At 41.3% G+C, this 105,450-nt stretch overlaps 6 protein-coding genes across 8 annotated transcripts; 1 reads left to right on the top strand and 5 right to left on the bottom strand.

The window, feature by feature from the left end:
• Positions 1-10,139: 10,139 nt before the first annotated feature.
• Positions 10,140-27,173, bottom strand: LOC139461761 (uncharacterized). Its single transcript, XM_071243223.1, has 7 exons — positions 27,122-27,173; positions 25,384-25,434; positions 21,098-21,470; positions 17,737-18,170; positions 12,858-13,197; positions 11,806-12,045; positions 10,140-10,353 (listed from the first exon to the last, which is right to left on the bottom strand). Exons 1-7 carry the CDS (start codon positions 27,171-27,173, stop codon positions 10,140-10,142), a joined length of 1,704 nt encoding a protein of 567 aa, XP_071099324.1.
• Positions 27,174-30,511: 3,338 nt separating this feature from the next.
• LOC139461752 (uncharacterized) lies at positions 30,512-52,428 on the top strand. The gene is made up of 7 exons (XM_071243212.1): positions 30,512-30,563; positions 35,943-35,972; positions 37,336-37,521; positions 45,500-45,692; positions 49,279-49,709; positions 50,317-50,683; positions 51,969-52,428. Exons 1-7 carry the CDS (start codon positions 30,512-30,514, stop codon positions 52,426-52,428), a joined length of 1,719 nt encoding a protein of 572 aa, XP_071099313.1.
• Positions 52,429-56,647: 4,219 nt separating this feature from the next.
• Positions 56,648-64,815, bottom strand: LOC139461741 (tyrosyl-DNA phosphodiesterase 2-like). The gene is made up of 6 exons (XM_071243201.1): positions 64,667-64,815; positions 61,547-61,694; positions 60,502-60,615; positions 59,478-59,688; positions 58,280-58,459; positions 56,648-57,792 (listed from the first exon to the last, which is right to left on the bottom strand). The coding sequence occupies exons 2-6, from the start codon at positions 61,651-61,653 to the stop codon at positions 57,502-57,504; spliced, it is 903 nt and encodes a 300-aa protein (XP_071099302.1). The 5' UTR covers positions 61,654-61,694; positions 64,667-64,815; the 3' UTR covers positions 56,648-57,501.
• A 2,653-nt stretch (positions 64,816-67,468) lies between these two features.
• On the bottom strand, positions 67,469-76,812 carry LOC139461717 (tyrosyl-DNA phosphodiesterase 2-like). 3 transcript variants are annotated; one of them, XM_071243176.1, is made up of 7 exons: positions 76,643-76,812; positions 75,549-75,769; positions 74,810-74,922; positions 72,477-72,590; positions 72,108-72,318; positions 70,118-70,288; positions 67,469-68,617 (listed from the first exon to the last, which is right to left on the bottom strand). In XM_071243176.1, exons 2-7 carry the CDS (start codon positions 75,699-75,701, stop codon positions 68,306-68,308), a joined length of 1,074 nt encoding a protein of 357 aa, XP_071099277.1. In that variant the 5' UTR covers positions 75,702-75,769; positions 76,643-76,812; the 3' UTR covers positions 67,469-68,305. The 3 variants fall into 3 exon arrangements, with proteins under 3 accessions (XP_071099277.1, XP_071099292.1, XP_071099284.1); XM_071243191.1 differs by having other exon boundaries at positions 75,549-75,766; XM_071243183.1 differs by having other exon boundaries at positions 76,647-76,812.
• Positions 76,813-83,700: 6,888 nt separating this feature from the next.
• LOC139474376 (cathepsin B-like) lies at positions 83,701-94,158 on the bottom strand. The gene is made up of 9 exons (XM_071257365.1): positions 94,069-94,158; positions 90,332-90,451; positions 89,472-89,696; positions 88,225-88,340; positions 87,959-88,043; positions 87,318-87,462; positions 86,770-86,883; positions 85,709-85,837; positions 83,701-84,035 (listed from the first exon to the last, which is right to left on the bottom strand). The coding sequence occupies exons 2-9, from the start codon at positions 90,449-90,451 to the stop codon at positions 83,959-83,961; spliced, it is 1,011 nt and encodes a 336-aa protein (XP_071113466.1). The 5' UTR covers positions 94,069-94,158; the 3' UTR covers positions 83,701-83,958.
• Positions 94,159-97,614: 3,456 nt separating this feature from the next.
• Positions 97,615-104,711, bottom strand: LOC139461706 (cathepsin B-like). The gene is made up of 9 exons (XM_071243167.1): positions 104,607-104,711; positions 102,025-102,144; positions 100,988-101,212; positions 100,316-100,431; positions 100,073-100,157; positions 99,569-99,713; positions 99,049-99,162; positions 98,332-98,460; positions 97,615-97,925 (listed from the first exon to the last, which is right to left on the bottom strand). Exons 2-9 carry the CDS (start codon positions 102,142-102,144, stop codon positions 97,849-97,851), a joined length of 1,011 nt encoding a protein of 336 aa, XP_071099268.1. The 5' UTR covers positions 104,607-104,711; the 3' UTR covers positions 97,615-97,848.
• Positions 104,712-105,450: the final 739 nt, after the last annotated feature.

Below are 105,450 nucleotides of genomic sequence, written 5' to 3'. Positions count from 1 at the left end.
GCGATGTAGCAAGAGATGCTTATCCCTTTGACGAACACCTGGTGCAATCACTGTTTTTCAGTGATCCATTCAAATACTTAATATCACTTTTTAACTTTTAGATAAATTTGGCTACGGCCCTACTTGTAATTCGCGCTAAATGATTCTCCATAGAGCTAAACCTCTAGTACACACACAATATATTAATCTCATTAAAACCAGGTCTTTGTTCTCGCTACCGCTAAACAAAGATCTGAGGACATCCCATTACGGGTCATGTCAGACCGACCTTGCGCGAACTTTGACCGACCAATGGTATGACCAATCAGAAGACAGCTTTCTCGTGCTTTACGGCATTAATTTCAAATTGGCGACTACGCTTCGAAACATTTTGACAAATTCTCGATTTAAAATTTGAAACCTGAACAAAAGAACATTGTGGAATGGCTAATAGATAGTCTAGATTGTACGGATTCAGTCGTTAAACTATCGTTCTGAATACCCCATGTTAAAGTTTTCGAGGTTGCATGATTAGAAATCACATTCCGACTGTCACGTTCATGATCTGGTAAGCGACGCTCTGATTGGTTTGATGAAAGGTCGTCCTAACGTCCGGAAATGGTTTGGAACGCCCTGGGACACTCCGATGACCTTTGACGGCGTTCGCACAAGCAAAACAAGCCTGTCCGTGCGCTCTTATGGCCGTTAATTTTTAATTCACTCACTCACTGCACCGTACTTAACCCAAACCGAGTCCGTCTCAATGGAGATGGTGAGCCGTCTCATCCCAGGCCGAGTCGGCACAACCGTCCTGAGCACAGCAGTTTCCGCAGGTACGACAGTAAACTCCATTCATTCAGTCAGTCACTGAAGCTCATTCGCTTGGCGCTAGTGGTGATGGAACTGTCAAACCATTGTGAAAGCACCGCTTCTCAGTTGCCCAATTATGTTCAAATTTAGTATGCGTATGTTGACCGTTGAGTTCCTGATACCACAAAAATTCCACGGCCATGCGTACGGTTTTTGAAACGTTTTTGCGTACGTTTGTGCGTGCATATCATTTAGAGCCCGCCACTGCTGCTTTCAGCTATATTTGTTATTAGTATTTATAGATAAAAATGGATAAATTCAGCAAAGAGGGTTTGGGTGATCCTGGCACAGTCAGGCTGGCTAGGCTCACCATCAGCTCGGGGCCTTTGCTCCCTCGGTAGGCGGCACAGACAGCGAATGGGACTTCTCCCAGGAAGTGCTGCATAGTCAAACCTACACAGAACCTTTCGGAGAATTGAAGACTCCCTAACACTTCAGCCTTCCGCAGAACCCGATGAAAATCCGGCACCGGAAAACAATGGCGAGTCGGTCAACTTGGTACTTGGGATGCAAGCAAGACATTTGGAGACGAGGTTCTCATATTTGCCGTGTTTTTCTCGAATCCTGTCAATCACATTAGTGTCAAAAGGGACAGAAAATCCAATGATAAATGTGATTTCATTGGATTTATCAAAACAGGACAAGATCAGTTTTGGGGCCGAGATAGGTGTACTGTGTTTGTGCCAAGGCTGGGCATCTACTGACAATGTGTTGGACAGTCTCATTAAATCGAATAATCTACATTTCATATTTACATTTTGATGCAAAATCACACACTGACGGGTTCGAGTTGCCAAATAGAAAGCGTTCTGTATGACTTTTCAGGCCATCCGACTTTATCCATGTGAAAGACTCTGCAGGCTTAGTAGTAGTAGTAGTAGTAGTAGTAGTAGTAGTAGTAGTATTAGTATGTCGGAATCGTAAAACGGACTGTTGCGTTGATGTTTTACATTAATAATAATGGAAATGATGTTGGCGCTTTTTATTAAATATAACACGAAAAATAGTTCAACATTTCAACAACTTTGAGGGCATTCTGAATTTTTTTTATCAAAGAAGGATTTACAGCGACAGATATACACGATTGAATTATCAAAGTCATGATGATTGATGCCCCTCGTTACTCGACTGTGAGCGTCTAAGCATAGGAGAGAGTACCCCCAAGAGGGGACCCACGGTCACGAAGACCCTCCCACATCACAAATCCTATAATGGTAGATGGTTTTGAAGGTGTGTGAGAAAGATCGACGGATGATGTTTGGTGGAATTAGCCCGTGTTGTGTGAAGTATCGGTGTTTAACATTGAAACTAGCATTCATTGGTAAGTCTAAAGGCTAGATCAGATATATTTTCAGCTACAGCTACAAAACTGGATACTTTTTTTAATTTAAAACCACGAGCTTGAATTTCTTATAAATAAATGCGCTTTGCAACAATGTATTTATCGTGGCAAGCGATTTCTTTTGTTTCAAAAGTCTGAAGCAAAATTATTTTTTTCAATAATTATCGGGGACAATATTTGGGGTTCACGTTTTGCATGCCCATTTAAGCAGAAGATGTCAAATTCAAGTCCACCAAAATTTCTCAGAACATTTCATTACCGAAGCGGTTTCTCTGCCTCAGGTTCAAGTCTTACTGTTTTCAAACTATAACATACCAAGCTTTAACTCCAATGAAGACATGTTTTGATACCCCTTCGTTTATTATATCTTATATTGTATTTCAAAGTTCATGACATCCATTATTCACACTGATCCATGATCTAGTTCGCGGTGTGCGCTATAAGGACTGCGTGCTGTCTCTACCCGCAGGATATGATACAGGTTTGAATGGTTGAGATTTGTTGTATAACTCTTTTCAGTAGTATATTAGCATACATTGACATAATGCGAACAACAATACATGTTTTGATTGCTAACGCGAACGCAATACTGGCATATTCACAGTTAATACTCCTGTAGTGCTGGGGTAGAACTGGCATATGGACTGTTTACACTGTTGTTGTTCTAGGGTAATGCTGGCACGTCGACCGTTTACATTGATGTAGTGCTACGTTTCTACTCTCATTATGATTTCTCATAGCATTATTATTGCCTGTTTACGAGTATTTGTCTATTCTTCAGGTTCTTATCTTTGTCATGGAATGTCATGGTGTGGGGCGGCATCAGTCATAACCATCGAACAGAGCTCCATGTTTGTCGTGCAAGAGTTAGTACCCTTTACTACAGGAATAACATATTGGCAAATCACGTCATCCCATTCTGTCATCAGCACCAGGATATGCACACCTTCCAGCAAGATAATGCAAGAGCGCACACAGCACGTGTTTCAACACAGTATCTAGCCAACAATAATGTGCCTCTGCTTCCATGGCCAGCCCTGTCACCCGATCTATCGCCAATTGAACATCTATGGGATTACCTGGGTCAACGCCTCTCACGTCGTCCGCAAGTACAAAACCTGAGATAACTTGAAGATACACTAGGTCAACAGTGGAATGCCCCAGAATAGTACTCGCAGACTTATTCGATCAATGAGAAGACATTGCATGGCCTGTGTTGCTGTCAATGGCGGCCCTGCCAGATATTGACTTTTCATTTTAACCCTATGTGTCTTCCTTACACTGATGACGTAATTGTAATAACTGTGTGGTATTCCTGTTTCCTTTGTCGTCTTTCTTAATAATCCGTCTATGTCTGTTCTAATCAACATCGCTCAAGTTGTTTTTGTAATATTTCAAGATTAAATGCTGGTGCGTTTTCAATACTGTTCAGTAGAATTAAGAAGAGGAGTAGATTATGGAGGCGTTGTGCTTGCAAAGATTGTTGTTAATGTCAGGTGAGATGAGGTGAAAGGTGGTTTAACCTCGTGTTCAATATTATTGCCCTTACATACGATGATGCTTGTACTTGTCTTAACATGAATGACTTTTCAGTAAGACACAGTATAGCGGTCCTTGTTTTATCCCCTTAATGTCGAGCGCCAGGCAGGGTAACAACAATCACCATCTTTAACGTCTTTAGGAATGATCGAACCTCCGATCTTCCGCACTCTGGGTAGATTCTCTATCCACTAGATAACGGAGGCGGTCTTTTATGTTATGATAGTGCTGTTGTGAACGTTCAGTGTGTCAAGTGTTACATTTAGTTAATTTGAAACGTACCACAGTTTGGAGCCAATGTTTTGAGTAGGTTTTCGGTAACAGAACCGTGTACTTTCAACATAATTAGATGTTCCATGTGGTAGGCCTCTAGGCCCGGGGTTTAAAGATAAACAGCTTCCACCGTATGTTCAGTTATATCATGGCGTGTGCCTGCTCCGTGTAGGGGGAAAACGTGCAGTGATTTAGACATTATGTATGGTCAATAATACTAGCCATAAGAAATATTTATGTCACATTTTTGGCAAATATATATTATTCTTACTGTCAGTGAAACTAATATCAACATTGATACGAAGAAAGAAATGGTTCTTATTTTATTTTAATGTTGAGTCACATAATATTTCATTTTGTGATACGTTGCTTGTTGAGTCGTGCAAATATCGAAGGTGCTAAGCTGTCAGTAATTTAATGGGTGTTCCTTTTGTGTATTTTTTAGACTGGATTCTTAAGTTTTGGAGCTTCAATTAGCGTTGCTCCGAGATAATGACCCGTGAATCACGATAAGATATAGATCATTAATGAAAGCTACCAAACATCAGGCCTAAAGCGGCCTCTTGCCTGAAAATATTATCATTAAACTTCAACGAAGTCGCCGGGGGAGATGCGGGTGGCGACGGGGCTGGGATATTGTATCATATTCTTTTTATTTAAATCTGGGAGCATGGATTTTATTTTAAGAAAAACACGTTGCAACAATTTCATATTTGTCTCAGGCAATAACTTTTTTCAAAAGTCTGAAGCATAGTCGTATTATTTTAGAATCTTCGGGAACCATTTCTTTCGATAAAATTCCAGCTCCAACCCAAACTATAAAATGGTCGGTCCCTAAACAGCTTTGCACACATGATCAGGGGTTGGGGGTTGGTGTGTGGGTTTAATTTCAATGGATACAATCTATGGGTATCGTGACACTGTTGGAACACGCAGTGTAAGACTCATCTCTCCCACTTTCTTGAGACGTAAACTACGAAGTGCATTAACGACTGGAGTGTTTTATCGTTAGGACCTGAACTTCGATATGTCATGTCTGATATGTCAAAATGTTGCGTTATCGCATTATCTCACTTATATTCTTATCGTACATTCTCAAAATGTAACAAACTATAGATGAATGCTCCCAGAGCTTGACCTCACTGCTAAAACCAGGCGCCGCGATTCGCTGTGCAGAGTTGCGTCCCTTGGGCACGCCGGAAACCTATGATTGTGAGTTCGAATCCTGGTTCGCCCCGAATATGTTTCTAGGTTTGTCAGCACCATACCCGTGCTCGTGGGTTTCACTGAAGTGGTAAACTTCTGAGACCTGCATCACTTCGGGCTTTCCTCCCACATTAAGCTGACACGCCGCGATATAACTGGAATACTGTTAAAAGCGGCGTTAAACCCAACTCACTCACTCACTGTTCCACGTAATCGGGACAATGGTGTCCACGAAAAGTGATTATACGTGCAGCATTTTGAATTGATACCATCATGAGTATTACTGTAAATAATAAAGTACTCAAAGGGTAAATGGGACACTTCCCCAAGATTCTAACCACAATGTGTGTATGTCGGAGTAGTCGTGGTTGTCGACAGTTTCTGTATGCAAAATATCTCGATTCATTTCCACTAGCTGGTATTCGGTATTCGCTGCCATCTGATCACCTTTCAAATTGCTCCCATTTTCCTTAATATTTAATATAAATTTTTATAAAATGATACTTTGTTTATACTTATGAACAGTGTCAGGCATGGCATCTCGTAAGCAATATAATATGTTTACATCATTTTGAAGTTAATTCAACTTAATTTAATGCAATAATTTACAGTATCAACACAAAGTGTAAAAATATATAGTGAAAAGAATCAAGAAGAGATTTATTAACTCCATCAAACCAATATGATTTTAACATTTTTCGTAACATATTGTTTACACATAAAAATATGTATGAGTATAAATTTAAAAATGTGGTAATTTTTCATGATAAACAGTGCTTCTATCGTACCAAATTATTTGACAGAGGGTAGCGAGCTTTGTGATTTTCAGGACATTGAGATTTTCCAATTTTCCTTTGAATTAAACCGGAACATATTGTAAAAATAATGATTATTCGATTTTTCCCCACCTTTGAGGGTCTTTAAAATTATAGATAAAGCTCTCGTCTTTCTCTTCTGTCTATGTGTCTTATCTTCGGGCCGTCTTGATGGCTGCAGGACCTTCAACCTCAAAGAAAGAAGCCCAAAGCCAGCCACAACAATAACCTTTCCCACCATTTGACCTGCAGAAAGTAACATCGGATTTAGTGAGTGAACAGTACTCCAGGTATATCACGGCATATCAGCGTAATGTGGGAGGAACGCCCGAAGTGATGCGGGTCCTAGACGTTTACCACTTTGAGAAAGCCCACGAGCACGGATGTGGTGCTAACAAACATAGAGAAACCATCGGGGCGAACCAGGATTCGAACCAACGATCATAGGTTTCTGAAGGCCTAAGGGACGCAAATTGCTGCCCCTTAGACGACATGGCCACCATATCCTGAACATGTGTTAATGATTCACTATCATATAGTGATGATATCAGGTGTTCGCGAAACGGTTAGCGTATCCTGCCTCTCAGGGTCATGGCATGTTTGATATGTTTGGCAAGTGAGTATCGAAACATAACAGTCACAAATTGTATAAGATTGTGTATCCTTCGATAAATGCACACACTATGAAAAACACTCCTAATAATTCCAAAGTTAACCGTCCTTTCGATACAAATATTTAGAAATCGTGGGGTACATGTATGTATAGGTGTCAGGTAAATGACCGACGTAAGGATATATGTTGTTTACAGTCAGCCTACTCCCTGTCACACACTGTGTTACCTGTCGTCTCTTACAGAAATAGCTTTCATTGTGATGGCAGGGACCTTAATCCATTCAAGTCACATTAATAATCAATTGATCATGTTACAGTAAATGCTTGAAAACATGTATAAAATGATTAAAACATTTCCAAACTGGAGAACCAGAAATATTTTTCCAACTGAAGAACACTGACCTTGACCCTATTGCTGCCAAGTTCACTTGCAGTGCATACTACATTCGTTACTATCAGTTGATCTATTGCTGAGAGGAACTTGATATCCTAAGTTCCTATATTCACGATTCACTCGAAACAGGATAACTAACAATCGTGAAGCTGTGACTGGAACAAGCAGGAATTGTAACTTCAATGAGGAGTTACAATTGGCATTATTACTTATGTAACAAGTGAAATATGTGTAATAACCAGTAACATCAGCGAGGTCTGTGTCCTGGTTGACGGAACCCGTCTAAGGTTGACATCAGCGAGGTCTGTGTCCTGGTTGACGGAACCCGTCTAAGGTTGACATCAGCGAGGTCTGTGTCCTGGTTGACGGAACCCGTCTAAGGTTGACATCAGCGAGGTCTGTGGCCTGGTTGACGGAACCCGTCCTAGGTTAACATCAGCGAGGTCTGTGGCCTGATTGACGGAACCCGTCTAAAGTTGACATCAGCGAGGTCTATGGCCTGGTTGACGGAACCCGTCTAAGGTTGACATCAGCTAGGTCTGTGTCCTGGTTGACGGAACCCGTCTAAGGTTGACATCAGCGAGGTCTGTGTCCTGGCGGACGAAACCCGTCTAAGGTTGACATCAGCGAGGTCTGTGTCCTGGTTGACGAAACCCGGCTAAGGTTGACATCAGCTAGGTCTGTGTCTTGGTTGACGGAACCCGTCTAAGGTTGACCAGGACGTGAGTTGTTAAATCTGTTTGTAAAATCAGAAAATCTTGTCTTCATTCCAGTTACATTCGTCATTTGTTTTATTTTGGGGGCTTGATTTACACTGGACAAAGAATAAAATTAAACGTGAATGTATTTGATTTTTCTTTTCATTTGTCTGAATTCAACCGACTGTTTGGTCCCCATCACTACATTGCGCGATGGGGTAGCTAGGTGGTTAGGACATTCGCTCACCACGCTGAATGCCCGTCTCGATTCCGTACATCGGTGCAACGTGTGAAGTCCACTCTTGCGTCCGCTGCCATAATATTCATGGAATATTGCTAAAAGCAGTGTAAAACCTCTAAAACGTTTATAGATGAGTCAAAACTTGAGACGGTCCTGCTTCCAATAACAGCGACTAAACACTGTTAGAATTGTCAAATAGCATGAAGGAAACGTTACGCTTATTGATACGATATAATAAATCCAAGAATGGCTCTCCCACTGCCAACAAAGGCGTGTGGTCGTGGGTTCAAATCCCGATTCGCCCTGATTATGAGTTTATAGGTTTCTCAGCACCACATCCGAGCACAAGTGTTTCGACAAAGTGGTAAACGTCTAGAATTGATTAAACCCTGGCTATCCTCCACGCATAAAGCTGACTTGCCGTGATATACCTGAATACCGTCTAAATAAATAACAAAACCCTTTTCATATTCCTAAGAGTTCATGTAGGCAGTATTTGGACATCAATGGTGACAGCAACCTTTGATATGCGGCTGTTCTGGCTTATAACATTTATGGCGTTTGGCAAGGATCAGGTGAGGCAAAAGGCCATTGCATTGACCCATAATTCCTTATGTATGCCGGTTGGGGGCCAGGTAGACAAACATTTGACCCATCATTTGACAGTATCCATTACCCTCAGTTCATCTTCAGTTAAACACCACGACGACGTGTGTGTGTGAGTTGGTTTTAACGCCGCTTTTAACAACATTCCAGTCATACCGCAGCGTGTCAGCTTAATGTGGGAGGAAAGCCCGAAGTGATGCAGGTCTCAGACGTTTACCACTTCGGTGAAACCCACGAGCACGCGTATGGTGCTGACAAACCTAGAAACATAATCGGGGCGAACCGGGATCCGAACCCACAATTATAGAATTCTGGCGTGTCCGTGGGACGCAACTCGCGGCGCCTTAGACGAGTGGGCCACCCGTGCCCCAAGACGTACAAAGAACCCAGTACAGTATCAACGTAAACACGTACGAATAAACCAAGCTTATGGTGACTAGGAAAATAGACACTTGGGACGAAAACCGTCTCCCCAACACAAGTGGTTGCGTGAAGGACAGTAAATGAAGGGATTGAGGTTCTTTGTGTTCATGATTGTGTTGTTTTATTGCATGACTCATTGTATTTCTGCCCGGAAGGACGCTGTCACTGAGAGTATATCTTATCACCACGACGGACACGACGGAAAGAGACTAGTCAAGTTGACTCCTGTTGCTAGTAATTATGACATTTCATTAGACTGTTTGATTCATATGGCTAATCAAATTGACTACTACAACTTTTCAGTTTGAATAATTGGGGCTAATCGTTTTGTCTAATTGCCAAGTCTGACTTTGGAAGTCGTCATTTTCTGGACAATCAGTTTGACCAGCTTACCAGGTCAAGTTGACAAACATTTGCTTTCAGTGATAAAAGTTTGTTTCCGGGTGGCCCAGACGTCTAAGGCATCGCAATTCGCTGTGCAAAGTTGCGTCCCTTGCCCACCATAGAACCTGTGGGTTCGAATCCAGGTTCGCCCAAATTATGTTTCTAGTTTTATCAGCACCATACACGTGCTCGTGGGTTTCACCAAAGTGGAAAACGTCTGAGACCTGCATCACTTCGGGCTTTCCTCGCACATTAGGCTGATACCAACTCACTCACTCAAAAGAGTCTATTCAAAAATAGCATTGCTAATTCACTTGTTTGGAAAGTATAGAAGATGTATTTCAAACATAAAAAGAATTATTTGGTGTAGTCTTATTATGAAGAGTTGATGCATTGTCCATCACGACCCTTGTAATAACACGTTTCAGGACTGATCAGGGGCGTTCGGGTAGCCTAGTGGTTAAAGCGTTCGCTCGTCACGCCGAAGACCCGGGTTCGATTCCCGACATGGGTACAATGTGTGAAGCCCAATGCTGGTGTCCCCCGTCGTGATATTGCTGGAATATTGCTAAAAGCGGCGTAAAACCGTACTCACTCAGGACTGGTCATAGTTCGGGTTCATCAGTACGGAAGACTTTGGAAGGCCACAATTACGGGGCTGACATATAAGTCATACTTGGGTTTACAAAAACCAAATAATACATAGGCAACGAGTATTTCTAGCTTTATTTCTCGGCATACGTCTGTACATGTTGTTCATTGCCAGTACTGATGTCGCTGTACACATCCATCTTGACACTCGGGTATTCTGTCGTGTCGACGGAGAGGCGCATATCCAGTGCCAGATAGGGTGAAGAAGCACTTTCCTTCAGGCCCAAACGCAATAGACGCTTTACGTGGTCGGTTCTCGACAAAAGGAATAACACATGGCTCTCCCAAAATAGCTGCTCCGTAGTTGAGATTGTCTACGCTGAAATGTTGAAAATGTTAGAAATATACATCTCATGCAGTAGCACTGAGAAAGTATGGCTGTCAGATTTGCCTTCTCATAATATTCTGCCTTTATTCGACATGAGGCCGAAGACCCCGACCCCAGTGGAGATTCCGGGTAAAAGAATATGTCCCCTGCAAGTTATGCTTGTCGAAAGACGACTAAATAGATGGAGTGGTCAGGCTCGGTGTCTTGGTTGATTGTATGTCATTTTTTTATATTTTTTGTTGTTGGTTGGTTAACGCCGCACTCGGCTATATGTCAGCTATATGACGGCGATCTGTAACGAATCGAGTCCCGCCCAACCACACACTTGGTAAAAATGTAAGTGTCGCCTGACGCTTAGTCTGTCTTACAGACCCTGATACAAATATATATCTAATACAGCCCATGCAAGTCTATAATGTTTGGCAAGTCTAGATCACTGCAGTATCTGAAAATGAAGAGAGTCACTGGGCTCCTTTTTATTATATTTTTATTAAGATAACTGAACAACTGGTTTTTTTTATGTACGATATGTTCATTTCAGAGACTAGATTTTAGTCTACCTGACGCTACATAGCAATACTAAAGCCACGTGAGGGCGGTGTGTAATCAAACCAGTCAACTTAATGACCAGAAAATTCAGTGGTACGATAACGTACTTATTGTTTTTTTTAAACCAAGGAATGTTTCAATCTACGAGAAGTGCTAAACATTCGTCCAGTGTAAGTGAGGGTCAACTCCCTTTTAGTATCATGCCAAGAACGTACAAACTTGATGGAGATTTGATTCCCCCCAAAACTTGGATAACCCGTTTATTCACTTTTGTGGTCTCATGCCTTCCTCCACGTAGTGGACAGATGTTAATGGGAATATTTTATTGACTAACATTAAGGTGAGGTGAGGTGAAATGGGGTTTAACGTCGCGTCCAAGATTATTGCATTTATATATCGACGTGCATGTACGTACGTGTATGTGTGTGAGTGACTGCTCGTACTAATCCGGACTGATCCCGAGTGCTAGCACACTGAGATACCATGCCGTAGTTTAACATGAATACCCCACCCAGACACAGTATACTGACTCCGAGCCGACAGACAGGGTAACAACAAGTACCATCTTTTAACGTCTTTTGGTATGACGAGGCTGGGGATCGAACCCCGGACCTTCCGCTCTCCGGGCAGACGCTCTACCATTAGACCACAGAGGCGGTCGACTAACATTAAGCGGACCAAGGGGAAGATATAAACATATTACCAAGATGAGTTCCATTCTTTCACTGCTATTTTGTTTTGCCTTTAACGGCCAATGGAATCTGTGTTAACGGTAAACTGTTGTTCCCTTGCGTGGAGGTTTTACATTTCCTCCAATACATGTGTAAGTACATGTGGTTTTCCAAAATATCTTACGCCATCGACAAAAATCGATAAAAAATATAGAACACTCACTTGTAGAGAAGTATATTCGTGATCGTTTTAACCAGTAGTTCTGAACCATCTGCTGATATATCTGCTGACGTTATTGGTAACGGTAGGGGTAAAGAACTAAACGCTCCTAGTGCAACAGGGGTTTTTGTGGCCGATGCGCCATCTAGACGGTACAGTACACCACGGAGCCCTTTGCCGATCACGTAGACATTGGCCTCAGGGTCCACCATGATGCTAGTTGCGGGAACACCATCTGGTAAACTGTAAAGTGAAACATGCTTACTCAACATTTACGGAAAACGTACACGGTTTCTGATTGGAATGTCACATTTTGTGCAGAGAATATCGATGGCACTTAAATATGTTTTTTTGCGTTTATGAATGTATCAACGTAGACACCGGTATGCATACTTGCGTAAACAAACGTTGTATTTACGATATTTTACATAAACGCCAAAGAATTCAGTTCTTACACAATACACTTCTATATATCATGTACTTCGCTCAAAGATGACTTTCGTGTACTGTCATTGATTCAACGCCGTCTGCGCCTTATCGTTATTCATTTTCATAAACCCAAAGGAAATAGGGTATCAGGTCGAAACCACACCATCCCTACCCAAATTAAAGCGTTACATATAATAATGTGACAATGTTTACCAGACCCGGGTAATAGAAATTACATTTTAAGAACCCACACTCACGATTTTTTGTAAGGTTATTACAGTGGTGAGACAAGGTGTCACGGACCCGTGAAGATTCCGGGATAGAATAGGTCTATACTTGCCCATACTTGCCATAAAAGGAGACTCTCCTTGTCGTAAAAGGCGACTAACGGGATCGGTTGGTCAGGCTCGCTGACTTTATTGATATATGTCATCGATCCCAATTACGTGGATCGATGCTCATGATGTCAATCACTGGATTGTCTGGTCCAGACTCGATTGTTTTACAGACCGCCGTCATATAGCTGGAATATTGCTGAGTGCGCTGTTAAACAACACACAAACAAACAAACAAACAAACAAACAAGGTGTCATGTCATATGATAATTACCCGTGTGTACATCTTACCTGAACGTAAAGACGTCGGCCGGCACAGTGTCCACTCGCCTTGCATCAGCTGGCTCTGGGAACCTGTTGTAGCCCTTCCCACCATCAAGTAGGTAGACGCAGTTGTTGCTCGAGCCTATATTACACCGCCCAACAGCTACGTCGTTCCACACAGTAGTCGAAACATCACGTATCCTCAGGGTGGAAATACGCTTTGCATTTTGGGTTTGTATGACATTGATGATGGTAGAATCTTCTTGGGCTGTATAAAGAAGGCCAGGGGTGTCCCGGCTAGCGGCAAAGCCCGAACTGTATACATAATCATTCAAACCAACAGTCCTACCAAACGTAAACTTCGCATCTGAAAAGTATGATACAGATCAATTCAAGGAAATAACTTCAATTATTTCAATTTTCAAACTAGATCATGTTTGTTTTTGGTTTGAGAATGTTACATGGGAATAAGTGATATTTGGATAGATGTAACCACATTTGTAAAATAAACTATATCTTTGTCTCGAATATGTGCTATGAGATGCGTACATAGGAAATACATAAAAATAAACATTCCTAACTTTAAAGTATTACACTAAACATGATTATGTTATTTGGCAATAATCATAGGAGTGAGGCACACCCTGTCCTAGATTAGTTTATCTGCCCTAGCGCGCTTGCGCTCCTCGCCTGCAGCCGCTAAGGATTGAAGGGCAGGGATTTCACTGCGGTGAAACGTTGACGTGTTTCCATGAAGCGGGTCTGTCTGTCGAGGTGAGGTTAGGTCAAATGGGATTTAACGTCGCGTCTAAGATCTGTCTGTCGAGAGGGGGCGGGGACAATCCTATAGCATATCGCTATGCGGGAAACGATGACCCAGTTTCCGTGTAGCGAGATGTTAGAACTTTTGGACAGTGTGAATAGCTGACGTGTCAGGCTACAGGCGTAAACATATTACAATTAAGGAGATACTAATTTGGGAGGTCGTCTTGTTCATGGTCAAATATAAGAAACGCGCTCACAGAATTGTGGGTTTCAGTTTTAACAATATCTCCATGTCTCCACTCATCTAGTTCGTTATAAAATAATATTACAACAATGTAGCTATTTCTATGAGGAGATGAATTATGAACAGATAATAATAACTTTACCATTTTATGTATATTAATGTCAACTGTATCATGTATAACACAATGATTGTGTCACCTTCATACCTTTTCTTCCTTAGAAACAATAACACTAGATTGTTTTCATAATATGTTTGTCTTCTACTTTCATATTACAGAAATATTTAAACTCAAATGTGCCATTTTCTCATTTCTAATTCTGAAGGTACCATATACAATTTACATTTTTTTATCTTTTGGGTTACGTATGTGCGCTTTATGACATTATATGTGTTTGCATCAATAGGTAGGTATGCTTAAAAAACTATTTGCGCCGTGTTGATCCTCTAGCTCAAAGTTATCTTGTATGATATGTTATCAGTTTCAAGGGAACTAAGAGCGTCCACATTTCCGCTGTCCATCCGCCATGGTGAACAGTGCTTATTTCTCAAAAATAACTCAAGATAATGAAATCAAGGTGAAGATTACGATGCTCAATGTATTGATTTGAAGTATATCTTTTAGCGATGTTTGAACAGTGACTTTGACCCAACAGTTCCATACAGCTTCGGAAGAAACATCTCTCCAACTTGTATGATCTTATAGTGAGAACTATCAGATTGATGGACGACATTCAAGCAGTCCCATTTGTTGGTTCCATCAAACAGTACAAATTCCCTTTATTGTAGAGCGACGACACAATAGCACATCCAGTGATTGCATGTACAAACAGGAGGTGCAGCTTGATGATGTGAAAAGGTATCTGGATTTCAGAGATACTGTACACTTTGTAATAGGTTCCGTGCAAACATCATATGGAGATACGTGCTAGGAGCGGATTGTGTGACCAGTACCAGCAAATATATGCCTGTATCAAAAACAACAACACGTGCTGTGTTTGGGCAGTATCGATTGCAGTTCGTGCTACTGACCAGTCCGCATCTGCAGTGTTCGCTTGCTAGTCAGTCCTCCGACTTCAAATTTGTTGAGTTGTTTAATTGGCCTATCCATATTTTTGCCATATACCCAAAAATAACGTCCATGATGTGGTGGTTTCATGTCAAAAGCAACATCGGTAGGGCACAAGCAGATAATTGCTGTGCCCTTCCCAGCTGTTCAGCAGCTTTTGTTGAGGAAGTATTGTCATATTATCCAACACCACAAGGGTCTCTGGTCAGTAGTGATCACGAACATAGGACACATTGTGATCACACACCTAGCCGTAGGTGGCATCAACAGGCCAGGGCAGGCTTCGGAGCAGGTGACCACCGTCAAGGATGAAGCATGAACCATCTTCAAGGATGAAGCATGAACCATCGTCAAGGATGAAGCATGAAGCATCGTCAAGGATGAAGCATGAACCATCGTCAAGGATGAAGCACGAGTAAGAAGATCGTGGACATTGACTTGAGACTTGAGCAAATTTGCCAGCGCACTTGTTTGTTTCTAATGATACCCTCTCAAATGAGGAGGGTGGTTGTTTGGCAAAATCGTGAAGGAGATGGGATTCCATTTCAGAGATATCCTTTACCATACATGTGACCTTCATGGATAATTCAGTTGAGTTCACTTCTACCTCTACCCCACGCAAAGTGATCTGGTTCCTTTCACAACTGATGTTGGTCATTCGAACGTTCCTCTTCAACTTTATGTCTGTGAAATTGCTTGCACATTAGCACATTTGCCAGCAACAACACCGCTCGTTATACATACTAGTCAGTCTTGCTATCCCTGTGGTCTTTTCCACGGCATCACATATTGGAATGCATCGGGGCATGACATGCATCCACTTGGCGATTGTGCTGTCTGTTATTCATCACATGCAATACATCTAGAGATCTCCAGCAATCAATTGCCTGGACAGGTTTATTTTAGATGCAAACGCATGCAAACTTTCCTTCATGTAACTACAGTAGGTTCTGAGAAAACGTGTACCCATTGCACACACTATGCTCTGACTTTTGTTTTGTAAAAAAATGTTTAGTTTGTTTGTTGGTTAACACCGCACTCAACAAAATGACGGCGGTCTGTAAAATAATTGAGTATGGACCAGATAATCCAGTGATTGACTGCACGAGCATCGATCCACTCAATTGAGATCGATGACATGCATCAACCAAGTCAGCGAGCATGACCACCCGATCCCGTCAGTCACCTCTTACGACAAGCATAGTCGCCTTTTACGGCAAGTATGGGTTGCCGAAGACCTATTCTACCCCGGATCTTCACGGGTCTCCTCTGGATTTAAAAGTATGGAGCAAGGGCCCTCACTCTGTCAAAAAGGACATCACTGCACTGACGAACTTTTCGAACTTTTCGAACCCAGTCTTGACAAGTATCTCTTAGATAAACATGCAAACTTTCATTAATGTAACTTCAGTAGTTTCTGAGAAAACCTGTCCCTATTGCACACACTATGTGCAGCAGAAAAGTTCAAAAGCATGGATCAAGGACTGTCCATAAGTCTCTAAAAAATGAATTTAATACATCAATTTTCGACTTCATTTAAGATCATGACCATCTTCATCAATGTATAAGATTTATCCCATTTGAGAAGCTGACGGACGGACTCCGTTCCTATATCCCCCGACCCACTTTGTGGAGGTGGATCAAAATGCAAATTATAGTTAAGCAGTGTGTAATAAAGGTTTCAAACCAACCTTACCGTAAAACTAAATAAAATTATAAAAAAATTGTATCTTAAATGCTAATAAGCCAGTAGTTTTGGAAAGATCATACGAAGAGCTTTCATTTGCTATTTTGCATGATTTCTTGAATATAAAACTAGAAAATTCCATATCATATTAAAAAATAATGGCGGCAATTTGAAAATGCCATCGGGAGGAACTGGGGGAACACTGTGCTGGGGGCAACAGTATGACTTTCTAAAGGTCTCCAGAATATGCACGTTTTATACTATTTTTTTCAGGTAGTTACAAACTTTCTCTAACAACATAAACATCCAGGGAGACGAGTACGTACGTATCTCTGTTAAAACATATTACGTGGTAAGAGTAGTTTCAACATTCGTCCTGTAAACCTCATGGAATATGTTCTATTTTTAGAAAAATGTTTTTCACCTTCACAATGGCCAAACAGGGGTATATTTCTTGTAATAATTACATTTATGTGTATCATTATACTAGTATTTTAATATACATTAGCAAAGGAATAAACTCAACTCTTGATTAGCATGAATTGGCTCTGGAATTGCGATGGTAATATGAATTCCATTTCTAAAAGAGTATATATTTGCTGTGTGTACAGATAGTTGTGATCGTTGCGTTGACAACAGATTATGTTAATTAGAATTGAAGCCAATTTGTAATATGTAAAGTATCATTATATTTGTTGTGTTAAAATACCATTACTAAGATCGCGTATGGCAAAATATTCAACATGCGTTCATCTTCTTTAAGCTCTTGCAGGTCTACCAATGAAAACCATCTGAGAGCAACCAAACTATGGAAAATGTAGATACTTTGTATAGCAACAGCCACACAAATTCCAAACAAAACACAATCCCCATATAGTGTGCACCGTAATGATTAAAACCCGCCATTGGAAACAAACACACTAAATTAGCAGACCACACGCGTTCTGTTTGTCGCGGTCTTTCTTGAAGGTATGCACACATTATGGAGCTTGTGTCCTGTTTAGAATGTGTGTGGCTATGTCTATTCAAATTGTGTTCCATAGTATAGTTGCTCTCTTCTGGTTTTCATTGGTGGGCCTGTTTTGCTGATGGTCGCAATTATAAGTGTCACACCTTAACATACACCAATGGCATGTGGTCCTACCTGGAACACGTGTCCACATCATACTAAGCATTAAAGCTGATGGGCTCTCTCGGAGTGACACATAGAAACCTTCTCCATTTGGAATCCACGTAATTCCGCGGACTTGGATGCCAGCGATGAACGGAAGGGGAATAGGGCAGTCTAGGCTGTCGAAATCAGTACCGTTTATGCGGAAAAGATATATGTGGTCAACTGTTTGAATAAGAATCTTTGAGTCGTCACATGAAATGTCTGCAGCCAGAATGGCCATTTTACCAACGGCAATGGATGGAACATGGAACTGCTTCAGCTTCTTTGTTGTGACTTTGACTGAATCACCGTCCATCACCAATTTTCTCAACTGCGACGAACCTGGAGGATAGCCGGGGGAGAAGAAGAATATCTCTGCATGACTGTTTACAATAATTGCTGACGACCCACGTGATTTTGGCGATCTAAAAGAAAATATTTAAACCATTAAAATTAGTTGCGAGAATAAACCATAGAAACAATACGCATTACAAACCAGTCAATAAAAATACGAATCAGCTTAGCGTAGCAAAGAACCGGAAAAGGACTTTACTGATTGTAACGCTAAACAAATGAACATTTGCATTGGTTTATTAGGAACAATATGGTACTGTTCCGAGCTGCGTCCCTTAGCTGCGAAGATGCACTGATGGCAAGTTCGAAACCCATATTCTGATCCTTTGTGTGGTTGACTCATACCCGTGCACGTGGGGTTTTAAGTCATTTGTAAACGGCAATGAATTCTTCGCTTTATTTTTCATTCTTTCGCTGACAGAGAACCATCACTTGAGACACTTCATCATTTATAAATGAAGCAACACCACTGCGGGCACAATGTATGGTACCATGTGGTGATTAGAGATTAAAACTCCAACCAATGCACTTCGTAATGTGCAGCAATATGGAGCGGGTATTCTGGCGTGATACCTTGACTGGTTGCGTGTCGTACCAGAAAGGCGTGCTCATAATTCATATCATTGGTTTGGCTGGTCCAGATATTAACAGGAAGAGATCATATTGTCTAAAATACGGGATCTAAAGCAAGTCATAAATTGACTTTTGAACAGATAATGCACAAGGACCGTGTTATTTTAGCAAAATTAAAAGTTTGGCTATTTTGCCTGTTGTGATTTAATGAACGCAATATCTCTGCAAATACGCTACCGTCCAATTAATAGTACATTGACTGTTTTGGGTTCCAATAAATATTCAGCGATTTCGAAACTATATTGTTTGTTTGTTTGTTGTTTACGCCACATTTAGCAATGTTCCAGTTATATGACGGCGTTCTGTAAATAATCGAGTCTGGACAAGACAAACCAGTGATTAATATCATGAGCATCAATCCACGCAATTGGGGTCGATGACATGCATCAACTAAGTCATTAAACTATACTGACACACTTTGGCAACGCATATTCGATTATATTTTGTAATTATATTTGGCAAAATTGCCACAAATGTCTAATTAATGTGTTTTGGGTATTTAGGCTTGAGATAAAAAAGAAACCCACAGCAATGTAGTCGTTCGGGTTCGAATCTCATCCGATGTTATTCGTGATGAAGAACGTGACATTTCATACGTCTCGATTTGCACGTCGTGCCTTGAATGTGGACACATAAATAGCAAGGTTAACACCACACATAAACATGCCCCGCTTCATAAACATGGCCCGCTTCATAAACATGCCCCGCTTAGAAGAGAGTATCTCACTTGCTGGTTTCACGCAGACAGATGTTATACCCATTTACACATGTATCAAATGACCATTGCTCGACTCTTGACACGCTATCGGAAAACAGGTAGCGTCCATGAAAGACCAGGCTATGTCATTGACAGTGTCGAAGATGCAACACTAACTGTAACCTAATATCCTGACACATTTAGGACTCCTAGTTTTTGTTTATTTTTCCTCTGCATTTCATACCATTCAGCCTCATCTGCTGAGTCAAAAACTTCAAAATGTCAGCGTAAACTCCAACCTAATTAAATGGGTGGCTGATTTCTTTGTAAACCGACCACAGTCACAGTGAACGGAACCCGCGCGTCTCTTGGTCATGTGTCAGAATTAGTGTCTCCTAGCTAGATTCTGAGGTCAACGCCAGAAGATAAATAAAACATTTTGATATTGATCCAACTATTATGTCCATGTTTTAGATCTTTTGGCTTTTACAATGTAACCCAAACCACCTTCGGGAAAACCTGACCTGACCTGACCTGACCTGACCTGACCTTGTGGACCACGGTGCCGTCGACCTTATCACGATAACATCATGCCTCATCGCCATTGGTTGCAGAGAATTTAGTTTTGTCATCAGTATGGCCGCAGACAAATGCAATTCTTTGGAAGGATCGTTTTTTTAGCGATGAGTCACGCTTCTGCGTTGATGGATGGAACAGAACGCATATACAGAAGACGACACTTGAGACTTGTTGACGCTTGTGTTCGTACCGTGGCCGTATTGGAGGAGGTTTGAGATGTAATTTATGTACATTTCAAGGAGTTATCGCGTTGTCATGAACGGCAACGTGCACAACGTAATGTGGACAATGTAGTCATAACGTTCGCCGATACACTGCAATTCCTTCAATAGGCTGGCATTAATGTGATGGCATGGCCCTTATTTTCCCCTGATCAAAATCCGACAGAACACATGTGGGAGGAGCTAGGATAGCGTATGCGCCGACGTCAACGTCAAGTAGATGACGTTCCGCCCAGATTCATGAATAAAGGAACAAACCATCTTTGTGACTTCAGATACAGACCTATTGATCTTGGGTTATAAAACTCCTGCATTTTTCTGCTGGAATTGCCATCGTCCAGTGCCTCCTGCGCACTAATTCTGTCATCATTCTTTGTCATGCGAATAAATATTTACAGCTAAAATCGTTTTCGTTTCATACATTCAGAGCTAAAGTTGATCATTCGTTTTTATTGTGTCAGTGGAGCCGTGAAGATCCGGGATAGAATAGGTCTTCAGCATCCAATGCTTACCGTAAAAGGCGACTATGCTTTTCGTAAGAGGCGACTAACGGGATCGGGTGGTCAGGCTCACTGACTTGGTTGAAGCACGTCATTAATCCCAATAGCGTGGATCGATGCTCATGATATTAATCACTGGATTGTCTTGTCCAGACTCGATTGTTTACAGACCGCCGACATAAAGAGCTGGAATATTGCTGTGAGCGGCGTAAAACAACACACCAACCAATCATTGTGTCAGTCTATGTACCTAAAATGTTTATTCCCCTAATATAATTAGTTTGTACTGAGATGTACCGTAAAATATATATTTGTGTAATGACGTGTATTCATGAAATTCGCGAGAATGTAATGTCTTAGTAACTTACGAGTACTGGATGGTGAGATCAGATGTGAAAGAGGCATCAGTCGTAACATCAGTGGGCTCCCTGAACTTGTACACTTCACTGGTATCTCCCCCCTTCCCTGCGTCCTGAACGTAGACGCATGTGTCTTTACTCCCCTCGTCGCAGGGTCCTACGGCAATACCTTGCCAGTCATCATTGACAGCATCGGTGAGAGTGAACTTGGCTAAAATGGTGCCCGTCGTGCTGTCAGCAGCCAGAACCACGTTAATATTACGGCCGATGTAGTAGAGAACATTGTCATGGAGTCTACTTGCAGCGATGCCGGTGACTTTGAATGCTCCGCCGACTGCCGCGTCGACGTCTACTGTAGCAATCTGCTTCAGCAAACCGAACCCTACAGGAACAAAGTTTAGACTTCAGAAAAAAACATATCCTTGTTGTTTGAGGTGAGGTGAGGTGAGGTGAAATGGGGTTTAACGTCGCGTCCAAGATTATTGCACTTATATAGCGACTAGTCCGGACTGATGCCGATTTATACCATGCCGCAGTTTAACATGAATACCCCACTCAGACACAGTATACTGACTACGAGCCGACCAGTCCTTGGGTTAGTGCCTTAATGCCGAGCGCCAGACAGGGTAACAACAAGTACCATCTTTTAACGTCTTTTGGTATGACGCGGCCGGGGATCGAACCCCTGACCTTCCGCTCTCCGGGCGGACGCTCTACCACTAGAACACGGAGGCGGTCTGTTGTTTGACATCTCATCATGGTCATATCAGTGTGGGGTTCGATGACCACAGCACTCATTCCCTTACTTGACAATGATCTTAATGTATGCATTTCAAGTTCTCTTAACCAAACAAAAACGACCAACCCTATTCGATATCGATCGTACAACTCCGAACATGAATCACCATCAAATAGCGATGATACCAGGTGTTCGAGTAAAGGTGAGCGGATCCTGCCCCTCCCGTCGCACTTGTCACAATGCCATACCATTAAGTGGGATTACCTTGAAGCAATACGTTTACTGGAAATAGGTCAACATTCGTTTTCCATAATGCCGTACAGGTTGTGACCGAGCGAACCCTACTCCATATTGTGCAAGGAAGGGTCACTGGACAGTACTATCGGGAAACAAACTGACACCCTTTGTTGTCCCGTTTGGCGTGTGGGTCGACGTTTGGTATTTCAGGACGACAACGCCCATGTTCGAATCGGGCACCACCAGCAGCAACCATATCCATAGTATTCCATGACCATATGAGCCCAGACGTATTTCCCCTTGAACACCTCTGATTGGTTGGTTGCTTGGTTGCTTGGTTGTTTAACGCCACACTCAGCAATATTCCAGCTATATGACGGCGGTCTGTAAATAATTGAGTCTGGACCAGACACTCCAGTGATTGCCATCATAAGCATCGATCCACGCAATGGGGATTGATGACATGCATCAACCAAGTCGGCGAGCCTGACCACCCGATCCCGTTAGTCGCCTTTTACGACAAGCATGGGTTGCTGAAGACCTATTCTACCCCGGCTCTTCACAGGTCACACCTCTGAGACATGATAGGGAGCCGTTTACATCAACGTCACAGGACCCGACCACGTGGGCTGAACTTGGTCAGGCGCTGTAGGATGACTGGATGAGTGACTCTCACAAGATCGCCATTGGGAATCTCAGACACAGGCTGCCTCGTTGAGTGAATGAATGTTTGACAAATCGTGGCGGTATTACCCACCACGGATCCAAAAACGTCGACATTTCCCATCTTACCCATACTGTACTTCAAGATCGTTGGCGATCATAACATATACTGTCATATTTCTCTTCCGGTTGTAATGTGTGCGCAAATCAGTATCATACAACTATTACTTGAAAATAATTTCTATTACAATTGTGGAAATCTTAAGTTATTTCCGAGTGTCCCATCTTTTTAAAGAGTGAGTGAGTATGGTTTTATGCCGCTTTTAGCAATATTCCAGCAATATCACGGCAGGGGACACCAGGGGGACACATTGTACCCATGTCGGATTCGAAACCGGGTCTTCGGCGTGACGAGCGAACGCTTTAATCACTAGGCTACCCGACCGCCCCTCTTTTTAAAGAGCAAATATGCTTGGTTTCGTCTGGTTTGAATCATGAATATGAACGCAGTATGTTTAGGACATCACTGCGTGCCAAACTCCCACCCAACACAGTCGACCTGGACACGAGAAGAATTACGTTCACTTTCAAATTCCCTTCTGCCAAATCCTAGTGTTATCGGTTGACGGAGATGCTGATTACTATCGGTCACAAAAATGTTTGTTAACAACATATCGTCATGAATAAAGTGTTTTTTTATAAATATTCTAATGTTTTAATTTACATTTACTATCGTTTGTTTCAATGAGTGAATCACCGTAACCGTCCCAATATGTTTTATGAAAGTTATAATCTGTATGCAAACGATATGTCTTCGTTAAGAGTCCAATCAGCCCAATCAGGGTTAAGGACAACGTATGTAGTTCTGATGGGTTATCGGCAGCCATGCATTTATGGATCGACATGTTTTTGTTTGTTTGTTGTTTAATGCCAGACTCAGCAATATTCCAGTTATATGACGGCGGTCTGTAAATAATCGAGTCTGAACCAGACAATCCAGTGACTGACACCATGAGCATCGCAATTGTGATCGATGACATGCATCAACCAAGTCAGCGAGCCTGACCACCCGATCCCGTTAGTCGCCTCTTATGACAAGCATAATCGTCGGATCGACATGTAGACTGTCGAGTGTAACTACTGTACAATCAAAACAATGGTCACATGTAACAATATATCAAGTATGTAAATGTTTATGAATTGGAAAAGATTTACTTATAAATAATCATGTTAGGCTTATGCCACGAGACTTGAATTTTTCACCGTTCTTCAATTCTGGTTACCGTTTGTTTCCACAGGTTTATGACGTAGAGGCGCGGCATCTTTGTTGTTTACAATTTGTCAACTAATCTTACAATTAAAGACAAGACACAGCACATCCACCCAGTACTAAAATAGCAGATATGGTGATGATCCGTGAATAAATACTATGATTGCATATTTACATTCAAAATATCGTGTAACAACACTTCAAACCTTTAGACAAAAATTGTCATCAGTTGCTGTGATCTATCGCATTTGAATATGCCTTACGTCGCTTTTCCTGCTTATAATATTTACATCCCATTTCAAGAGGGCTAGGTTAAGTTTGTGGTTTAACATCATATTAGGCAATATTCCAGATATATCACGATGGCCGTTATTGATCGAGTTTGGACAGATTCCACATAACGGTAACGCCCACGTCGTCGATGTACATTGACACATTATCAAGTCACCGTGTCTGACCGCCCGATCCATGGAGATGCCTGGCACGATAAGCGTAGGCACAGGGGATCGATTCCAACACCTAATCTCCACGAAACAACCGTCAGAGAATAGAACATTTTAGGAATTACAACAACCGAAAACAACAAGTATGTGTTAAGCTTTCAGCGGAATCTCCGCGAAATCCAAATGTGAAAATGAATTACAAAACACCACCACCAAGTATGTGTTTTGTTGTCAGCGTATTTAATTACAAATGCAAAAGCAACCGGTATAAGTGCAATTGTAAGCAGATGATGGTGGTCTCAGTCTAAGCCAACATCTTATTTCTTTTATATACTTGTCAGTCAATAGGTGCTACAGTATACTACGATCTCAAGACCCGTGACGATCCGGAGTAAAATAGGTCTTCAGCAACCCATGCTTAACGTAAAAGGCGACTATGCTTGACGTAAAAGGTTCCAAAAATACGCTAAATCAACAGGGCTTGCTGCAGTATATATAGATTCCTTTTACATATAAAAATGACCAGCTTCTTGTTTAAAGTCATAGACAATCCAGGTTGACACCAAGAACATCGATCTATGCGACCCGTGAAGATCCGGGGTAGAATAGGTCTTCAGCAACCCATGCTTGCCATAAAAGGCGACTATGCTTGTCGAAACAGGCGACTAACGGGATCGGGTGGTCAGGCTCGCTGACCTGGTTGATACATGTCATCGATCCCAATTGCGTGGATCGATGCTCATGATTTTAATCACTGGATTCCCTGGTCCAGACTCGAATATTAACAGACCGCAGTCATATAGCTGGAATATTGCTGAGTGCTGCGTTAAACAACAAACAAATAAAAAAAACAACTACGATCTCAACACAGATTTCACCTTGTTCATATTATCCTTCTTCGCGTCTGTAACTTGGATTTAAAATCATCACTCATTTTACTTACTTGGATACGTTGGGTCGAAATAGTCTTCTGTCTTCAATCTCGGGGAAATACCTGGGAAGCATACAGACATCATTACACAAGGAAGCAAAAGTCACATGTAAACATTTTACATCAAAATTACAATTACTTCCAAACATGTGTAATAGGGTTCGGAAGGTTTATGAAATAATGTTCACCTATTTCCTCTATTGTATCATGCGGTTTATTACTGGTTTGTTATGCAAGGTGACCGCTCTACGGTTTATAGTTCAAAACTATATTGGGACACAGGTGTCCCAGTCGTCTTAGACGCCGAAGTTCGCTGTGCAGAGTTACGCATCTTGGACCTTCCAGAAACATATTATTGTGGGTTCGAATCCCGGTGCGCCTAATTATGCCTCCGGGCTTGTCAGCATCATACCCGTGTTCGTGGGTTTCACCAAAAGTGGTAAACGTCTGGGGGTTTACTTCAACATTGAGCTGACACGCCGTGATATAAATGGAGTATTGTTTAAAGAGGCGTTAAACAAACTCACTCACTCACTCACTCACTCACTCAAAACTATATACAGACAGTCATGATGACGTAAAGCTCATAAAAAGTAGACAACTTGCACCTAAGAGAAAACAAGACGAAAGGCACAGTTTAAGGATGCTTGTAATAAAATTACACGAGAAGACCGTGAGTGAGTGAGTTGGGTTTAGCGCCGCTTTTAACAGTATTCGGTATTCGGTGAAACCCACGAGCACGGGTATGGTGCTGACAAACCTAGAAACATTATCGGGGCGAACCGGGATTCGAACCCACAGTCATAGGTTTCTGGCGTGCCCTAGGGACGCAACTCTGCACAGCGAATTGCGGCGCCTTAGACGACTTGGCCATCCGTGCCCCGTACACGAGAAGACCGAAAGTGAGAACATGCAAAATGAGTTTAGAAGTTCTGTTCTTGCAGGCGATGTCACAGAGTCATATTAAAAAACCGACAAAATCCTTTCGATATTCAAAAGAAATCTCTGCCAAGATCAAAGTCGACTTTACGATTCCGACTATATCGTGAGCATGTGTTTATTGGTCACTATCAAAAGTGATGATACCAGGGGTTCGTGAAAAGGTTAGCGTATCCTGCCCCACTGGTGGCACCCATCACAAACACATGCAAAGGCGAGGCAATAGTTCATATGGTACAAGACAAAATAGGGATTCCGAATTACATCGGACATCATTTCTGTCACTGATGCGTCAAATTTGGAAATATCCTCCCCATGTTACCATGAAACGTTGCCATGGCCTTGAATGTTGTAAACTTGATCAAACAGCAAGAGTCTTATGGTGGTCTTTGAAATCTTGTTTGAACGAGCACGCCGGAAATGTAGCCACTGAGGGCTGGAGCTGCAGGAATATTGCTCGACATAAAGATGAAGTTGACTATTGAAAAAATGAAGTCAGAAATAGTCCAGCTATAATACGGCAAACTGTTTTGCTCTACCAGACAAGCCATAAGCAGCGCCTGATCTCCAGATAAAGTTTCGAGAACTCTTTGGGTATGTATTAGTTACCAGGATCCATTCCATCCCGGAAGGTCAATGGGGATCAATATTTAAATGTCATCAGAGAAACGTATAGAGAATAGATGTTTGCCCAACCACGACCACCAGCACTCATTCAGGACAGATAAACCATTCTTACGAACTCAGCACCATGTTCCTGCAGCGTGACTTGTTATTATGTCTGTCCCTGTCAGGTTTTGGGGGTACTTACCTTGGACTAATGACAGCATTGAGAGAAAAAGCAAAACTTCTCTCCCCATCATCTTCTCTCTGTTTCAGCAACTGATAAAGACCTCCAGGAACACCATTCGACAAAATAATGTCGACGTCTAGTATCAAATATGCCTAAGAGCAACATCCTAAAGTGTTCTTATCTTCTCTTACGCATGGGCTGTGAAAAGTTTTTATGACCATCCAAAATAGAAAAATCATTGGCTTGTTATTCCCATTATCCATCATGATAACAAAGACATTATGTCTTACGCCCGGGAGTATTTACAGTGAAGAAAGGTTGATACAATGAAAGATGATACCTATATATGCTTATATCATACAGAAACCAACGGTCTTTTTCATTTTTCCATATGCGTAAATGTAAAGGATTTTGTTAATAGTGAGTTAAGATTTAATTTGATATCGACAATATTTCAGCTGTATTGTGTTTTAATATCATATTCAACAAACAAGACACATTACTGTTTGGACCTTAACACGCATATGGTATACTTGCATAAAGAACTGAAGCCTGAAGGGATCCTAAAAGATGTTTGACCCGTGAAGATCCGGGGTAGAATAGGTCTTCAGCAACCTATGCTTGTAACAATGCTTGCCGTAAAAGACGACTATGCTTGTCGTAAGAGGCGACTAACGGGATCGGGTGGTCAGGCTCGCTGACTTGGTTTGAAGCATGTCATCGATCCCAATTGCCAGAATCGATGCTCATGATATAAATAAATAGAATGTCTGGTCCAGACTCGTTTATTTACAGACCGCCGTCATATAGCAGGAATATTGCTGAGTGTGGCGTAAAACAACAAACAAACAAACAAAGTTGGAGATGTTTACACTTCGAACAGCGGTTGTTATGTTTGTAGTAGGGTAGAATGGAGTTTAACATAACTTGGTAGAATATTACAGAGCATCACATGAGTGTGGGAGAAAATCCAAAGGTCAGATACGTTTAATACTGAATTCTATTGTAGGATAACAGTGCTTAGAAGAAACTCAAGTTTAAGCTTAAGAGCTGAGTTTTAAAAAAACACTAAGTGTTATTATTAAATGAGAAACCCATTATAGTGATACACGTTCCAGCAGCATTTCAGCTCTCTGAACCTTTTATTTTGTGTGAAGAATGAAACCCAACGTCCACAATTATGACTATTTAGCAGCATCAACAATGCTAGATTCCACGCCATGTAAATGTAAAACGTCAAAGCCAGACAACAACCACCCTCAGTCGTCCGACGAAACTGATTCCACCGACCGCAAAAGACAAAGCTGCGGTGACAATTATATGAACTGATCACTGGAAATCAGTGATGACACCAGTATGTCCCGCCTCCCGGTAGCACCCGCCACAATGTGCAGAATAAAGTAAGAGTTTGCTGCCAGACGCCGCAGAGCAGTACTACACATTCAAATAAAATAATGATCTTATCATCTTTACATTGTCTGCGTTTTATAGAAATATTTTTGATTTGTTTAACTCGAGCGTGATAACCTTAATCACATTTGGTTGTTATAGGCATATAAAAGGAAACTATAATTTAACGACAAATCTCAGTTTCATTTTGGTTCAGGACATCATTCACGTATTTCAAGCACGGAAACTCCAAGGACGACGTACATGTGATAAACAACTTCGATTCTGGTGAACTAATACGCTGCGAAATACACGAATGTTCTTAGGATGGTTATTGTTTCACTCCAGTGTTTATTGAATTAATTGCTTTGCCTTGCGCAGTACGTTCAATCAATAAATACTCGATGTCAAGATGAAATAACTTGAGGTACATGTAGATATTTTTTTTATCTGCTCCATATTATGGTACACCTTCTTAAAACATACGGCAAGGCGACTTACAAAAATTTATTAACAATTCAAAATGATGCTTTGACGTGATTTTTGTATCGGTCTTTTCTGTGAAATTGCAATATAGGAATGGTTGTTCTCAACACGGCATTTACACGTTTGTACACATGCGATACATGTCATGATACAAATGACGTAACATTATCAATGTGAACTGAAGGCAATTGGTTATTGTTGCCTGATTTCTTATTAATTGCAGACTATTGGTACCTGGGACATACGTGAATGGGACATGCGTGAATGTTGCAGCAAAACAGTTCGGTGTGTGGCCCATTGTACCCCATTAGTAGGACGTATCGACATATCAGATGACGTTAGGCTCAGGAGGAAGTACTTCGCTTTGATACATGATCTATCATCTCTTGTAATTATAAACAATGTATTTGACTTCTCACATTTTGTTTCAGTCCGCCATATCAAACCGGTTCATTTGACTCAGTGGAATATTGCAGGGGTACGATATTGAATATAAACATTTACTGAAGGTCTTAAATTTAGGGTGCCGATTACTTTTTACAATATTTTTCCTAATAAAACCATAACCATTGATACATATGAATCATAAATCATGTCGATTACGGTAAATCTGTACAAGTTTTCTGTTGTCATTGATGTACACAGGCCTGAAATTTAGTTCTAAGAATTGCTGGCTACCACACTAAATATAAACATCATGTGGGTGTTGTTTAAACATCGTACCTGGTTAAATTCTAAACAATTCTAAGCAATGCTGGTTAATTCTAAACTTTATGAAAACAATAAGTAGGAGAGTTCACCATTTACAATTTCGAACAAACATGGATATGTATGAAGCGTTTTTAATTGGTCCATGTGTGGACATGATTGACCGATGAACGCCTGAGTAGATCTACTAAACTCCTTCAGGCAATACCAAGTTGAAACTTCGAAATCTTCTTAAATATTAAAACAAGGATTTTCTGACCACGACATGTTACCACTAACAGGCACATACATACATTACTGGGCGGTCGGGTAGCCTAGTGGTTAAAGCGTTCGCTCGTCACGCCGAAGACCCGGGTTCGATTCCCGACATGGGTACAATGTGTGAAGCCCATTTCTGGTGTCCTCCGCCGTGATATTGCTGGAATATTGCTAAAAGCGGCCTACGCACCATACGCACTCACTCACATACATTACTACGTTGCAAACACACTGGTGTCAAGTAGACGTTATGCTTTTTTTCAGTTTGCATGCTTCTGTTGCGTTGAACAAAACAAAAAAAACATGAAAGAAGTAATTTAATCATTTGCGTCCCATCAATTTTGAAGCATTTGCGTTTACCAATAGAAACGTAGTAAGTCACTCAACCATTGACATTATTTGAAAAACATAGGACGCCCCAGGGACGACTTAAATAGGTACGAAATCCGAAGAACAAATGTGCCGTGTGTTGTGGCCTTCATGATAAGAAGGCGTGGCCAAATGACAAATAAAGCAGATAGGTAGGCAATTACCATCTACTTGCGAGCAGGTTGTGAAACCGTCAGGATGAGAGAGTTTCGTTTAGTATTGTTTTTGGCTCTGGTGACTGGAATCCAGGGTGAGTATTTTTAGTTCTTAATCAGCCCCATACGAATGGGGAATGCTTTAAGGATATGTCAGATTTTGACACCAAAACATCTCCGTTTATATATCCACGCGGTGCTTGACATTTCTGCGCAATGATATCATGAATTTCTATTTATCAGCACTTGGAAATGTTTTTGACACATTTACATGTCTGTCAAGGGCCATGGTCTTCCTCTGCGTTTTAAAATAGTTTGTTTGAGGCAAAACTGTAGAAATATTTATTGTATGCCAAAGGAACTTGGTACTAGTCATCCTTAGGGCGGGGTCGAGGTCGGAAAACGGCGTGAGTGACAAAAGCATATTTGTCATTTTTATCCAAGAAGTGCTTATTGTCTGATATTATGGTAATTCATAAGACAGTTCTTTTTCTTGTACTGATCCATGTCCCTGTGTTCGCATGACTTGATTAAGTGATCCATGATTTAGCTAGAAATACACTCTTCAAAAAAAGAAACGCATAGGTGTTTTGAGAATTCCAATTAGATTTCTTTCCCCAGCAATCGTCATAAAGACAATTCTTATGTTTGATTCCCGTTAATCATGTCATGTTTGTTGTGCATTGCGCGCAAACACATCTCAAAATATTTTTTGTAAACGTTTATCAGCAAAAATGCAAAGGATGCACGGAAATTGCTTACAGAAAAAGTTTTCAGCACAATGCAGACCAATTTTCACCAACGTGCAAAGTGTTGGAAACAAGAGTAGAGACACTGACCACGTTTTCTTCTTCAACGACGGGATGGAAGACAACGTGTATACCGACGTCGACGTGAACGTTTTGCGCCGAACTGCGTTCGACAGGTGGACCGTTTTGGTGGAGGTAGTGTCATAGTGTGGGGAGCCATATCCTACACGGGTAGATCACAGTTAGTGGTTGTCCAGGGCAATCTTACAGCAAACCGATACATCGACCAAATTCTGCGTCCTCACCTCCTCCCAACTTTGGACCGCCAAAGGGAGCTGCTCCACACACACTGGCACAACTCGCCAACGCCTTACAGGAGGAATGGCGAAGAATTCCCCACGAAAAAATCCGAAGACTTGCGTAATCTGTGCCAAGGAGGTGTCGAGCAGTGACGGCTGCAAGAGGTGGTGTGACCAGGTACTGACCATGACGCCCCTTGTGGACACACATGTGCAATGACTGAACTGAATTAATTCTGACAATGACGACAGTTGTGTCTAATTTCATTTGATTGTGTTCATGCATATTCTGTGTAGATACTTTTACACCCGCTTAATAAATATCCTAATGTTTTAACTATGCGTTTCTTTTTTTGAAGAGTGTATTTCAACATGTGATTCGTGGAACTTGAGGATACCCGAAAAGCATAATCTTCACAAACGACTCATAGGTCTCGAAACTAAGGACGGATAATTCAAAATTAAATTTCATTTACAGTTTACCCGACTGCTTCTCAGCTCTTAAGCCAGTAACTGCCAGTATTTCAGTTCTTTGATTAAGGTCATAGGTCGTATCCTTTTGCAACCATATAAGTTTATTTTGTGTTTTTTAGGGTACATGTCTTCCTAACTCTTCTCCTCTGAAAGTACAAGTCAAAGTACACCCTCCCACTCTGCAAATTATATCAGAACACCAAGGCTATCTCTTAAATTGTTCAAATACATGTATGTCTTTTGGGGGCCGCCATTTTGGATTCGACTTACGATCTTTTTTTTTACATTTCGTTAGGTAACCTGTCTCGATTATCCGCCGAAACGGATTCCACTAAGAGAGAAAGGCTAACTTTATTTTGTATTGTATTGTATTATTTGTTGTTTAACGCCGCACTCAGCAATATTACAGCTATATGACGGTGGTCTGTAAATAATCGAGTCTGGACCAGACAAGCCAGGTATTTACTTGTAACAACATTGATAGACACTATGGAAGGTATGATTCGTGCAAACTTTCACATTCGTTCACTATTAAGGGGAAAATAGCGCAAAAAGGTTTAGCAAGACTTAATCTTCTTACATTTTTACGTATAAGCCACAGCAACAACCAATTTGACGATAGAGGTAGGGTCGAATGATTTATAGGTGCATTATTTCATGGGTATAAGCATTCTACTTGGAAATAGAGACGCTTGCAGCATTGATTTATTTCAATAATTTAGTTAAAAGTTTCGCGATGACAGCGGTTCCAAATATGAAATAGTGGGTGAGTGAGTTGGGTTTAACGCCGCTTTTAACAGTATTCCAGTTATATCGCGGCGTGTTAGCTTAATGTGGGAGGAAAGTCCGAAGTGATGCAGGTCTCAGACGATTACCACTTCGGTGAAACCCACGAGCACGGGTATGGTGCTGACAAACCTAGAAACATAATCGGGGCGAACCTAGATTCGAACCCACAATCATAGGTTTCTGGCGTGCCGAATGGACGCAACTGTGTACAGCGAATCGCGGCCACCCGTGTTTCCAAACATGGAGTATATTGACAGGGACGTATATGCCGCAAGGAACTAAATGTACATGTAGAAGTCCGTGTTTCGTTTCCTTAACATGAGTAATATACCGGTCGATATTGATTTTCGAAACTTGGTATGCTCTGCAAGTCCGCGTGTAAACTAGTGTGCTTTGCTAGCCATTAAGGAATGTATTATTATGTACAGATTAAAATACAAATGCGACAAAGAGGGTGGTCCTGGCACAGTCAGGCTGGTTCGGCCGACCATCAGCTCAGCGCTGTCTAGTCAAACCCACCCAGAAATGTCTCGGAGAATGTGAAGACTCCCCAATACTGAAGCCTTCTGCATTACCCAGATTGTCAGAAGGGCTGTGTTTCTGGGAGAACAATGAGGAGTCGGACAAGTGGGTACTTGGGATGCAAGCGTGACATTTTGAAAGCGAGTTCCGCATATTTGCCATGTTGTTCCTGAATTTTATCAATCACATTAGTGTCAAAAGGGAAAGAAAATTCATTGATATAAATTATTTCATTGGATTAATCAAAAAGAACAAGATTAGATTTGTTGGCTTTGCTAAGCCTGAAGCTGTAAAGAATTTTGTATTTATCATTTTCCATGACGCCCTCCACATATTCTGGGTCGTACCATGGCGAAGACGGTGATAAAACGATCGAGCACTCGATCCTATCGCTTAAGATACTGTGTGGCATTCACTTACAATGTGTTGGACATTGTCATTAAATTCGTACATAATCTACATTTCAAATTTACATTTTGATGCAAATTCACATATTGACGGTTTCGAGTGAAAAGTGACATTTTAGGCCAGCCGACTTCATCCAAGCGAAGGATTCTTCAGGGTTGCTGAACTTCTCAACACACTGCATAAACATAAAGGCGATGCAGTGGTTGTTCAGACAGCCTCTCCTTGAGTCATCGTGCGTGTATTTGTTACAGAAGATCTTTTGCTTAGGCGTTTATTTAAGCGATGGGTTAATTTTTATCAGAGAGCTGTTTCCCTCATGTTTTGTCATTTAATATTGTTTGACATGGCTGTTTGGTGCAGGTGTTTATATAAAGATTAAAGGGAAATTAAATTTGTTGCTTCATTTCGGGCTATTGATCTTCTCTGGAAACAACTCAAATACGAGGAGAGTAGGTCTTTTTGTGTGTTAAGCCTTTCATTATGTCAATGCTATTTGTCGCAGCTTTCACCTTTTTACAGCCTTCAGCGTTTGACATTTGGTGCAGTTTCCCTAAACTAAAATATTTGATATACCATGCAACACATGATTCGTTTACATCGTTTATTGATTGATTTTATCACCGCCAAAAATCTTGCATTAGTAAATAAAGACGTGATAATCACTCTTGTACTGTAAGAAATTCACGCAATTCTGTCCGAAGTCTTCTCTCTGAAAATTGAAACATGTTAAATAATTCGTGTCCAGTCATTATCGCGTTAATTTCGGTACATATATTCACGCAATATGACACGACATATGAATATTGTCATATAAAGTAGGAGTCTGTAAATAATCGAGTCTGGTCCAGACAATCCAGTGATTGATATCATGAGCATCGATCCACGCAATTGGGATACGATGACATGTATCAACCAGGTCAGCGAGCCTGACCACCCGATCCCGTTAGTCGCCTTTTACGGCAAGCATGGGTTGCAGAAGACCTATTCTTCCCCGGATCTTCATGGGTCCAGTAATTTGACATAGTTAGTATTATATCATTCAAATCGAAACTTGAACCAAGTTGTAATAGAGAATTATTACAGGATATATATCAAAATATAATGGAGATATGATATAATGGTCAAAGATACCGCCGCCGAGAAACAGTCACTGTGAAGATAAAGGATGTAACATATTTTGTTTAATCAAATTTCACAACCTTCTGTGAATGATAATGGCTATAAAACATGTTTGTATTTTATCTTCGCCATGTAACTTCGATTGCAAACATAATGGTGGCTGTCGTTGTTGACATATTAGACTATTGATCACATACGTCCAGTTCTGGCACATATTTTTGCTTTGTGCACTATATTATCATGATTATAACTCGGGAGCCTTATATGGATGCTGGATTTCGCTCATTCGAAGGACTTTGCTTATATCTGTAGCTATGTGGCTGAGATATTGCTGATGCGACGTCAAACATTAACCAATCCACTACTTCTCAGTGTTCTTTCCAAAGTCGGACTTTCCTGTACCTAAAAAAATGTTGTTGCTTTAAAATATATTAAACAAATATTTATAAAAGTAAGCAGATTACAACATGTAGTATTTCTGTTAATCTTTGAACTTTCTAATTGTATAGACATTGAACAGGAATGGGTATGTAACGACCAATCTCATTAAAGTCATATCTTAGTTCTCGCTATCGCTAAACAAAGATCTGATTACGGGTCACGTCAGAACGACCTTTCATCTCACCAATCAGAGCGTCGCTTACCAGATCATGAAAGTGACAGTCGGAATGTGTTTTCTAATCATGCAACCACGAAATATTTAACACGGGGTATTCCGAACGACAGTTACAGGTTTAATGATTATATCCATACAATCTAGGCCATTTATAAGCCATTCCAGAATGTTCTTCTTATCAGCTTTAAATTTTTAGTCGAGAATACGTCAAAATATGTTTCGAAGAATAGTTCTTGTCAGTCAGTTCAATGGTCAGTCAAAATTCGCGAAAGGTCGTTCTGACGTGACCCGTAATGGATGTCCTCGGATCTTTGTTTAGCGCTAGCGAAAACTAAATCTGATTTTAATGAGATTGCATCACGACATCAGTGCTTGCTCGCCTGTAAACTCGATTGACAGATATACCTATGGATCTTAAGGAGCTTCTTCTTTGCGCTATGTGACAACCCTTTTCAAACTGTAACTGTATACATGAATGTATATGTTCTTTATTTCTAGGTACCAACTTGTACCGGAGGAGTTATAAAGGTAACTATGTCCACAACATTTGTAATGTTAATTTGATTTCGGGAACAACTTATTCTCCAGAACAATTGAAAAGGAATAATATACTTGAACTAACCACACGTCGATTCAGAGAGTACCTTGGCTTACATGCACATTAATTCGTCATTCATCACAATGTAAAATTAATGGGAATGCAATTAGTTGCAACACAACGTTGTTAATGGGAGTCAAGGTGGATTAAAAAATGCTTCGAACTTTTCATTGCATGTCAGTATTTGTCTTGAAGAATATCCTTTTCCCAGTTACACACTTGAATAAAACGTGCGATTCGGTGAAATGGATACAGCATTAATTAAATATTACGTTTGATCAATATTCCAGCAATATCATGGCGGGGACACCAGAAATGGGCTTCACACATAGTACCCGCTTTAACCACTAGGCTACCGCCCCTTGATCAATAGCATAAGATCAACATCAATTGGGGTTATTGTTACAAATTCTGCTAACCAGGCAGATTCAGTTATCGTCATCGTTGCAGAGTGACGTCATGTGTGTCTCACCACTGGGAGAATTCATGTTGAGGGAAAGAGCTGTGGAAAATTAGGGGAGATAACCCTGCTGTGTCCAGCGACAGCGTGAGGTTTTCACATTTTAAAATAATTAGATATCGCATCATTGTTCGAAACCTGGGCATTGAGTGAGTGAGTGAGTTGGGTTAAACGCCGCTTTTAACAGTATTCCAGTTATATCGCGGCGTGTCAGCTTAATGAGGGAGGAAAGTCCGAAGTGATGCAGGTCTCAGACGTTTACCACTTCGGTGAAATCTACGAGCACGGGTATGGTGCTGAAAAACCTAGAAACATAATCGGGGCGAACCGGGAGTCGAACCCACAATTATAGGTTTCTGGCGTGCCCAATTTTGCACAGCCAATCACGGTGCCTTAGACGACTAGGTGCCTTAGACGACCCCCCCCCCCCCCCCCCCCCCACACACACACACACACATACCCCACCCCCGGCTTTGAAAAACGCACTTGGTATTATACATTAGCTCCATTACAAACTGGTTTGCCAGTAACAGACACGATCATTGCAGATCAGCAAGAACCTGGGACCTAAAACATCAGACCAATATAAACCGAGGTCCGGACTTTTCAGAAAGTACCATAAAGGTCACGGTCACAATGAATGGCCTATTAGGTCAGGATTAGAGTGGCCATTACAAACCCTAGTTCATGAAACAGAACATACATATGCTTTACCAAACATAGTCCGTGGCATGTCTTCCTTACAAAGTGAAGCAGCTCTTTAGTTATTGAAATAAGTCTTCTTGTTGGGGATTATGTCTTAATATGTTTTCTAGTTTCTCAGTTTATTTCAGGCGTCTTTGGATTTGATCTGCCCAAGCAAGTTGGCCTTATAACAAATGCTCCTTTTGGGGACATAAGCCCCGCCGGAATTGCTTCCAGCGCAATACACGAGGGTATTCTCTACTTTGTGTCTGACGACGATGGATCCAATGAACCGGTAGTCTTCTGTGTCGACACCTCTACTGCTGATATTGTTGGTAAGTATTTCTACTAAGGGATAGATCATTTGATATTCTGGAGTTTTGCACAAAACAATTTGGTCTCGGGTTTTATAAAGTTAAAATAATAGGTCGCTGATCATGCTGGCTATGCTGTATCCAATTACAACATTATCCGTCTTCGTCCTAAATCATCGAACGATAGAGACTATGTAGGTCTCTAACAAACATCCCAGGCCGCCAAATCATATTAAAAGGTCGTTAACTAAAATCAACCGCCACCGCTTTTATATTATGACATGTTCGCACATTTACAGCTGTACAAACTTTCATGTAGTTGTGCCTTGAGGTTGTTTTGTCTAAATTCTCTTTGCATATGCATCGCACTTCTATATCGCGTGTGGGTGTGTGGATGTTGGAGGGGCTGCTTGTACTAGTCCGGACTGATGCCAATTTCACAGTGCTCGCTCACTTAGATACCATGCGGCAGTTTAACATGAGTATCCCACTCGGACAGAGTATACTGACTCCAAGCCAACCAGTCCTTGTTTTAGCCCCTTAATGAGGTGAGGTGAGGTGAAATTGGGTTTAACGTCGCGTCCAAGATTATTGCACCTATATAGCGACGTGCATGCACGTGTGTGTCTGTGGCTGCTTGTACTAGTCCGGACTGCCAATTTCACAGTGCTCGCTCACTTAGATACCATGCGGCAGTTTAACATGTGTATCCCACTCGGACAAAGTATACTGACTTCAAGCCAACCAGTCCTTGTTTTAGCTCCTTAATGCCGAGCGCCAGCGGAGCAACAAGTCCTCTCTTTTGACGGATTTTGGAACCCTCTCCGGGCAGACGCTTCACACTAAACCTTGATTTCTACATGTCTTTTTGTTGAAATCAGAAGCACGATGTATCTAATTCAATATGATTACATATTCGCTTGTTAACTGAGATAGAAATCTACCACAAAAAAACACGCACCAGTACTATCATCTTTAAACAAGATAACCATAATCCTTATTACAATCAAGTAAGGACTTTTTATTCACAAATGTATTTCAGACAAGTGGAATTAATGTCATGTGGATTCTCAAAATCCAACTTTTGTAATGTCAGAAAAGAACCATTTTCAATTAAGTCAAAACATTTTATTTTTCCACTTTGTACCCAACTATCCCAAACGACAAACATAAGGCTCAACTTCATTCCTTCGTCCATTGGGTATTTGTCCGTAAACTTGATGATCATAGTGTTATATGACAGTGTTTTATACAATGTTTCTGTTCAGATTCAGTGGAAGCTCATTACTTTGTATTTGGACAATGATTAGTTGTCAGGAATTTGGTTTTATTTAATGTAAGCAGTGGTGAGGGAGTTACTGTATCTAGATTCTAGTGTGATTTCTTGCATGATTCCCCAGCAAGATGTATGCCATCACTTTGTGGATGAACGTTATGCTAGCCAATTTTAAATAGACACAAAATCATCATGTATACTTTGATTGATAATAGATTAACATGCCTGTGGCAGCAGAGTCGTTGTGATATAGTCCTGGACAGTATGGCAGTGCCGCTAGCAACAGCGTCACCATTCTTTGATCCATCTGTAAATATAAATTTGTAGGTACTGTATAAGGGTCTTAATTGATTACATTCGTGTTGATAAATTAGTTGACTTGTTTCTATAATTTAGTTAAGGCTAGGTCTACCTCTGGTTTTACTACCTGTCCTGGTGGTGAAGACAAAAGCTGAGATGGGACCAGATATATTTTAGCAGCAGAAATATATGATTGTATTCTTATTCCAAGAGGTGGAATAAGAGATTGATTTTTATTGTTAGTGTTCTTCACTATGAGGGTTAAATATAAATAGTCAACGTTAGAGAATAACCTGCCTAGATTTGCTGCCGAAACACAGTCAAAAGTTGAATTTGATTGATTTGAAAATAGTTTTGTAATATATTGTTCGGACAATTTTAGACAGTGTTGTTTAAGGGACTCCACATACAGATTATTAATAGGAGATGTTCTGAAAGCTCCAACGCTTAAGCAAAGCCTCAGCCCGAGATGATGGACAGTATCTAGTTTTTGAAAAAAATACTATTACAAGCTCCACCATAGACGATGTAGGTGGAATAATGTTTACAGCAGGCCGGTTACCTGTACAAGTGCAAGAAGGTCTTCAGCTCCCCTCCTCATTTTGAATTTGAAACGACTTTCAACAAATGAAAAGCATTCAGGCATTTAGCTTTAAGTTATTTAAATTGCAGTTAAAAGGTTACATTGCTATCGAAGATAAGTCCCCAGGGGTGTCATTCATTAATAGTTCTGGGTCCACCTCTCTATTATATGCATTTTTTAACATCAAGAAATATTTAAATCATCCACGAAAAAGTGAACCATCAACTGAATAACTAAAACCTTTAAAAGAGTATTTATTTGTAAAATAAATAAAGTGACAGAAAAAAATACTGCCTTGTTGGACAACCTGACCCTGGTTATAATGATCAGGCAAGGTGGAACCCACACGGGCATGAAATTGCCTGTCTGTTAAAACTAAACGACCTCTCAAACCAACATCATGTAAAACCTTTACAATTACACCCTTCCAGGCAGTATGCTTGAAAATTCATATTACGTGTTGTTACTTACGATAGCATTTTTGACAAAGGATTCAAATCGTAGCAAATGGTCAATACTACTTTTGCTTTGAATATTTGTAATAAAATTATTGGTTTCCAAAGTAATCTATTATTTATCATTTGTTCCATGGTTTGGCAAACACAACTGGTTAAAGAGATAGGACAGTAAATTTAGGGATCTGTATGATCCCAAACAGGTTTTGGTATAGGGACTACAATGGCATTATGCCACGAAGGAGGAAACTTTCCTGAAGTCCATACTTGGTCAAAATATCTAAAAATGTCGCCAGAAATTATTCAGGCAAATGCTTCAATAACTAATACTAGATATTATCATCCTCTGCTGCAGTATCACGAACATGGCCAGGAGTAATATGTAGCTCATGCAATAAAAGTACTTCATTGAAATCTTCACCATTATTAGAATCAAAATAAACTTTTTTCTGTTCTTGTTGTATCTGATATCTCAGACACTCAGGATGCTGAAGAATTTTAGACAAGAGTTTCGCCAAGTTTATTTGCCTTGTCAGTTTTAACAGTTCTTAATTTATCATCATCTTAAAGATGGTGTACAGACGATTGTGAACCTTTGCCTTATATTATTTCAACTGCGTTCCACACCTAGGACATGGGTGTGCGTGAATTAATTTTGGAGACATAGTTCCTCCAAGATTGGCACTTGTTTTGTTTATAAGCATGGAATGCGCTGGCACTTGTACTTTTAACATAATTCAGTTATAATCTTAGGATGTTTGCAGAATAAAAATTTCTGCTTTCGTTCTACCTTTTCCTATTTGTTTGCATTCATTATTAAACCATGGTTTACGAATATGAGGATTTTTAGAGGCCTTAGGAATTGTTTGGTCATCTATATTAATTAGTTGACTCGAAAACAATTGGATGGGATCTGGTACATTTCTGAAATTGTCGTAAAATTCCACAGCGATGAAGGTGGGTCATCGTCAGGTTTTACATTGTCAGGTTTTTAAGGATAGTAGGGAAGTGATCACTACCACAAAAATCGTCGTGTACAGACCCAGAAACTTCATTGTAAACTGAATGTGTAGGGGCAGATCAAGGGCAGAATAGGTTTCAGTGGCAGGATGTAAATAGATGATTGAATCGCCGTTAAATACACATACATTATTATCAGAAATAAAATCTTCAATGACTTTTCCCTTACTGTTGGTAGTTGCACTTCTCCATGAAGGGTCATTCCCATTTAAATCGCCTAGGGTGATGCCGGGTTTCTGGGAGCTGATCAGACAGCTTCCGAAGATCAGTACTGAGGAATTACGTGAGATGTGCGCATGCCCTGTATCATCAGTTTTTAACGTAGAAATATGATTCCTTAACACATGGGTTGGGGGAGGTGGGCACGTAATCCCTCAGTACTTCATAGGTCGGTAGAATCTACATCAAACTTCACCTTACAGGTACATCTCGTTTAATGTTTAAATTCCACCTCCCTAATAGTACTATCCGAATACCATGAGATATTAGAGCAGGAATCATATTTCTTAAATTCACTATGGAACAATTGTTGTGTATAAAAGATTTTATGAACATTTACTACATATACTAAATTCCAGCTAATTTATGAACAAGACTCAAAAAGAGCTTTGCTAACAATCCCATCATCTAAGATAGGTTTGCTGTACAACTTCCCAAATACTCACTCACTGCTTCATCCTACAGTGTAAAGGATAGTCTTTATAGGGACTCTGAATGTGCCTTGCTTGTGGATGCAGCTCTTATTCTATGTGGCTTAAGACAGTCTTTATCCACCTGGATTAGTTGTCTTTTGACAGTCCTTGGTGTGTTTTTTGTGTGGTTATGAACAAAGCAGGCTCGGACCCTCGAATGTCTTACGTCATGTCCTGGGACATAGTCAAGTTTTCTCTAACTTGGGTTCATTTTGTTCTAGTGATTGGGACCGGTTTCCTACATTGTCTATCCATCACTGCAAGTCACTAACACAGACCTCAACTAATGTGGGTCGATCTCCTGTTTTGTGACGACTGCCTTCATTAAAGTGTCCATCATTAATTTTCAATGAGTGGTATGCCAGTCTTCACCAGCAATCACTGAGTTTGTTGGTATTTTATGTCTCTGCTTCTAGTGTGAGGGCGTGCCTCTCTCCAAATTTTCCCGTTAACCGAGGGTACTAATAAAAATTCGGCCTGGCTTACTGAGCTCGCTCCAGCTTTATTTGCCATATGTATATCACTTCCAAATATATATATATATATATGTGCCACGTTAGTATTTTTCATTTATATGCAATCTACCCTATCACTTGCATTTGGAGTGCAACGGCTGGCATGTATGACTGCTTACAGCTTCCGTCCATTAAATATGGTAGGCATTGTAACCCCACATTTGCTTACCCTTTCCCGATTTGTAACCCTGAGAATTCCTGCCTGAAAACCTTGACTGCCTAAAACTGACCCTGAATAATCATCAGCCAAAGTAGCAGTCACTGATCCACTTTCTGGTCACACCAACTGCCTCAAACTATCACCATTGACCTCCTCAGAAGTATGTCACCTATCAAACAAAGTTTCCATCTCCCTAGTAAACTCATCAAAAGTAGAACCATATCTTATGTTAGCGGACCCAAAGCTTCAAAAACCAATTCATAAGCCTTCACAATTTAACCTTAACAACCTGATAAACAGAACTATCAAGAGGTAAGACAGAATAAACTTCCCGAGCTTTACCTCTAAATCCACTTACCCTCAGGCAATTTCAAAATGTACGAAAAACGTTTCAAGATCACTGTTTGAGAAGGGTGGAACGAGTCTATTCTGCTTGGACAGATGATCTATTACATGTTGAGGTTCTGAGGGAGAGATTATTATGTGGATCAATTTGTTTCAGCTTAATTACTTTTTCAGCTTCAATTCGCAATTGCTTAATCCAAAATTCTCTCTCCTCTTTTTCTTTCCCAGCTTCCAGTCATATGTTATCTTTTTCAGTTTCCAATTCTTTAAGCTGAAGTTCTCTCTCATATTCTAATTTCTTCAACGCCAAAACATCCTGGTTTTCTTAACCAAAGTCAAAGAATCATCAACCAAACTTTTCTTGACATCGGCCTTGAGCATAGGTGATTTGAGGTCAAGTCTGTAATGTTTGGCCAATTCGACCAGTTCAGACTTTTTAAACATGGAGATTTGCTCCATAGAAGATTTGCTAAGACACTTCTGTACACTAAACACCATAGTGATTGTTGCTTTACACAATATTCGACAAGAAAATGTTTGTCCAATAATTTCAACGAATAATTTTGTGGTACATGAACATTCTATACCGGACGAAGCCCTGATGGCTGTTACATGTCGAAATCCAGATTGAAACAATACGTGCAACCAGAAATTTCCCCCTCCCCACCATCTTCCTCCTCCTCAACAGATATGTTATACAATGCTATACCATTCAAGTTTTCCACACCTTCTAATGTTGGTTAGGTGAGGCAAAGTCATTGTGGAAAGACTGTGTTTGTTGATCAGATACTACAATGGGGATTCATCGAACCGATACCTAACATCATAAGGGTGGCAACCTGGTTTTGATAAAAGTAAAACTAATCTTTTTACTAATTCAAAAAGAAATACTTGGATATGATATTATGAAATAACATGGTCTTCTCTAGATGTATTATTCAGAAAATCTGTATAACTATGATGTCTGATCTGTCCATGCTACAAACATGCCAATAATGTCACAATAAATCCATGCACACTCTATGAATGATATTGAAATTACAATATGATGGAAAATGGGATAAATAAATAATAGAAAAGATTAAAAATATTTTTTTAAAAACATTTAAATAATATTACTTTCTCCACACCGACTTCGTTCGGATTTCGTGTCGTTGTAAGCATTCCCTACCCTTGTTCTGCCTTTCATCAAATGTCGAACGGCTAATTGCTTCATTGCAAAATAACAAAGATTGTGGCCTGAATATTTTTTACCCATGACGTCATGCATAAGTTTGCCTCTCAATACGTTTATTCCTGAATTTCAAATACGCACCATCTGCAGATGTTGCTGAATGTCCACATTAATGCTTTATATTAACCTGAATAGAGATCTTGACCGTTTTCACAGTAAAACCCAATTCTGAAGAAGTTATATGATACGATTGGATTTTGAGAAATTGCATACTTTTGTGGGCATCTTATATCTAATGACTTTTACCTTTATCCTTTGTGACATTCAACAAGTTACTGACTTTATCATTTGTAAAGAGTTTCCGCTCTCCTCATCATAGACTTTACAAAATTCAGGTAATTTCTTACTTTATGGAGGTTGGTTATATTATTTCACTTATTAAAAAAGTAAATTAATTATTGTTTGCCTCTGTTACTGTTAATTGAAGTATACAGCGACCGTGAGAAAACGTCACTGATCATTGATATACATATTCAACTGAAATAGATGGTTACAAAAGGAGCTGGAGAATCTCAACCAAGCGATATCTCCTGTGTGAGCAAGTTTTGGATGATAAAAAACCGATTCTACCACCACAGTGCAATATCAGATTCAGACCTGATGAGAACGTTCATTCAGGAGGGACTGGTAGCTTTGTATTACAATGGCAGACTGTAAAGTCGGAACAGTACATAGCTACGATTTTGCAGTTAGTTAAGTTGCAGATTGCTTTCAACGTGTCCGAAGACCGCCTCCGTGGTCTAATGGTAGAGCGTCCGCCCGGAGAGCGGAAGGTCCGGGGTTCGAACCCCGACCGCGTCATATCAAAAGACGTTAAAAGATGGTACTTGCTGTTACCCTGTCTGGCGCTCGGCATTAACGGGCTAAAACAAGGACTGGTCGTCTCGGAGTCAGTATACTGTGTCTGAGTGGGGTATTCATGTTAAACTGCGGCATGGTATCTCAGTGAGCTAGCACTATAAATCGGCATCAGTCCGGCCTAGTACAAGCAGCCACATACACACATACACGTGTATTCACGTCGCTATATAAGTGCAATAATCTTGGACGCGACGTTAAACCCCATTTCACCTCACCTCAACGTATCCGACGATGTGAATGTACGCCCATGCATTCGGTCACTCGCTTGACTGAGCCAATTATTTACAGGGCGTTTGAATATCATATAATGTGTCGTTAAACAATCACTCAAGTTATCATGAGAAAACATCCTTTTCCGGTAACTGCAGTGACTGTATTTAGTTTTGAAACTATTATTAATGTGCCATTCATTGGTCCGTAAAGAAATATTCAATGCCATATCGATATTTATTTCAGGTATACTTTTACGTAGGAAACGTATTAAGTTGGTTTAATTGAAAATTGGTGATTTGAAAATGTGCCAATTAAAATACCTGTTCATATATTTTCTTTTCAAAGGCTCCGTCACCATTACGGATGCCAGGAATAGAGACTGGGAGGACATGGCGGGTGGTGTGTGCCCAGGTGACTCCAGCAAGTCCTGTCTCTACATAGTAGATCGTAGCGGAACCGAACGTGTGTACATCATAGAGGAACCAACCGACCCCAGGAAACAGACTACAACTTCAACAGTTGATCAATACGCCTATGAGTTAGTCTAAAAGTTCGATGAGGGTCAATACTCGAAGTATCGATGTATCGATATCACATCTGTCGAAAATAGATAGATAGATAGATAGATATAGATATATACCAAACCGCAAAAGAAACGTCACCATGGATAGATATATGAGAAACCTCATTTGTCCAAACACATACTTTGAGACATATTAAAAAGATTAAACTTGGCAAAACTGATCATCAAGGTTCAAATTATAGTGTCAAATGTTCTTAAAGTGAAACACATCTCTAGTCTCTGAGAAAATTGCATCACAAGTCAGTATCTCGTGTGTCCGCCATGTGCTTTGATGACTACTGTGCAACGTCGATACATGGAATGGATGAGGCGGTTGATGAGTGAGTGAGTATGATTTTACGCCGCATTTAGCGATATTCCTGCAATATTACGGCAGGGGACACCAGACATGGGCCTCGGGTATTTGGCGTAACGAGCGAACGCTTTACCACTAGGCTACCCGACCGCCCCGGCGGTTGATGAAGGCCATAGGCACTTGAGCCCACACTCTGAGGAACGCCTGACAGCAGTTCAGCTGCAGTTGTCGGCCTTGGTCGGACGTCATTCAGCCGCCTTTGAATCTCGTCCCACAGGTGCTCAGTGGGATTTAAATAGGGACTGAGGACAGGCCACTGTATGATTCTGGTGTCATTCTGCTGGAGGACGTCTCTTGTTGCTCTCGCAGTGTGAGCACGGGTGTTATCATGCTGAAACTCGTGGTTGCGGCGACGTGCCAAATGAGGTATGGCGTGTGGTCTCAAGACTTGATCAATGTACCGAGCTGCTGTGACACCATTGCCTCTCCCTGGACCGATGTTCTGGTAACAAAGCGATCTTGAAGATGCTGTCGCACAATCTGACGATCATGACGTCGGGTGGTGATCCTTGTTGGTGTTCTGTTGGTCTGGTACCGATGCTGGAGCCTGTATATGGTCCTTACGTCGACTTGGAATTCATTGGCTACTTGCTGGGCGGTATGCCCAACGTGCAATCGTCCAAGGGCTTGGTGTCGCCGATTTCTTGTCAATCTTGGCATGTGGTAACGAATGAATGTTATCCGATCTGGGTGGACTTTTTATAGAGCAAGACATGGGGGAACGCATGTGCATTTCAAACTCACGTGCATCGGGTTACCATGGCCGTTGTCGTGAAGCGTTTGGGCGATCGGTTTTATTGTCTGCTTTGTTTGTTTATCATCAAATTTCATTTTTCCGGACAAGGTGGAGTTACATTTTAGAAACTTAGACAAAAAATACCAAGGTATTTACATGACAACTTTTCATGCAATGTTACTTGGGATGACGTTTCTTTTGTGGTTCAGTATATATACATTATATATAATATATGTGATTTCATCATGTGTATAAGTATTAGATATTCACAAAAACAGAGTCCAGATATTCGTGCCTGTCAAAACTCCTTTATGTACACAAGATCTTCCACCGTTCAACGGCTCTTCGGGTGTAATGAAAACTTATACTTACATTGTAGTCCTAGGCGACGCACATCAGTAGTATTTGTGGCGTCATGCCTATGATGTCTATAAACTCCCTATATAAGTGCAATAATCTTGGACGGGACGTTGAAATATATCTTACTATTAACCCAATTTTTACTTTACTTTCCTTACTTTTTCGGTGTTTAAAACAATTCAATGATATGGAAAAGGTTCATTTGTATATATGTAAAATGTTTCTTGGCGTAAACACCTACACGTGTAGCGCAATGGTTTATGGCGAATATTTCCTCTATTTATATATTCACAGCTAGTGGTTAAAATGTATTGACTGAAACTCCTTAAAATGAATTTATCGAGATACCCTGAGAGAGAATGTTACAATATGATGATGTTATATGATACGAATAGAAAGAACACCTGGGTAACTGATGTGAAAAAAATGCTATTCAAAAGTAACTTTGGAAATATTTGGTATGAACAATCTGTCAAAACTGAAAGTGTATTGATCATTTTTTTTATCCTCAGAGGTTAAAAGATATTTATCTGCTATCATGGCCATTTTCGTTGATATTATCGAACATTTTTTTTGTATTACAGAATGTTGAAAACTCATAATATATACATTGAACAGTATCTGTGTAATTGATAACATCTACGTACAATTTGAGTGTAAGACATTTAGGCAAGAAGGAGGCATCCCCATGGGCTCCAGTTGTGCTCCCCTTCTTGTGGATCTGTTTTTTATTATGCATCGAAATTCCTGCTCGGATTGGCAAAGTCAAAACAAGATCATTTGGACAAGAAGTTTAACTTTAGCTTCAGGTATATCGATGATCTGATATATGTCCAATAATAATCAAATAGCCAATTCCCTTACCCACCTGAACTGGAAAAAGGAGGCCAGTGAGACCGCCTCGTCTGTATCATATTTAGATCTATGCATTCAGAGTGACAAAACACTCTCAACAACAATAATAATAATAATAATAATAATAATAATAATAATAACTACAGATTTATATAGCGCTGGTATCCAGTTCGAAGAACTGCTCAAAAGCGTTTCATTTGAGTCTACACAAAAAGATACATTACACAGCTAGGAAAACACAAAGCCTCAATACTCCAAGAAAGATTTGGTGACAAGGTTTTGAGTCTTGATCGGAACAAAGTAGGACTGTCAATGTTCCTGATATCCAATGGCAGTCTATTCCATAGCTCAGGCGCAACTTTGGCGAAACTCCGACCTCCAAAAGTCGCCGTTCTAACACTAGGCACAGAGAGTAGGGACTGGCAGCTTGATCTGAGAGATCTCCCAGGAACGTACTCTTCAAGAAGCTCGCTGATATAAGTTGGTTTTTGATTGTGTCTCGCATTGAACACAATCAGCATCACTTTATACTGGACTGTATGACAAGAGGAATGACTTCAAATTTCCAACACTTAACGTTACCTTTTTGTCGATCAGTACTTCAGCAGCTTCAGCTATTGGTGTCTACATTTCACAACTTTTGAGGTACAATCGAACATGCTCTTTCTACGACGAATTCAAAGAGCGTCATACGTTTCTTGCTCAATAGATGTTTGATCAGGGTTACAACGTTCAAGGCCTTAGTAAAGCCTCTGAAAGGTTTTATGATAAATATGAGGATGTCCGATGCAATAACCAATTTTGATTTGCCCCATACGTTCCCTGGGTTGTTGGGTTTTTAGGTGAATAATTGATTTGTCTTTGCATGTATTTGTGATGGGTGCCACCTGAAGGGCAGGACACGCTCAGCTTTTCGCAAACACCTGGTTTCATCACTATTCCATGGCAATTCATAAACACGTGTTCATAATAGTCTGCCCATAGAAGATTATGATTATGGAAAGGCTTTTGTGGCTTTTAAATGTTCAAATACTTCAACCACAATGCTATTCCACTGTTTACAGGAAAGCAACCTGTGTGAATGTTGTTAATGATGGGGTCAGCAATAATCCAGTCATATCACGTTGGCCTCTTACTGATTATCTCCATGAGGCAAACCCTTTAATATTGAATCTACACATTGCTATTCACACCCAAACACTATCATGAGCGTAACACTAACCTTTCTTTTTCAGATTTGTGGGTGAATCTGATAACTCCGATGCTATATTTGTAACCCCACAAGGAGATGTATATCTATTCAACGATGTAACCGATGGTTTACGTGTAAAACTGTTCAGGATACCTGATGACGGAAGTGACAGTCGCATTGCCGAGGCAGTTGTGGCACTAGATCTTACAAGTCGTGGTACTGGACCTAATGCCGCAGATTTATCAAAGGATGGATGCGAACTTCTTGTTCAGATGGACGACAACATTTACTACTTTCTGATTGAAGATGGTGATTTTAGGAATTCTCTCCTGAAAGAACAGATAATACTACCTTCAAAACCTGACTATGATGGAACAAGCATCACGTGGGCGGCTGATGGATCTGGCTTTTTTATTTCGGAGGAGTTACAACCTGCCCGTCTGCAGTTCAGTGCAAGGAATCAAAAGGCTAAAGGCTAGAGTTTTTGGTCCATGTTATCACACATGATATATTTTGAAATAACACTTTATCCTACAATAGAAATGGTGTCAATGTAGTGTATGTAGAATATGTAAAACAAGCTGAAAAACATCTCTACCATGACAATGTTTGTGGTGAAGTGTATATACTAAGGTGCATTCATCCTCTTTCTTTGGGGGAGAGGGGGTACGGGTGGCCCAGTCGTCTGAGGCGCCGCAATTCGCTGTACAGAATTGCATCCCTTGGGCACGCCAGAATCCTATGATTGTGGGTTCGAATCCCGGTTCGCCCCGATTATGTTTCTAGGTTTGTCAGCACCATACCCGTGTTCGTGGGTTTCACCGAAGTGGTAAACGTCTGAGACCTGCATCGCTTCGGGCTTTCCTCCCTCATTAAGCTGACACGCCGTGATATAACTGGAATACTGTTAAAAGCGGCGTTAAACCCAACTCACTCATTCACTCACTCTTGGTTAAAGGAAAAACACATGAGGCAAACATTTATTAAAGTCAACGACACTTATGTAAGTATCAAAAGCATGAAAGAGGTCAGAAATGTCATCCTTATCTATTTTTATAAGAACTACAACTTTCTTTTACAGATCAAATATTTACCTATGGACAGGTAATTGGGGATGTTTCAGACTTATATCTGGCATCAGGAGCCATGGCTGCAAGTAGAAGGTTCCCAGGATTACTGTATGTTGTTGACAGTTACGACGACACCACCGTTTACATCATTGACTCAAAAAACGGCTTGAACGTCGGAATACTTCGCCTGAGTGGCGTAACCAACGATGACTGGGAGGATATGGCCGTGGGACCCTGTGACTCCGGGTCTGCTGACTACTGTATCTACATACAGAATGACGGAGATGGGGCACACCAATACATCAAGGTGCCCGAGCCTGCAGACCCTCTCTCCATTAATACATATGATGTGCCCTCTGCAGATGTTGTGACATATATGTGAGTTATTTACAGTATTGAAAGGTGTCCAGTTTACTATTTCACGTGAAGGACAGATCCTATGCATAAATTAGAATTCTCTAAAAGAAATTACAATTACTTATGATTCAAGCGATTTCAAAAATGAAAAAACAAAAAGGTTGACCCCCTTGCTCGTTTGGGATTGAATGAGTCGTTACAAAATAATATATTTTCCAATTTGCCTAAAATTGTTTTGTTTATAAATTCCACTTTTCTCGTAATTTATACTTCAGTGAAGTTTTCTCAACAATTATGAAATGAAAATACTTTTTTTTATCAAAATAATCATTACATTTTGTATTCAATATTTAAAAGATTAATTGATGTCTAATTAAGATTTTAAGTTTTATGTTAAATAATTACATTTACTCAAGACTTTAAACTTAAGACCATTTAGGGGTTACCAGCCAAATATCTATACTTTGGGCCAAGAAAATGACCCTTTGGAATGATGTTCGACTGCCGAACTTCATTAAACAGCGTTCGGGTAAAGACGTAGTTATGTCGCTCTTCAACGAGATTTATAACCACATCGGTTTAAAAGCTATACTTCATTTAAAACAATAAAAAGGGGGATAAAACTATGTATACGGTCGCGATATGGACAATACAACTGGCCAACTTTTAAGTTCATGACAAACAGCTGGAACTTATTCAGGTATCCGTTGATTTGGAAAAAAACTGGATATATAAATGACAAAAATAAGATTGTTCGCTTATCTTGAATGCTGAATGTATGCAGTTTGATAAGAAGAATAACGTCCCTCACTTCCGTCCTTGACCTTGTAAGAGGCGAGTCACAGGATCGGTGGCTTGGCTGATGTACTTAATCGTATCCCAATTGCGTATATCGATGCTTGTGATGTCAATCACTGGAATGTATGGTCCACACACGACTATTTACAGACCGCCATCATACAGCTGAGACGAATGCTGAGTGTGGCGTTTACCCACAAACAAATTGTTAAGAACCCGTTCAGGACAAAGCCACTTTCATCCGGTTTCACATACCAGATAGAAAATAGTTCAAACTTTAGCTAAACTGACGAACATATTATATTATCTGTTAAACTATCAATCAGGTACCATGTTAACTTGAGTAGTGTTATAAACAATATATTCATATCGTATTGTGAACAACATGTTATGGTAGGAGTCTTACTAAGAACGAATGTAAAAGGATGCCCTTATAAAATACCATTTGACACATCATGTTGTTCGTTCGATGTATGACTTATAACAGAGACCATTATCTCTATTGCAGAACAGATTCACCAGAGTCTAGAACAATAATGGTGTCCCCTTTCAGGGACATATTTCTAATTGAATACGGACTCTTCGTCGAGAATACGCGCGTCGCAAGGCTGCATAAAATTGAAACAAGTGGAAGTCTTTCATTCACTGTTATTGTTGGGGAATTCAACTTTACCTCATTGAGTGATGGGCCCGTCTCTGGGGACATATCACCCGATGGCAGCGAAATGATCATCAAGACGATGGATAGAATGTTTTATTGGCATGTCACAAAGGGAAAGTATGGTCAAGCACTATCGACGCCGCCTTGTGAGCTATCTTATTTCATTGAGCGAAGGGGCGAAACTGTGACCTTTGATGCGAACGGTGTGTCGTTATATACTCTGAACAAGGACTCTGACAGAAGTATCTTAAAACGATATTATAGAATTCAACGACAATGCGAAAAGGAAACACATCTATATCAATAGTAATCCTTTGATTATACGTGTTTGTTTGAAATAAACCATTATTTCACGAAGTAAAGCGAAACAATACCATGGCAATATGATTTTATGTATCATTTCTGAAATAACAAGTTTTATTGTTTTTATGAAGTCATATTCTTTAAAATTTAAATTGGTAATGATGACTCATGAACAGAGACCATACAGCACGAAATAACTCAAAAGTAGATAGAATAAAATGAGCCGTGAGCTTTGTTCTCATGATCTGCCGGAAGGTGTGAGTCAGAAGGCCTCTCCAGTTATAACCTTCAGGTAAGATACCACACAATTTGGAAAAGTGTGGTTACAATTTGTCTGTGTGATTGTGTCATTTTGCCAAAATGAAAAGGATCGTCTCTCAGGCTGTCAACAAGATCATATTATTTGCAATCTCCCTGAAATAGCTGAAATAGCTGATATAGTGCTGACGGGGAAGGCAAACAACTATCACCCAACCACATTTCTCATTTCGCCATGTGCATTGATGACTGCCGTGCAACGTCGATACATGGAATGGATGAGGCGATTGATGAAGGCCATAGGCACTTGCGCCCACACTCTGAGGAACGCCTGACGCAGTTCAGCTGCAGCTGTCGGCCTTGGTCGGACGTCATTCAGCCGCCTTTGAATCTCGTCCCACAGGTCCTCAATGGGATTTAAATCGGGACTGAGGGCAGGCCACTGCAAAGTTCTGATGCCATTCTGCTGGAGGAAGTCTCTTGTTGCTCTCGCAGTGTGGGCACGGGTGTTATCATGCTGAAACTCGTGGTTGCAGCGACGTGCCAAATGAGGTATGGCGTGTGGTCTCAAGACTTGATCAATGTACCGAGCTGCTGTGACACCATTGACTCTCCCTGGACCGATGTTCTGGAAGACCACAGGGCCGACCCTCTGTGCACGACCAATTCCACCCCACACCATGATACTCGGACCACCCCACGAGTCTCTCTCAACAACACAAGCATCCGAATAACGTTCCCCACGGCGTCGCCAGACTCTATCCCTGCCATCTGCTGTTGAGATACAGTAACGGCTCTCGTTTGGGAAAAGGACTCTTCTCCACTGCTGGTGGCGTCAATGCTGGTGCTGTGTTGCCCACTGAAGACGGTCCCGGCGATGACTTTGTGTCAGAATGGGTCCTCGGTGTGGCCTGTGACATCGGAGGTGTCTGCTCGTCAATCGTCGACGCACGGTGTCCGCACTGATGTGTCGCTGGTGTGTCCCCATGGTCTGGCGAGCAGTTTCCACAGCAGTGACAAAGCGATCTGGAAGATGCTGTCGCACAATCTGACGATCATGACGTCGGGTGGTGACCCTTGGTCTTCCACTACGTGGTGGTCTGGTACCGTTGCTGGAGCCTGTATATGGTCCTTTCGTGGACTTGAAATGCATTGGCTACTTGCTGGGCGGTTTGTCCAGCTTGCACTAGTCCAAGGGCTTGGTGTCGCTGATTTCTTGTCAATCTTGGCATGTGGCAGCAATTCAATAACGAATGAATGTTATCCGATCTGGGTGGATTTTTATAGAGCAAGAAATGGGGGAACGCATGTGCATTTCAATTTGCACCGAACTCACGTGCATCGGGTTACCATGGCCGTTGCCGTGATGCGTTTGGGCGATCGGTTTTATTGTCTGCTTTGTTTGTTTATCATCAAATTTCATTTTTCCGGACAAGGTGGAGTTACATTTTAGAAACTTAGACAAAAAATACAGGTATTTACATGACAACTTTTCATGCAATGTTACTTGGGATGACGTTTCTTTTGCGGTTCAGTATATATGAAACAGAGGTCAAACGAAAATTACTGGCTCCTGGCTCCTTGCTACTGGCTCGCCTTATAGAAGACAGGGATAAATATCTATCTTCCCAGTACTCAATATGTTATTTCTTTGAACTTGTGTAGGCTAAGGGGAATACTAGTGAAAACATGACCCCATTTATACGTTTTCGCAAATCCATCGGTGTCTCCTTTTCAGTGTCCCATCACGAAAGCAGATGAGGCCGAATTCTTGGGCCTCATATAAACAAATGCTGATAAGTATTGTCACCCCCCCATATATATATATATATATATATATATATATATATATATATATATATATATATATATATATATGCGCCTTATGAGGTGACAATAATTATTAGCATGTGTATATTTGGCATTCTTACCACACATAACATACCTTAAAGCAGTCTTCCCGACTTGGGAATGTGACCGACAACCCTCCGTCACTTAAACAGACATCTAATACACTCTAAGATTATGGTGCAATTGTGTATGGAGTAGCCTACAAAAGAAATTTGACCATGTTTATCATGAAGGGTTTAGACCTTTCCTGGGAGCTTAAAGAGACCTTTCTATTGACAGTGTAAGTGTAAGTGTCAGTGTCAGTGTCAGTATCAGAGTCAGAGTCAGAGTCAGAGTCAGAGTGAGTGTGAGTGTGAGTGTGGGTGTGAGTGTGACTGTGAGTGAGTGAGTGAGTGAGTGAGTGTGTGAGTGTGGGTGTGAGTGTAAGTGTGAGTGAGTGAGTGAGTGTGAGTGAGTGAGTGAGTGAGTGAGTGAGTGAGTGAGTGAGTGAGTGAGTGAGTGAGTGTAAGTGTGAGTGTGGGTGTAAGTGTGAGTAAGTGAGTGAGTGTAAGTGTGAGTGTGGGTGTAAGTGTGAGTAAGTGAGTGAGTGAGTGTAAGTGTGAGTGTGGGTGTAAGTGTGAGTAAGTGAGTGAGTGAGTGTAAGTGTGAGTGTGGGTGTAAGTGTGAGTAAGTGAGTGAGTGAGTGTAAGTGTGGGTGTAAGTGTGAGTGAGTGAGTGTAAGTGTGAGTGTAAGTGTGGGTGTGAGTGAGTGAGTGTGAGTGAGTGAGTGAGTGAGTGAGTGAGTGAGTGAGTGAGTGAGTATGTGAGTGTGTGAGTGTAAGTGTCAGAGTCAGAGTCGGTGTGGGTGTGATTGTGATTGTGATAGAGTGAGTGAGTGAGTGAGTGTGTGAGTGTAAGTGTCAGTGTCAGAGTCAGAGTCGGTGTGGGTGTGAGTGTGATTGTGAGTGAGTGAGTGAGTGTCAGTGTAACCTGGTGAAACCTCCCACTTACACGCCGTATGAAACAATCTCTGCACTGCATCATTGAATTGCAAATTTGAACAAGCCGGGATGTAGCCTACTATGATTCCACCGCTTCAACTACAATTGATCGCACGGTCATATCAACATGTCAGCTTCTGTCTTCTTGCTAAATGCCAAAAGAAGATCTCATTCTCACTCACTTAAACAGGCAGACACACATCCACTGGTTTACGAAACAGGAACATAATCCCACAAGTATTATTCCAAGTTTCATTCACTACCAAATCACTATAGTAGGTAATTTCTCACCCCCGGGGCCAAAGTTGTTTGTTTTTTTAACTGGCTTTCATCTGTCAAACCAAACGAGAAAATTAGAAAAGTTCATCATCTTTTCAGATTCTTTGTATTGACTTCAGACAACTACATGTAAATAACAATCTTTCTACTGGCCAATCCAACACCACTGATTGTTGGCCCCCAGCCTAGCTGCGGCTATCCCTGTGCTGCTCCCAACGTTTAAACGGTTTTGATTTTTACTCATCGCTTCACAGAGCTGCGGTTGGTGTTTTCCCAACAGATTCCTGATTCAGAACATACCGCGCTAAAATCCCTGCTATTATGATATATTGTTGAGCATTCTAAATTGCATGTATTTGTATTTGAAGACAACGTTCTTAGGAAGTTTCAATCATGTTGCATTTGTCGTCAGATGCTCGATGCAGATTTGGATCGAGAGTCTATCGGGACAACACTGTGGGCAGTCCGTAGCTCTGTGTGGCGACTAGTTGATATCAAAGCGTTTATAGGGAACAACACAAAGACACGGTCACCACACCTACTTGCATCCAAAGCACCAAGTTGTCCGACTCTCGGTGCCTTCAGTTTGGTACCTCCCAATCTGGTGCCTGACATTGGGGGTTTGCTGCCAGGAACACTGCCCTTCTGACAATATGGATAATGCAGAAGGCTGAAGCGTTGAGGTATCTGCACATTCTCCAAGAATCTCTTGGTAGGTTAGTTTAGGCAGCGCTACTTTGGAGAAGTCCCATTCGCTGTCGTGGCTGCGTGTAGGGGGCAAGGGCCTTGAGCTGACGAACCTTATCAGCCTGACTGTGCCAGGATCACTCAAACCTTTTTTGTGTGTTTATTTATTTTAATCTGTAAAATCTAATAAAAATACATGCATCTATACTCAACTTCAAGTTCCCTCTACGGTTGGGTAGACAGGCTTATATCATGCATGCTGTCAATAACACGGGATGTAGTGTACACAAGTAGACCTTCCTGGTTCACGAAGTGCATGCCTTGTTATATGTTAAATAGTGTCAGATATGCATATAATGTATATGCATATATATGTAAGGATTCACTCGTTACCCAACTTGAATAATGAGTGGAAAACTGTTAAACATGGGCTTATTGAGAAACAGGTTCATTCAAACTGATATCGTGTTCTGGACAATGATTCTGCTAATTACAGTAAAGCATAAACAATCGCGGCTTCTATACTCAAGAAATTTGTCCTACTCGGCGTCATAATTATTATGTGAGTAGGTGGTGCCGTGTGCAGTGAGTGAGTGAGTGAGACGCCGCTTTTAGCAATATTCCAGCGCGGGACACTAGCAATGGGCTTCAAATTTTGCATCCATGTGAGGAATCGAACCAAGGCCTTCGGCGTGACGAGCGAACGCTTTAACCACTAGGCTACCCACAGTCCCATATGAGTAGGAAGTGCCATGTGCAAAAGTCCAAAGACTGTGTAAAACATAATACATAGGCGCTCGCTTTGCCAAACACTTTAAAAAATAATGTATACGTACATGTAAAACATATGCGTTTATCTAACAATTGTCTGAAAACGGGCATCAATTGTCAACAATTTGATGAGTAAAGACAACCTTTTTCTCTAACTTATTTTTTGTAAAATAAAGGTAAGTACAGTCGCACAAGTCAATACAATTGTTTGGATTGTTTACAAGTTCAGCAGTTGTTGAGCAGTATGGCACTCATGTCGGCTTGGGAACACCGTTGATGTTGAAATGGGCCTGAATCCCCCAGTGGTCACTTGGGAACCTGTTACATGGTAGTCTATCAGTACCAGCGAGTTCAAAATCCACTTGTGTCACTTGTGACATGGGCCTACTATGCCGTATGTAAAGTCGGTCTAGCCTCATGAACTGTTTGTATCCTGGTATCGCTCGGTTGTCATTTGTCCTCGTGTCATAGGTGTACATGGCATCTGCACGTTGGCCAGTTGTCTCCCACAAGTCGTAGATATCTTCTGGCAAGGTACCAACCTGGATCACAGACAAGACAGAACTTATTTACAGTCATTGGATAGTTGTACTCGGACAAAGAAAAAATGTGGTAAACGACAATACATTGAGGTTTGGTTAAGGCTTCAGCATCTTCACGAAGCAAGAGACTTTAAAAGTGGAAACTGGACTTTTCTAGTCAGTTAGGTCTTTTCCCTCTCGGGAAGATGGGTTTCAGTAACATACAGGGTCACTCTTAAAATGTGTAAAAATCTGAAATATTCTGCACGATAATTGTATTCACCCATTAACATTGTTAATTACTTCACACCTGACCTTTGAAGAATACAATGCTTGAGTCACTCTCAAGGTCTTTGAGGTCCAGACTCGATTATTTCCAGAACGCCGTCATATACATGGAATAATGTTGAGGGCGGTGACACAATGTGATTTACTGTTCACACTTACTCCAAATATTTGTCAATGGGTAATTGCCCTTATTAGAGAAATGTGTATGCAATGCCTTTACCTCCTCATCTATCATGTTTGTATCTCCGCCAAATAGTACAGTTCTGTCGTGATCTGCTTCTTTCATCGCCTCAAATGCTTTCACCTGCTGTCTCTTCCTCTCGTCATTGTGGTTGGACGCACCAACTGGACTCTCCAGGTGTGACGTCATCATCTGAAACCTGATCCCCTTCACACGACACTGCAGAGACACAACATAAAGGTCTATTATTATCCATCATCAAATCGTAGAGCAATCTCTCAAAGAGGGACTTTTTTTATATAAATGCTTCAGCAAGACTTCAGTTCATAACACAATGTATCCCGGAATAAAGAAGATACGTTCTTCTAGCGCCAGCATTCAATTTTCGATATAGTAGGGTGTACGTGTTTGAAACACATTTATTTCTGAGTAGGGAGCAGCCAAACAAGCATCGTCCCTGGGCAAAGGCGTTAACTGACTATAAAAGTTCAGTTTCCACCCTTGCCGAACTAGGCTGAGATTGTGGAGTTATATTTTGGCTGGAGTAACGAGTCAATGCATAGTCCAATCAAAATCGGGTAACGAACAACATGGGTTTCAGCGTGCAGATTTCGGTCGATTGCAGGATTTGCAAAGGATGTGTACATCAAACTGGGCGTCGACAGATAGTTTGCAATTTTTTTCACGTTTTTAATCAAGGTGCTCATGTGATTTGATTCACTTAGCTGGGTAAGACCGGTTTTACTACAATAAAGATCTTGATTATCAATCAGATCGACTTGACTGGGCGTCGCCATTTTGTTTGAAGCAATTGCAAGTGATATAAGAGATGGAATCTGATTGGTCAATAGGAGGGACAAAGAAAGGACATAACTCGTATAGCCACGGAAATTCCAGGCTAGTTCGGCAAGGGTGGAAACTTTTATAGTCAGTTAACGCCCTTGCCTCGGGAGGATGCCAAACAAGTCGCATAACAAATATTTGGTGAACGACATGAAACATGTCTACCAAACAATATATTTTGGGAGGTAGAACCTGTCGTCATTTTTCTCTGGTTGTTTTTAAACAACTTATTTGCTGCCAAATTTGGCACCTCTGTAATTACACCCTGATTTGTACAAGCAGGTTCGCAATGTGTCTTTGTAGTTTTGTTTCAAAAGAAATACGAAGATGAATCAGTCTTAAATGTTACTGAAATCAGAAGACGACTCTTCAATGCTGCACCAACATATCTTACCTTGACTGACAAAAGGTTCCTTAGCATCATGCTAGTGGGGAAAGGAGTCACAGAGCTTTCCTCAAACTGTACATGTCCAACCCGCAGCATGATAGCAGTGAAGTAGCGGTTGTCTCCCCCTGGGATCACCTGGTACGTGCCGCACCCCTCCGCCAGGATAGGGAGGGTGAGGGGTATCACTTCCTGGAGGAACACTACGTGGGGCTTCTCCCTGAAGTGAGGATTTTAAATACACTTTACAAATAAATATCTCTTTTTTAAACACTAACAGCTTTTTTATTGAGTTGAGATTTTGATTTGTTCCATTTCGCTGTAATAGTACGTCTATTCTCTATGTCTGTCTTTGATTCAGAGTTGATTTATATAGTTTTAGGCAAACAATGCCTAAAATGTTAATCAATTTAAAGAATGAGTAATTTGGGTCCCCCTTTGATCAGTTTTCGAGTATATATCTCTACGTGACAGCTTGATGTGGGAGAAGTGAGTGAGTGAGTATGGTTTTACGCCGCTTTTAACAATATTCCAGCAATATCACGGCGGGGGTCACCAGAAATGGGCTTCACACACTGTACCCATGTCGGGAATCGAACCCGGGTCTTCGGCGTGACGAGCGAACGCTTTAACCACTAGGCTACCCGACCGCCCCTGATGTGGGAGGAAAGCCTGTGGTGATGCAGGTCTTTCAACGCTTACCTCTTTGGTGAAACCAACGAGCACGATGTTGACAAACCTAGAAATATTAATGGATCGAACCGAGATTTGAACCCACGATCATAGGTTTCTGGTGTGTCCAAGGGACGCAACTCTTCATGGAGCCTTAGACGACCTCTTTTGTTACAAAGTGAGTGAGTGAGTGAGTATGGTTTAACGCCGCTTTTAGCAATATCACGGCGGGGGACACCAGAAATGGGCTTCACACATTGTACCCATGTCCGGAATCGATCCCGGGCCTTCGGCGTGGCGAGCAAACGCTTTAACCACAAGGCTACCCGACCGCCCCTTGTTAGAAAGTGAAACTACTCACTTATTAATGGTGTCACAAACAGCATGCATCCTGTCCTCGATACATCGCCGGTCTAGGCCATCAAGGTTCCAGCACAGAAGGCGGATGCGGTGAGGCTCAGAGTCAGGACCTTCCCTGCAACATTACAGAAAACACAGTCAGGGCCTTCCCTGAAACATTACAGAAAACACAGTCAGGACCTTCCCTGAAACATTACAGAAAACACCTGTCTGAAACACTTCACAATACATCCCGGGGTTCGATCCCCGGCCGCGTCATATCACCAGACGTTCAAAGATGGTACTTGTTGATACCCTGTCTGGCGCTTGGCAATAAGGGGATAAAACAAGGACTGGTCGGCTCGGAGTCAATATACTGTGTCTCAGAGGGGGAATTCATGTTAAACTGCGGCATGGTATCTCAATGAGCTAGCACTATAAATCGGCATCAGTCCAGTCTAGTAAGGCACACACACAAACACACGCGCACGCACGCACGCACGCACGCACACACACACACTCTCTCTCTCTCACACACACATACACATACACACACAAGCAAACACGTGCATGCACGTCTTGGACGCGAAGTTAAACCTAATTTCACCTCACCTCACAATACACCTGTCTGAAACAAAAAAACACCCATATTAAAATTTATACTTTGTTATCGACAAAGCAGTTTCAGGTGCCTCTCTAGGAGTCTGCAGTGAGTGAGCTGGGTTCAACGCCACCACATTGAATAGCGTTTCAGTAATATCCAGTTGTGTCAGTTTATATGATAATGTATTAAATACGCACATTAGAAAATCTTGAATTCAAGGTAAACTATCGTTAATGATACATACAGTATTCGATTTAGAAACCTGTAGAGTGCTAACAGGCGCGAATGCCAGGGTGCTTATAACGTTTAATATATGGTCTAATTAGACAACTAACAATCTGCAAAAGGTGTTCAGATTCGAGCCGACTGTAGCACAGCTATTGGGGTACCTGGACGAGGATTCAGGACGAGCTCTCCTTCAAGTGGAAGGTTCCGTCATATATACAGAGTCCTTTCTACCTACATCTCCGCTCTGACTGCTTTTGTTCTGCTGTACGACTTGACTTCAGCTCTGGCTTGCTGCGGTCTGTACTCCTTTGTGTCAGCTCTGTTGCTTTGTTTCGCTCCCATTGGTTCAGCCGTTGTCTCTGAGATTCAGCGCTCAGCGCGGTCTGAAACATAGACTCTAGCGTATGATCCTCACCCTGTGAGCAAACAGTCATTACAGTTGCCCAATCTCATTAAAATCAGATCTGAGTTCTCGCTCCCGTTTAACAAAGGGGGGTGGGGGCGCACGGGTGGCCCAGTTGTCTAAGGCGCCGCGATTCACTGTGCAGAGTTGTGTCCCTTTGGCACGCCAGAAACCTATGATTATGGGTTCGAATCCCGGTTCGCCTTGATTATGTTTCTAGGTTTGTCAGCACCATACCCGTGCTCGTGGGTTTCACCGAAGTGATAAACGTCTGAGACCTGCACCACTTCGGACTTTCCTCCCACATTAGCTGACACGCCGCGATATAACTGGAATAATGTTAAAAGCGGCGTTAAACCCAACTCACTCACTTAACAAAGATCTGAGGACTTCCCATTACGGGTCACTGCAGAACGACCTTTCGCGAACGTAAACCGACCACTAAAATGACTAACAAGAAGTCGACATCAGCCAATGAGAATGCAGCTTTCTCGAGCTTTACGGCACCCGTTTCAACCTGGGGACTTCCTTTTCAGACTACGCTTGAGAAATATGTTGACAAAGTTCTCGATTAAAATTTTTAAAACTGAACAAACGAACATTCCGGAATATCTAATAAATGGTAGAAATTGTATGGCAGTGCCTCCCACGTACTGCAACGCCTCCTCCGTTCAAATGTTTATCCCACGGAAGCGGGAGATAGACTGTAATTTTGACGGAATCAGTCGTACGGGCCGTAACTGTCGTTCGGTATACCCCGTATTAACGTTTTCGAGGTTGCATGATTAGACAACTCATTCCGACCGTCACTTTCATGATCTGGTCGGATGAAAGGTCGTTCTGACGTGACCCGTAATCGGATGTCCTCAGATCTTTGTTCAGCGATAACGAGAACTAAGATCTGATTTTAATGAGATTGTACAGTTGCCAGACTTAAAGCGAGACTAAGTCTGGGCAAATTGGCAGTCCTAGCAAATTTTATTCAGTTCGTTTCAAACACCTCTCTCGAGTTACAACAAGATAATGGAAGTCCCGCCTTTTATCGAGTTTTTATTCTTTTGGGAATGTAACTTAATTATGTTGTTTAAGACATTAACTACTCGTAGCAAATGCTATGATCTCAATTGTTTGAAAATAGGGTACGACATGACATTTTGAATTAACGCGATTGTGGTCAGCACTGTGTAAGAGACCTGGTATTCTCTGTTCAATGCTTCTAACTTCTGATCAGATTCGAACTCTCGTTAGAATCTACACCGTTTTGCAGCAGACACAGTTCTGAACTGCAGTCAAAAACAAACAGTCATGAATATCAAATCTAAATACCGTGGAAAATTCACTCAAGGTGCGTTGATCCACCATGACAATTCACCAGTCTGTTGGCGCCATGGCTTTAGCGCTACAATACATGAAGTCATTGAACCCTATATTCACCAGATTTGGCATCATGAGATTTCGACCTCTTCCCAAACTTCAAGAATGAACAGTTTGGGCAAGCACGATGATGAGGTCAATTCCGCTGTGGAGGCCCGTCTACACCACCAGGACGCAAGCACGATGATGAAGTCACTTCCGCTGTGGAGGCCCGTCTACACCACCAGGAGGAACTCTGACACTCCAGTGTCATTAACCGAAGTGCGTATATCTCAAAGGGTATAATGTTGAAAACGACAAGCAAGCCACTCCACCCATGCACACAGTCCATTGTAGTTAGGCACTTGACTTTTCGCCCACCCCTCGTATATCTAACATTTATTGAATACATATTTTACGCATATGTTTCGTTTTCAACTATGACTATAACAAAGTGTTTCTCTCAGCATTAACACAATTTAGCCGAATTTACACAAGTATTTTATACTTAATATACCTTACTGACCATTGAAGACCCGGGGTAGAATAGGTCTTCAGCAACCCATACTTGACGTAAAAGGCGATTATTCTTGTCGTAAGAGGCGACTACCGGGGTCGGGTGGTCAGGCTCGCTGACTTGGGAGATGCACGTCATCGTATCCCATTTGCGTGGATCGATGCTCATGATGTCAATCACTGGAATGTCCAGACTCGATTATTTACAGAGCGCTGTCATATAGCTGGAATAATGCTGAGTGAGGCGTTCAACAACAAACAAAAAAACAAAACTGACAATGGCTGTCATTTCCTCTTATATATCATCATTACTCATGTTTACATGCTGCAACGTGAATCTGGTACAGTATGGTTTAATATCAAAGATACTGAGCCATTTGTACCGATGGTGTCGTATTTAAAACGAAGAAGTGATTGAGTTTTCCGGTCTATCATCAGAATTCATTTCCTGGATGTAAATTATATTACAATACATTCGTAGTTCGCAGCAATGGCAAACCGAGTGGGGTATATACTCGTCAGTCGGTGGCACTTCGCAGTTCGTTTAAAATGTCAAATGTATTTTGTCAAACGTTATGAACCTGCAAACATGAAGGGGGCGTGTTTTCTTACTGTCTGTGTGCCCGAAACATAGTACCGTATTTCCTCGAATAAACGCCGTACCCCGAATACAATCATGGATGGTTTCGATTAAATACGGGGCCTCGATTAGACGCCAGGTAGTTTTAATGCTCGGATTCCTCCTCAATACTATTTTACGATTGAACGCCAAGGGGTAAAGACGGTCTGAAAGAAAAATACACCCGGGCGTTTAATTGAAGATCTACGATAACAGCTGAGCTGGCGGCCGAGGCGGTATAAACCAATTTCTCCCGCGAGTGACTGTTGGACGAGTGATTGCTGTATAGCAGCGACGATCGAGGCCTACAGAGCAGTACACAGCTATGAGTTCACACCTAGTATTCTTTCTATCTTAGACAACAGTTCGCTCGGTCGTTTAAAGTAGAAACCTTTTACGTTTTGTACAATGTTAAATTCTCTGGCGAGAATGTTAAACTACCAACTGAAAATCCCGAAACTCACCGACAATCCAGATGTTTACTGTTATGTACGTACATAGATCGGTATATGGTCTCTGGTACGTAGTAGGTCCGTGGACAGACGTTGCTTACTGCAAGTGTGAGTGTTGTGCAGACACTAATATATTGTTGTGACATGACACATGTCGTTTTATTCAGACTATTCGAAGGATAGATCGCCACTCCTCATATACTTCTGAGGAATTCCTTTGTCGCCAAAACGAGGCTCACAAAAGTTATTTTTAGAAGTGACTATTTTTAGAGATCCTCGTCGCTGTTACCTTCCATACCACGCACAACGGGATTACCCTGTGACAGTTTCAACTACAAAAAGAAATAAACGCTTGTATACCCCGACAATCACATTGGTCATAACGGGGCCCTATATATAAACAAACACAATGAATTAAATTTGATGTCAGAGGTCGTGCTGGAGGGAAACGAGTCAAAAGAGCCAGACGTCAATACACTCTTATTATAGAGCCAGACACCCTAGTGGACCACACCCAAAGTCACAAGGACTTGTAACGCAAAAAATAGCAGCTACAAGATATATGGTCACACTCAGTGTCAGAATATAGTATACTGACACTGGAATGACCAACTATTTTGTAGCTGCTATTTCTTGCGTTTCAAGAAGCCCCTGTGCCCCAAAAGTCACTAGAGCCACATCAAAACACAAAAGGAAAACATGAAAAACTATATATATAAATCATACATAGTGTTAGTTTCTACTTACAATTGTTTGCTCTATTTATTTAAATAATTAAAGAAACTGACAATACACTTTGAGCAGTAAACGTGTGGAATGTCTTCACTATTTAATGCTTTAATTTGTAATAGGTAATCACATGCTGTACTGTTGGTTGACCATTGATTGTCACAGTGATGTTTGTTTGTTTGTTGTTTAACGCCGAACTCAGCAATATTCAAGCTATATGACGGCGGTCTGTAAATAATCGAGTCTGGACATCATGAGCATCGATCCACGCAATTGGGATACCATGATATGCATCAACCAAGTCAGCGACCACCTGATCCTGTTAGTCGCCCCTCACGACAAGCATAGTCACGGCAAGCATGGGTTGCTGAAGTCCGATTCCGACCATGATGTTCACGGGTCGTCACAGTGATGAGTACATAAACATTGCCTAGGTTGAGGACCAAGGTGAGGAGCTTGTTAGTCTCGTATATATGAGTAGTTGAGTGTTCTTAAGTTTAAAGATCGTTATGGCTTCCTAGCTTAAGTTCAAGGTAAGAGCACTGCCGAAGGGCACGCTGCAAAAGCCTGCACTTGCATTGTATCCATCACCATTGAAATGCGTTGAACTGTAATACGTTCATAGAAATAGAATCTAACCAGAATAATATATCTTCCTGTGAACTAGCAGGAAGTCTTCCATATGTATCGTCGCCCGACGATGGGATTGGTCTGAGAACTGTATTATATCCCCCACCTTTGTAAATAGTGTCTAATGTATGGAAAACAGGATAGTAACAGAATAAGCTATTTAATATGTAGCCAGCTCTACACTAATATTTCCAGTAGGCTACACACATACATCCAGTCAGGATATATCCACCAGGACACCGAAGGGCGACAGACATTATTCAGCCAGGACACCCAACAGGCGACAGACATTTATCCACCAGGACACCCAAAGACGACAGACGTTTATCCAGCCAGGACACCCAACAGGCGACAGACATTATCCAGCCAGGACACCCAAAGACGACAGACATTTATCCAGCCAGGACACCCAACAGGCGACAGACATTATCCAGCCAGGACACCCAAAAGGCGACAGACATTATCCAGCCACTCTTTCAGAAGCAAGAGAGTAAACTGACTTGCCGAACTAGGCTAGACTCGATCATAGCGCCACCAGTGGCTATTACCAGTTATGTCCCCTCTAAGCTTCTCTGATGGACCAATGAGATTCCACCTCTCGTATCACTTCCGTTTGTTTCACCCAAAATGGTGGCGCCCAGTCAGGACGATCAAGATCTATATTGTGATAAAACGGGTCTTACATCGCAAAATACATCAAATCACGTGAGCACCTTGATTAAAAACATGAAATGACTTGGAAAATATCAAATTGTAACTCCATAATACCATCCTAACTCGGCAAGGGTGGAAAATGGACTTTTAAAGTCAGTTAACTCACTTGCATCGGGAAGATGTATCCAGCCAGGACACCCAAAGTCGACAGACATTAATTCAGCCAGGACACCCACAGGTGACAGACATTTATTAAACCAGGACACCCAAAGGCGACAGACATTTATTCAGCCAGGACACCCAACAGTCGCGGGACATTATCCAGCCAGGACACCCAAAGGTGACAGACATTTATTAAACCAGGACAACCAAAGGCGACAGACATTTATCTATCCAGGACACCCAAAGGCGACAGACATTATTCAGCCAGGACTTCCACAGGCGACAGACATTATTCAGCCAGGACTTCCCCAGGCGACAGACATTTATCCAGCCAGGACACCCAAAAAAGGCAACAGACATTATTCAGCCAGGACACCCAAAAAGGCGACAGACATTATCCAGCCAGGACACCCAAAGGCTACAGACATTTATCCAGCCAGGACACCAAAAGGCGACAGACATTTATCCAGCCAGGAATATATTTCACACAGTATTCTCCATGTGCATGCTGCTCAGCGTTATCTCATATGTTGCACACATTCAATACAAGTGCAGATTTATTACCAGCCTATTAGTCATGTAAGTCTTGTTCTGTTCAAGATTCATAACATATTTTCTAAGTGAGACGAGAAGACAATGGAATATGAATATAGTTTATGTGACATGAAAACTGTGAATTACAATTTGACAATAAATGACACTGGTATATGGGATGAATGTGACAATGATTGAACACACTGTTGTGTTTGCATTTGAAGAAAAAAAAATGATAAAATTCTGTCAACAATGCAGCATACATTTTAGCATTGTGACAACCTCCCTTCTAAGCACACAAAGCAACTTACAGTCATAGGTTGCCACAGAAACAAGTGGTTGTTTTCCAACCCTATTTTCCTTCTCTAAGATACAGGGATGAGAATGGATATCTTCCTTTTCAGCTGAAAATTCTTTTCAATGAAGCATGTGCCATAATTTGGGGGTGTTTATGGGGGATAAGGGGGGTTTGACCTTCAAGCCATCAGATTTTAACAAAATTTGTGGTCACTAAAATTCACGGAAATATGTGGATCTGCGGAAGATTCTCACCCCTGATGATAGCACAATAATCATACAATCTGTCAATGAGATTCATTTTCTTATGAAAGGGTAATTATCCCAGTCATGAATATTGACAACAATCAAATCACGTGTTTTACTCTCAGCGTAAGTAAGTAGACAATGTTGAAATCTCAACAGCAGAAACAAGAATATATCTCCACATGGCAAATGAACTGTCCACTTTTTCAACAAACAAATATTTTGCAAAAATGATTCTCTGATCAATCCAATGATCTTTAAACATTTCTATCCTTGAGGCAATGATAAATTCTGATCAAATGCTTGACATAACAATTAATCTAATTTGGAAATGCTGATTACTTTTCGCATATAGAAAATGATAATCAACAAGGACTCCAAGGTGTGTGATGTGAATGGCTAGACTGAAGCACAGGTTGGCTTAGAAACGCCATTGATGTCAAAGTGTGCCAGAAGCCCCCAATGATCGCTGGGGAACTTGTGGCTGGGGAGTCGAGAGAGGCCAGCCAGTTCGAAGTACACGGGGGTCACTTTGGATCTGGGCTTACAATGGCGGATGTAAAGTCGGTCCAGTCTCAGGAATGATTTGTATCCTGGGTATTCATGGTTGTCATTTCTCCTCATGTCCCAGGTGAACTTGGCCTCTGGACGCTGGCCCGTCATCTCCCATATGTCGTAGATATCTTCCGGGATACCTCCAACCTGAGCAACCTGAAGACAACACAACTCAGTTTCAACTTGATATACTGAAACACTACAGTGACACCAACATGATATACTGAAACACAAGGGATGCCACCATGATATACTGAAACACTACAGTGGCACCAACATGAAACACTGAAACACTAGGGATGCCAACATGATACACTGAAACACTAGTGATGCCAACATGATATACTGAAACACTAGTGATGCCAACATGATATACTGAAACACTAGTGATGCCAACATGATACACTGAAACACTAGGGATGCCAACATGATACACTGAAACACTAGTGATGCCACCATGATATACTGAAACACAAGTGATGCCAACATGATACACTGAAACACTAGTGATGCCACCATGATACACTGAAACACAAGTGATGCCAACATGATATACTGAAACACTAGTGATTCCAACATGATACACTGAAACACTAGGGATGCCAACATGATATACTGAAACACTAGTGATGCCACCATGATACACTGAAACACTAGTGATGCCACCATGATACACTGAAACACTAGGGATGCCAACATGATACACTGAAACACTAGGGATGCCAACATGATACACTGAAACACTAGTGATGCCAACATGATATACTGAAATACTAGTGATGCCAACATGATATACTGAAACACTAGGGATGCCAACATGATATACTGAAACACTAGTGATGCCAACATGATATACTGAAACACTAGTGATGCCAACATGATTTACTGAAACTCAAGTGAAGCCAACATGATACACTGAAACACTAGTGATGGCACTATGATATACTGAAACACAAGTGACGCCAACATGATATACTGAAACACATGGGATGCCAACATGATATACTGAAACACAAGTGATGCCAACATGATACGCTGAAACACTAGTGATGCCAACATGATACACTGAAACACTAGTCATTCCAACATGATATACTGAAACACAAGTGATGCCAACATGATACACTGAAACACTAGGGATGCCAACATGATACACTGAAACACTAGGGATGCCAACATGATACACTGAAACACTAGTGATGCCACCATGATATACTGAAACACTAGTGATGCCAACATGATATACTGAAACAATAGTGATGCCACCATGATACACTGAAACACTAGTGATGCCAACATGATACACTGAAACACTAGTGATGCCAACATGATATACTGAAACACTAGTGATGCCAACATGATATACTGAAACACTAGTGATGCCACCATAATACACTGAAACACTAGTGATGCCAACATGATACACGGAAACACAAGTGATGCCAACATGATATACTGAAACACGAGGGATGCCAACATGATATACTGAAACACAAGTGATGCCAACATGATATACTGAAACACGAGGGATGCCAACATGATATACTGAAACACAAGTGATGCCACCATGATACACTGAAACACAAGTGATGCCACCATGATATACTGAAACACAAGTGATGCCACCATGATTCTATAACCTATGGCACAAGTTACCTCCTTGTCTCTCAGGTTGGTGTCACCACCAAATATGACAGTTCTGTCAGGATCTGCGTGTTTCATCGCCTCGAATGCCCGTACCAGCTGCCTCTTCCTCTCATCACTGTGCGCAGCCGTACTCTCCAGGTGGGACGTCATCACCTGGAAGCTGATGCCCTTCACACAACACTGCAAAAATAGTCACCATGGTTACACCATCTTACATGCAACTGCTCAATGATGGGAGATGGAAACAGGGAGATAGGATAACTCCTTGTTCAGTAATATAAGAGCATGTAAGCTTGAGGTGAGGTGAAATGGGGCATAACATTGCATTATTGTAATTATATGACGATGTGTGTGTGTGTGATTGCGTGATCCCCAGGCAGATGCTCTATCCACTGTACCACAGGTGTCCGATGTTTATCACTGAAACACATGGGTGTGTTTCGGACAAACCAGGCGATCAAACCAGATCTTCATCATGGCAACTTGGGGATTCTACCCATGCTCATAGGATCCTGGCACATATACTACAGGCAACTCTGCCTTAGCCCACAGAGTCTCAAACTATTGGGAAGCGAACTTTCGTAATACTTATTTCACAACCTGTGATCTCGACCTTCAATTACAGAGGAAGAAAGCAGATGTTGTTCCACAATGAACCAGATCCTTGATTATCCAATGTATTGTAGTGATTGAATGAGTGAGTATGGTTTTACGCCGCTTTTAGCAATATTCCAGCAATATCACGGCGGGGGACACCAGAAATGGGCTTCACACATTGTACCCATGTCGGGAATCGAACCCGGGTCTACGGCGTGACGAGCGAAAGCTTTAACCACTAGGCTACCCGACCGCCCCCAAATGTATTGTATCTCCATTTTATTGTGATAAATATCCTGGACCCATTTTCTACCACAGCTTCATGGCCATCCAATGAAACTTCTCTGATGACCAGGATAAATTCCTAGCTTAGTCAGAGATGGGGGCGATGGAGGTGTGACATCACATCCAAAACAAAGCTATGGTGGTAAATGGGTTCACAGTATTAACACAGACTGTGGCAAATTTGGGTTGTTATAAACTGAGGACTTATCTTTAATTCAGAGGTGTTTTAACATCGCTTTTGTTTATTTGTAGTTTAATGCCGCAGCTATAAATATAACTCATATAGAGTGTTACTTTCTATTTGTTTGCTCTATTAATTTCATTAATCAAAAAAAAATACAACAAACTTTGATCAGTAATGAAACGTGTGGGATGTCTCCACTATATAAAGCTTTTATTTGTAATAGGTAACACACTGTACGCATGGATGGGATTGACTCAATGTCACAGTGATGTTTGTTTGTTTTGTTTGTTTGTAGTTAGCTATATTCCTGCTTTATGACAGCGGTCTGTAAATAATCGAGTCTGGACCAGACAATTCAGTGTCTGACATGAACATCGATCCACGCAAATGGGATACAATGACTTAGTCAACCAAGTCAGCGAGCCTGACCACCCGATCCCGTTAGTCGCCTCTTACGACAAGCATAGTCGCCTTTAACGGCAAGCATGGGTTGCTGAAGACCTATTCTACCCCGGATCTTCACGGGTTTTAACATGCATTAAATGCACTGATGTGTAGTCACGTAGTATTGTCACTTCCTCTTCCTTGATCCTGTTATCTTTGAAGCACAAGTCAACTCTGGAAAGCCATAATAATAATAATAATAATAATAATAATAATAATAATAATAAAACAGTAACTGGGCGTTTTATTTTTTTTTTTTGAAATTTTACTGAAATTTGCTCATTACTTGGGGACAATTGGTAAGCATGAGCCTGTCTAGAAACGTGATTTACCATCATAGAACGGCGATATCAGACCCTGGATAATCGAGGGTGATGCACAATTTAGTTCCCTCATTTAGTCAGCTCCCATAACAAAGATGGGGTATTACAGACACACACCGCTGAGGACTTCCGATGAAGGACTCAATTAAGCTAACATCAGCCTTACTTTGATTGTTATAATGTTTCTCAACATCTTGCTGGTTGGGAAGGGTGTAACCACAGCATCTTCAAACTGTACATGTCCAACCCGCAGCATGACAGCGGTGAAGTAGTGGTTGTCTCCCCCTGGGATCACCTGGTACATGCCGCACCCATCCTCCAGGATAGGGAGGGTGAGGGGGGTCACTTCCTGGAGGAACACTACGTGGGGCTTCTCCCTAGAACGATATTCACTTTCACATGTATGTGATATGATTTGACTTAACATCATGTATGCCAGCATTGCTGTTGAAGGTTTGGAATGGGACAGCAAGTACTTTGCTCAGGTGAGCTAACAAATCACTAATCTTGCCTTTTTGAATAAATAATTATTTACTTGTTAATGATGTCACAAACAGCTTGCATCCTGGACTTGATGCTCCCAGGGTCAAGGCCATCCAGGTTCCAGGACAAGAGGCGGATACGGTGAGGCTCTGGATCAGGTCCTTCCCTGAAATTTTGTAGAAAACACTTGTCTGAAACATTGTAGATAACATCTCACTGAAACAATGCAGAGCACATCTGACTGAAACACAGTAGAAAACACTTATCTGAAATATTGAAGAAACCATCTGTCTGAAACAATGTAGAAAACACCTTTCATAAACATTGTAGGAAACACCTGTCTGAAACATTGTAGATGACATCTCACTGAAACATTGTAGGAAACACCTGTCTGAAACATTGTAGGAAACACCTGTCTGAAACATTGTAGGAAACACCTTACTGAGACATTGTAGGAAACACCTGTCTGAAACATTGTAGGAAACACCTGTCTGAAACATTGCAGGAAACACCTTACTGAAACATTCTAGAAAACACCTGACTGAAACATTCTAGAAAACACCTAACTGAAACATTGTAGGAAACACCTGTCTGAAACATTGCAGTAAACACCTTACTGAAACATTCTAGAAAACACCTGACAGAAACATTGTAGGAAACACCTTACTGAAACACCTTATTGAAATATTGTAGAAAACACCTTACTGAAATATTGTAGGAAACACCTGTCTGAAACATTGTAGATGACATCTCACTGAAACATTGTAGGAAACACCTTATTGAAATATTGTAGGAAACACCTGTCTGAAACATTGTAGGAAACACCTTACTGAGACATTGTAGGAAACACCTGTTTGAAACATTGTAGGAAACACCTGTCTGAAACATTGTAGAAAACACCTTACTGAAACATTCTAGAAAACACCTGTCTGAAACATTGTAGGAAACACCTGTCTGAAACATTGCAGAAAACACCTTACTGAAACATTCTAGAAAACACCTGACTGAAACATTCTAGAAAACACCTAACTGAAACATTGTAGGAAACACCTGTCTGAAACATTGCAGTAAACACCTTACTGAAACATTCTAGAAAACACCTGACAGAAACATTGTATGAAACACCTTACTGAAACACCTTATTGAATTATTGTAGAAAACACCTTACTGAAATATTGTAGGAAACACCTGTCTGAAACATTGCAGGACACACCTTACTGAAACACTGTAGGAAACACCTTACTGAAATATTGTAGGAAACACCTTACTGAAATATTGTAGGAAACACCTGTCGGAAACATTGTAGGAAACACCTGTCTGAAACATTGTAGAAAACACTTCACAAAACACATGCCTCATGGAGCAGTCAAAGAGAAAGAGAGCCGCAAGGCTCTGTAGCCCAAATGGAAGTTATCATCATCACCATCCACCTCGCACATTTTCCTAACTAGACCTGCATGTCCCAAGTAAAGTGACTCACAACAGGTGATAAGCCCCAGCTGGCAGAAAGCCCTAGCCCAGTACTCCCTTAAAATGTTCCAACTGATGATGATATGGTCATAGCTATGTTAATGTAGAGGTGTTTTCTACAGGAAGAAGCTTTAATGCAATGCTAACATACTTCTAAAGTTAGTTCTCGCTATTGCTTAACAGGTCACATCAGAACGACCTTTCATGAACTTTGACTGACCAAAGAAATGACAATTAAGAAGATGAGCAATCAGGAAGCAGCTATCTCAAGATTTAAATCACTAGTTTCAAACTGGCGACTTCCATTCCAGACTATGCTTTGAAAAATATTTTCCCAAACATCTTGATTTAAAAACCGAAAAAAGTACATGCTGGAGTTTTATAATGGATGGCCGAATTTGTATGGCAGTACTTTCAATGGGTTACCAGTATGCAAAGTCTCTGCCATTGAAATGCTTAAGTAATTGAAGAGAGAGATAAAGATGATTTTGATAGATTCAGCCGTACAGCCCGTATCAGTCATTTGGAATACCCTGTGTCAATCTTTTCGAGGTTGCATGATTTGAAAGCACATTCTGACTGTCACTTTCCCAATCTGGTAAGAGACCATCTGATTGGTCGGATGAAAGATCATTCTGACGTAACCTGTACTAGAATGTCCTAAGATATTTGTTTTGCAGTAGCAAGAACCAAGACCTGATTTTAATGAGATTGCCCCCAAACCAATTGTCTTCCCAATTCGCCTGCTAATGGCATTTCACTTGTTTCCTAGACAAATCCTGGGCTTAATTACCTAGCCTTGGTAGTACACTCTTAGTGCAAGCATGAGGTACTGAGGTCCAGTCTCACCCAGGAACCCTGAAAGTTTTATTGAGAACAAGTTTATCGGAAAGAGATATAAAGACAGTCACTTACGGTCCAGCTCTCACTGTTTGTGTTCTGCTATGTGTGTTGGTGCCAACGATGGTGCTCTGACCGGACCCCACTGGTTCAACCCCTGTCTCTGCGAAATAAGCATTCAGTGCCGTCTGAAACGAGCAAAAAGCTACATGAAACGCTGCTCTTTTTTAGATATATTGTAAATGAACATCATAACTATTCATAACTACTATTTCATAACAGTTCATGTGAAAAAACTGTGAAAATAGGTAAAATCATACTTCCAATATGGCTGTCATGGTGGCCATGTTTAAAACTGGACCAAAAGGGTAATGTGATGGTCAAACAGGAAAAAAAACACAGACACACAAACAACACTGTATTTAGATACGCTTACACACATAAGACACACTGACTTCATGTCAAACAGTGCATTAGTCAAAACAAACAAACAAATATAGACCCAAATGAAACTTTTAAACAAAATGGCCATATAAAAAAATCTTGGTAAGAGTACAAGCTTTATAACAGCTAGGTTCGCCAACACAAAATTTCAGCTTCTTAAATGGTGTAGTTCTAAATGAGACATAAGACATCCAAAGATTCACATGATAACAGCATGAAATATTCAAATAGGCATCATACTAAATAAACATGACAGACATACTCCATATTAACATAATTATTGATATATAAATATTGGCTTAAAATCAGAAATCAGAATTGCACTGTCAGCAAATTGACACAAACAGCACAGAACAGTTGTTTAACCAACCTCTACGTTCCATTCCCTATCTTGAAGAAAGAACATGGCTAGAGCAGTGTCGGTGCCAGTCACTTGGGCAAACATCTGACATCTCTCCTCGCATTCCTCCCTGGAAGGGAGATTCTTCTCATCCACATCACTGTCAGCCTCGCTGTCAGACATCCTGGGATCTACTCCTGCGGCTGCTGGGGAGATCTACCCAGTAGTGTTGAGATCCAGCCAAGGAGCTGCTGAAAGTACCCAAAGGTGCTGCTTTGGTGGTTTACCCATTCATTACTGGTATCTACCTCTGGGGCTGTTATAACTTATGTCAGAAATGCAAAGCAGGATCTTAATTATTAACTGACACAGATTTTGTGGATATGTGACTAATGTGAGTGAGTGTATTTCAGATTGTGGCATGAAACCTCCATGAACACAGGGATCCCACATCTCTGTGATAGTCCAAAGTATGGGCACACACTGACTGTGTGTCATAATACTCATAATACAGTGAATCTATGCTCATGCTATCAACCACTGGTTTTCTGGGCCAGATACAACTGTAACACTTTGCTGAGTATGCTTATGATGTAAAAGAGCATCCATTAACTCACCATCTCTATAGGATGGGATAAGGATATCTAAGGGCTTTTGCAGGTTTTTAGTTTCTGTCTCTTCTGTCCAAACCATGATCCAGTCTGAATAATAATACTGGGAATATTGAAATGTTTATTGTGTTGAGATGGTTCCAATGTGAATTTTACAACACAATATATTTTTGACCTGTCATGAGCCATTAGTTTCGGTCAGTAGGGATAGAGATATTTCCTTACTGGCTATTGTCACAGATTTGACTTGTTGGCTAGCCTACCAAGCTTGTGTTTGTGTACTGCAATTTAGATCTAGATCTAATGTACAAAATTAGCGCATCCGGGCATGCTACGTGTATGCTCTACGTTCACATATCAACATTGTCAACAATTCTAACTCTACTCCCTCGTGACTAGCATTAAACTACCGTCATGGCTATCTCTGCACTCATGGACCACTATTAAAATGACAAGGCCTAATCAAACATGAATTCATATAGGCTAGATCTACTTGGAAACATCTAAACTTACCTACGATTAAAACATGCAATACGCCTCTGATATAGGGGAATGTGTAATTTTCCCAGGAGTTGTTTTCTTCAAGCGCTTCTTTGGTGCCGACACTGCCTTGTTGTTGTGAAATAACTACACTTTGATTCAGACTTAATCGACCGACATGATATCACTCCCGCCTGTCCGGAAAGGGGAATCCCTTCATTGTCAAAACGAGGCTCATAGTAGTTATTTTTAGAACTGGCAGTCGCGCGCTGAAGTTCCTTTGCAGAGACTCGGTTTTTGAAGTACGTAGATGTCCCTTATAAAGGTAACAGTATTTGTCAGAGATACTAGATCTAGGCGTTAGAAATTAATCCTAACACAATCAAACTACAATATTCGATTCTTTATTGTTAAAAACAGTTAGAGCCTGACCACCCGATCCCGTTAGTCCCTTCTTACGACAAATTAAGCGTCGTCGCCTTTTACAGCAAGCATGGGTTGCCGAAGACTTATTCTACCCCGGATCTTCACTGGTCCATAGTAAATGTGACTTCTTAAGTAGAGTAGCAGTCAGTATGGCTCTAAAGGCAATACTGACTGAGCCGCCACTACTCAAATAAGTAATTACCAGGCAAGTACTAATTGTCCTGTTATTCTCTAATCCAGAAGAGTTCATAATGAGTTGTCGTCAGCGTAACGAGGTAATAAACATATGTGTTCAGGAGAGGAGATGATTAAACTTATTTAATCTTTATGCAGGATTAATGGTAAACATGAAATACAGATTGTAAACTTCATGTCTATTATTTTAGTTTTTATGTGTGTCTCAAATCAGTTTACGTGTGAGTAAAAATGCATAAAGAACGTGGGAAGTAGATGATTAATCATAGGCGGCGAGGGTAGCTGGTTAACCAGAAAACCCGTTAAGTAGTTATATCTTCCAGGTAACTTCATTTTCTACCCATCAGGGTTTCTTCAGCAGTGGTTACGAGTACAAATTTTGTGTGTATGTGTGTGTGTGTGTGTGTGTGTGTGTGTGTGTTTTCATATGTTTTAGGGGACAATGGGGCGATCGGTCACATCAGGATTTTATGAGTGATTCAATCCGTTATGTAGGAAGAGTATTTTCGGATTCTTATTGATTGGCGCCTATTAGTATTAAGAATCATAAAATCGTTCCCGAAATGATCGCTGACAAAACAGTTTACAAGACAAGGTGATGAATATCAGTTCTTGCATGGTAATTACTCGTGAAGACATACGAGACATATGAGACAAAGAAAATGTATCTTTTATAATTTTGTTTACGTCCTTCCAACGATAACTCATCCCCGGATATCCCCATGCCCTACGTACTTTTCTCAAACCCATAACATATAAGGCACGACACGCCGTTCAATGAGCTCCCGTGTAATAACAGTTTTATGAAACGAGTGAATAGTTGTGGTATCTGACGAGCGAAAGCTCCCCTCAGTGATCTAACATCACCTTTCCCCCATAACTCTCAAAGTTGGCAAAATTTCTTCTGGCAATAAAAGTGATCTCACAACATGTTTAGAAACATTCTCAAGATGTATGAATACGGCCAGAGGTTAAGCACTACCCCTAGATGGGGCGGCAATAGTGAACATGCAGAGGCCTAGTAGAACAGGTATGACAGGTTTTCACAGTTGACATTGTTTTGGATGAGTACACCTCTGAGTACGTCTCCAATCAACAGCAAGAAGCAAACGGGAAAAGAAGCCAATGTCGCATTCAGCCAAACAGAAATGTGAGGCATTGCTGAGATTTGCCGAGAACAAGATAGAATTGATTAAGTTCTTGGCTGAACATATTATTCCATTAGAATGTGGGGATGGACAAATTATAAGCACTTTCAGCAAACAGGTTCTGTGCAACAAAGGGTCAGATGTTGTTAATGATCGGCATCCGTCACAGAAAGACTCTTTTTGCACATGTCAAATGCTGCCAGACGGAGTCACGATAGGATTTTAATTCAAACAGTTATGTCTCACCTCTGGGTAGCTTTTGGAACTGGCAAACGATTCAGATATTTGGCTGTTAATGTCCTTGTCGGACTCATTGGACTAGAGAAAGCCTGTTCACTTCGAGCCTTTCTTGCAATTACTGGCCGTTACCGGACATCCTTCTTGGGGGGAAATGCACAAAAATAGCGTGGGAAACATGGAGTTTGGATGATGAAGCAATAGGGGAGTTTAATCTCACAGTAGATGTACAAACCGAACAGAATGTGAACAACAGGATGCCAGTCATTCAGCGTCTTGTGGTCTTCATGTATCGGTCATTATATGTACATGAGTTGATGAGGCACGCAAAGAATAACACACTTAGAAAGGTAGAGAAATAAATTCCTTTGGTTCTACATCGGCTTCATTGTACCAACAAGTCAGAAGGGCTCATTTCAAGTTGACCACTGTAGGGGACTAAGTCTGGAGGCCGAAAAAGACCTTTCTACACTAACTGAGAGAGGCTGGCTAATATGAGTACTACACGGCAACGACTGGATTACACTAACACAAGCGTCTAAGTCACGCAAAAGGGCTTCTGAGGTGTAGTTGTAAGTCTGAGAGGGGGTGCAGATCAAGGTGTGGCTGTGTTGCGCCACATTTGATCAGTCCACCACTTTGTAAATGTGATCACATTTAATTGTCCATAACCAACCAAACCGTCAGCCATGTTACAAACATATTCCAATAAATACAAATTTAGTTCTTCGAATAATCTGTTATTTACCATATGGGTATACAATATGGGTATAATTAATTGGTTTTTATGGTGTATAACTAAAAGATGTGCCGAAGAAGAAAGAAATGCACACATTGTTCATTTTTTTTTACACTTTCTCAAAAGTATTCTACTAAAATATAGTTAAAATATGTTCCTTTTTTATAATATACTCAACAAAAGTTCCTGTGACACCAATATTTTAGTGTATTTTTCAAACAAGTAAAGTTTGGTTTTCAATATTGTAGTACATGTATGCTACAAAGAAGCATGCATTCCATTCAAAAGTTGACTTTTATGCAAGCCCCATGCATTTCACTATCCAAGAATGGGTATAAAACATGTGCGTTAACGGGATTCCATATGCATTGTTTAGCACCGTGCTGACAACAACCACTCAGAAAAACAACAAAATTACGCAATTATTCAACATTACGAAATGCCACGAATGTCCGAAAATGAGCGTCTGCGAGCCATTGGTATGCCTGAAGCAGGATCGAGGCAACGTGATGTTGCAAGACAATTTAACGTCCACAGAAACACCATTTGGTGTTTATGGCATTTGGTGTTTATGGCAACGTTTTCAACAGACGAATGCAGTCGGAGACCATCCTCGGAGTGGCAGTCCACGCGTAACCAATAATCGACAAGACAACTGGATTCGAACAAACACACCTACGAAATCGATTCCAGCCAGCAACAGTGACTGCAAGAAGCCTTCGACGAATATCTTCACAAACCGTACGTCGCCGCCTCAGATGTGCGGGACTGTCGCCAGAAGACCCGTCAGACGTCCCATTATAACAGGAAACCACTGACATATGATCAATTATTATTAAGAAATTGTAGAGTTACCTTTTGTTGATTGTTTGATTTGTTTTCTGCAGATATCTGTAAATGCTAATACAAAATATTTAACGTCTCCTTCATAAATATTATGTAAACTAAATGCAAGTTTTCCATTAGACAAAATCAGGGGTTGTATAGTTCACATTAGTTAAAATCGCTACCCTGCAGAGTATCAATATAGTAAGAATCTCTTTGAGGGTGTCAACATTTTCACAATCCAAGTTTTAGTGTGTGTGTGTGTGTGTGTGTGTGTGTGTGCGTGTGCGTGTGCTCGCGTGCGCGTGTTTGGAGAGAGAAGGGCGGGGGTGGGGTCTGAAAATTAAGGAATAAATATCTGACGTTTATTTGCTCCCTTACCAAGTTTGCTTGACGTCCTTATAAGGCCTTTCACACATCAATCACGTCCTATAGTCATGGGCTCTATATTTGCCCACAGATAACTTGTTCTGCACTATGAAACGTACAAAGTCTACACACCCAGATAGAGATATGTATGCATGACATTGCTAACAAGTGCATGGAGAGTTCGCGTTTCCTTTACACCCATTATTGTGTCCTAATAACAGTACTGCCTATCTAGTGACATACACGGCTTTTGGGGTTGTTTAGTGGCAGTCGCAACCTTATTTGCTATGCAGTTTTAGACAAGGTCTTATGGGCTGTTGAGACCTAGACGTGGCCTTATGGGCTGTTGAGCACAAGACATGGCCGTATGGGCTGTTGAGACCCAGACAGGGCCTCATCTGCTGTTCAGTCTCAGACATGACCTAATTGGATGTTGAGTCTTCAACGTGGCAATTGGTTGAAGTATCGCCTTTGAATCCTGTGTTCTGTTTCGTTAAACATGTAGAACTTCCACCCGTTTGCTTCGACATTGTTCTGGGAAATTCTATTCCACTTTTCTATTTGGAATAATTTCACAGTAATAGACTTTTTAACTAATAATTGTCTCTTTGATATTACACCAGACATTTGGAGATGGGGTGGACAGGCATGCCATTGTGGTCACTGGAAGTCGGAGTTTGTTTCTATTTTTGACGTATTTAACTTTACCAAGATAATCCAAAACATGCAAGTGTTGAAAACGTATACAAGATCTAACTTTAACTTTCCTTGATGTGACCACCAGAGTGAAACATTTAGAATGACTTCCTGTTTCCCTTATTTCTAAAGTCATATTGACCTCTCTTTCCATACCTCGCTCAAACGAACAGAAATAATATTGAAACACACACGGATGTGCGAGTGAGCTTGGTTTCATGCCACTTTTAACATATTTCATCAACAGTAGGGTGAGGAACGCCAGAATACCAAATTTGCCAATGCGGGGAATAAAACCCTGGCCTTCGACCCAACGAGTGAACACTGTAACCATTAGGCCAACAACTGAAGTACTGTGCAAAAAACTAAACTATTTTGAGTTTCAGACTCATTATGAAGTTCAATATTAATGTTGAAAGCACCTTTCTGAACAAGGCCTACTTAATATCTGTGTTATATGTAACAGTAGCTGATGAAGTGATAAGTGTCTGGCATAAAAGAGATTTAATTAGATCCTTAACGTAGGTCTGGAAAGGATTTAAATTTCAATTACAATCCTTTTCGACCCATGCTTGTGGTACGAGGCGACTAAATGGATGGGCCTCGTGACGTGATTGATGCATGTCATCTTTATACCCTATTAAATGGTTTTGAAAGTTAATGATATTATCCATCACTGGTTTGTCTGGCTCAGAAGAGATCATTGTGTGTAACACAAATATAGCTAACTGCGTAAAACAAATATAATCGAACAGACCCATTTCCTTTCAAGCAAAATCACAGAAGAAATGCTTAGTTGTGTACTCGTGTGTTTTCCGAAAGGCACAATCTCTATTCAGGTATCCAGTGCGGTTTCAGTCATCTATTGCAACAACCAATTGATCCAATATTCTTCCTCCCCAACCTCACTTCTCATCATAATCATCACAGCGTTGTCTTCTATATGAATAATATGTTACAGAAATTGTACTGCTGTACAGGTAGAGACACACCCAACATTATGCCTTCTTATTTTGTTTATAAGTTAATTTACAAAAGAAATGGCTTCCATATTAGGACTGCTACAAATGAATGAAAAACAGTCTAGTTTTAACAGGGCAAGATACAGAAAAATAAATGATTTATTTTGTTATAATAAATATTTTTGTACAAACCACTAGTCAATATATTAGCAAATATTGCCTTAGGGGCTTATTACCTCAAATATGGTATATATTTTTTGTCACGAACAGCAGTGATAACATTGTGGTTTGTATTATACCTTGTCATAAAGCAGAATCGACTCCCAAGAAATAATGTCAAAAGTATTCTTCTTCCTAATTTCAGGTTTTATTTTTCAGTCGGTCAGTCTTCTTAACCAACTAAAGATATATATGGCCCATATATGGTATCAACTTTCATAACATTATGAGTGGTACCATCAATTCAAACTACAGATAACTTGACATACATTGTATTTTTTGGTTTTCGTTTGTCATGCCGCTCAGTATGTAGATTATGACACATACTATAGAAGATTATTTGACAATTATTTGAGATTATTTGGCAATTTGTGAATTGGCTTATTGTGTGTCATTGAACAAGTCATCCAAAATAGTCAGATGCCGATTGAATTAGGTCATGACAGCTATGATATTGCCAACTGGCCTCAAACTCATCATCTCACCAAGATCTCACTGACTTAACTTTGTTGACTAGCCTAATCTAATCTCTCTCCGGGACTAACAAGTTTCTAGGTTTATGAAATCACTGCTCTGGAGTAATGCATGCAACTCAAGAGATGTTAAAGACCACCCGATTATTTCATATTACCACAGTCAATCTGTCAATGAATCAGGTCATCTTTAACTTCTTTTGAATAGTATATAAAATTGAGTAGTACCGGTACAAGTGTAAAATTGTAGGTGTGATTTCCTACAAACATGGCCTGGACTTAAGTGTGTGAGTGTAGTGTTGACCCCACTTTCAACATTTTTTGTTTGTTTGTTGTTTAATGCCGCACTCAGCAATATTCCAGCCATATGACGGTGGTCTGTAAATAATCGAGTCTGGACAAGACAATCCAGTGATTGACATGAGCATCGATCAACGCAACCAAGTCAGCGAGTCTGACCACCCGATCCCGTTAGTCATCTCTTACAAAAAGCATAGTCGCCTTTTGTGGCAAGTATGCATGGGTTGCCGAAGACCTATTCTACCCCGGATCTTCACAGGCTTTTAACAGTATACCAGTTATATCACGTTGTGTCACCTTGATGTGGAAGGAAAGCCCGAATTGATGCATTGATGAATTTGTCGCATGGGCAAACCGGTATTCAAACCCAGAATTATAGGGTTGCATGCCCAAGCGACAGAACTGTGCAAAGCGAATTGCTGCGCCTAAGACGACTAAGCCACCCATGATACGTGGTCTAAGAGGATTTACTGTACAGTAATGCAAGACGAATATCAACAGATTATGTAAAATACTTTTTATTGCACGTAAATGCTTGGTTCATGTAAACTGAACATTCAAAATTAAATCTCAATATACAAAGGGTGTCAGATTACAAACAGTATCAAAAATAGGAAAGACAGCTTGGTTATTCAAGATATTACTATACAGTTTTGATGTAAGTATGTCAGTTGTTGTATCACCCTGCAGTAGCATCAAGATTTGTTTAGATGTAAGGCCAGACGGTTTATGTAATACTGAATACATCACAGGTTTGAATTTACAGTTTGGGGTCTCCAGCGACAATCTGTGACTCGATGCCACATTCATCATTGCCTCTCTTGATCTTAAAAAATCCTGGAACAGAAAAAAAGTATTATTGTTATTATCAAACAGACAGTACATCTCAAGTTGCATGCAATAAACAGCAAGTTATGGCCAGATGTTGTTGACTGTTCTCAAGAGGGGTTGGACACAGGTGGTGCAGTGCAATAACAGCAAGTTATGGCCGGACATATTTGACTGTGCTAGTGAGGGCTTGGACACGAGATAGCTCAGTGGTCTCATAGGCTGAAAGTCACAGTGAAGGTTTGCATCCCTTTCAGCCCACTGATCTTTGATCTGCATCCCAGATATTTCATTCGATGATGGTCCCTGGTTTCTCAAGACCATACATGAACCACCAATTGTATACTATCTGTGATCCGAGTGATCCTGTGGCCACATGAAGATATAGATGAAGCATATGAAAAGTGGCATGAAAACAACTCACACACTGTACTGCAGTGATGGCATCAAAGAGTCAGCATCACCAGGTAGGGCCTGCCTTACGTTAACACTAATGCTTTCAGTCACTGTGTTCTGATGGCAAGGACTGTTGGCCATGCTCTCAGTCACTGTGTTCTGATGGCAAGGGTTGTTGGCCATGCTTTCAGTCACTGTGTTCTGATGGCAAGGACTGTTGGCCATGCTTTTCAGTCACTGTGTTCTGATGGCAAGGATTGTTGGCCATGCTTTTCAGTCACTGTGTTCTGATGGCAAGGATTGTTGGCCATGCTCTCAGTTACACTGTTCTGATGGCAAGGATTGTTGGCCATGCTTTCAGTCACTGTGTTCTGATGGCAAGGATTGTTGGCCATGCTTTTCAGTCACTGTGTTCTGATGGCAAGGATTGTTGGCCATGCTTTCAGTCACTGTGTTCTGATGGCAAGGACTGTTGGCCATGCTTTCAGTCACTGCGTTCTGATGGCAAGGACTGTTGGCCATGCTTTCAGTCACTGCGTTCTGATGGCAAGGATTGTTGGCCATGCTTTCAGTCACTGTGTTCTGATGGCAAGGACTGTTGGCCATGCTTTCAGTCACTGCGTTCTGATGGCAAGGACTGTTGGCCATGCTTTCAGTCACTGTGTTCTGATGGCAAGGATTGTTGGCCATGCTTTCAGTCACTGTGTTCTGATGGTAAGGACTGTTGTCCATGCTTTCAGTCACTGTGTTCTGATGGCAAGGACTGTTGGCCATGCTTTCAGTCACTGTGTTCTGATGGCAAGGACTGTTGGCCGCGCTTTTCAATCACTGCGTTCTGATGGCAAGGACTGTTGGCCATGCTTTCAGTCACTGTGTTCTGATGGCAAGGACCATTGGCCATGCTTTCAGTCACTGTGTTCTGATGGCAAGGACTGTTGGCCATGCTTTCAGTCACTGTGTTCTGATGGCAAGGACTGTTGGCCATGCTCTCAGTCACTGTGTTCTGATGGCAAGGATTGTTGGCCATGCTTTCAGTCACTGTGTTCTGATGGCAAGGATTGTTGGCCATGCTTTTAGTCACTGTGTTCTGATGGCAAGGATTGTTGGCCATGCTCTCAGTTACTGTGTTCTGATTGCAAGGATTGTTGGCCATGCTTTCAGACACTGGTTTCCCTGGTCCACAGTGTATACTGCTGCAGTGATAGAGTTGGAAAATTGTTGTGGAGTGTAAAACAACATTCATCCACCTACTTTGCTATCACTTATACACAGTGGTGGTACACTACCTTCCATGCCCCAGTCGGGGTTCCAGGAGTTGGCTACCAGCCAGTACTGTTCTCCGCTCTCGACGCCCCAGCCAAGGATCTTCACAGCATGTCCTCCAAGAGCCTGACCGGAGGTGTGGCTGTACACGCCTGCATCACAGAGTAACATGATCACAAGGGAGTCCATGCTGCAGCAGGATAGGCGCATAGGCGCAGAGTGACAGGGTCATGAGGGAGTTCAGATTGTGGACGTATCAAGGCAGACAGTTAAACACATATCTAAATAAGAAATACATACACAACCCACAAGCCCTCTTTGCAATCTACTGGTGCACAACCACAAGGCAACCATACTGCTACCAGGCAACCACACCACCACCAGGCAACCAAACCACCACTTGGCAACCACACCACCACCTGGCAACAACACTGCCACCAGGCAACCGCATCACTACTTGGCAACCATACCTTCACTTGGCAACCACACCACCATCAGGCAACCACACCACAACCTGGCAACACCACCACCACCACCACCTGGCAACCACACCACCACCTGGCAACCACACCTTCACTTGGCAACCACACCATCACCTGGCAACCACACCACCACTAGGCAACCGTACCTTCACTTGGCAACCACACCATCACCTGGTAACCACACCACCACCAGGCAACCACACCACCACCTGGCAACCACACCATCACCTGGCAACCACACCACCACCAGGCAACCACACCCCCACTAGGCAACCATACCTTCACTTGGCAACCACACCACCACTAGGCAACCACACCACCACTAGGCAACCATACCTTCACTTGGCAACCACACCACCACTAGGCAACCATACCTTCACTTGGAAACCGCACCACCACTTGGCAACCGCACCACCACTTGGCAACCACACCACCACCTGGCAACCATACCACCCCCTGGCAACCGCACCACAACCTGGCAACCATACCACCACCAGGCAACCACACATCATCAAGCCCACAACATGGCTCAAACCTCAGTCAACTACAATTTCATGTTCTGAAATGATGGATCTATATGATGAATTGGTATATCCACCCACCAGATTTGTATGTGGGGAAGTCGCTGTACACAGTGAAGGCTGCTTCCACTGGTCCGTTCTTGTAGATCTCTGCCATGATCTGGTCCACGCCACGCACAGAGTAGGATCGGGACCCTGCAGAACGGAGACAACCACTGAGCATTTTCTCACATTTTCTGACGACACAATGAATTAACCTCGAGGGATTTTTGTCCTATCTGTTGAACAGTGCAGGTGTCATGTGTTTGTTTGTCTGTATGAAGGCCATATTATGGTGACCTGTAAATAATTGAGTCCTAAGGTCCCACATTGAGTCTGTGCCAGATAAAATACTTTGGTTGATATTATTGGCAAGGTCCCACAGTGTCAAGGTACGATTTCATGCAATCAGCCAAGTCACCGAACACCCTGTCCAAATTGGGTGAAACCTTACAACAACAAAATCTCCACTGACATGTAATAGAGTTCTTGGGACCAACCCAGGTCCACATGGTGTAACTTCACCACTACACCAATTATTAATTTCTGTATTGTTTTGTTTTAATATTAATTTTTAATGACACACTTACCATAGTGTTTGTCCTTTTCATAGGTGATATTGTAGCCAGCCTCACACTTCTTCTCACACTTGGGGGTCTTGGAGTCTCCAGTGCAAGGCCCGTACTTGCCGGGAACATGGTGGTCGCACTTGGCCAGCAAGTAGGGTTGGCATCCCTGACACACAGCAATGTTACTGATCACTCTTTGCAAAGTACAGAGCTTGAGGTGTTTTTAACATCATATTTATACACCTTTCAGAGAAAATATTTTGTCAAAAATCTTACAGACTTTGCAAAGATATTATGACAATTGTGTTGTAGGAAGGTTTTCACGTACAGTAAAATACGGTTATAACAAACTCAAATGGACTACTAATTTTAGTTCATTATAACCGTAGTTCGTTATAAGCATATATACAGCATAATTACAGCAAATGGTCAGGACCAAAAATGTAAGTTTGTTATATCCATCAGTTCGTTATAAGCGTGTTCGTTAAAACCGTAGTTTATTGTAGTTTGTAATGTTTTCGGTTGCAGACTTTCCACCATCACTAGTTTTGTTCATAACGCCGTTCAAGGATAAATATTCTTTCATTACTCAGGTAAGAATTATGGAGATTGCGTATAGAAACTACACTTTAATCTAAAAAGTGATTAGAAGTTTCATTGACCTGCTTGGAGCCGTACTGACCGCCGGTGACAAGGCCCTCTTCCTCAAAGAACTTCCATGCTGCTGCTGGGAAGCCACCATTACATCTATCAACAAATGATGACATTCCTGTCAGTCAAGGTGACCTACACCTTCAATTCGGAGTATTTTCTCCATCAGTCCATACAAAAAGTAAAAATAATAATGATACAAGTGTTGAAATTTAGCCACTTCTCCTGCTGATTGTAGTTCTCTGTGAAGTATGTGATGGTATGTGATGGTACCTACCCAAATCCACAAGTCTTGCAGCAGGTCATCAGGTTCTCTGCTGAGATGTGGAAATTCTTAGCTCCTTTAGACAAGATACAGATTCTGTCGGTCATTGCCTCCGCAGCACCAAAAGCCTGCATCATGGGTAAATTAAAATTGTAGCCAAAGACGAAATTGCTTTGTATCAATATACTAAATTGAGTTTGGATATTGTGACAAGCCAAGGGTCACACAAGGTTAGAATTCGTACAGAGAACACTTCAAACGTCAAACGTCTTGGTGAAAGATAATCATTTGTATCTCTGAATTTACATACTGCAGGTTTCCAAAAACACCTCACATCTGCTTTAAGTATATAGCTCATGCAAGAACATTGACCATAAAACTGATCACATAAACCTCCCGGTAGGTGTTTCAGTTTTAATTTTTGGCATTTGGCTTGAGATCCACCAACACACGTTTTTATATAAATGAGGCAAAAATTAAAAAATGAGAACAGTCGTTTTCTCCTCAGTGTTTGGAAGGTCAACATGGTATTGGAATTAATCCGTGACTTAATCTTTGAAAAACAAACTTTCTTTATTTCACTTGGCTGTCTATAGTCTTGGAAAACATGTTTCTGAAATGTTATATCTATATGTTTAGACCACAAACCATATGTATTACCGAGCACAACCAACAGTTGTACCAACAGTTCAATCTCATTATATTCAGACCTTAGTTCTCCCTACTGCTAAACAAAGATCTGAGGATGTCAGAACAACGTTGCATGAACTTTGACTGACCAAAGAAATGACTAACAAAAAGCTGACATCAAGCTATACAGCACTAGTTTCAAACTGACGACTTCAATTCCAGACTACGCTTTGAAATACAGTTCTCGATTCAAAATTTGAAAACAGAACAAAAGTACACTCTGGGATGTCTAATAGATGGCCTATATCATATGGCAGTACTTTCCATGGGCAATGCACAGTCTCGTCCGTTCAAATGTTCATCACAGTGAAGCAAGAGGCTGTAGGATTGAGTTGTACAGCTCGTAAATATTGATCAGAAGTTTGTATGATCAGAAAACACATTCCAACTGTCACTTTCCTGATCTGGTAATCAACGCTCTGATTGGTTGGATGAAAGGTCGTTCTGACATAATGCTTAATGGGATGTCCTCAGATCTTTGAATAGTGGTAGAGAGAACCAGGATCTGATTTAATGAGACTGACCAACAGTTCAGACAATTGCTACACTGAGCAATTACAAAGTCTTACCCAGCAAGACCCACAGTTGGACTGATCACGGACTTCCTTCAGGGATGGGCAGTTGGCCCACTGGGTACGAGCGTCAAAGTTCTCTGGCAGGCTGATCACGGACAGGTCGTGTGTCTTTTTGGGCAGCATATCGTTCAGTCTCTGACTCTCACCATTGATGTCGTACACGCCCAACAGACGCTTGAAGTAGGACTGGGGCAGGGAGGGATGGAAGTTTCTACCAGCCTGAAATATATAAAGTCAATTCAAGCTGCACTGAAATAGCTGAGATGGCCCACTATCCCTTGTTAAACTGAGAATACCTTACAAGGTGCCTAGGATTCTCTATCAAGAATAGGTATTTTTTCGGCCACAGCTACAAAACCAGATATCTTTTTACCTAAAGCTATGAGCCTAAATATTTTCAACAACAAAAATGATCTCGGAACAATGAATTTTTTGTGGCAGACAGTTGGGTTGTTTTTTTTCGAAAGTATGAAGCAGAATTATTTATTTTATCATTTTATGGGACTATTTATTTTTCTGGAGAGTTTTATCATGCATAACAAGAGAATAAATGTATCTAAATGGGGATAAATGTGAGCTTGAATGGCCATCCATGTCCTACACATCAGGCAGGTGTTTCGGATCAATGGTACTTTTTGTGATGGGATTCTGGACCCATTCCACAAAGCTATCTTAGTGCTACGACTATCATAAGTATATGCTAAAGTATTTGGGAGTTACGATCATTTTAGTGCACGGATCGCTTTGTGGAACTGGGCCTTGGTGTATCGAGATACATATAGTATTGAGGCCTTCCATATTGTTGCACTCCTAGTGTCTGCAATTAACGGTCAGCTTCAACATTTATAACTGACCTTCCATGTCCTCTGCATAGAGTTGATTTTGTCAATCATGGCATCGGTGTTCATCTGATAGTATTCAGGTGCCGCCATAGCAGCCACAGCCAAACAACACACAACCAGGAAAACCTTCATCTGAAACATACAGAATATTTCATATAATCAAAGAAGGTGTCAATCAACTCAGCTTTGACTGGGAGATGTCTTGGTTTTATTTCCCATCTTTGGTGTTCAAAAGCCCTGTTTCCCTTGTAGCAGTTTCTTTGTTGAGGTTCTTACAAATAAACTACCGACAAATAACAACGTAATCTATTATTTGAACGTATTCATTGTCGAGGGCTATACTTTGCATCTGAACACAACATCTAACTACCATGAAATTGTTCATCATGCATGAACAGCATGTGATGCATGTGCACTCCAGAAATATCACGGCGGGAGACACCAGAAATGGGCCCCACACACTGCACCCATGTCGGGAATCAAACTCAGCTCTTTGGCGTGACAAGCAAATGCTTTAACCACTACCCCACACGTGCACACAAAAGCCAAAGTGTGTGCCTACAGGGAACTCACAATCTCTAACATGTCTAATACAATTCAGTTAAGCATGTGTTTAAAAATGCCTTCAAGACAGCATCTCAATGTAAAGACAAAATTGCCATCAGTAGACCACCAAGGTGTCGTGCCAACGTGGGGCGACACCCAAAATTAATTTTACAAACATTAACGTCAGTACACCTTCACTATCACCCCATCAGTTCCCTTATTTTTGTTGGTATTATATTTGTCACATTTCACTGTAATCAAATACATTTTTGGGGTAAATACTATTTGTTGAGAGGAAACTGCTTGTGATGTTTTGAGGAAAGTGTCCAGATTCATAATGGCAGACTGAATCGTGCCATCATGAAGTGCGGGGGCCTCTACAACAATGTGTGTGTATTATTGCTCATAAAAATGACCCAGTGAGAAGGACTCCCCACAGGAGATCAATGGCATCCCCACAGGAGACTTCATGGCATCCCCACAGGAGAACCATGGCATCCCCACAGAAGACTCCATGGCATCCCCACAGGAGACTCCATGGCATACCCACAGGAGACTCCATGGCATTCCCACAGGAGACTCCATGGTATCCCCACAAGAGACTCCATGGTATCCCCGCAAGAGACTCCATGGTATCCACACAGGAGACTCCATGGTATCCCCACAAGAGACTCTATGGCATACCCACAGGAGACTCAATGGTATCCCCACAAGAGACTCCATGGCATCCCCACAGGAGACTCCATGGCATACCCACAGGAGACTCCATGGCATCCCCACAAGAGACTCCATGGCATCCCCACTGGAGACTTCATGGCATCCCCACAGGAGACTCCATGGTATCCCCACAGGAGACTCCATGGTATCCCAACAAGAGACTCTATGGCATACCCACAGGAGACTCAATGGTATCCCCACAAGAGACTCCATGGCATCCCCACAGGAGACTCCATGGCATCCCCACAGGAGATTCCATGGCATCCCCACAGGAGAACCATGGCATCCCCACAGAAGACTCCATGGCATCCCCACAGGAGATTCCATGGCATCCCCACAGGAGACTCCATGGCATCCCCACAGGAGACTCCATGGTATCCCCACAGGAGACTCCATGGCATTCTCACAGTTCACTCCATGGCACCCCCACAAGTGACTCCATGGCATCCCCACAAGAGACTCAATGGCATCCCCACAGGAGACTCCATGGCTGTATCGACATTACAAAGTCAAACAGAACAGCCTAATGTGGGTCACTATTAAGGTATCCTATTCTGGCAGGGAAGTTCATGAGTTAAAAGCTGGACAACCCCACTTTCCCAAACCCTAATGTGATCGAGTTTAATACCAGCCCCTGAAATAGGGCAGAATATGGCCACGAGGTTGGTTATCTGTCATGAGGTTGGTCATCTATAGATAGTGTCTGTCTTGTGATATAGTCCCACATTATCTATGATAATACATGTCCTGCATAACCTGTCTATCTGACAGCCTATTGAGGCCAATGACTGTACCACACCATCACTGAGATAATACACTCCACGACCAGCTGAAGACAACACTGTGTACTCCAACATTACTATTCAAATCTGAAGACATTTCTTCTTACCATTGAAAGACCCAGTCAGTTAGTATAGATTTAAACTGTTTCTTGTAATCTTAGAACAGTATGGAATTTAGACGTGAAGCAAGTGTTGAATGTTAAATGGATGAGGATGCAACAAATTATTTACTATTGGTTTCTTAACCTTTGAGAAGGATATTTTTACTTGGAGATCTGTTTTTGAATTGAAAATTATGAGTTTAACCTTACCACTCTATATTTCAATCATTTATTAAATATCATTGATAATTAAATCAGCGGTCATATATGTCACAAACACAACATTATAAACATAGCTAAATAGAGATAATTTCCATTTCCAATCAATGAGCAGGTCCATCTGTAATGCTTCATTCATTTTAAATAGATATAATATCTATTTGATAAAATCATTTTCACTGAAACACATATCCTTGTGACACAAGGACATGATTGGCAGTTTCATGTGGTTAGTCACGTGCACCTACTTGAAACAAGCACTCCTAGCTGCAATTCTTGTGACAGGGACAACTGTCAGTCTTGAGTGAGTGAGACTGTATATTTTGACACTTTTATAAATATATAGCAATAAAGGGATTTTAAAGAGAAAAAAATGCCCCAGAAAATTCTTGAAAATACCAGAAACTTGTGTTTTAACTTAAAAAACATATTAAGGATCATTCATATAGTTTTAATTTAAAAAATATCTCCAAACAACCTTAATGATATTTTGCATGTGCGGTAGAGCCAACATGGAGACGGTCATATGACAGGGGGTGTACCGGGGGTACTAACCAGACCCGTATGACAACCCCGGCCGAGCTGATATGGCTGGTCAATGCATTTTGATTGGGCGATCGACACCAAGCCGGTGGTAAGAAATTAGCGTTACGTCCCTAGGTGCGTCGTCTGCTCGGCTTGCATCAAGGTGAACATGGGTTTACGGCATAACCGGAATTTAGAAATGTTTTAGGTATGGAAATACTTTACAGTTGGTGTTATGGTATATGATAAAAAGGTTATTATAGGGAAGTGTTTATGTCATACCCCCATATGAACCCTCAAGGGCTGATATGGGGGTCTCGGGTTGATATGGGATATATGAAAACTGCCATTTCATAGCCTCTAAATAATGTTTAAATGGGCTGTTCAGCCTGTGTCCATTTTCTTTACAATAACTTGTGATAGCTTAAATGAAAGATTAAACATTATATTTTCTCGTGAATTTGGTTTTTATCGGCAATCTGAACACCGATCCAAGCTTCCCTTGATTTGACCCCAAGCTCATGTGTGCTTCGGCTCGAAACTTCCGATGACCATTGTTGACAGTGGTTACTGTGTTATCAAGACCGATGGTGGAGCCGGGCCGATATTTTGCGGATAAGCGACAAGTGGCAGGTCGGCCAGCATGCAACAGCATAACAACCTATGACTGATATTAACTACGATGGGCTGTCATGTCACTGTAGATCAGCAAAGAAGAAAAATAATTGTTTTTGTCTAAGGCCGAGTTACGCTCAGCCGAAGCGTTTATGTACAACGAAATGTGTTATGTTCACAAGACGTCAACTAAACTAGCCCACATAAAATAACAGTTCATTACTGACAACATGAACACACTGACCTTTGTATCTGATCTTCAGCCCTGAGATGGACGATTTACCCCAATCCTCCTGTATATATACAATAAGGAAAATAGGTCACACTTTTGTGTCATGTGACTGTCATGTGATATGTTTTGATTGGTCGCTTCACCCACAGTCATCACGTGCGCTGAAGAGCCCTCGAGGTCACATGTCTGGTCGAAACATGATTATTTACAGACAGCCGTAACTAAGTTGGGATATTGCTCAGTGCGGCGGTAAACAACAAACAAACAAAACTTTACAAGTAAAATCTCAGAAAGAATGCACAGTGGTCGACTGGTGCGTTCTTAATGCAGATATCCAGTGCGGTTTAAAGCCTAAGTTGCAAGAACAATTGATGCAATATTTTTTATTTTTCCGCTCATGAGTTGATTCACAAAACAATTAGCCAAAAGTTCAATATAGGTTGTCGAATAAAAAGAGGATATTTTCACGTTCTAGATCAGTACTGCTGCTAATGAATGGAAAACAAACATATTTTAACAATGCAAGATACTGAAAGATAATGGTTTTGTTTGGTCAGAATAAATAGCTTTGTACGTATTGTTCACCATTTCTTATGGACGACGGTCGAAACATTGTTTGTTTTCCATTTCACCTAATTGTAAAAGAGTTGGACACAAAAAACATCTTATCAAACCTCCATGTCAGAATGATGAGATCTGATTGGTTCACACATGGTCTTGATAAATAGAGGTTATCACGCGAGTGTGTTTGGGGATGATAAATATCCTGCATTGGGAATAAACATTGTATTTAGCGAGCCTTGGCGAGCTAAATACATAGTGTTTATTCCTAATACAGGATATTTACCATCCCCAAACACACAAGCGTGATAACCTCTTTTTCATATAATGTCATTCTTTAATTCTGTGCTTTAAAATCGCTTTCCCTCTCTCACAAACATTACCGAAATATTGCGAGTTTTCCTGGAATGCGCGCATTAATATTTATTACGTCACAGGGTAAGTGATGTGACAGTGACAGTAGCCAATATAGTTCCAACTGAAACTGAAGCAAAACGCAAAACAACAGTTGTTTTTAATTGTCTTTCGCGGCAATCCATCAGTCTGTCCAGTAGAGTAACTGCCCTTTGTCAAAGGGAAGCTACTCTAACCCTAGTCTTATCATATAAAATCTGATAAAGTATTTTATCATATAATGGATAGGTTTCTCGGCAGGATAAAGCCAACGGATAAAAACGATATCCGTTGGGGTCATATGCGGATAGAGATGCAAATATCAAAGGTCAAGTAGGACTACTTTCACTGTTTATAAACAAACATGGCGTCGCCCTCGTCATTCGGCGATCGAGTCAGAATTAACCATCGGGAATCTGGATAAACTACAGGGATAAATGCTATCATTATCAAAAGAACAGTCTGAAAATCAGTGTCTAACTGTGACGTAGCTAAGGCATTTTATAAGTTTTGGCAACTTTGGAGATATAAATTTCGAAACAATTTTGAGAGGGCACGAGGCCTAGCCAAGCGGGATCAGTAGCCATATCTGGGCTTGTAGAACTCTGCGGCTTGAAACCTTCTCCACAAATAAAAATAGTTGGATTTGGCCGAAATATGTTTGAATCGTTACCTTTGTTTCGTTTTGTCGCTGTGTGTACATCTGACTACGGCTTGAAACCTTCTCCACAAATAAAAATAGTTGGATGTGGCCGAAATATGTTTGAATCGTTACCTTTGTTTCGTTTTGTCGCTGTGTGTACATCTGACTACACTTCTTAACGTTATGACAGAACAGACCAACTGTCAACAACGTCTGACCGTGGCCGGGACGTTTCATGGACTAGGGTTAGAGTAGCTTCCCTTTGACAAAGGGTGGTTACTCTACTGGACAGACTGATGGATTGCCGCGATAGACAATTAAAAACAACTGTTGTTTTGCGTATATGTTGCTTCGCCACTGTATAAGAAACAGATTTCAGTTGGAACTATATTGGCTACTGTCACTGTCACATCACTTACCCTGTGACATAATTAGGAGATAAACATACTGTGTTTTCAATGTAGAGCTAGGTTACCTGTAGATTTAACCCCGCTAAATTGAATTTGGAACCGAACGCGCAGCGTGAGGTTTCAAATGTTAAATTTGGAACCGAACGCGCAGCGTGAGGTTTCAAATGTTAAATTTAGCGGGGTTAAATCTACAGGTAACTTAGCTCTACATTGAAAACACAGTATGTTTATCTCCATTCTACCATGACTAAAAGAAATGCAAACTCTTTGGTGTTAGCAAATATACTGAGTGAAGCGGCAAGGGTTGAATTCTTTGTTTTGAGTGGGTTATCGATCTGCATTACAGAATCACCGAACAAAATATGGTGTTGTATATACTCAAGCAGTTTGTTTACACCGTAATACTTCACTAGAACATATGACAGGCATTGAAAGCATATAAGCACGGCAACTTGGTAAGCTAACATGAGGTGGGCATCCCTAAAGAAAACAAAGCAAGCTTTGCAAGGCTTTCGCTCTACATCGCACGTCAACATTATGACGTCATATCGCTCATTGTGACGCAAAGATATGACGTCACAGTCGTATATAGAAAAGCGCCAAAATTTCAAGCTCTCTGTTGTCTCCAAAACGTAAATACATTCCCTTTGTTGATTTCTGTCGTGTTTTTCTGCACGAAATGTATTGTCACACATCCTTTGAATATTGTAGTAACCGCATCTGTGCATTTTGTAACCGGTAATTGTAGATATAGTTATTCAAATATGCCTACCGACAATGACTGAAAATAGTACTATTATATGAATATTAGCTTCCGCGGTGATGCGGCCGTCAAACCAGCTGTTTCAATCAGAGGGGATTTATTGTGATTTAATAGCCTCTGATTGACCAATCAGAATCGAGTAAATTCCAAATTCATGGTAGAATAAATATTAATGCGCGCATTCCAGGAATACTCGCAATATTTCGGTAATGTTTGTGAGAGAGGGAAGGCGATTTTAAAGCACAGAATTAAAGAATGACATTATGTGATAAAGAGGTTATCACGCTTGTGTGTTTGGGGATGGTAAATATCCTGTATTAGGAATAAACACTATGTATTTAGCTCGCCAAGGCTCGCTAAATACAATGTTTATTCCCAATGCAGGATATTTATCATCCCCAAACACACTCGCGTGATAACCTCTATTTATCTGGATATTAGGTCTGTGTAAGCTTACGCAACATTATGTGTGGCACCTGTTGAAGCCAAACAAAATAGAACCTCACATGATATGATGGCTTTCCGCCTTCCGGTATCTGTCACTCCTCAGTGTGTAGACTATGACATAATTATTCCAGGCGTAGCGCTAAGATCTCTTTGTGTATCGGGATCCTGGGACATACAGTTCCCAGTGGAATCTCCTGGATGAAAACCATTCTTGATTCACGAAATCACTGCTATGGAGTTATGTAGATCTTAATATGTGTATAATTGTAGGCGTGGTTTCTTCAAAACATGTCCTGATCTAAGAGGATTTACTATATAGTCATGCAAGACAAATATCAACACATTATTAAAATATTTTTTATTACATTTAAATGTATGGTTCATGTAAATTGAACATCAAAATAGAAACTCAAAATAAAAAGGGTGTCAACTGGACAGTATACAAATAAGAAAGACAAGCTCTGTATACAGTTTTGATGGAAGTATGTTAGTCGTTGAATAACAATGAAACGGCATCAAGATATGTTAAGATGTAAGGCCAAAGGGTTAATGTAATGCAGAATACAGGTTTGAATTTACAGTTTGGGGTCTCCAGCGACAATCTGTGACTCGATGCCGCATTCGTCATTGCCTCTCTTGATCTTAAAGAATCCTGGAACAGAAAAAAATATTATTGTTATTATTAAACAGACAGTACGTCTCAAGTTGCATGCAATAACAACAAGTTCAGATCAGCCATTGTTGACTGTGTGCTCGTGAGGGGGTGGACACAGGTGGTGCAGTGCAATAACAGCGAGTTATGACCGGACATTGTTGACTGTGTGCTCGTGAGGGGGTGGACACAGGTGGTGCAGTGCAATAACAGCGAGTTATGACCGGACATTGTTGACTGTGTGCTCGTGAGGGGGTGGACACAGGTGGTGCAGTGCAATAACAGCGAGTTATGACCGGACATTGTTGACTGTGTGCTCGTGAGGGGGTGGACACAGGTGGTGCAGTGCAATAACAGCAAGTTATGTCCACTTCATTATTACTGAAACACATAGAATGTACACTACCTCCCATGCCCCAGTCGGCGTTCCAGGAGTTGGCTACCAGCCAGTACTGTTCTCCGCTCTCGGCGCCCCAGCCAAGGATCTTCACAGCATGTCCTCCAAGAGCCTGGCCGGAGGTGTGGCTGTACACGCCTGCATCACAGAGTAACATGATCACAAGGGAGTCCATGCTGCAGCAGGATAGGGGCAGAGTGACAAGGTCTTGAGGGAGACCAAATTGTATCATGGCAGAGGTCACAACACATAATATCTAAATATAAGGAATTATTACACAGCTCACTCCACGATCTACTGGTGCACAACACTACTGACAAGTCCCTCATTCCACCACCAGATGAATGACTATCAGGCAACCACACCACCATCAAGCAACCACACCATCACTTGGCAACCATACCACCACCAGGCAACCACACCACCACCAGGCAACCATACCACCACCAGGCAACCACACCACCACTTGGCAACCACACCACCACTTGGCAACCACACCACTACCTGGCAACAACACCACCACCTGGCAACCACACCACCACCTGGCAACCACACAACCACCTGGCAACAACACCACCACCTGGCAACCACACCACCACCTGGCAACCATACCACCACCAGGCAACCACACATCATCAAGCCCACAACATGGCTCAAACCTAAGTCAGCTACAATTCCATGTTATGAAATGATGGATCTATATGATGAATTGGTATATCCACCCACCAGATTTGTATGTGGGGAAGTCGCTGTACACAGTGAAGGCTGCTTCCACTGGTCCGTTCTTGTAGATCTCTGCCATGATCTGGTCCACGCCACGCACAGAGTAGGATCGGGACCCTGCAGAAGGGAGACAACCACTGAGCATTTTCTCACATTTTCTGATGACACAATGAATTAACCATGAGGGATTTTTACCTATTTGAAGAACAGTTCAGGTGTCAACATTGACTGCAACAAAGGACACTGTCCCTACATGACTTGTTTGTTTGTTTTTGTTTTATGCTGCTGTCAGCCATATTCCAACTTACGAAGGCTTTATCATGGTGGCCTGTAAATAATTGAGTCTGGGCCAGTCAAACCATTGCCGATGACACGCAATCAAAGTCACCTGACAACCCAATCAAAATTCGGTGAATCCTTACAAGTAAAAATCTTAGGACCAACCCAGGTCCACACAGTGTAACTTCACCACTACACCAATTATTAATTTCTGTATTGTTTTGTTTTTTAAATAATAACTTACCATAGTGTTTGTCATTTTCAAAGGTGATATTGTAGCCCGCCTCACACTTCTTCTCACACTTCGGGGTCTTGGAGTCTCCGGTGCAAGGCTTGTACTTGCCGGGAACATGGTGGTCGCACTTGGCCAGCAGGTAGGGTTGGCATCCCTGACACACAGCAATGTTACTGATCACTCTTTGCAAAGTACAGAGATGTTTATTTACATCACACACACAAACACACTCACATACATACACACGCACACGCACGCACGCACGCACGCACGCACGCACGCACGCACGCACACACACACACACACACACCCATTCAGTCATAAATCTTACAGACATTCCAGAGATATTATGACGATTTTATTGCAGCAAGAATGTTTTCACGGTAGTCACATTTTTGTTCACAACACTCTTCAAGGCTACGATATTCTCATTGATTGAATGTACATCAGTTCATGAAAATTGCTAAGAAGAACTTAAGTTCAATTGAGAAAATGCTTTGAAGCTTCACTGACCTCCTTGGAATCGAACTGACAGCCAGTGACGATGCCTTCTTCCTCATAGTACTTCCATGCTTCTGTTGGGAAACCACCGTCACATCTATCAACAAATGATGACATTCCTATTGGTCAAGGCGACCTACACCTTCAATCCAGACAAATGACTCTTATCAGTCCTTGGAAACTGACAAAAATCAAGAAAGGAGATGTATATTTTGATAAAAGTGTTGAAATTTGGCCGCAGCTCCTGGTACCTACCCCATTCCACATGTCTTGCAGCAGGTCAGCAGGTTCTCTGCTGAGATGTGGAAATTCTTAGCTCCTTTAGACAGGATACAGATTCTGTCGGTCATTGCCTCTACAGCACCAAAAGCCTGCATCATGGGTAAATTAAAATTGTAGCCAAAAGGAAATCGTTATAACAAAGATGACAACAGGTTATGCCATCCTGCCTTGGTAGGAATTCGTATAGATACCACTTATAACATCTAGCTGATAGATGAACATGAGGGGAAACTATTCACATTCGTATCTCTTGAATTTACATACTGCAGGTTTCCAAAAACACCTCACATCTGCCTTAAGTATATAGCTCATGCGAGAACAATGACCATAACACTGATCATATAGACCTCAATCTTAGGGGTTTAGTTATAACTATGGGTATTTGGATCCATCAACAAAATTTTCATAATGAGGCAAAAGTAAACAGCCTTTGGTGTTTGGAAGGTCATCATGGTAATGGAAACAATTCTTGACTTTATCTTTCAAAACCAACATTCTTTATTTCACTTGCCTGGCTATACTTGAGGAAAATATGTTTCCCAGAAATGGTGCATGTTGATCTTTTACCACACCACAGATGTATTACCCAGCAAGTTTGACCAACAGTTCAGACAATTGCTACAGTGAGCTATTACAAAGTCTTACCCAGCAAGACCCACAGTTGGACTGATCACGGACTTCCTTCAGGGATGGGCAGTTGGCCCACTGGGTACGAGCGTCAAAGTTCTCTGGCAGGCTGATCACGGACAGGTCGTGTGTCTTTTTGGGCAGCATATCGTTCAGTCTCTGACTCTCACCATTGATGTCGTACACGCCCAACAGACGCTTGAAGTAGGACTGGGGCAGGGAGGGATGGAAGTTTCTACCAGCCTGAAATATATAAAGTCAATTCAAGCTGCACTGAAATAGCTGAGATGGCCCACTATCCCTTGTTAAACTGAGAATACTAGCATGTTATAAGATAAAACTGCATGGTATCAGTTCACTCATATTCAAGTAAATGTTTTTTTTCATAAAGGATCCCACCTTGGTTTGGTATGGTTGTTGTTTAACGCCACACTCAGCAAAATTCCAGCTATATGACGGCGGTGTGTAAATAATCGAGTCTGGACCAGACAATCCAGTGATTGACATCACATTGACATCATTAGCATCGATCCACGCAATTGGGATGCGATGACGTGATTCTCAGATGTCAGCTAAGGGTAAAACAATACACTGAAACTCCGATGCGCCACAAACAGTGGCCTTCGGTCTGATACAAGATACCAGAGAACATATGATAGACATATTGACCTGTATCTTGATACATGACGATATAAAATGCAGATTTGTTATTCTTATTTCAATAGGAATAAGCGTGATCCCGAAAGGCCGCCCTTGCCCTACACGCCAGCTGTTTGGAATCAATCGGGCTTCCCTGTTATTGTTTTGTGATGGACTCCGAACTGTCAACCACACCAGAACCAGTTCATTGCCAATATTTCACTTGTCCGTGGCCTTTGTGATGGTATTCTGGGCCCGTTCCACAAAGCTATCTTAGTGCTACGACTATTATAAGTATATGTTAGGGTATTGGGAGTTACGATCATTTAAGCGTAAAGATCGCTTTGTGAAACTCGGCCCTGATGTATCGAGATAGTGTCTGAAATTAAAGGCCAGCTGCACCATTAAAAACCGACCTTCCATGTCCTCTGCATAGAGTTGATTCTTTCAATCATAACCTCTGTGTTCATCTGATAGTATTCAGGTGCCGCCATGGCAGCCACAGCCAAACAACACACAACCAGGAAAACCTTCATCTGAAACATACAGGATAGTTCACATTATCAAGGATGGTGTCAGTCAACTCAGCTTTGACTAGAGGTGGGGTGAAATTGGCGTTTAACATGTGTACGGGGGCGGAAATGTTTGTACCAGTCCAGACTAATGTCGTGTTTAGAGTGCTTACCCACCGGGTTACCATGGCGCAGTTTTACATGGATACCCCACACAGTATAGTGACTGAGACGAAAAGTCCTTGTTTTATCCCCCGCTGAGCACAAGGCATGGTAACAACAACTCTAACAAGTACCATCTTTTAATGGTTGTTGGCATGACGAGACCGGAGATCGAACCACCGACCTTCCGATCTCCGGGCAGTCGCTCTATCCACTCGCTACGGAGGCAGTATCTTCGTCTGGAAGATGTCTTGCTTTCCAAAATAAAACAATATCCAAATCCAGGATACAGAGTAGATTTTATTTCTTACCTTTGGTGTTCAAAACTTCTGTTTCAGTTCAACTGTAACAGTTTCTTTGTTAAGGGTCTGACAAGTATTTATTATGAGATGTGTGTTTGTTGTGAGGAAATTGATTATCTCAATCCGGTGGGAAAGTTATCTCGTGTTTGTACCTTAAGGGAATTGATTGAGATGTGTGTGTTTTTAGGAAACTGCTTGAGATGTGTTTGTTGTGAAGAAACTGCTTGAGATGTGTTTGTTGTGAAGAAACTGCTTGAGATGTTTTTGTTGTGACCCCATGGCATCCCCACAGGAGACTCCATGGCATCCCCACAGGAGACTTAAAGGCATCCCCACAGGAGACTCAATGGTATCCCCACAGGAGACTCCATGGCACCCCCACAGGAGACTCCATGGCATCCCCACAGGAGACTCCATGGCATCCCCACAGGAGACTTAAAGGCATCCCCACAGGAGACTCTATGGCATCCCCACAAGTAACTCCATGGCATCCCCACAGGAGACTCCATGGCATCCCCACGGGAGACTCTATAGCATCCCCACAGGAGACTCCATGACATCCCCACAAGTAAATCCATGGCATCCCCACAGGAGACTCCATGGCATCCCCACAGGAGACTTTATGGCATCCCCACAGGTGACTCCATGGCATCCCCACAGGAGACTTTATGGCATCCCCACAGGAGACTCCATGTCATCCCCACAGGAGACTCCATGACATCCCCACAAGTAACTCCATGGCATCCCCACAGGAGACTCCATGACATCCCCACAAGAGACTCCACGGGGTGTGTGTTGATGAGTTTAAACCCGGACACCACTTTACCCTAAAGTGTCCGAGTTTAATACCAGACCCTAAAATCGGTCATTGATGGAGGTTGGTCATATGTTACGGTTTGCATCATGTAGATAGTGTCTGTCTTGTGATATAGTCCCACATTATCCATGATAATACATGTCCTGCATAACCTGTCTATCTGACAGCCTATTGAGGCCAAAGACTGTACCACACCATCACTGAGATAATACACTCCACAACCAGCTGAAGACAACACTGTGTACTCCAACATTACTAATCAAATCTGAAGACATTTCTTCTTACTATTGAAAGACTCAGTCAATTAGTATAGATTTACACTGTTTCTTGTAATCTTAGAACAGTATGGACTCTAAGACGTGAAGCAAGTGTTTAATGTTAAACAGGTGCGGATCCAAAACATTGTTTACTATTGTTTTCTTAATTTTTGTCAAAATTGAGAAGATTCTTTTACTATGAGATATATTTTCCTTTTCTCTTGGCAATAGTTAATTAATAATAAACAAACCACATATACAATATCAGCTTTTGTCAAGAATCGGATCCTAAAACGACCACATGATATAATGATAATATTTTGTTAGGGAGAAACGGCCCGACTCATTTGAAAATATATTCCCAGAAAATATTCGATTTAACACTTAAATAATAAGATCAATGTTTATTCGCTATATCGTTTTTACAGAAAGACACCCTTGTCACAATGTGATATTAGCATATACGCGAGACGCGTTTCATATAAATGCCCAATCGGAAACAAAGCACTGATTACTTAATCGGCATTTCCTCACAGCGAATCTTGAGACGGGCAGCGGTATCGACTGTTATCTAGCGATGTGTTATGTAACACTTAAACAACCGCGGGGATTCCAGGTGAAATATATGTCACGGCAGCCTGCTGTAGATGCAACAAAATGGATCGAGTGGTCAGCCAAATACGTGGATCGATGCTCATGTTGTAAATCACTGGATTGTCTGGCCGGGACCCGATTATTAACAGATCACCATCATATAGCTGGAATATTGCTGAGTGCAGCGTAAAAAGAACGGAAACATTCCTAAATGTTGATACATACGTAGTAAGCAAAAGGCGGAAGTAAAACTAAGCTATAAGAGTTATTTAGTAACTGGCAAGCGTGTTTGTACAACGAAATGTGCACCAATATGTGTTAAATTCTTAATATGTTAAATAAACTTCACACGACCTTTCAATCTGATCTTCACTTCTGATCTTCAGCCCTGAGATAGCGGATCTTTATATACAAGGAAAATGGGTCACACTTGTGTGTCATATGACTGTCATGTGGTATGTTTTGATTGGTCGATTGACCTTGAGTTATTATGAGCGCTGGGGCGAGCTCGACGTCACATGCTCACACACGTGATGAGTGACAGGCTGCCCAAAAACACTGAAACGATACAAGTGAACATATGCTCTTTAAACACATCGTTTTTTTAGTCCTCTTTTCCTGCTATTTCAGATCTCTTAATACCGTATTCGACGTAATTAGCGCCCCGCTCTAAAAAGCGCCCACGGCGATATTTGCTAATATATTGAGTAGTGAACATTCCCAATTAGCACCCCTTCGGATTGATCAATGTACACAAGACTTATTTATTCGCGTATAATACGCACTCGTGTGTTATATTACGTTGCCACCCTTACAATTAAATTCTGGAAAAATATATATGTCTTATATAAACATTTTAGGCTGTCAGCATAAACCACGAAATTTATCTTTCAAATCTGTTGTTTTTCACCAAAATGATATTCTAAAAAGAGCCCCCTATTTCTAATTTTGAGAGCGCCCTGGGCGCTTATTACGTCGAATACGGTAATGTTTTCAACTTGGCACTCAGCCAAACAGTACGTCATATCTCATTCCATAAGATGATGACGTCATGGAGGTCCTTTAATTCACACGAGGACCAGTGTGAAAGGTAACTGCAGTTACCGTACTCCAAAATGGCGGACACACTAAAGATGGCGTAGTATGTTTTCCCTGTTATTTTAGAGCTCTTAATAACATGTTTTCAACTTGGCCCTCA

Source organism: Haliotis cracherodii, unplaced genomic scaffold (genome assembly GCF_022045235.1).
Source record: "Haliotis cracherodii isolate W230 unplaced genomic scaffold, xgHalCrac1.p SCAF_1, whole genome shotgun sequence".
In the NCBI taxonomy this organism is placed as follows: Eukaryota; Metazoa; Mollusca; class Gastropoda; order Lepetellida; family Haliotidae; genus Haliotis; species Haliotis cracherodii.
The sequence above is the reverse complement of the archived record's forward strand: the minus strand, read 5'-3'. Positions and strand labels throughout refer to the sequence as shown.

Bases quoted from the DNA above. Each gene is read 5' to 3' on its own strand.
- LOC139461761 (XM_071243223.1), bottom strand. From the start codon at position 27,173: ATGATGGGGAGAGAAGTTTTGCTTTTTCTCTCAATGCTGTCATTAGTC. The intron at 25,435-27,121 runs GTAAGTACCCCC...TATGCTTCCCAG, and splicing joins AATGCTGTCATTAGTCCAAG to GTATTTCCCCGAGATTGAAG. The intron at 18,171-21,097 runs GTAAGTTACTAA...ATTTTCTTTTAG, and splicing joins GATCTCACCATCCAGTACTC to ATCGCCAAAATCACGTGGGT.
- LOC139461752 (XM_071243212.1), top strand. From the start codon at position 30,512: ATGAGAGAGTTTCGTTTAGTATTGTTTTTGGCTCTGGTGACTGGAATC. The intron at 45,693-49,278 runs GTTAGTCTAAAA...TTTCTTTTTCAG, and splicing joins GTTGATCAATACGCCTATGA to ATTTGTGGGTGAATCTGATA. The intron at 49,710-50,316 runs GCTAGAGTTTTT...TTTCTTTTACAG, and splicing joins AAGGAATCAAAAGGCTAAAG to ATCAAATATTTACCTATGGA.
- LOC139461741 (XM_071243201.1), bottom strand. From the start codon at position 61,653: ATGGGAGCGAAACAAAGCAACAGAGCTGACACAAAGGAGTACAGACCG. The intron at 59,689-60,501 runs GTGAGTAGTTTC...TCCTCACTTCAG, and splicing joins GTTTGTGACACCATTAATAA to GGAGAAGCCCCACGTAGTGT. The intron at 58,460-59,477 runs GTAAGATATGTT...GTGTCTCTGCAG, and splicing joins GGAACCTTTTGTCAGTCAAG to TGTCGTGTGAAGGGGATCAG.
- LOC139461717 (XM_071243176.1), bottom strand. From the start codon at position 75,701: ATGTCTGACAGCGAGGCTGACAGTGATGTGGATGAGAAGAATCTCCCT. The intron at 70,289-72,107 runs GTAAGGCTGATG...CTATTTTTGCAG, and splicing joins GAAACATTATAACAATCAAA to TGTTGTGTGAAGGGCATCAG. The intron at 68,618-70,117 runs GTAACTTGTGCC...TGTTGTCTTCAG, and splicing joins CCAACCTGAGAGACAAGGAG to GTTGCTCAGGTTGGAGGTAT.
- LOC139474376 (XM_071257365.1), bottom strand. From the start codon at position 90,451: ATGAAGGTTTTCCTGGTTGTGTGTTGTTTGGCTGTGGCTGCTATGGCG. The intron at 89,697-90,331 runs GTCAGTTATAAA...TATATATTTCAG, and splicing joins CTATGCAGAGGACATGGAAG to GCTGGTAGAAACTTCCATCC. The intron at 87,463-87,958 runs GTCAATGAAACT...GCTGTGTGTCAG, and splicing joins GTCAGTACGGCTCCAAGCAG to GGATGCCAACCCTACTTGCT.
- LOC139461706 (XM_071243167.1), bottom strand. From the start codon at position 102,144: ATGAAGGTTTTCCTGGTTGTGTGTTGTTTGGCTGTGGCTGCCATGGCG. The intron at 100,432-100,987 runs GTAAGACTTTGT...CCCATGATGCAG, and splicing joins CCAACTGTGGGTCTTGCTGG to GCTTTTGGTGCTGTAGAGGC. The intron at 97,926-98,331 runs GTAGTGTACATT...TTTCTGTTCCAG, and splicing joins CGCCGACTGGGGCATGGGAG to GATTCTTTAAGATCAAGAGA.